We start from the raw sequence: 106,651 nt of genomic DNA, 5'->3' as shown, positions 1-106,651 counted from the left end.
TTGGCGTGAAAGAATGTGAGGTCAAATTAACTGTCTGTAGTAAAGCTTTAATGAAAATAGATTCACTTAAGCGATAAGTAATAGCTGCTGAAGACTTGGAATCAAATTATTGAAGAGATAGACATTCTTAAATACTGGAAGGGGGTGTTAAACTTTTTTCCCCAACATGAATACAAATTGGAGATTAGACCTACTAGCTCTACAGTTGTAGCGACCAGGAATCAATTCAGTCTGTTAACGTCAAAACATGCTTCCTTTATAATAAATAGTGTTTTTCAAATCATAGTAGGTCAGAAGTGTATTAATTCACTTAAGGTTAGTTAAATCTGTAAATACTTCTCTATGGAAGTTTTATATTCAAATGCAGCTTGACACAGTAAGTAGAACTTAGAAAATTCGCTATTGCCTCATATAATAACATTCAGGTTTAATATAAGCAATGTTGTTTAAACAGCTTGTATAGCTTATCCTTCTGTATAGCAAGTACTAAAATAAGTTCTTTCCTAACATGTTTGAGGTTTACTTCTAGTAAATATTTACAATTTTTTTGGTAAAAATTCTGATATTCTCATGGTGGATCATTCAAGGTGCTAAGCAGGATGCAGTTTTGCAGTCTTTAAATGAAGGCAAATAAACATCCCCTCTCACATTAAAAATACTGATTTAATATTTTTCTCATTCTGTGAGCTTGTTTTCAGTTGAAAGAAAACCAGTCGTGGGCTCTTTCCTGATTGTGAAAAGTGCAAGGAGCATGCTGGATCTATACTAATCAGGAACTTGAAACATAACACAGCTCTTCCTTTGAAGATAACCTAACATTTGGTTTAATAAAAAAAATTCTTCCTCTTTCTTGGCTTTGGTTCTAGTATAACTGTGCAAACTAAGACCAGTAAACAAGTACAAAACATTGATTTCTCACATTAGAGCAGAAAATGGGAAGAAGGTGCTTTAAAGCAGGCAGTAATAACTGTTTCTGCTTTCTGAAAGGGACTTTGTGAAGGTGTTTTTTGGAAAGTAGAAGGTAAACAAGCTTTGACTTATAGGTCAATTCACATGAATTTTTTTGTCTGGTTTTTTTTTGGGGGGAGTGGTGTTTTTGGGTTTTTTTTTTTTTCTTGTTTTTTTAAAAACACGCTTACACTTCTGTGGATATCTCAGTAATTGAAGTTTTCATGGAATTGGAAAGTGCAAGTAAATTTTCCTTTTATACCTCTGGAGCCAGACTTGGCCTTCTGCTGGTATAAAGAGAGTGTCTGAAGACCACTTTAAGAGAAGGGACTTGGGCATCATCTCTCATTTTCACTTTATCATCCAGCTACAAGTCTTTTTATTTTTCCCTGAAATAAGCTACTAGTTAAAACTCTCTAGTGCATAGTTCTTGAGCTGTTCTGTTCTCCATATTCCTTTAGGGTTGTCTTTCACTTTATTAACTACACATGAAAGAACACATTTGTTACTTAACTGAGCAGCTGACTGAATACACTGGAAGGAAAAAAAATGCTGCATCTACCTGATGTGCAGCTGGTTAGCAGGAAGAATCTGGAAAGCTGTCTCCAGCTAATCCCTGCCTTCAGAAATACAGTAAAGAAAGAGTGTTATGAGCATTTGGAAACACATAACATGCTAGTAGACATTCTACTCTAGTATTGGTGCTCTAGTAATGTGGTCTGCCCTAGCAGGCCAGGTGGAAAATTACTCTCCAGTTTGCTTCTTGGCTCCTTTCCAGTAAAGGATGACAGCAGTGCGTTTAGGACTTTCTCCAGTTGCACCTGTCCTTAGAGGCATAAGCACTTCTACTAAGAGACATCAAATATTTGCCTGATTTCAGCTACTTTAAAAGTGAGGTTTGTTGGCAGCATTTTGCAAATAAAGCCATAAAAAAATCGTATGATTACAGAAAGTATGTCAGAAAAGAATCTGTCATCCCATGCGTTCTTTGCCTGGGGCAGATTGTCTGGTGCTTCCTGCATAAAGGATAGGTACAAGTAGCAGTGTTGGTCATAGCTGCTACAGCATGGGAGTAAATGATAAAGTAAATTTTAATCGGCTGTTTCTGCAGGAGAGTGGTACAGTATTTAAAACAAGGATGAAGAATGGAATTTGGAGACCTAGTATTTTCAAGTGTGGAAATACTTAATAAATTTTTTTTAAGGCAAGTCCATTAAGCAAACCTAGCCTGAATTCAATGAGATGTGCGAGCCCTCATCTGTTGCCAGGAGTACAGAGCAACTGAGGCGCTTGCCTGACTTCAGCTTGGCTTGTGGAGCTGTAAAACACGCTGCATCTTTTCTGATCATGGAATAGACAAGTCCTCATGCAGTCTCTCAAGTGCCTGCTACTGATTTCAGGTTGAGGCATGACCAGAATGGTACAACTCATTTCTTGGCACGGCTATTCACTAGGTAAATAGTAAGGTGAAGTTCTGTGAGCTGGCCGAGCTGATCTAACAGTTCACTCTGTTGAAAAGCATAATGCTACTCCACGCTACATACAAGAGACACTGGGCGTTATGGGGAAGGGGAGAGCCGGACTGCCAATCAGCACCAACAAGCAGAGTAGCCAGTCATTTAAAAATATTTAAGAAATCTCATCTGAGGCTTTGAGAACAAGGTCGAGCGTGGTAGATGCTGTTGCAGGAAACAGTTGATAAATTGTAATAGATATATATAAAAAGGACCAGTTTATCTGCCATTGCATGCTCCTGCCAGTCCGTAATGCACTGGGGCAGGGGAGGTTGCCTGACACTATTCTGTTGCTTACTTTAATAAATCCTTTCGTACAGGCCAAAATCTTGCAGCCAGTTGAAGGACCTAGGTCTGGTGTAACTCCACTAGGATTAGAATTTGAGTTGTATTTGACACCACAACAACACCAGGATCACTCTCTTACAGGAATCTCACTCTGCAGTCTCCTTCAGTATGCTGAAAGGGATTGTGAAAAGCAAAACTGAGTTTTATTCCTGCTTTGAGGGTGAAATAAGCTAGGTAGTTAAAATACTTGTCTACAGTTTCTTCCATCGTCACGTTGTTTTAAAATAGACTGAAATCATGGCATCCATCACAACACATCATAAGCACAGCAGAAAAGTAGCAACCCCATCATTACATCAGTCTGTTCTGGTGCTTAACACCACTGTCACGTACAGCAGGGAAAAAGAGTAACTAGTAGCCAAGACCACCTTGTTATCTTTGTTAGTAACTAATATATGTGCTTTAGAAAAACCTGTTTACAGCAAGAGGAGACTTCACCACTCATAGTATTTTTTAGGTTGGAAGAACCACCAGATCTTTCACTTGCATTAGAGAGAGGTAAGAAAATTGCAAAGTTGCTGATTGTGATCGCATTACTGTATGCCAAGCAATGAGCTAGTTCGTGATGCACTGAAAGCAAGGATGCTCCATAAGATGACTTACTCTCAGAGGGAGGAGGGGAATGCTCCAGCTACTTTGCTTTAGAGTACATAAACAGTTATGTACATTAGCAATTCCCACTGAGTAACGGCCTGATTGTACTGGAACTCAGCTGTGTTGGGAACTCAAACCATCCATCAAGAAAGCCAATAAACAGTGAAAAATCAAGGGTAGCTGGATTACAAGTACAAAGTAATTTCAAGCTCCTGTTTCTCAACTGCTATGAAACTGTTAAGTGTCTGCTAGACCCTGAAGAACATTAAAACAAATAAGTTACAAAAATTCTCTGTCTTACCATTATCATTGGGGGGGGGCGGAACTATTTGCAGGGCCAGGGAGCATAATTTCACAATTCTCCAGCAGGAGACAGGTTATGGCTGATCCTGGTAACTGAGCCTGAGCTTCTCAGCCTCACTGAGCATCTGAACCACTCGCCTTAGGTACCCACTTTCCCTTGAAGCCCGGAGTGCTGACTTCAGTATTTGTCTCAAGATAAAATGATAAATAACTTGTACTAGCTATACATAAACTGCAAGAGTAAATCTGTTGAAATACAAAATTATCTTAAAGCTCTGCCCTATTAGTCAATTCTCTGACACTTTCTACACTGTCTTGTCTGCTATAATGTTATTTAGTGTTGGCTGAATATAACGTACCATTCACTGAAATAGCAGGGTAATGACTTTGCCACCGAAATACACTGGATGGAGATGTTTAGTTTTGTGTCATACAAGGCAGCTCTCTATTCTGACCCATTAATAAATGCTTCATCCTCACTATGTCTGAAAAGGATTGAAGTTAAAGTAAGCCCCATATGGATTTGTTACAGGGAAGCATCATATTCTACCAATTAGTTTTCTCATTACTGTAGTCTGAATTATGCCTGTATGAACAGTTTATCTGGATGAGGTTTGGGCACAGCTCCAACATATAGGTTTTATTCATACTATTTGTGCTGAGTTTGCATAGGACATGCAAATAAAACTTGCATGCTGCATATCGCAGCTCACTGTCATCCCTAGTGGAGCATTAGTGAGGGTTGTGTTATCAATTTTGTACACACCCTAGTCAATCTGCTGCTGCAGCCCCTGCAGTGTCTCCATAGTCCTTCCAGCTAAGACTCTTACGGCGCAATGTAGTCTTAGCATCAGCTGTCAGTGACATAGTTCCAGAAGCTGTGTGTCTGTGTAGCTGCTGCATGCCTTGTGTTTGTGCCATGTAAGTCAACAAGACCTGGAGAAGAGAAAAAATTGGGCTGTGTACTTGGAAGCTGTGTTTCTGGACTCTACCACTGGCTAAATATGACACTTGTATGACCCAGATCTCGAATGCACCAGTGCTTCCATCTAGCATATTCAATTCCTGTTCAGTCAGCTTCTGCATCGCTCCATTGACACTGCAGGAAACAGGCTCCTAACTTTAAACTATTGCCTTCTTAGTTACCTAGGGGATTGGGCTTCACACACTCCCAACACAAACCCGTTGCCCTGAGAGGTTGGGGAATATCCATCCTTAGAGATGTTCAAGACTTGACTGGCCACAGCACTGCTCTGAGCAGGATTTGACTAGATGACTTCTAGAGCTTTCTTCCAGCCTAAATTAGCCATCATTCTATTAGACTCACTACCAGAACATCCCATATCATCAAAAACGGGAAAGCTAAGTTTTGAATCCCTACTCTGACCAATGTCATGCAGGCATTTGAACTTGGTGCTCCCCAGGCCACCTAGGACAGTGCTGCAGACAGCAGGCTATCAAGTACTCATGAGTGGGTTTGCGAGACAACAGTATTGTTCACTGGGCTACAGACAGTGCAACTAATCCTCAGCGACAAAGACAGGGTGCAGAACAGTCAGATTTAATCTTGTTCTGTTATTCTCTTTGAATGAATGAAGGTTCACATGGGACGCTGAGAACAATGCCTTGTTGTAGAGGTTTAGCCCTGAGAGGTCATCAGACCTGTCAGCCAGATGCAACCCCCCATGCCCTCCACCCATACATTTGCAGACCCCACAAGCCTTTCCAGCCCTCAACAAATTAAAAAAAAAAAAAAAAAAATCAATGTAAGAGATAAAAAGGCCTCAGAAATCTGTGATGCACTGATAGGGAAAATTCAAGGACATTGCAAAATGCCAGGGGAAGGTAAGAAACAGGCCATGCGTGACAATGGAGAGAAAAGCAATCACACCTGTACCCTTGCCGGCACCCCAACAGCCCTGCTAATCACATTGGGAGGCAAAAGCATCCTAATACAATACCCAGTGATGTACTTGCAGGGGGAAGAAGAAAGTCAATGCTACTAGGACTAGAAATAAACCTTGCTCCACATTTCATTTTTAGCTGTGCCTACACTGAGGTTCTCAGCAGGAAGAAAGGAGGGGGGGCACAAAGAAATCTCTCTCAATACATTAACTTGATCTCTGAGAGAATTCTTAGCTTGTACATCTATTCCACTGTAACACTGGCATGTAGCAGAAGCACCGAGACATAACCAAAGTGTAGCAAGCACAGTCAGCATTCAAGTCTTCTCTTCAAAGAAGTGCATTTCTCAAATCCAGAATTGTTTCTTCTCCGTCACCGTCATCTTCAGAAGTTTAGCCAGTGCCAAACCAATGCAGCTTTCCTTGCCTGGCTTGTAATGCTGTTCCAGAACACCCTTCTCAGCTCATTAGTATCCTTCTAGATTCTAGGCCAAGTGAGTCTAATTTCAATTTCTATCTACTTTGTGCTAGTGGCATCTTTTTATCTTCTTTCTCCAAGTACTTCTCCCCTCATCTCCAGGAAAAGCAATCATTCCCCATCTCAATTTTGCTAAATTAGTAACTTGTGATTGGTAGTTTCTTCTCATACAACAATTGCTTTGTATCCTGCTCACCCGAGCAGTTTTCTGCATCTTTTCCTGTGTGTCTTCGACTGAACATAGTTATCATTCTAGGCACCTGCAGCTCTAAATGAAGTTTACCAATCTTTCATACTGTGGTAATGATATCTCCTTAGTCTTAACCAAGAATGAATCATTTAATGCCTCCTAAAATTGCATGCATTGTTTTTGTGTTTATAACACACTTAATTCTTCAGTGATCACTCAGTGCACCCTCTATACCTTTCCTCTATCATCTCCAAGTAAAAGCACTCATTATTCATACAAAATGAAACATCTTCAGCTAGAAAGCTTGAGAAAGAGACACATGAGAATAACAAAGCAGTTGATCTTAATGAGGACACTCACCTGGGATATTCCAGAAACTCAAAGCCTGTCTGAAATGAGCAGAGCGGGGGTTACATTAACCACAAAACTGTGTTGCTCTGTTTCTTGGCAGAAAAGCACCCAAATCAGGTCAACCATAGCTCCAGGAAGTATTTCCCTTCTGAAAATCCCAAGGATAAATAGGTGCCTGCCTCCATCTTATAATTAATGGACTAATCATCTTGTTAGCATATTGCATAACCTAGGCAGCTCTCTGCTCAGCACACTGGCCTCGGTCTGTCTTCTCAGCCCCAATCCTCCCTAACTATGGGAAGCCTAGGCATCTCATTTTGAGCCCCAGATCCCTCCTGTGGGGGAACAGCAGCCAATAGAACTTGTATCAACCTCCCCCTGTCCCCCAAGACACCTCAAATAAAACATTTTAAGCTCCATAAACCTGAGTTCTCCATTTAAACTGTTTCCATAGAAAATTCATGACTACCTCCAGGCATGCTGTCATTAGAAGCTAGACATTACTTAAATCCAGTTGCAGGGAGAATGGAGGTCCAGCCTCAAAGGTATTTGACATGTAATTCAGACTGAAAAAACTACCTGTGTGACTTGCCTGGGCCGCCTTCTATCTCCTGGAGTAATATAACAGTAAAATGCAGGTCCCAGCCCAATACCAGCTGAGTCAGCTTCATGCCGAGCACCTTGGTCCAATTCCCCCTTTCCCTCCCTCACACATGCATTGACCTAACTGATACCTCTTGCCCTACTTTCCATCAAATGCTGACACTCACCCTAACTAGCAATAAGTAGTGCTAATTAGTTAATGCAGAAGATCCTCTAAGAATTGAAGCACACCCCTCTTCCTACTTACTTACATAAGCCCCATAAAGAAAACCCATCAATGGCTCTTAAATGCAAGGATGCTATCCCTGGTTTGGGATGTCAATGCATCAGAAGTTTCTGAGGGTGTTTTGGGAGAGTAGCACCCATGCAGTTGCCCTGTTCTTACATTTTTCCCCTAGACACTTGGTTTAGGTCACTGACAGAAACATGCTAATGGACTAGGTAGCACTTTTATCTGATCAGATATACATAAGCACTCTATGTTGGGGTTACTTTGTTGGGGTTTGGGGGTTTTTTTCTTTTTTCTTACTTGACTAGTGTTTTCCACAGATGTTTTGCAGGGAAGTTCGAAGTGTCTGTGCAGACCTAAGGTAGATAAGGAGGTGCAATAGGCAACATTTTTCTCCATTGTGTATTTTCCTCATTGTTTCCACTAGTTTGGTGTTTTGGGCACAGTGTCATGAGAATGAGAGAACTGGAGATGATGGAACTCTAGCTGATATAGTTACTGTTTAAGAGCTGTTTACTCATGGGCTTCATGAAGACCCAGAAAATACTTGCCCCAGAATGCAAGTGGTACTACGGATTAGTTGAAATATCTACTTCATGGCACTGAGTGGTTTTTAAAGTCACTCTTAACATGGCAGATAACTTTTTTTGTAAACTTAAATGCAATTAATAATACTGATTTAGCCACATCCATGTTTCTTTGAAGTCTAATGCTTCAGCACTCTTGCAATTACTTCTCCAGATGAGTTCTAGGGGCCTTGGCAATTGCTTTCTGCTGCTATTTTGATCCTATGCCCCAGGAGTATATACTCAGTTATAGAAACTCCATCTGAGTCCATTTAATGAACCACATGAATCAGAGCCCTGCAATAAAGCCCAATTAGAAATGAGAGCACAGAGAATATTGATCCCCTTAAAACCTTTTACAGCTTTCAGGATCTGCTTGGTCACTCATTGCTACAGCAGGCACTGAGCCTTTCCGGCCAGTTCCCTTTCATTAGCTTCCTGGGATTATGCTCAGATTAAGACGTGGTTGAACAGATCAGCTTATGGGGGCCCTGCGGTATGAGGGAGAACCCCCAAATAACCCTTCTCACACACGATCACAGTCCTCTGGATCAGGTTTTATTACTATCTAATTCAGAGGAAATTTCTACAGCAACGCTTGCTTCTCCTCTGAGCAACGCCAAAAAAACCCTTTGAGATTTTGTAATCTGTTTTACTAATGGACATGGTGCCTGGAGGCTGAGTTCACAGAGGTCACAGATGATAGCATTACCATGCACAGCACACCCATGAAAGGGTCCCATGAACGCCACTAACTCAAGACCGTCATCCTTGTTTGCAGTATATTACAGGATAAAGAACCCCTGTGGTAATGAAGCACACATTATTCAAATGAGACATTTGAATAAGAACTTTGAGAAGTGTGCATTGAGAGGGATGTACGGCATTGTAGCCAAAATATAGTGCTCAAAGTCAGATGATTTCAGACTCTTTTCCAGGCTGTACCACAGATGGTGTATGGTGTCCAGAAGCCCAGATCCAAAGGGTGTAGGTGGGATTTGAGTTGTTAGATCTCACACAGGAATCCAAAAAGCCTCTATTCAGCTGATGTCCAAAGCTGGATTCACCTCAAACGTGGCCATCTCAATCTTCACAATTCAGGATCTACTCCAACACCTACCCAGAAGCACTTCAGTCTCAGCTGTGTTCAGACCATATCTGTGAGTAAAAGTGCTAAGGGAACTCATAAACAAGGTGTTCCTCCATTTCCCTTCATTTGGTAAGCCTTCCCAGAGCACAGCCATTACAGATAAACACAAAAATAAAAGAACAGTCACCGCTTTCTCTATTTCACCAGGCTGTACAGGCTTGTCTGGGGCTGGCAGGAGGGATTAGAAGGTGAAACTCTGAACGTCTTATGGTGATGCTCTTTTGAAATCCTTGGTATGGAATATCTGAGGATGACCTGCACCAGAAGGAAAGTAATTACAGTTTCTAGCAGCAGCTGGGGCATCTGCATGGCAGGAAGGTCCTGCATTCCAGGCACTGCTCCAAAGGCTGTTTATGAACTTGAAATTAAACGGTTACGGAATCAAAATGCAAAGTAATTCCTGAAACAATCTCGGGCTCCAGGCCTTGCTCCAGAGACAGAAAGCTCTTGAACCACTATGCTAGAATCATACATCCTTTGTCCAAATTAAGCTTTATTATCATGCAAGGCGTAAAGTAGAGCAGCTTTAGCAGGCAGAGCTAAGAACACCTCCACCTCGAGCAACCCCTGTTTCCCAGAAGGTCTGTTCCTTCATTAATGTATTGCTTGGGTACAAGGGTGGGATTGAATCCTGACAGCCGTATGAGGTGCAGCAAGCAGCCCCTCCTATGGATTTCCCCTAGCAGGAGGCTCTGCTTGCTGCGGGAAAGCTGCTATAACAGCCCTGTGGGGTTCATAGTTCAGCGTGTGCTGAAGATGTTCCTGGGCAAAGGGGCTACGTCTAGGCTGCAGCTGCTGGTCCTGACAAGGGCTCTTGGATGCTGCAAGCAGCCACCAGTGACCCAGCTGTGTCCTCTTGTGACTGGGAAAGAGGAGCTGCAAAGACAGGTTTTAAGTCAGCTTTTCTATCACCCTTCCCCTCACAAACTCAGTGCTAAGCCCATCTCCGATTTGGGGACCTTGCTTAGGCTGGTGCCACGCTGGTGTCGGTCACTGACACTATTTATTTTTAACAAGCTTGAAATGAAGCTGGGAGGGGGCGGGAAGGAAGAATTTCACAGAAATCCAGACCCCTTCTCTCTCAGGACAAAGGATTTGTCCTCAAGAGGCTTCCCCAAGCTCTTCAACAGAGGCTCAGCACTTGCAGACACCTGACAAACTCCTGCCAAAAAAGTTCAGAGTAAACAGAGGTGATGTGTGAAACGTTAAATATTGCTAATGAGCATCAGGTGTTTGCAGGGGAAAATGGCTCCTCATCTTAGACACGGTAATTATTTTAAAGATCTATTTAGCATTTAGATTGCTTAGGGGGAAAAGAGCTTGGAGGAGCTGATTGCCTTGAAAAATGCTCTGGTATTAAGTGGGTCTCTTTGAACACCGCTTTCATCTACTCAGACAGAAAGCAGAGGTGACACTTCAGCTTGGGATAATTAGAAGGACTTTGACATCATTTGGTTGTCCTTGTCAACGGCATTATAATGCGTAGCCTCTGGTTAAAAAAAAGCACACAACAAATCTCACACAATAGCATTTAAGAGAGTTAAAATACAAAAGATTAAAAGTGCTGCACTGAAGCCTTGAGAGGAGCCATGAAAGAACCAGCCTGAACATTCGCACTCTGTAATTTAACCCCAAGCATAAGACCCTTTGGTGTGCTTCTAGACTTAGCTACATCTGTCGCATTTTTAATGGCCGTTTTCATCAACAGTTATATATACAGCTGCAGCATCCTCAGCTTTCGCATGACTGAGTGATTTAGACTAAGCAAAACTCTCGGAGGTGAAGGTTCCCATGAAAATCCTGGATGAGGCAGGAGGTAAGAGCAATTGCTAAGTGAGGGACCAAACTCTCCCGTGGCAGCTGAGCATCTCAGCCCACAGTCAGGCTGCACTGTGCCAGCCTGTGCCAGTAAGCCTGGTCTAGGGGATGGTTTAAAACTATTCAGGGCTCGCCAAAAGGACAAAGCAGCCTGCAAGCCTAATACACCAGGCTGAGCAAATCCAGCAATTTGGAATCAAGTCTGCTACAATTTGCTACTTCTCCTCAAAAATCTGAGAAATGACCTAGAAAAAACAACTTCTGCCTCAAAGAGGTCCCTCCGTGCCTGAGTTGCTGAAACACCATTTACATGCTACCTGCCCTGCAGCATGTTCAGCAGCAGAGGCAGTCCAGATGATATTATAAAGCCCACATAGTCCAGCCTTCATCTATACAACAGCTGTCATTAAGCTGATTTTAATGGGGAGAAGTATCAGTGTATTGAGCAGTATTGCAGATGAACAACCTGAGATAGGCAGGGTGTTTCAAAGGGGAAGAGAGGTGATGCTGGACACCAAGGGAGGAGCTGTACAGAGCATCCCTTGAACACTGCCAGTACAGAAGGCAGACCCACTGCAAGCATTACCTGTATTTCTCTCCTTGTAGCCATTTCAAGATTTAAATGTTATATTACTGGTTTGCCTGTGTCTGTTGCTGAAGAAAAACCAAGCAGGATAACTACCGAGCTCTCCCCTAGCCCTCAGTCTCGCCTGCCTTGGGCCAGCTCTCTATTGCTGCTTCTGCCACAAAGCCAGCGCCTGCTGACAGGTAGCATTCTCCCAGCCACTTGCATATCTGAAAGCCAACAGTATTAAAATGTACAATCAGAAATTTCGTCCAAGCAGGAACAATGATTTAGACTGAGTCTGTTTCCCAAATCTGACAATGAATAACACCCCCCACAATCCTGCAAAAAGAGAAGGAAAAATGCAGCAGTGAGGAGAAAGCCCACTGTCAATTTCTGCTAAGAAAAATGTTTCTCTGTTCCGTCTCCTCACCCAAAAAGTCTGTTTTAAGACCAGAAAGGAGAAAAGCAGATGTAAGTGAAGATGATGGCAAAACACCCAGAGACTAAATAGAGCAAGCGTTTTACCCTTGTGTTCCTGCCTGGCTGGGCAGGCAAGGCGGGACGGGCAGGTGCGTGCACACCCGCTGCAGGGTGGTCGCTGGTGTAGTCAGCGGAGCAAGGGGATCAGCGTGGGCACACTGCCCCAGCACTGGTGCGGCGGCTTAGGCAGCTTGTGCAGCCCACCCTGAGCTCCAGGCAGCACCGCCTGCATCGCAACTACTTGCTGAGCCCGGTGCCTGAGAGAGGGCTTGCTTTTCTCACGCTGCGCTGCAAGCGCAGCAAACTCAGAGACTGATCGAGCAAAGGAAAAACTCGACAAAGAATTAAACAACTTGCAGGAGAAGATTGATTAGGAAACACCAATAACAAAAATGGTTCCTCTTTGCCATGGAGAAAGTGCTTTTCTAAGGTGGCTGAATTAAATTTCACTTCATGTGGCAGCCAGATGGAACCGTTCCCAGTTCGGAGAAGGGAACGGAGTACTGGGAGGTGATGTGACTGGTCTGCAGTCACCAAGGATCACAGCTGACAGCAGAACACATCCTTTTTGCTCTGTCCCTTGGTAAGATGAGGAAAACTCAGAATTAACTGTTCCCATTATCTGTTCTCCACTGAATTTCCAGCTGTAGCACTGGTGGGTCTTGTGTTTATTTTAAAAGGGAAGGGATCACTGGGATGAGGGGTGGAAAAGATCTAGTTCAGGCCTGGCCAGCCTTGGACTGGGTAAAGAAATTCACACAAACTCTGGTGAAACATAAAAAATGTGACCTCTTCAAATAAGCTATTTTCTCTACTTTGTATGCAGCTGCCCCACTTCTCTGAAACCTTTGTGGTCACTTCCAAAATACAGCTATACTGCAGGGCCAGTTCTGGTCACTGAGCTGCTGAAGGGAGGCCAAGAGCAGAGAGCAGCAGGTCTACAGGTCAAAACCAAATAACAATCAGGACACCCCATGGCAGCCCCATGGGGCAGTGACAGTGCAGAGGAATCTCAAGAGCTGGGGCGAAGCCTGTGAGAGCTCACGACCACCCCGGGAGCCAGCAGCCACCATGCTTACAGGGAGCTCAGGCTGCTACAGAGAAGGCAATACTGAGATCCCAAGACAGAGAGAAGGCAAAGCACGCCTGGGCTTTGACCACAAAATTGAGGGAGAAGACGCCATGAGAGAAAAAAGCCAAGACAGAGCAGCAGGTGCGGAGGGGTCATGGGTGGTTCTTTGGGTCAGTGACCCCATTATGTTCAGTTCATGCTCAGGAATTTGAGCACCCCCCTAGGCACCGGCCAGCTCATCACCCAGCGCGCCGCTACCGTTATTACTGCCAAGCTCAGCCCCGCTGCACGCAGTGGCAAGCAGCGTTGCTGTACTGGTTTCCATGGAAATCAAAACCAGGAAAGCTGGTTTCCACCAAAATACATTAAAACACAATTTTGTCCCAAGTGGATTATTTTGTTACCTTTTCTCTCATTCTTCTTTGTGCACCATGCAATACAGATGAAGCTGGATTTATTTTAATGACTCAGATTTGTAAAGCACAAGTTTCATCGATATGTCAAGCAGAAGCCACTATTTCCATTCGGATGGGATGTCCCTGGCTCAAAGACAGGCAGGTCTGAACACTTACCCAGTGTCATTTCCAGCACAGAAATACTATCTTGTTCTGGCCTGTTTTTAATCACCAGTCGGTCACAGGTGAGATTTAAGCAGCATTTCTCAAACAGATACAGATCAGGCAGAAAAGCAAAAGATTGTTCAGTTCCCTCCCGTACCCAGCCTCCCATTGCCCGGCGGCACCTTTGCAACATGCTGCAGCACAAGAAACACTTTTCACACAGCTCTGGACTGTATCACAGGTGTTTGCAAACTACCTTACAGAAACAAAGCCCTAGAAACATGGATGACAGTCCCGCTACCTTGCGCTCAAGCTGGGAGAGTGGTGAAGGGGCAATGCCTCCTGTCCATACGTGGGCACAGAGTTCTCCACTGGAGAAACAGAGCCAGAAGCCCAGCATGCTGCAAACACCCCGTTTATTGCCATAGGGCAGTGCAGTGCTGATTTTTTGCTACCAGAGCAGCAAAACAAACACACTGAAAACAAGTTTTGTTTCAGGTAGATCTAAACATCTAATTTCAACATTTGCAGTTCTCCAGGGCTGCTTTGCTTCTGTTTAAAATGCTCACAAGTCACAACGAAGGAATGAATCTTAGGCCCCCTAAGAGGGTGGGATATAGGAGCTCTTCAGCTGTGTTGGCCAAGCAGTACAAGACCAAGTGTGTTAGGATGCCTGCCGGAGCGGAGGGAAGAGCAGCAGTCAGGTTTCCAAGCGCTTCTGCAATTAGTATGCACTTCTAAAATGCTGAAGCGGTCCAATTAGAGGGACAGAGATACCCACCTCAACACACCCTGCAGCCCAACAGCAGAGGGTTTTGAGAATGAAGAGACACTCGTGTAAGGTCTTTGTATCAAGCAGTCCCTTTTAACAGACTGCAGAAAAAGACAGCCTAGCACCTATGTTCTTATTGAACCCAGCTTAGAGAACATTTCTATTTCTAAGAAAATAATCTGCTTTGTGAGTGCTAAAATGAACTATTTGAGTATTAAAAAAAAAACAAAACCCACAACAAATCCAAACAACACTTGATTTGCCTTTTGAGACAAAGCATTTAATGAATTTGACCCAACTGTGTGACCCCGCTGTGGATGTGGTGCTTCTATGTTTTTAATCTCCTGCAAAGAAATGACTCTACTATAATTTTCCCCACACGTGGTTCTAGTCCCCTTTGATGCAACTGTTTCTACTCCAAACTCTTCTCTACCTCATTTATGTGCCAGATCACTGCATGTCTGACCCTATCCTCCTCAGAGGGGAACCCATTCCTCACTCATTTCTCCTCCCTGCCCCCCCCCCCCCCCCCCATTTGGTTCTTCAGAAGATCAATATTTCATTTTCCCAGACAGGACTAATTAAAGTCTTCCCAGCCATCATTACAGCCTGAGAATCTCCTGGTTTCTAGGGCACTACGGTGGTCATCACTCAGGGCGTGCACAGCAAGACTCCAGGGACACAGCCCAACTGCTGTCCTGCTACAGAAGCAGTACTAAGCACTAAGCCCCAACTCTTTTCCTTTTTATCGAGTTCCCACAGCACTCAAACATCAGATACATTACCAGGCAGCACAGGAAAGCACTGGTTCCCCACGCACCAGCTAACTTCCAGCACGCCTTCACCCACCTTCCCTAGACAGAAGCTCTGGCACAGCTGCTTTCTGTAGAGGCAGACCCAGCTGATCCTAGTTTGCAAAAGCCTCTGCGTGTGAACTAGCAGGCAGTCAAGCCCTGATTTTAAACTCAAAGCCTCCAAATTTACATTGCTGGTTGGGCTCTTTTTTTTTTTTTTTTAAATATAGTGAGATTAGCTAATCTTACCAGCCTACCTGGGGAGTCACAGTATTTGAGGCTCAGCAATGCACATGCTAGGAGGCATCTGTGTGTGGTGATGCTTCCCTGCCCTCAAGCTAGAGGCAGAAGACAGACCTTTGGGAGGCTCAGTAAGGAATAGGCAGGCTCATAGCCTGAGTAAAAGATCAAGGAGGGAGTTACAGAAGAATTAATTCCCCCCACCCCCAGCTATTTCTTTCAGCATGTAAAAGCCAGTCCATTAATTGCTCTTAACTTTTGCCAGAAAGGATACTTTCCTGCCTAGCCAGCTGAGGAGGGCTTCTTCAGTCATTTTCAACTGATATGCCATTGTATCCTAGAAATCTCTCTGCCAGCTCCTGCAGTATCCGTCTAGAAGCAACCCAGGAACCCATGCAAAGAACGGGGGTATGTCTGTCTGGGGACACAAATCCAGTGAGAGACAGAGGCAGGGAAAAGACAAGAAAGGATGGAGGCTCTTTTCCGACGGGAAGTAAGGGGGAATAAGAACAGGCTGAAATACTTGTTTCGAAGTGGATTTTATTCCAGGCATTAAACAGGTTCTGGCACGTGCTTTCTTCGAGAAAAGGGAAAACAAATCGGGGCTCCACAGAAATTACATCTGGCAAAGTGCAACTTACAAGTGAGTGGGGAAAATAAACCTTTTGAAATTGATTCCTGTACAACAGTAGTTTCAGCTCCTCTTAAATAAACCCCCATTGATTCACAGCACACAAAATCACATTGGATGATCTGATACAATAACAACTTTCTTCAAAGGTATTACCAATGCAAATGCTCTGTCTTGACAGTCTAGAGAGCTGTTTAAAGTAAATAGGGAAACAAGGGCGAGCAGCTGCTTGTTCTGACTGTCAAAGAAACAAATCACTGGGCCAAATTTGAGGGCTCAGTCAGTTTGCTTTTAAAAACCCCACCGGAGTCTGTTCCAAACCATGGCACTGCGTGGACCTTGGGGAAAAAAGCACAGATAACATCACTACTCCTTCCCCTCAGTGCAAGGGAAATGGAAAGTATGCTAATAATGAATGTGGACAAGACCTTGTTTATTCTAAGGAGAAGTCTAGTTCGCCCACACTTGACAGCAGCCTTTTGTAATGTACCTCCTTTGCAGCAATTGCTAAAATCCACTGGAAACCAATGGCTTCCAGAAGACAATGTGGAGGGAGGTCTGCATTGGGCCTACAGCAAGGTCCTGTGAGCAGTGCTTCAGCTGACAGTGGAATAAGCAGTGGGGAGGTGACCTCAGGAGAACATGTCCAAAACCAGGTAGAGTTACAGCTCTGGTAGCCCCTAACTCCAGGGGCAATTTAATTTATTGACATCTAGCATATACCCACCTTTTCCCTTTTCTCCCCCAGGCTGAGGCACCTGAAGAAGGACAGTGCCCAACCTTCAGCTGCCCCAGCTCACAGCCCCAAATGGATGCCAGTTCAGTCTGCCAGGTGGTGAGCAGTAGGAAGAGAGGCACAAATCAACACACCTAGTCCAGGTACCTCTGGCTCTGGGAGTGGGCAGTAACCTCCAACATTGGAGCCATGCCCAAAGTCAAGGGCAGTAGCCAGTGTGCTGACAAGACCCCTTTGGCCCAGGGCTGGCCCAAAGCTTGGAGACTGTACATAAGCAGGGCTCCTGTGGTCTGTAGCAATCAGGAGAATTGTTTGTAGAGGAGCTGGGTCCTAGTCCCAGGACAGTTATGAAGAAGGAACTGCAAGAAAGCTGCACACACTCAGTGGGAGCAAGAAGGAAGGAAGCAGTACCTGGTGGAGGAGTGAACATGCTGTTAGCTGCAACCCTTAAGCTGCTGGAGAGTGAAATGGGGGAAGCTCAGATGGTCCACTTAGGATGCATTCTGATGAAAATACATAATCCTTTAGCATTTCATTGTACACAGAGCTTATGTGCAGTACCTGCGCAACGGCCTTTCGTCTGTCTTTGCATCAACTTTTTTCAAGCCAGGTGTGTGAGAACTTGACTGTTCCTGTCTCCTACTGCCTAATGATGCTGTTCTGGAAGTAGCATCTCCTGCATATTCTTGTTTAAAATAGCAATTGCTAGCAGGATGGCATCTCTCCCCACTGATGGGTTTGCCTGCCCTGCCCTCTTCCTGTTCCTAGGCTATTTTCTTTCCTTCTCTGCTCTTTCCCAGCCTCAGTGGTTCAGGCCCAAAGCATCTCTATATAGGGAAAGAGAAATCTCTGCAGAGTCAGTACCCCCATTCTCACACAGAAGGCCGGCTGCACCATGCTGTAAACTTGGGACCAAAAGGAACTGCCTCCTGAGTTTTCACAGTGCAGGCAGGCCATTCATCTGGTTCATCAGTGTCAAGACGGTGAGCTGATGTCAAAGTAAAGGGGGAAACAGGAAAAGAGCTCCTGCACCTGGCTGATTGAATTTTTTAAATAAAAGAACCGAGAACACAAAACAAATCATCCAGTTCTCACACAAGCACTTCTGAGCACATGCAACATATGAAGAACAGTATCTGTTCTTTTGTCAACTGTTTGGGCTAACACCAAGGTGAGAGAAGAATGAAAAGGGACACAAGCATGATCAAAAGCAGCCAGCTGTTCAGAATCCAAATGAACATCCTGTTTCTTTTACACCAGATCAGAAAGGAACTAGGCATGAAATTGCCTACTGAAGGTGGCCCCACCATCTGGTTCCCCTGCCAGGCTCTTTGAGAGGAGGGTTGGTTTACAAAACCTAGCTCCAAGAGGAAAATTTAACAGATCTAGCAGGAAAAGGTAACGTTGGGGGGATTTTTTTTTTTTATTTGAACCATAGGCTTCCCCTGGTAGGTCTGAAAACCCACACTCAGCTACAGCTGACTGGTAACTGTGAGCAGGACTGGGATGCTAGCTAGAGACACGAGTTGTCTTCGGTATTTCCAGAACACAAAGGAGAGATGTCTCAGGGCAGGCCTATACTGTGGCAGCATTGGTGCAGGGGGCAGTTTCAGCTTCACCAACTAACCTCCCTAAGGTGCCCACTGGGAGGAGAGCTGGGCATCGCAAATGGAGCAGCCCCAGGCCTTTTCACCTCCTCTTTCTGAGAGAGGAGGAAAAGCAACTAGGCAGAGGGACTGGGTGGCTTGTCATGCCAGGCTGTGTTCATAAGGGCCATGCAGAGCTGGAGAGCCAGCGAGAGGGCTGTGCTCCCCCACAGCCAGCAGCAGGAAGCCTGCGATGACCTAGGGGCTGTCCCCTTCTGCCTCTCGCAGTGGGGAACTGGGTGGGCTCCTGCCACAGGCCTGAGCCAAGTGCAGTGGCACTGTCAGTGTGCACTGCCCACACAGCTCTGTGCATCACCTTTGGTGTAGGGTGCAGCGGGCAGTGCCTGGTAGCACCAGGAAGAGCAGCCAGAGAACGGTCCCAGCTTCCCTGGCATCGCAAAGTGTCAGCACCTGTCTCTGAGCAGCTCCGCAGGACTGTGGTACCTTGAACCCAAGTCCAGCTGGGCTGCCTGCAGGCTTGGATCACTCATGGAGGCGGGGCTGGCCTTCCACCCGTAAAAAAATGGAAGCAAGAATTCAACAGGGAATAGCCCCCAAAACAGTCCCTGGTTATGCTGCTAAAACATTGTCCTTTTTCCAGCTCTCTTGTCAGCTTTGTGCCCCATTTTCCAACCTCAGCCCTTTTGGCTGTAGGGCAGCTACTGTGGACAGAGGAAGGAATGGGCCCACCACAAAGAGGTTACAAATCTGCCCCCAGGGTCTGCTAGTTCCTTCCCAGCCCCTCCACTCATGATGATGACTCTTCTTCTGGCCAGTCCTCAGTGAGAGACACACATGCATAAATGATGCACAATGTTAGAGCAAAAAGTCAGGGAAGCCAAAGAGCTACCAATGTTTGTACAAGCATCTTTTAAGCTGTTGGGACTGAAAGTTGTGGACTCTGAATGCAGAGAAAGGAAAGGATGGGGAGAGCTGCAAGGCATTTCTAGTCACTTGAGTATTGGGCCAGGTCCTCCCCCTCTCAGGGTGCAGCTGTCCACAGACATCAGCTACAAAAGAGAACTTAAGACAACAGATGGGAAGATTTTAACGACTCTCCTCAGCCCTCTCTCACTCCCAGCTTTTTCTCTGAAAAACTCAAAAACACCAAGCGCTCAGCTGAAATGGTGGCTTGCAGGTGGGCACAATGAAAACATTTAGGGTCAGACATACAAAACCATTCCTCCCTTCCGGATCTCCCTCTGTTCCAAAAGTCTCATGCACAAAGAAACAAGGAGATCTCCGTGCTACCATCATGTTGCTTGTAGCAGCTCCCACTGTTGGCCAGGTACATCTGCTTGGCAAGGGTTGGTGACCACTCTCCCAGTCTGGTTTTCCAGGCAAAGACCGCTGACAAAGTGTTGAATGAAACTGCCTTTCATCTTCCACTTCTGTGAGAAGCCAGAGAAGAAACGTGCTGTTACTTCCATTTTACCAGGGAACTGTGCCTCCAAGCTGGAGGAGAAAGGTTGAACATAAACCTCAAGTAAACCTCAACAACTGGGGAGACTGAAAATCTGGGTATGCGCAGCATCTCCAAAGCACTGGTTTCCTGTATCAACGATACCTGGAGTTTGAGTTTACCTGAATTATAGGGCTAGATATTCAGAAGCATCTAGAAGGCAAACAACAAAAAAATCAGCGACTAGTGGCATTTTCAACAGCATATTATATACACAATTTCCCTGCCATTCTTTGTCCTGCATCTCTAGGCATCCAGATACCTGTCAAAACTTGAAACCCTTCTATGGTTTCTTTCCAATCCATAGAAAGCAAAGCATTGAAAGCTCTCCTAACGTGGAAAGCAATCTATCCACAGAAAGCAAAAATCACACTTCTCGCTGCTTGACTAGACCGTATCTAACTCTATTCCATGTCCCCTCATCTCTCCTCTCATCAAATTCAAGATTTTTATCAGCACTACATTGAAAGCTCTTCATAGCTCTGCACCCTTCTCAGCTGGCTCTTCTTCGTAATCTTATCTATCCTGCCAACATTTCAGTTTATAAGTGTCCATTTGACAGTTTCTCGGTACATATTGCTCTGTTTTCTGCAGTGCTGTTCTCTGGGTCTGCTCCCCTCAGAGCATATGCACAAGGTCCCACATGCAACCCTTTCCTGAAGGTCCACTTTGGTTGTGCTGCTTTCCAGGAAACAAAATGTATGTCCTAACCATGAATTGCAAATTCTGCTGGGAAATGGCTGTATGTTCCACCCCTGCTGGAAAGAACTGGGACCACTGTGGCTGATAGTGAAGAGAAAAAAAGTAGAAACAAGTCTGTGGACTTGGGATCTCCCAGATGAGGCTGTGCCATTTCCCTCCACCAGGGCACAGCTGAGATCAGCAGGTTATTGGACTGAGTGCTCCAGGCTCTGGAGATTTTCGTATAATTCTTTTCCATCATACAGATGACCCAGTTATAATTAAGGTCTGGGTGCTCAGTCAGTAAAGTCAGTTAGGAATACTATGAAGATGTTTTGGCTAATCCATGAGACTGATGAAGAAAAAGAAACAGCTTGATGGCACTGAAGGACCTCACAGCTGTTGCAGAAATGATATGCAAAGGGAATAAAAAAATCCCTGCAATACCCATACAATGTCAAAACCTACCAACATTTTAATTCTTGGGTAACACAGCAAACAGATTGCCACATGCTGTGTGGTTTAAGACATCCAGTTATGTTCGTATATTGCTGGCAGCTCTCCTCCAAATCTGTGTGCTGGTTATGTTTCTTGGAGGGCAGGGCAGTTGCAAAGCCCAGAGTAATCTGTTGCTCTGGTATCACATATTCCTTCAAGACTAAATACCAGAGGCAGGATCACTTTGCCAGCACTGCTCGCCCTGACTGACAGGATACCACTAAAGGAGAGCTGTTTGTGCAGCAGGAAGAAGCTGGTTTTAACAGGCAAGGGGGCAGAGGAATGTAGTGATGATGGAGAGGAAGATACAATGCACTCTGTGCACTGCAATGCCCTCACCAGCTGCTGCAACCCAATGCCTACACAGGTCCCAGAGCCATCTGGCTCTCACCTGGCAGAAGTCTCCCTGCAAACAGCTGAGAAAGAGTTAATACCATAAAGCAGCAGCTGTAATGATGGAGTGGAAAGCAGGAGGTCTTCTCCCCTGGAAAGCAGCACACTGTGCCCAGCTGGTGCAATCTCTGCACAACGGCCTCCCCACCACTGTTTCCCAGGGTCACAGAGGCCTCAGTGAAGAGCCTCTTGACCTTCTCCAAAGCACGCCTACTGTGCAAAGGGAAACTCTTCTTTGCCCTCCACCCTCCCCCTGTCTCTCTGTACTTGTGAATTCCCAGCCTCCTCCCTTGCCTTCCTCTGTGCATGTGGTAGAGAATGGCTGGCGGCCATCTCTCCCACACACCCCATAGCTCATCAGAAGACCCAGCTGTAAAGGAGTATGCTGTTATGAGATTTGAGATGGAAGACACCGGCAATTACCAAGAGACACTGGTTTTCTTCTCCCCCCTTAGCCATTCAGGAGAAAACTAGCACCACTCTGAGGCTTACTCATGTTATTCCTCCAGATCAGAGATGGGCCACCATGTCATCTCTCCATGCTGAGCAGCTACCCACTACGATGTCTGTAGGGAGAGTCTACAGCAACAGACACAGCAGGACACCAGCAAACATTCACCAGAGCACATTTTCTGTTGCTAACAAACCACACCAAATCAATCAGCTTCTCAGTGAATCACACCACTGGAAAGCCCAGCGTTTCAAGTCATCCTGGATCCCTAAGTTCAACAGAAAGTGGGGCAAGGATGGGAACAGGGGAGGAGAAACGCTGAAAAGGTGACAGAGTTGAATATAAGGCTCACCTGTGCTGCAGGGAGGTGCCATGCATGGAGCTTTTATAAAGGGTACTGACAGTAAAAGCCAAAGTAGGGCTCCTCACCTCACATGGAAGTGGTATTTTCACAATGATGGATTCTACCCTTTCTGGTCAGAAACTGTGCTTTGCTGACTTCTGTGAGATACCAGAGTAACTCCCCTGACTTCACCTGAACCTTTCACAAGACCCCCCTGCCTGACTGCCAGACCACAGGATTACCAAGGACAGCCCAACACCTAACCCTTTAGGGACACATCCTATCTCAGACCCTTGAGGAGGGTGGGCAGTAGAAATGGGTGGAAACAGGAGATAGGATGCTCATCTCCCACCGTCAGCCACCTTAGAGCTGGGCAACTTAGCCTAAACTAGTCAGCTGGTGACATACTTATGGAGGGGTCGAAGGTACAAGCACGTTCGGGTAGGGCCCAGCTTTCTCCACAGACCACCAGGGGAGCCTGGACAGCTAACTTTTAAATGACAGTGATGATGCCCATCTTTAGGAAAAACAAACAAACAGAGCAGACACCTCCTGAATTCGCAGCCAAACATTACACGGAGTCCTCTCATCTCCTACACCCAGACATTATGACTGGCCTGTACTTGGAAGGAAAGCTTTTGGAAGATATAAGCATCGCACAATCGGAAAAATTTTGGCTTGAAAATGTTCCTTGGTCTCCCTTTCTTGTGCAGATGGAGATAATACAGTTTACTGGTCACAGCAGGTTTGGAGTGGAGATGGAAAAATAAGAATCCGTATTTTCTTTGAAATATTGTGTCTTGATCCTCTTCCCCAATGTTGACCAAAAATTTGCCCACTCTTTTGTAAAGCTCTCTCTCCATCTTCATTATCTATCATTGTGAAGTACTTTGAGGTGACTGGATAGAAGCACTCCATGTGCAATTACTAAGAGAAAAGTCAGAAATAGCCTGTCTTCTTCTACCCAATATACACAACACCTGAAAATGTTTACACTAGTGTAATTTTTCAGGGTAATCAAAGTCAGGTGCTTCCAGAACAGACTGGTTTTCACTCCGACTCTTTTCCGATAGTCTGCACTTTGGGTAATATGATACACTGAGAAGCAAGGTGGGAAAATTTTCCAATCATGTCCAAAGGCACACAGGACTTCAAATACTGTTTGTCTCACAAGAAAACTTAAGTGTCCTCATTTTCAGGCTGGGGTCACATTCCTTCAGCACATTTTAATGAATTATGTGTGTTTAATAGGATTTCTCAGCATGCTTCTTGTTCTGTTGGGAAATACTGTGCCAGTGTTTCTCATTTTCATTCTCTTGTTTTAGTGTCTGACTCTCACTTTGCCTTCTATTTGTCCTCACCATAATACAAATTAAAACACCACTCCCACCGTCAGTCAGAGCCAAAACCAAAGCTAAAGGCAATAATTTATTGTGCATTCAACTAAAAAATGCTATTCTCCAAATAACATTATGGATAATATCCATCTGGTTTGAAATCTAGTTCTGATTATGCAGAATAGCTCTTGGCTGGTCTTCTGCTAGCAGTGCCAGCTGTTGCTGTTGAATGATCAACGGGATCATGGTGCCAAATAGATTTTGTTCCTGGTTCCTTTCAACCCAAGGGAGAATAGTCTGACAGAACCAAAAATCATCTAAATTTTGACCATTGTCTCATATCCTCCTACTTGCAAAGTTCTAGACTTACTTTGAATCTAGATACAGCTCATAATACTGTAAAGCCTCCACTAGAGTATTACATATATGTCAGATGGACTGTTGTTAGCACTCAAAAATAACAACAAAAGTATCTGCCCTGTGGACACACTTAATGCACAACAGCTGTGTAGCATGGGCATAGATTCAGTATGTTTGACAGCAGAAAGCAACTTTAGGAGCTATATGGTGCTGTCATAAGGATCTAACCAATCTGCTCTGGTGACACTAAAAAGAGAAGCCATCACGTGCCCCATCTTTTGTGAGAAATCTTGCTTTTGCATCACTCAGACATAGACATGAAGTCTAGATCCAGATAAGTCCAAACATCTTCCACCACAGACCTCTGATGACAGTGACACCAGAGATGTTCGAAGCTGGGCTTTCATCATACCGCTGTCTCCTCTTAAGATATTGTAGGTGTGATACACCTTGCCCAGGCTCACCCCCTTCCACTCAGACCACCTGCTTGGGGCTCTTGCTTGCCACCTCCACTTCTCTGAAGAAGCTCAACTTCCCTTCCTCCACTTCCACTCAGCCCCTCTGACTTTCTGAGAAGCCCATTTGAACTGAGGAGTGGCTACACCTACGTGTAGTTTGAAAACACTGCTCTCCCCCCAGCACTCACACTTTGGGCTGTCAGTACCCATGGGGAGACAGGCAAGTCGTAGGGCAACTGAAGGAGTTTGTTCCCTCCACCGTTGCTCTTTCATTTCCCACTTCAAAGTTTCTACAGCAGTGGCCATCTCCTTGAAACTCAGCCTCCCAAATATCAGGAGCTGGGCTTGGGTGACATCCTAGGCAGGGGGTCCTGCAAGCTGCCAACCCAGGAAGAACAAGACTCCCTCTCTATCTTGGCTCTTTGTTGCCAGAAACGTGCCTTGTCAGCCCAGACATACACTCTCAGATGACCCCCATAAAAGTTGTTAGCTTCACTTCCCAGTCTAGCTAGGATGGGGCAGAGAAAGAGTCAATTCCCAAAGTAAGCAGAAAACATTGCATTAGATGCAGGTGGCCCCTCTAGAAAAGAGGTGGAGGAGAGAGAATGGGATAGTTTGCAAAGATGACTGACTTCGAGCTAATTAAAATCCAATGTTAGTATTAACAACAATTACTGTTGTGTTTATGGAAGGAAGGGTCCATAATAACGTTCCCCAAGAACACAACACACTTGAGCATTGCAAATAGAACTGGCTTTATAAGTAGAAATCTGAAATGGGAGTTTGGGACTTCCAAAAAACCCCCAACATTTCAGAGCATTTCAACCAAATGAGATTAAAAATTCAAATGCACTTCTCCCATCTCATCCCTTCAGCCGCAAGGTGGTTTGGAATGGCAGCTGTGATTCAAATCAGTCTCTAATTATTTGAAATGCTTAAACATAATCCTTGCTTACAATCAGTTGGCTAAATCATCTGCTAGGTCAAGTCCTTGATTTAAGTGCAGTTTGTTCACATAAGGTAATGGAAAACAACAGCTCACATCCTTAAGTGTGTGTGCATGTCTTTATAATGAGCCTGTATATAATCAACACATCAAGGCTGAATAAATCTTATCCCAGCAGCAGAATGAGCCTGCTTGTGTTAGTGTGGATTAATGTCTCTTCTGGCTAATAGGGCTTGCACTCCACCCGCCTTCAGGGGACCCTTGTCCTTCCATGACAGGCGAGGCAGGGAAAGACAGCTGATTTTGGCAGCTGCTAGAGTCCTCTCTGCTGCCAGGGAGGAAATTGCTGCAAGGCACCTAAGGGGAAGCTAAGTGACCTAATTACACAGCAAGGGGGTGAGTGATTACCAACAAAAAAAAGGAGCAGGCAAGCACAGCCCACCTGGGATATCCTTGCAAGGCTAATCCGAACTCAGAGTTTTCCCAGCGTATTCATGGTGACAACTCTTAAAGACATTTCTGCATTAACCAGTTCTCCAGAGGAAAGTCTACACAGGCTTTCCATAAATGGGCGAGACTGGATTTCAGTGCGTTCTTTCAGGAAGAACTAAATTCAGAGATTTGTATAGCATTAAAAAGTACTGACAAAAGAGGATGCTGCTCAGGACTGGTAGCAAGCTGAGCCGTCTCCTTCCTTTGGGCTATCAAAACAATAGACGTTTCAGAAAACACAGAGCCAGCATAGCCTTAGATGACAGAAAATGTGTTCTGTCTTGGTGTAGAGGGAAGCACAGGAACTAGGGATGAAACAAGCCTAGTCCACTGTCTGACAGTGCTGTGTGGTCACCTGTTGTGTTTTGCCCAGTTCTGATAAAAAGGCACATCACATCTCTGTGAGGGCACCCTGACCATTGCAGAGGCCATCTCTTACCTTGTGCTGTAAGGCAAAATGACTTATGTGTCCTGACAGATCAGGGATGCACATCTTGGAAACAGCATAAGAGTCACAGAGCTGCATTTTTTTGGGAACACTGTATTTTGTTGGGAACACTGCCGCTGCATATTTCTCCTCAGGGAGCAGTTTGGGTGGAACATACGGTGCTTTATGTCGGTCGGTATTCCTCAAACAACTTGTACACACCCAGTTTTAAAGGTCTGTTCACATCTCCAAAGACAGCACAAAGAATACAGTTCTCTCACTTCCAAATAAGTGAACAAATGATAGCACACACTGCCCTTCCCTTGGGTATCTCAAAGCATTTGCTTCTTATCTCCCCCTCTCTGATGCTGCGCTCCATCCATGCACCGACCCAGCTGAACATAAATGTATCCAAGGATTGAGGTCGGGGTGCTACTGAACTGGAGCTAACCATGCTGCTGAGGGCCCAGGCAGAGCAGACACCCACACACTAGCGTGGTCTGTGCTCCCCGCTTTGGTTGCGGGCAATCTCATACATCCGAGCTTACAAAACACACCAGAGAAGGAGATGCAGAACATAGAAGGGACTTTTATACACTTTGATAGTACTAGGTTTGCCCCTGCAGGCTGCACTGATGTAGGAACACTGGTGTGTGGCAATGGAGGGATTCAAAACAGGTGCACAGTTACCTACCTGTCTGCTGTCTTTTTGATTGCAGGCTTCCAGTGTGATTTGAGAGCCAGTAGAGAAGGAGGTAATGGAAAGACACTTGTCCTGCTGTCTAATTAGAGGGTCACTGAATACCCATTCCTTTGGCATAAGAAAAAGAAAGGTTCCATTAGGATCATAATGGTGACTGGATGAGGGTAAGAGACTTTCTTCTATCATATATTTCAAAAACTTGTATCTTTTGTTCAACTGTTACCAAAGGCTCCCTGGGAAGACTATGGCAGCAGTCTTTCCTTGATCAGAAGTTTAGGCTCAGGCTTGGTGCCTCATGACTATTTCAAAGCCTGCAGCTGGCTCCCCTGACCATCTGAGCTGTCCAGTTAACCTTGGATCCCATGCAACTCCCTGCCCTGCAGCTTTACAGGTTTAAGCCTACAAAGCAGGGAGGCCCCCGAGCCCTGATTTGCATGACATTCAACTGCTTCTGCATATTTTACATAGCAGACATGTTCTGTAACAGGTATCTGGGACCTATAGATTGTCAAACGAAGCAGAACACATGCAAGCATATCCATGGGCTAACATCTATCACCAGCACACAAAGCACAAGCCACTTCATTTTTCCGCCCTCTCACTAGCTGGATACCCACCCCAATCAACTATTATTATTATACTTTCCCCAAGGAAGAAATACAAAATGCAGTAAGTTTCAGAGATTTCAAACGGTAATGACATGGAACTATGAGTCAGATTAAATGGCATGTTGAACGCTGGCTGCAAACTGGTTTCCAACCGTTATCAGATGTGAATATGTATTTTCTGGCATAAAATATCCTACTGTGACCCTTAACTTTCTCAAGCTGTTTCCCTGCTGCTTTCGGTCACCAGAAGAAGAGGCTGAGTGCAGATCCTCAGCTGGTATAAACCAGCACAGCTCCCCTGCAGTTAGGAGAGCTGCACCAAATTACTGCAGCTGGGGTCTTGCCTACTTAAACTTTATTTGGGCTTTATACTGAAACGCATCTGTAAAACAGCACAATTCAAGCCATCTGCAGCTACAGCTGAACTGCCAGACCACGGAACATTTCTGATCCTGGGAAAATCTCTTACCCATGTGCCAGGGTACTAGCCAAGCACACCCCAGGACCGGTTCTCATGGGTTGGATGAGGAAGCAGAGCACACCCAAGCAACGGGCTGAGTGTGAACAGCTACATGACTCAAACCCTGGTTGCACGCCTACTGCACAGACTAGTCACACCCCTGAGCATCCAAGTGCTACTTGTTGCCTTTGAGTGATGAAAACCTTCCCACTCTATGCCTGACTGCTGGGTCTGTTGAGCCAACAGAGTTCTAAGAAATGGGCACAGCTTCTTTTTCTGCTTACTATTAAAATGATCAACAGGGCCAAATTCTTCCTTCATTCACCTCTGTACAAACCCACCAAGACCAGAGATGCCTTTTCATTCACTGGTGATAAAAAGGGCAGAAGCAAGAGCAAAGCACCAAACTGAAGCCTGCCTTACCTGAGTGACAGGTGGATTGTTCACTGTTCCTTTACAGATTCCCATGCCAGCCAACGTATTCCCTGTGGTATCCTGTGCCCGAGACTCCAGGCATTTTCCTCTTTGTTTAATTATTCCTGGAATCAGCTCCTTTTCAGGAACCCTTGAATTAAAATGACAGTTGCATGGCACTTTGTACACAGAAATGTCCAAAGGCCACACACATTTAGAAGGGCGTAACTGGCCCCTTACTGAAACATAGTCCCTTTATTTGACAAAACATGAACAATATCATGCTAGCTATCCACTGAAAATGCCTGGAGGAGGCAAAAGTCAATGGAGAACTTGGTCAGAGGACTGGTACCCTTTTGTTTCAGAAGGCATAAGGTACTTTAGGTGCACCTCAAGCAGTTCAGTGTGATGTCTCTTCTGAAAGAGGCCATTGCCAGTAAAAAGCCATATCCACACTGATTTATCCTGCTTCTGCCTTCCCCTTTTCCAGAGTCTTCCTCCCAGTGCTAGCACATATTCACTGTCTCATTAGTCGCAATACAGAAAAGATCTGTCAAGGCCAGACTACAGCTGGATGTTTTAGCCTTGACCCATGATAGCTACAGACTTTGTTTGACTGAGATGTAAAGACGTGTTGCCAGGGTGCGTTAGCTAGCAAGTGCTAACAACACAGTTCTACCCAGGCTACCTCCCACCAGAGCAATGCCACAGCACTACTGCATCCTGACCCGGGGCAGGGGAAGCCACAGGCACAGCTGGTTCTGGCATTCACCAGGGCTTTCTCTGAACCACCCGCACCTCTGCACTGAGGCTGTCCCGTTCTACTTGGCCCAACTACCTCCAGGCAGAGCATTCAACAGGAAGAGACCGAGCCTTAACAGGGGAGGGAGGTAGTGCTCTGGCACTTGTCTACACCCCACACCTCCGAAAACACCACTGCTGCACATCTCTGAGGGACAGCTGTATGGGGCGGAGCAGAGGGGTCCCAGAGGCAGGAGCAACAAACCTTTTGCAGAGTTGTTGAGATGATACAAGCCAGGAAATCACAGGAGGTTTCTCACCAAAAAGAAGAACAGACAAAAACCTTTTCCAAGCATAAGTCTCTCTTTTGCCTGCTGCCACCAAGGCTCAGCTTCTCATTGTGACCCACCTCCCAGATCCTTCAGAGATTTCTACAAGCAGAGAACTGACTCACTTGAGCTCAGGGTAGACATTCTCCAGATACCACTGGAAGGATTTACAGTTCAGTTTGCGTCGCTGCTCCACTCGTTCTGCAACACTGGAAACACAGGCAGGTTGTTGAGGATAAGGTAGTGAACAGGAGGGAGGGGAACAATGATTAGCCAGGAGGTTTGAGGGAGACTGTATGACTTTTTCCCCTTACTCATTCTCCCACCTAATTGTTGCTGGTTTCAGAGCACTAGCAGTGACCTGAGGTGAAAAGGAGGAGAGAGGCAAGTAGCAGGAAATAGAAAAGGAAGACATAAACACCTTTAGAGAGCAATTCTTGCACTTCCTTTGGCTCAGAATGATGGCAGGGCCCAGGTCCTACAGTGTTAAATAACACATTGCAGGAAAACTACTGTAGGACCATGAAAGCGTTTCTGCCTCTGAGTGCCCCTGTAAAGGCATACCATGAAACTGGCACAACCATCAGCTCCTGAGAAGACCTAGAAAGTGTTGGTGCTCAGGTATATACAAACAGTTAATCTATGTGTACTAGAGGTGAGGGAACACAGCAGCAGCTCAGGTTGGGTTTCAGACCCAAAGAACGTAATTATTTGTTCTTAGGCAGTTTTGGGAAAGGAGAGGAGTATAAGGGGAAATTAACTCAGCATCCCAGTAACTGTCTGCTGCAGCAGTCCTCCCAGTGCTGACTTGCTTGGCTTTAGCTGGCTGAAGAAGACTTCCCTTAAGCAGTCCAACTGAGCAGTGACACTAGGGACTCTCCTCTTCAAGCTATACCACTACATTTGTCTGTTGGGAAGGACTTCCAACTGTACCCACACTCCTTGCCATCCTCAGCCCACAGAGGCCACTGTACTGCCCATACCTCAGGAGAATGTACTTAGATCCTATATTCACATCAAAATTGTGGGGAAGGAGGGTCCATTTTAGGCCCAGTTGACAGTGATGGTGTCAGAGGCATCTGCATTGTAAAATCTAGATGTAATGCAGGTTCACAGGGCTGTTACTACAGGACAAGAAATTGCCTGAAATCAAATCCTACAGGTCTGCTCCAGTTCTTATTCAGCCAATGCTGCCAGTAAAGCCACTAGGAACTCTGTGTGAACAAGAACTGCAGGCTTTGGCCCTAAAACACATTAGCAATATATCCACATCTAATACGCAATAGTCTGGTTTCCTTCACAAGCAGCAAGGTTGCTTGTTATTTGGCCCCAGCCCAGCTGCTGCAGTCAGCTCAAAGACAGATAAATTAGGTAGGCAAAGCTATTTGTACAAAAATATGTAATGCATCATGATAATAAAGCAACAACAACAAAGTGTGTGCGGGTCAGACCAAACCTGCCTGTCATCAAATAAGCAGGAGATGCATCATTACCCAGTGCATGTAGTTGCACATTTGAGATACAACCACATTTGTAAAGTCCTTAAAGTCACTTGTTCACAGGCAGATATAACTCGCAGCTATACACCACTCCTGGGATTTTTTACGTTTATTTGGGATTTATAGGGGGTTGTTAGCACAGAGAGCAAGCTCTCCCCTCATCCCAGGTTTTGGTGTCCATCACTGATTTCTGGGTCACAAAGAACAGCGAATCCCATGTGGCAGGGAGACAGCTTTAACAAAGGTGCTGTAAGGAGCACAATTCTGCACAGAAGTGAGCTCAGCAGGTGCTAGAGATGAGTCACAACCAGACTGTGTTTCTAAATGAGATATCTCATCATTGGCCGCGTTCTCTCCTACCCTACAAACCAGGCAAACCACCCATTCACTCGTCAGGAAAGGTAGGAGTGCACCAAGTGCAACCTGCCCCATATGCCAGCTAGCCATGCTTGCCCCAGGATTCTGCATCCGCACAGGGAACTTTGGATCAAGCTCTAGTAACTGCATAGCTCACATTTCCAGAGCAGCTGCATGCTGTGTTAGAAAATCTTCTTATCTATCCACTTAAAATGTCTGGCCTTTTGATTTCATTATAGATCCCTTTGGTCTCCTGCTAACAAATGATTTATGCAGGGCTACTGGGGGAAAAATAAAGTGAATTAGAAGGAAACCTTGTTAGCCAGACACTCAAGCTGCAACCTCCCTGGGAAGCCAGCCATTCAGAGCATCTCTGTTTCTCACACTTAGCCCCAGAGAAGATCCAAAAACTATTTCTTGCTAGCAAGGGGCTTACCAGAGCCCTCCTATCGAGGCTTGGCAGCAGCTTACCTTCCAAATGACTTCCCAATGGCAGATGGCCGGGCCTCATAGTAGTACTGCTTGTATTCATCCATCCACACCTCTGCTGTGCGCTTGGTGTTCCTGCATGGGGATGAGGAGATGCTTTGCTGAGTGCTGCTGGAGAACCTGCCCTCCCAGCGAGCAGGCACTGGGTGGGCAGACCCAAGGCCTGTCTGCCAGGAGGGAGTGGGGGACAGTCCCAAACATGAAATACAGTGGGCAGTACAGATCGATATAGATTGAATATGTTAAGTCTACAAAGCCTTGCAAGGATGCTTCAGTTCAGAAGTTAAAATTTTAACAGCTATAGTTTACCACGATTTTTTCACACGTGCTCCCTCTGCAGAGACACCTGGACTGTCACCATCACCCTGCTTTACAGTATCCCTTTCCCCAGATTAGAATAATGCCATGGAATAATTCGGCTTGGAAAGCACCTCTAGGTATCGCCTGGCCCAACCTCCTGCCCGAAGCAGACTAGCTTCAGGTTAGGTCATGTTGTTCAGGGTCTTGTCTGATCGAGTTTTGCAATCTCCAAGGATGGAGATTTCACCACGTCTCTGGGGCCCTGTGCCAGCGCTTAACCACTCTCATTGTGAAGCACTTTGTCTCATCTTTTTTCTCTTTCCATCTGTCCTGCAGTGGAAGTTGTCCTTAGGGATTGTCTCAGAGCATATACAGCTCACTGGGATCTCTGGACTCAAAAGCAGCTCAGAGACAATAGACATGACTAAGGACTGCTGATACACAGGCACATGTCATAGGGAAGTATCCCTGAATGGCCAGGGTCTCTCTCTGGGGTACTGCTCTCCCCTCTGTTGTAGACTGAGGAAGAACAAGATGCACTAATACAAACAACAGAGAAGAGAACAGGTTTTGTTCACAGAAAACAGCAACTCATCTTTCCCTTGAGAACAGATGCTCAGCCACAAGCTGTTCTCCTCTGTCATCAGGCAGAAAGACAACAAAGAATTCAGGCTTATTTAGACATACCCAACATCAAGGTAACCTGGCTGCTTCCAGGAACTACCCAACACCTACTTGATGTAAGTCAGTGCATTGCCCTCAGGGAAGTCATAGGGATGGCGCTTCCTGAATACGTGTCCCACTCGACTGCAGGGAACAATCTCCAAGCTGCCACCGCACATCCACACGCGGAAAGAGAGCTCTGGAAGAGACCGCAAGAGTCATACAGCTGCAGGCAGATCGGCAGCATTTCCAAGAAGGGCAGCTTCAGCAGTGTGCCTGAAAACCTTGCCCCCTGCTCTGGATGTGTTGCCTGCAACAGCAAAACCAGGAAAAACGATGCCATGGTGAGAGTGGAAAAACTGTCCTCCCTTTGATAAAATGGAGGCAACCCTTGTGGCTCAGAGACTTCCTAGACTTCTCCAGTCCCACTCCTCTCTTTGGTCCCTGGAGCATTTCAGTGGGACACCTTTCCTTTTGACCAGGTCCTTGTGGTTGCTGTCAGGCCTTCAGGATGGCATTTGGCAACAGACTGAGATCACTCCCACACCCACCTTGTCTTGGACTTCTATAACTCTCCAGCCCTGCACATGGATGGAAGAAAAAAAGAGGAATTCACTGTGTAAAGCAAATCATGCAAGGAAGAAAGGGAGTTTAGGAGACAAGGAGAAAGAAGAGAACAAGATGAGGGCACAGGAAATGAGTCAATGTCTAGAGCAGAGTCCTCTCCCTCATACCTCCACGTTAGCCACACTACAATATCTTGTCATTCTTGTTCTGCTTGGCTCTGTTAATTTACAAAAAAAAAAAAAAAAAAAAAAAGAAATGGATGACTGGGTTACAGTTTGCCACCAGTTGCCTCTGCTGGGGGAGCTACTGAGAGCAGAAATCAGTCTAATAATGTAACTATAAAAATATGGAGAGAACCCGGCTACTTGAAGAAACCCAGCTGGTCCTGAAGCTAAATTCAACATTTTGTTAAAGGATTAGAAGAACATACAGCTTTGATGTACAGGCACTTATTTGCATCACAGAAGAGATGTGACCTTGCTCAAGCTTACGGGTCTGTCCTCACAAGTTTAATCACTGCCACACCAGAGGGGTTTTCCACTTGCGTTTCATGTGGCGGTGAGAAGAGAAGGAAAAAGGAAAATGAAAATTAGCTGGGTAGTTTGGTAGTCCTTACCAAAAGGGCTTCAGATTGTCTAGACTGATTACTTCAAAAACTTTTCTCAGTTGGGATCTCCCTCCAGTAATGCCTGAATTATGGGGCTCTGATGTTTAGAAGTTAAAAAGAAATTATGTATCCAGATCTAATGGCTGTTTCAAAGCTTGTACACACCTAACATCTTCCCAACCTTCATCTTTCTCCATAGCTTTCCTCTCTAGCTCCTGGGAAAGGTTATTTAAACAGTGTGTTTTGGGGGTGGGGGGAAGGTGGTATATTTAATCTAGCTTCTAAGTAAAAAAAAAAAAAAATTATTAGACTGTATTTTGTGGCATTTCTTCCTAAGTATTGTCTCTCCCTGACTCTTTCCTAGACCTTATTATTTCCACATCAACAGGGCGTTCCAGCTTCGAAGAGAGGAAGGGCTTTAAAAATAAAAAAAAGGCCAAGACATAAGTTTCTGTCTGGTGGTGTGTCCAGCTGGCATTTTCTCTTCTGGAATGAGGTTCTGACTCACTACGGCCTATAAAAAAACCTCAAAACTCTCAATCTAGCACGTGTAACTTAAAGTGATATCCATTTCCCAAGAGAGGATTCCTCATGCCATGTTGATTATCTTAGGCACACAGACAGACTGCATGTTCAGGTTTGTAAATGACAGAATTCTTTAAAAGGAAGAGTGAAAGAATGCAGATTTTGGGCACAGAAGAGAAAATGAAGATCAAACATAGCTTATTAAGGACTTTCATCCATCCTCTGATGGAAAGCATAGGAGAACTTTTCGCTGTATATTTTCCAGGACATGACCTAGTCCACATGTGCTTTAAATGACTTAATCACTGTGGCTTTTCCCCATCACAATGGAAAAAAAAAAGGGGTTTACCAGCTCACATCCATCTGGAAGGATATTTAGGCAGCTGGTAATTGCTGCCTGATCATTTCTGTGTACCTGCTGTGTGCATAGAGCTCGTCCAGCTCTGTGCCCTTCCCATACATTCTCTTATCCTGTTTCCTCACAGGAAAAAAGTTTTAAAGAAAAAGTTTATTAAAAATGGCCTTCATTGGCAGGGAATGGCCTATCTCACCCACCCAAATTAGTCAGAACCACCCTCCCACCTCACCTGCAAATGGCAACCTTATCAAAGAGTTCCTTTCCACTCTAAATTGTAATTTGTAGTAAAAATAGTTTTTTGGAACATTATCAACATTTTTCCTTAACCACAAAATTTAATTTTCAATTAAGTATGGAAAACTTTTTTTAAGAATTCTGAATACTTCAAGGAAAATTAATACTTTTTGTTGTCAAATACAGGTTGGGTTCTACCCCTCTGCCATGCAACAGCAACAGGCTCAATGTAGAAGCCACTGGTTGGTTTGTTGCCTCACATAATGCTGAAGAGTTGAACAAAAGTTAGCTTCAAAAAAGAAAAGTAGCCTGCTTTGGTTTTAAAATACCTTTCCATTGCTGTCATCATAGTGGTGGTATGGCAATGCGGCTCAGGGACAGGCCCCATTAAACAGAGCATTGTGCACTTAGCCTTGCCTTCTTAAGCGAAGAGTGGAGGGGCAGGATAAGAGACAAGGGATGGGAGACAACAAATTTACAGGGAAACCACACAGCTGCCAAAACCTGTCCCAGTCCCACACAGACTGGCCTAGCCACTGCCAGGCTTTAGGAGAGCAGTTTGAAAGAGAATGAAGGAATTCTGTAGAGGTTTTGATCAGCTCTATGTGCAAGAAGGGCTGTGGGTGTGCAGATAATTTACTGCCACTTATGCCAGAGAGCTCTGCTTAGCATCAAGCTAATGACATACGCACCAAACAACAACACTGGGCTCCCAGGCAGGCAGAAGCAGACAACCAAAAGCCTAAAGAAATATTCTTTCTCCATCTTTGGGGTTTATAGGCTTTACATAGTTGCAGCTCAGAGGCTGGCAGGATGGCCAAATGGCTGGCTCTGCAGCTGGAGCAGGGCTAGTGACAGCAAGGAGCTGAGTTTGGCTATGCAGAGGAGCCTGAGGGACACAGGAGAGGGGATCTTCATGCCTGGGTAAAGGCTGCTTGCTACTTCTGCCTACAGTGCTTAGCTGACGCTACTAGCACTGCTGAGATCCCAATGCAAGCCCCGTTTAATATCTCTTCAATATCATGAATACCATAAAACTGAAGGAAGACCTCAGAAAACAGAGAACACAAGCACTTATTATTAGATACTTTGTTTTAAAAAAGTGGTACCTTGATATTTTGTTATCAGCCAAAAATATTATTTCCTAGTTTCAGAGAGCATTTCAGAAAGAGGCAGCTCTCCCAGCTGTGTTCAAAGAAACAAAAGTTTCCTTTTTCTGACTATTTCTTTCTTTCTAATTGGTACTCCAGGTGCTCGAAAACACCATATAAATTCTTTTTTAAAGGGATTTATTTACAAATCTGTGACATTTATGGCAACTGTAGAAACTGAATAATTTTTTTTGGCAGTGTTAGCTACAGAAAAATCTATTTAAGTTGACTGCAAAACAGAGGAAGGCTTTTATCTCTTCAGCTCCACCTCCATCATTTCTGAATGAATGCCCCGAATACTTGAGGTCTCTGTGAACCTCTTTTCAGTACTCTTCTTCCTTTCGTCACTAACACCTGGTGACATTGCAGCATCCCATCACACAGGGCAAAGAGAGATGCCTGGAATATCTGTGCCACCATCAAGTGCAAGGAGATGGGATTCAGCACCATGCCCTGCCCTATAAGATAAGAGCACTTGAGTGGACAGGCTACCCTGAATTCCTCAGATGTTTCTGATGCCCTCATCTGCTTCTAAATGTTTGCATTCTGAATCTATTTGTACCCAAATTCCACTTACTAAGAGCCTTGTTTTATTAGGAAAAACATCCTTCTGACCTATCAAGCTGGGAGAGCAACTCAGACTTATCTTGGAAAGAGGAACAGGTATAAGAAGAGAGCATAGGAGTGACTGTCCACTTCAGAGCTGGGGCAACACAGACTGTCATGTGAAGGACTGGAGGAATATTCTCCAAAAACAAGCAACAATTTAAATATCAGGACGTTCCTCTTTCTTACTGGTACTGTGGAAGCACCTGTATAATAGTGCATATGCCTGTAAGAGAGTGATAGCCCTGATCGCAAAAAGTCTCCATTTATTTTGCACAAAGCTGACAGCGATACAATTCTGACTGACATGAGGATTACCTGACCATGTCCCTAGCCTTACATCGACATGCAGATCAGATGTCTCTAAAGGAGAGTTCTGGTAGGCGGTGAAGACTGTGAAGTGGTTCTGCATTAGTGTGTTATTTGCCTGAAACACCCTAAACTTACCAAAATTTTCTCCTCCCCAGATGTCCATTTGAGTATCATACTTTCCCAGGTGGTTAAACCAGGACTTGTCAATCACAAAGATGCCTCCTGCTATGACAGGGGTTCTGGAAAAGAAAACACAAGCCCACACAAAATAATCACATGTATATGTAGCACCACCATCTTCATTTTAGAGGGGCCACAATTTGTCCAGGCCTGACAAATCGTATCTCATTTAAAAGAGAAAAAAAGTAGAGCTGGGATGTGAACCTGCAGCAGGCTTCTGAGATCCCCCTCACTAGATCATCCTCTTGCCTTTGTTAGATGGTCCTGCAAGCACTACATGAGTCATTCTGTGTCTTTTGCATTTATACAAACATGCACAGTGTGACGGAATGACAGGGGCACTGTCTGATGACTGTGTTCACCAAGTAGACACAGTGTGAGACTTTGCTGAATGTACTGCTCTCCTGTTAGCAAGCTGCTTGCTTTTGGAGTACAAAACAGAGGCTCACAAATTACACAGAGGAATTGAATGATACTTTTATGTTACACAGACAGGGAGCTGTCTGCCTATGCAGACAAGCACTGTGACTTTTTATATCAGGATTTGTCACATTCTACATTCCTCAGAGCCATGTACACAGCAGCAAGGTTGGCAGTAACTGTTCCAGCCAAAAGAGCCTGTTTTGTCTATGGACACACTTCTTTAGGAGGGGAGGATAATTCTGTGCCCAAATTACTAGGCAAGATTCAGTTCCCAGGTCTGCTTTACACTTCCTGGGTGACTGTTTAGCTGCTTCATTCCTTAAATCTTCATGTGGAATATGGAGGTAATTAAAAACCCCCAAAAGGATTTCTGAGGCATCCAGAGTGTTGAGTGAGACCACAAAAACAAACATATAGAAGAAGAGGTGGCTTGTAGAGGTGGAATGCCTACAAGCCTATGATAGTATATAATTGCTCTTCTTCCAATATTCAGGGAGTAGTACTCTCAGAATTAGGGTATAGACCTCAATGCATTCAGAAAATAACATGAAGAGTTTGTCATCATCAAGTGAACACTGTGGTATTTCATCCTCAGTGAGGCAGTATCTGTGCACTCCTTGCCATACAGGTGAAGGCTTAGTAAAGGCATTTGGAAGACTGCACACAGTCCATCAGAGACAGCTACCTTATAGACTGAGTTGGGTCTGTTCTGGACATCTTCTGCTCTATAGGAATCTGCTCCCACTTAAAGTGAAGGCTCCAGTCAAACCCTGAGAAGGAAAAAAACCCACGTCAAATAGGTTTTGTTACTGTTTCTCTACTAGCTTCAGTGATAGTCTCCACCTTTACATCACAGGCTATCCCTACTTTCCTTCCCTGACCTCTCTCATGGTCTACCCAAAGTGGCAAGAGTCTATCCTAGTGTAGCTAAGAAGTCACCAGTTTCTGTCTTGGCATGACAGTCCCTTAGCATTACAGATCTCTGCTCAGTTCCACTCTGTATCTTCAGGACAGTGTTGTCAGTGTGAGATGTAATTGCCTTTTGGCCAGTCGGTCTTACACTTCCCTGTCTCTCAAAGTTATGAGGCTTTAATCAAAGGACTTTGTGGGGTGTGATGTGTTCTAGGAACAAAGGCCTGCAGATCATTGTAACCATCAACTCTTTCAAGACTACCATTTATTTATAGTTGGCCTGTGGCAGATAGTTGAGCACAGCACAGTCACTAACATTACACCACTGTTAAGGGTAGCCACAGAACGAGTAGGCTTCGGCAGGCAAGCAGTGTGGCAATGAACCCCAGCCATAGAAGAGGGGGAAGAGCACCAGGCACTGTGGGTGACCACAGGATTAGCTGCAAGGGGGTTCAGCTGCCAGGAGAGAGGTGAAAATGCTCTTCAGAAGATACCATGAGATAGCCTGGCAAATAGGAGCAGCAACTGGAAGTGCCTGTCAGACTCCACTGTACATGTAGTGTAGGGAGTGTATGGTGATATGTTTAATCAGTTAGCTAAGTCCTGAAATTACAAAATGATGTGACAGTGATGCAAGCTAAAGAGGAAAACATGAGTTGGGTTTTGTTTTAACTCTGCAAAAGATTTGACTTTGCAAGTTGCAGGAAAAAGAGGACAGAGAACCCATCAGGAAAGATCATCACTCTGATCACTCTGTTTTCTTAGAAAGCTGAAGAGAACATCAATTATTTTTCATGCACCATCCCTTAGGCCTAACTTACACAAGCCATTCATTATACCCACCTCCCCGCAGATCTGCTGATGCTGCCAGGTAGGCAAAATTATCCAGGCTGATAACATCAATGATGGGACTCACCACTCGGGTATAATCCTGAGGGAGAGAGAGAAAGGGGGTGGGGGGGTGGAAGAGTCAGGCTTTTCTTGAATGTCTGGCAAAGCTGCCAGAGATCAGAAAACAAAAAGCTGCACGTGTAAATCTTTCTCTGGCTTCTCCAGTACAGTTCGGGTAGCTGAGAAAGGGATCCGTGACCACTACATCCAAACATGGAGATGGCCAGTTGCACATTATGGATGTGAGGAATGGAGCCTTGGACCCTGTGCTGGTTTTGGCTGGGGTAGAGGTAACTTTCTTCATAGCAGCTAGTATGGGGCTGTGTTTTGGATTTGTGCTGGAAACAGTGTTGATAAAGCAGGGATGTTTTAGTTACTGCTGAGCAGTGCTTACACAGAGTCAAGGCCTTTTCTGCTTCTCACCACCAGCGAGTAGGCTGGGGGTGCACAAGAAGTTGGGAGGGGACACAGCCGGGACAGCTGACCCCAACTGACCAAAGGGATATTCCAGACCATATGACGTCATGCTCAGCATATAAAGCTGGGGGAAGAAGAAGGAAGGGGGGGACATTTGGAGTAATGGCGTTTGTCTTCCCAAGTAACCGTTACGCGTGATGGAGCCCTGCTTTCCTGGAGATGGCTGAACACCTGCCTGCCCATGGGAAGTGGTGAATGAATTCCTTCTTTTGCTTTGCTTGCGTGTGCGGCTTTTGCTTTACCTATTAAACTGTCTTTATCTCAACCCACGAGCTTTCTCACTTTTACTCTTCCGATTCTCTCCCCCATCCCACCTGGGGGGAGTGAGTGAGCGGCTGTGTGGTGCTTGGTTGCCAGCTGGGCTTAAACCACGACAGTCCTTTTTGGCGCCCAACGTGGGGCTCGAAGGGTTCAAGATAACGACAGGTTTGATTGGAATGTGCTAGATCGAATTTATAGCTGTTATTGCTGTTTAGCTATTAATCGGCAGGCTCCTGTGCTTGCCATGGGGTTTGCTTGCCTTACTGTCTATTAGAATCTAGTGCTCGTTAGTGGCTGCTTTTTGCTTTAGCTGCTTGCTGTACTGCTGTACTGCTTATCATCTTACTCTGCTGTGCCTGGGAACATTTTGATAACAGCAATGGCCATGCGCCTGGGCTGGCAGATGGCCAGGGCATCACTGCTGTTTCTGTGCTGCTGTACTGGACAGGCTGGAACTCCAGTGTGAACTTGAGTCAAAGGGACAGTGACCTGTGGATGAGTCCATGTGGGAGCAGGACACCCCGAAGCGTCTGTGGCCATGGATAAACCCACATCAGAGCAGGTACATCTCGAAGCGTCTGTGGCCGTGGTTATGTCTGTGCCACAGCAGGTGTAACTCTGAAGGGATTGTGGTCCAAGGGTAAGCCCACGCAGGAGAAGGTACACCTCGAAGCATCTGTGGCTGTGGATACATCCATGCTGCAGCAGGTACACCTGGAAGCATCAGCGACTGTGCATGAGGTCATGCTGGAGCACCTCAAAGTGTGAGGCCATGGACAAGCCCACAAGAGAGCAGGTACACCCCTGGAGAGACTGCAGCCATGGGAAAGGCCATGTTGGAGCAGGTTTACTTTTGAAGGGACTGTGGCTGTGGGTAAGGCCACGCTGGAGCAGGTATATCTCTGAAGGCATTGTGACCCATGGATAAGGCCACGCTGGAACAGGTGCACCTCGAAGCGACTGTGGCTGTGGATAACTCTCTGCCGCAGCAGGTATACCCCTGAAGAGACTGTGGCACACAGATAAGGCTCCACTTGGAGCAGGTACAATCCTAAGGAACTGCAGTCTGTGGATAAGTCCAAGCCAGAGCAGGGGCAAGGGGAGGAGTTCATTGCAATATTAAACCCTATGGTCTGGTCCAAAGGGACCAGGGGTGGAGGTTGTAATGGAAACACCTTTAAATTGTTGTAACCTAGGATTTGAGTTGCATGTTATGGGAATTATTATAGCAAGAACCCCTTGTTGCTAGCCAGGCTAGGAGCAAGGGGAGGAGTTCATTGCAGTGCTAAACCCTGTGGTCTGGTCTAAAGGGACTGGGGTAGAGATTGTAATGGAAATACCTTTAAATTGTTGTAACCCATGATTTGAGTTTCATGTTACAGGAATTACTGTAGCAGGAACAACCTGAACCACTGGAGGACAAGCCTTACAAGAAGCAGTGCAAGTGCAGCAGTGACCCCACCTGAGCTGGCTTTGGTGCCCAATAGCTCCATGCAATACAACACCTCTCCTGTCCTGAGTGACCACCATAACAGATGGAGCCCAAAGTCATGGACCAAATGAACTCAATGGACATTTTGTGGACATTTGCGGATATTTATGGACATTTTATAGGGGTGGTCCACAGACAAAGGGAATGGTATATGTGTATTCTATCAAAGGATGGGAAGGGGGGTGATGGTTAATGAGAATGTATTGAATAGTGTGAGACCTGAGCATGACGTAAATGGTATGGAATAAGGGGTGGAGAATGTGCTGGTTTTGGCTGGGGTAGAGGTAACTTTCTTCATAGCAGCTAGTATGGGGCTGTGTTTTGGATTTGTGCTGGAAACAGTGTTGATAAAGCAGGGATGTTTTAGTTACTGCTGAGCAGTGCTTACACAGAGTCAAGGCCTTTTCTGCTTCTCACCACCAGCGAGTAGGCTGGGGGTGCACAAGAAGTTGGGAGGGGACACAGCCGGGACAGCTGACCCCAACTGACCAAAGGGATATTCCAGACCATATGACGTCATGCTCAGCATATAAAGCTGGGGGAAGAAGAAGGAAGGGGGGGACATTTGGAGTAATGGCGTTTGTCTTCCCAAGTAACCGTTACGCGTGATGGAGCCCTGCTTTCCTGGAGATGGCTGAACACCTGCCTGCCCATGGGAAGTGGTGAATGAATTCCTTCTTTTGCTTTGCTTGCGTGTGCGGCTTTTGCTTTACCTATTAAACTGTCTTTATCTCAACCCACGAGCTTTCTCACTTTTACTCTTCCGATTCTCTCCCCCATCCCACCTGGGGGGAGTGAGTGAGCGGCTGTGTGGTGCTTGGTTGCCAGCTGGGCTTAAACCACGACAGACCCCAACACCAAGGAGTGCTGCTAAGAAACGGGTCTTTATTTCCTGCCCAATTCACAGGGCATGAATCACTGTCCCAAAGGTTTTGTGCTTGTTTTTGATATCTACTGACAGCATACCTTCTGCTCAGCCATCCTTGAATTAACTTATTATCATCAGCCTAGAAATGATCAACCCACTAATAAAGCATCTTCCTAACAAGTACTATGAATCAAGACCCCACACTTAAGAATCATAGTGCAAACTGAAAAAACCATAATATTATAATATTAAGATATTGGAGGTACTTTATTGGAATTAAGGGATATAGATATTTGCAGTTTTCCTTTGCAATTCTTTTAGTATGTAGAAGTTGAGATTATAACAATTTTTCAACATCATGAGACAGGACATTAAAGACAATCTTGCAATAGCTGAAATATACGATGAAGCAGAGAGCCAGCAATGCCAGAAACAGCATCTTGTTTTTGGACAGCTGCCAGCCTCCATGCCTTTCCTAGCAAACCTTCATTTTGCGCCTTGCAATAGTTCCTTCTGCTGTAGCGCACTTGGCCAGGACAGCACATCCTAGGTGAGAGTTATCACTCATGTTTATTCCCCTACATGCTGCGATGGCTGCACAGCAGGAGTATACCTACTCATCCTGAGCCCCCCCAGCACCCACCCTGCAGCCTGGTGCTCCAAGCTGCTGCTCCAACCAGCCAATGCTAAGACTGGGAATAGCAAGACTGAAATCTGAACTAGGATGCACATCAGAAATGTAGGAAGTAGGTCAGAAATAGGCTGACTTGAAATCTGCTCACTAAATAATACCGGAGTCAGCACCCAAGCTTTTGCAACTTAGATCCTTCCCTGAAGAAACTAGTGAGGCCCTTTCTGCTTAGGGACCCCCATGCTGCTGCTGCTGCAGCTTGACTTAAAGAGCAGTAGTAAAGTAAACATTTATGGGCTTCTGAGATGGAAGATTTATTGAGCAGGAATAAAAAACAGAAGCTTTTAAGTCATCCATCCTGAAGTTTCACCTTCTTCTGCTCCTTCATATTAAGCCAAGCAGACAGGAATACAAGGCAGCATGAGAGCCTCCACCCCTTCTCCTGGGGCCCATTACTACATGGAATCCTCCTTTCAGATGAGGGAGTCAATCCCTGCCTCTTGCAAGTGTGGCTGCAACTTCTCCTATCACCTCTTCCCCGTTTGGTCTGACAGCGAAGCCGTGTGTCTCACCCTCCAGCCCTACAGTGCAGTCAGGGTGACAGCTGCTAATATTCCTGTCTCATTTTCACTCTTCCAGCTTCATGTCAATCCTTTCCCAAGTGAACCAGCAAAAGGACACCCCTGCACTCACAGGCAGCTCCTCTGTGCTAGGAAGCCACCTGCATGCAGGTGGTGTGTGTTGGCAGCTCGGCGGGACCATTAATGGAAGGAAAGTTTTGGCAGTGACAAGGCAGAGGGGAGGGTCCAGCAGCAAGAAGGGAGATGGCAACCATGGAAAAGTTGCAGTGTGTGCTGCCAAAGTGGCTATCCTATGTACAGGTGGACAGGACTAGGAAGCACAGCACCTGCAGGAGACCTGAGGTGTAACTTAGTGGTTCAAGCGTTCACCATTACATCCCACCACTGAGCACCTCCTGCCCTGCCACATTAGCAGGAGAACACAGAAGCCTGTCAGTGATCTCTTGCCCATCTAGCTCAGGTTGTACCTTCCTCTGTGACAGCCTGCCTGAGGAGTACCTGGGAATGCTGTCCTCACTGGCATTGCTGATGGCATGTGAGGGCAGAGGATCCACCAGCACAAGACAGGTCAGCCCCATCCATTTCAGAGATGGTGCTCACCTCCTTCACTCTCTGAAGCATTGGCTGCAGCCACTCACTGTTGACTTCACAGTGACTATCCAAGAAGGTGAGGATGTCAGCAGTAGCCACTTCAGCTCCTCGCACCCGAGAGCGAATCAGCCCTACAATGAGGAAAGGACAGTAGAGGAGCAGAGAGGTTAGGAAGGGAAACAGCTGAGACTCCTTCAGAAAATAAAATACTTTTTGTGGCCATTACAGGAGAAGAGCAAGTGGTTTTCCTATATCACACCTCCATCAGGTGCAGAGAGCAGCTTTAGCTAGGCATCACCTGGGGCATACACTGCCAGCTGAGCCCTCCTAGCAGACAAAGAATGACCAGAGCACCCCACTGCCTCTCTCACCAATTCCATGGGACCAAGCTCTACTCTCTGCTTGTTACCTTTCTTACTGCTTATCTGCTTTATTCCCACCTGTCCTTTAGTCTGCCCTGCCGTCAGAGATGTCAACCTGGGTCTCAGGTGTCTCCATACTTTCTTACAGACCATCCCACTACCTGGAATGTCCTTTGTGAACTGAGCAGTGACTCCCGTCTCCCCTTCCAGATCCTCACTCCAGGCCTGCTGTGCACTGACAGGTTTAGAAATAAGCCAGCACATGTGAGTCAAACTGAAGAGCAGCTGGGAAAGTCAGCATTACCATTTATGCACATAGGAGATATACAAGAAATAACTTTCCTTAATTGTATCTATTTATGATAGATATATGATTGTTTTTCCCTTTCCCACATCTCCTAGATGGCTTGTTATCCTGCACTCTGAGTTTAAACGGATAAGACTTACATCTGCATCTATATTCATAAAGATCTTAAACTGTGGTCCTTGTTCTAGCCAGGGCCTCTGGATACCACTTCTCATTATTCAAAGTACGAAATGAAAGCCCTGAAGCCTGAGAGTTGATAAGCCAGGTTCTCCCTCCACAAAGCCTCCAAACTAGGACACCAAATTCTTATACTGAAAAACCAAACTTTAACCATACATGTAAGGAGCTGGCAAGCAAACAGGGCCATGTGGGAAAATCTGCAAAATCTTTGTATCTACAAAGCTTTCCACACTCACCTTCTCGACGGGTGTTTCGTAGACACTTGACCTTTGGGACCTTGGTAAGGAGCTGGCAGTCCTCAGCTTAGGGAAGGCAAAAAAAAAAACATTTGGCACACAATTATGAATTATTTGGCTTCAACAGAGAGCTCCAATTAACTGTTCTCCTGCTTCTCCATGGGAGGGGAAATTCTGCTTTCACTTAACACCACATTAATCAGCCTGATGGCCTTAATCCTGTTGTCTAAAGAGTACACAGAAGAGCACTGCTTGCTTGCTGTCCTCCTCGGACAGCTGAGCCTGTGTTTCCTGATACTCTGAGCAGCCAGGCCTTTGCCCTCCCACGCTCAGTGTTTCACAAGAACAATGGGGCATGCGCTGGCAACCTGGCACCGAGCACTGATGAAACGGAGGGACAACAGGGAGCCAGGGCTGTAAATCACCGAAGTGCCAAGTAAAAGAGAGTCCTGTCATATAAAGTGATCTCATCCACTCTCTTTGCCTTTAGCGGCTCATCTGGGCATTTCCCACCACTTGTTCTTGGGGCAGTTTCTACTTGATTTTATTTAATAAAGGCCACAGGGATGTGACCCGCTTCCCTGGAGACACCATTACATTAACACATGGATGCCTAACCAAGGGCTTTGCTGGCAGCTTGCCAGAAGCTCATGCCATCCCTCATTTACATCGCCCAAGAAAGATGACAGAGAGGAACAGCTACTAGCTCCAGCCCAGCTGTACCAACGAGCACTGGGTCTTTAGTTCTCTATTATCCTCTCTCTATTCCTGCCCTAGCAGAGGTCACAGGAATAACAATTTCTAACTTGATCTTTTTGCTTGCTCCACCAAGTTGACCCCAGTTTCCGTGTTTATTACTGATTCCTTTTCATGTCTCACACCTTCCCTTTCCCGCTGTCATCATCCCACAGACTGAGTGCCCTGGGGAGAAGACAAAGGCTATTAACCAAAGTCTATCTCTTGGCATGTTCCCGCAGGAGCATTTCCATTCTCAAGGATACATGCAATCTGAAATACTGCTCTTGTGTGGGCACTCTGGCAGCTGCTGCATCATCCAAGCGAAGTGGCAGGTGCTGTTAATTATGGACTACTGAGATTTTGCTGGACATCTGCTACAAGAGAAGGCAACACTCGTCTTGGCCAAGTCACAACTCCAGGTAAGTACAAGAATCCTTATCAAGTCATTCACTCTCCAGAAGTGGAGTACATCACTCTGACTGCAACTCCTTGCCAGAGCTTACAAACTCTCTGTATCTTTGGATAAACCAAGGTGGATATTAAAGCAAAGCGTCAGACCTCAAACATGCGCTAAAGTGCCTCCATGCAGGTGCCTCAGGGGAGTAGCTGTATCCACAAATATCCAGCTGCCAGTGAAAAAAAATGAGAGCTGTCATAGGATGGAGCTTTTTAAAAACCTTTCCATTTACCTAGGAGACAAAATGGGAGTTTCTGGCTGAGCCCTGTGCAGTACAGGTCCCAGAGATCCATCAGTGTTGATCGGGTACACTTTGGCCATTGAGAACTGAATTTCTAGATGCCGAATATGGGACATTTAGGACTGTTTGTTGGAGGTGCTCAGAAACACCCAACTCCAACAGCTGGGCACAGCTTAGTCCTTATCCAAATCACACTCTAAGGCCCTCAGAAAGTTAAATCCCTAATCTCAGCATCCACCTTTAAAATTTTTTTGGGTCAAAGCTACAGAAGTATTTAGCTGCAAAATCAAAAGAGCAATGCTTCCTTACCTCAGCAGGCCAAGGTGGGTATTCTCAGCTATCTGTAAAGTGCTCTGAAGGAGTAATCATCAATTATTAAGTGGCACACAACTAGATTGTCCTTGAATCTAGTGCACATCATGGGAGAAGCAAGAAGTCGTCTGTTCCCATCACCTCACCACTACTATACAACAGCCAGGAGCAAGAGCAACTGTACAGATGGAAAGACTCTGGTGGGACTCATGCAGAAGACACTCCATCCCCGTGCCAAACTGCAGGAGAAGGTATGGCGCTGCCCAAAGCGAAAACTCTTCCACAGCCTCCCACAGGGACACCTGGGATCCCAGACACATGGAGGCACGCAGACAGTCTCGCCCCCGTCTGCCTGCAGGACCCCAGGCAGCAATTTTCTGTAGGCTGCATTGCATCCTCTTGCTCTCTCTTGGTTTGTAATTACCCACTCTGCTCATGTACACCATTGCTACATACATATCACAGAATCACTAAGGTTGGAAAAGACCTGTAAGATCATCAAGTCCAACCATTTAAAAAAAAAAACAAAAGAAAAACAACCCCAAAAAAACCCCACACACCCACAAAAAACCAAAACCACCCACAAACCACAAAACACAGCACAACCCACACCACAAACAACCCACCCACACCACACAGCACCATGCCCATCAAGCCACATCCCACAATGCCACATCCACACACTCCTTGAATACCTCCAGGGAGGGTGACTCTACCACCTCCCTGGGCAGCCTGTTCCAATGTTTCACTACTCACTCAGTAAAGAACTTTTTCCTAATATCCAGCCTGAACCTCCCCTGGTGCAACTTGAGGCCATTTCCTCTAGTCCTGTCACTAGTCACTTGGGAGAAGAGACCAACACCCACCTCTCTGCAACCTCCTTTCAGGTAGTTGTAGAGAGCGATAAGGTCTCCCCTCAGCCTCCTCTTCTGCAGACTGAACAACCCCAGTTCCCTCAGCCGCTCCTCATCAGACTTGTGCTCCAGACCCCTCACCAGCTTCGTCGCCCTTCTCTGGACACACTCCAGCACCTCCATGTCCTTCTTGTAGTGAGGGGCCCAAAACTGAAGACAGTATTCGAGGTGCGGCCTCACCAGCGCCGAGTACAGGGGCACGATCACCTCCCTGCTCCTGCTGGCCACACCATTTCTGATACAGGCCAGGATGCTGTTGGCCTTCTTGGCCACCCGGGCACACTGCTGGCTCATATTCAGCTGGCTGTCAATCAACACCCCCAGGTCCTTTTCTGCAGGGGAGCTTTCCAGCCACTCGTCCCCAAGCCTGTAGCGTTGTCTGGGGTTGCTGTGGTCAAAGTGTAGAACCCGGCACTTGGCCTTATTGAACTTCATCCAATTGGCCTCGGCCCATCGATCCAGCCTGTCCAGATCCCTCTGCAGAGCCTTCCTACCCTCAAGCAGATCAACACTCCCGCCCAACTTGGTGTCATCTGCAAACTTGCTGAGGGTGCACTCTATCCCCTCATCCAGATCATCAATAAAGATATTAAACAAGACCGGCCCCAAAACTGAGCCCTGGGGGGACTCCACTTGTGACCGGCCGCCAGCTGGATTTCACCCCATTCACCACAACTCTCTGGGCTCGGCCATCCAGCCAGTTTTTAACCCAGCGAAGAGTGTACCTGTCTAAACCACGAGTCGCCAGCTTCTCCAGGAGAATATTTGTGCTAAACAGCTCAAAATGGTGCATAGTGAAACTAGACAGAGATCTCTGACAAGCTGGCCAAAACTGCCAAGCTGACAGAAAGGGAAGACCCAATGGAAAGAAAAAAAAGAGGAAGAGGCTCTGGCCTCTGCCATGCATGGACATAAACTAAACACAGAAAAACTTTCTCCCTTTTCTTTTTCTCTAGCATACAGACAAGAAGGAGGGGGACCGAACAGAGCAAACAAAAAGAGGGAAAGCAGAAGAGAAGAAACAAGTGCAAGGGAAATAGGTCCATACTTACGATCTGAGCTGAAGTCATCTACCAAAATGATCTCATGGATGAGGCTGGAAGGGGTGCGGTTCAGGACACTGCAGGGACCCAAGGAGGAAAAAGACAATCTTTGTGAGCTACCATAATAACAACAACAACGGTAGGATTGATACAAATCTGCTATGCTATGCATTACAGCAGAAATACCAGACTCCACTAATGTGGAAGAGGTAACCTTGCCCTTGCACCAGGGTTCATTGGCAGGAGCCAAACTGCAAGCAGGAATATCCCAGAGAGCTATGGCATCTCAGCCAGACCTTACAAGGACCCACAGCCAGGAAGCTGACTGTGGGACTTGCCTGGGGGCAGCTAACAAAGGATGCTGCGGCATGCTCTCTGCCTCTAAACAGAGGGGCAAAGAGGAGACCATCACCTGCCCCGAGGCAGCCAGGAGGCTGTTCCAATCTGCCAGGCTCTGGGTAAAACTCATCACTGCTGGGGAGCAGAAAGAGAGCTGCCACTTTACCCAGCAAGGAGCTCCGTCTCAATGCCACAGATGAAGCCTGATGGGGCTTTCTCACCAATTCCCTTCTTTGGGAGGAAGGCAATTTTCTTTGGCAATATTCTGGATTTGGGGTTTTTTTTCTTTTTTGCTTGTCACTTGTCTTTCTTTCAAACCAGCCCCCACACTTGCTGAGAGCACCCCCCTTTCCCCAGGCCAGTCACACCATACCCCCACAATACCCTCGGGACACAGGGGGTTTGCACCTGCAGGACACAGGGGTTTTCACCCACAAGGAGGGGGGACAAAAGCTTCTGCCCTCCTCAGAGGTAGATGCGCTGTGGCACCTTGCAGTCAGAGCAGTCTGACCTCTTTGTCAGAGCAACAAGATTGCTCAGTCGCATTTAGTCACTCCAGTGATGAGGACAGCTATGCAAACTTTAATATTAAGAAACAGAGGTAAACACTGTCCTCTTGGTTCTAGCAACCATCTTATTTCAGTGGCACCTGCTCTTCTGATTTTGAGCAATTCTGCAGAAAGATTGTTGGCTTTTTTCTTTTTTTTTTTTTTTGGCTTTTTTGTTTTAGACAGGAAACAGACAACAAGAGTAATCCCATACTCCCAGGAATGGAGCTGTAGAGAAATAAATTACCATCTTGCTAAGTAGCATCACTGATGGCTTTGCATACAGAGCCAAAGTTTCCTCAGTTTAGGAGAGTTTTCCGCTGTCTCACACAGCAAAATTCTGACTGCTTTGCTGCTCAGTATCACATCCCACTCTATTTCAGATTTATGCTGCTTCATATGTCTCTGAGTGTATTTGTATTTTGAGCTTATATGTCCCCAGATGACTGAGCTTGCATTTTTCAAAGCTGAATCTCATTTGCTTCTCTTGGCTCATACCTCTCTGGATCCTCCAGCATGGTGGGGTGGGAGGTGGGGGATGTTCCTCTTTGTATTTATAAGTGCATCTTCTCCCAGCATAGCTATCATCTGTGTATTTTACAGACAAGGTTGCCCTGCACTGAAATTCTTGTCTGTGCAATCTCAATGCAAAACAACCAATCCAGACAGGCTGCATCCTACAGTATAATGGCTGTAAAATGGTATTCTACACCTTCTCCCACTAGCCTGACTATTAGCAATGCTCATATTTTCTGCACAAGTTTTAGGTCTTCAACTCAACGTAGCCGGGGAGAAAAACCCACTTTTTCTCTCTTTCTCACCTGTCCAATGATTCCCCAGTAGAGAGCAAACACTCCTCAAGGAGTTCACAGCTCATTGTTCAATGCCCAGTTCTGCTCTCAGCTCTGCAATAAATTGCTGCGGATCCTTGGGAAAGGTACTTAATCTTCTTTGCACTTTGTCTTGTCTGTCTTTTTAACAAGGAGCCCAGTAATCCTAGTATTTCCCTCCAATGAGTTGCAGAGACTGGCATGACAATCGATTACTTTTAGGCACAAAATATATTATTAGGATTCCAAAATCAAAATTACAATTGCTTTTTACAGCAGAAACACAGACTGTTCTCCCCTCATCTCATGGATTCCTTACCTCTTTTGTCTTTTCTCACACTTCCTTCTTTCAGTATCAGTGTCCTTACTCTGTTACTCTGTCGCATGACAGCACATCATCAGCATTGCCAATGAGTTTCTCTCCTCTGCTGATCTGCCCATCCCTCATCAGCTCACAGATAATCTTGTTTATTCCAGATGTTAGCAGAGGAGCATCTCTTTTTTTTCCCCTTTGCTCTAAAATAATCTCCTCTTTTGCCATTATTTAAATTGTCATTGTAATGAGTTTCTATACCAAATGCTCTAGCATTACAACAGCATCCTGTTAATCAGAATTTATGCGAGCTTTCTGCATAGGCACCGAACCAGACAGCTGTTCAAGTCCCTTGACTTAAAGCCTGACTATTCACCTTTACATTTGCACCAAAACCAAACAGTACGTGCAATACTGACTGAAATCAGAAGTAAAGAGAAAGAAAGGGGCCAGACAACAAAGCAGTTGATTTTCCCTTCTGCAAGAATAATCACCGCAGCAGAATTGATGGTATTGCTTAATGACTAATCAGGCACAGACATCAATCACACAAAATGCCTTTTGAGTGACAGTTATTTCTGAAAGAGAACAGGATGCTAAGCAAGTAACTGATTTGGGAGTAACAGCTATGTCCTGTCAAGGAAGAGATATCACGCAGGCAAGCAGCTCTTGACTGACACACATCTCCTGCAGGACCAAGGATGCCAGCAACAAGCCATTTGAACTGGCATGTTCACAGGTTCTGCCGGATAGCCCATTTCCCTTTTTTTTTCCCTACTTCCCTTCTTAGTCTCTTGTTGGATATTTTTAACCAGTTGTCTCCCTCTACACTGAAAACAAACCAATAAAATTTGTCTGAAGGACCAGCGGGATTTGGGGCAGCATAGCCTATCGGTGCGCTGGCTTGGTCCCTCTGGCAGCTTGCAGGCTGGGCAGAAGGTCCAGCTGCCTGTTGCCTTTACCTAGGGCAGAGGAGGAAAACGGCTGGAGCCCACAGCAGCAGGCAGGCATGCAGCCCATGCTGCCTCCGGGGACCAGGACAGACAAGCAACAGGGTGCTGGAAAGAAGAAGTTATTCCTCCCCACAGTCAATCCTCTGTTTCCCTCTCTCCCTCATACACAAACATTTCTCCCATTCTCAAGTGGCAACAACAGCACATCACTCCTGTTGCTTCCACCCAGCAGCAGAGATCCCAGGGGCAGCAGGGAGAGCTTGGCAGCTGCTGAGCTGCCAGAGGTGCTTGTGCGAGTCCACATATGCACACATGCAGGTGTGGTTAGCAAGGAAGGGTCTGCAGATCAGGATCTGGCCCCTACAGCTGCCATGTTTAGATCACCCTGAAATAAACTGTAATGCAGGAGTCTCATCCCTGGGTCACTTCCCAAGACCTTTTGGCACCAGCATTGCCACTCAGCTGACTTACCTTGCAGAGCTGTCAGAATAATACCGTAAGACAGTATCTGGCTCAGGGGAGCGCATTTAGGCTCCCTCTAGTTTTAATTTAAGAGTCATTCAATCCCAGTACCCTTTTCATATATTTCTTCCTAGAATCTCCAAAGTTTTACAGCTGATTATTGAATGCCCAAATTCAGGCACTCACCAGCCAGGCTTGCAAAGACCTCCCATATGAAAACTTCAACTGGTAGTACATATTCTACTCACCTCTAAAAATTGGGCCTCTAAAAAAGTTTTCAGCCATAGAAAATTTTGCTCTTAGTGCTGCTCATTTCCATCAGTTGTTGTCTTCCACCCCCACTTCTCTTATAGCATCCCCATAGCGTAATTATGATAACTAAACCTGGGACAAGGCCCATAGTAACAGTAGAATCGTATTTAACTTTCACCAGGTGCATCTCAAATGGTTAATTCTAATTATCTAAATAATCCTGCTCTACCTGGCTTAAGAAAGCTTTTATGGGTAAAGAAATAATGACAGGCTGCAAGCCTGACTAGTCAGCAGCTAAGCAGGCAGTACAATTTTATGCCTCCTGTTGCTTAATATCACTGAGGTCCTCTGCAGACTCACAGCCAGATCATAAACCAAACAGAACAGAACAGTCCTGTCCCTTTGATACCTGACATCCCAAAGTGCTGCAAAGTAATTACATAGTATTCGGTGCATTGACTGTGTATGGGAATTGAGCGACAATTATACTCACAGCAGTAGCTCAGCCTGGCACATGCAGATACATTTTGCTGAAAGACAGGACTCTCGGGTTACGGAAGAGACCTTGAGAGCACTGTGAAATCTTCAACTCCCTCTGTAACACCAGTGTCAACCTGCAAGTGGTACTAAGCCCCATGCCACTTCTAAAAGTGCAGCCATGACCTGAGTCTTCACCTCTGTGTAGGGTTGTCAAGGCTACTACCCAATGCTTGGTTGTGTAACACTGAAAATACTGTAGAGCCCAAGAAGAATTCAGCCTTCGGGATCCCTCGCCAGCCAGGAATAAATCATGGACACTTCTGACATGTGATGTAAGCAAGGAGTAAATCAATCACATCCACTGGCTGTAAACCATCTGGCAATGAAGACTCCAGCTGTAGCCAGAGGTCTGGGAGGAAATGCCATCCACCCCACCACTCACAGCAGAGCGCAGCCAGTCCCTCACAACAGCACTCCTCCAGTGGCAGCAGGATTGCAGGGACCAATTTGAATAGATGGGTCATCCATTTTTCAAGGTCTTTGCTGGGGGCTCTGGGTTGCAGGAGACCACATCTGAGACACTGGTAATACCACGTCTTGAATGCTGTGTCCAGTTCTGGGCTTCCCAGGACAAGAAAAAGAGGGACATGCTGAAGGAGGTCCAGTGAAGGACCACTAAGATAATTAAGGGGCTGGAGCATCAGCCGTGAGAGATGAGGTTGAAAGAGCTGGGGTTGTTTAGCCTTGAGAAGAGAATGCTCAGAGAGGTTGCAGAGTTTCCATCCTTGGAGATACTAAAAACTGACCAGGCACAGCTCTAAGCAACCTAGTCTAGTTGACCTTGCTTCGAGCAAGCCTGGTCTATTAATGCATCGGCAACACTCAGCTGCTCATTAGTACACATCACCTCCATAGGATCTGGATATCAATTTCTCTCTCTGTGTGTTACTGCTGCTCTGAATGTCATCTCTTCATTTTAACTATCATGGCATCTGGCTATATGACTGGCTGCATTTTCTTAAGGATCCTACTACCATGATTTCTGAGCACCTACCCATTTATTGTCCGACCTATGATGTAATTGGCAGAAATCTCCTCCTGTTGCCCTAGCAGCACCAGGGTTCCAAACAAATCTGCTCATTTTCTGAACAGTGGCTCTGTAGAACTCATTTTGTGGTTCAAATGAAAAGGAAATGATAGAGGTAAAAAGGCAAAATGTGGTAATGCAATATACACAGGTCTCTGGAAACAGTAGCACCAAACCTGGCAGACAGAAACCCAGCCTTCTAGCCATGAGGCCAACTAGAAAAAGCCTGTTATTTATTCACAAAGCACATTTCTCTAAGCCCACAGGATCTGACAGGGAAAGAAGTGGTGATGATGAATAATGCATTCCTGTTAGTGATACCATCAGCTCAACCTTCTACCCGGACAATTCACTCTTCCTTCAGCCTCCACAGGCTGTTCCTGGACCTGCTTGCAGGCTTCAGAGACCCTTTGAGAAATGATAAGTCAGACAGGGCAGAGGGCACTTTTTGTGTAAAAACTAAAAGGAAAGGAGCTTCCCTGGGTTCTGCAGGAGTGATGGGGAAGGGAAGGAGCAGCTGGAACATTGCTTTGTAGTACAGATAATTGCATGCTCCCATCTACTTGGGGATGCTGACAGGCCCTGTGCCACCTATTTACTTGGCTAGATCTGGCCACTGCTGATGATACTCAGATATGAGGAGACACTGGTACAAGATAGCAAGTGTCCTGCAGGTTCAGCAGGGTCTGTGCACAAAGCCGCAGGGAGGATCTGATGGGCCATCAGGTTCAGCAACTGTTTACCAGCAAGTGAGTCTGAGCACCTGCTCAGACTGCAAGGGCTCAGTCTCCATGAGACTTCAAGTTCATCACCTTCTGCTTGAAAGACTTGCGAGCTGTGCCCCCTGCCCTCACTGAGCCAGTCCCAGCTCCTGTAACACGTGCGCTAGCAGGGAGCTTGCTGTCCTGTTTATGAAACACAGTCCCTTTCAAGCCCCTTCGCTCAGTTGCAGCCCACAGCGTGCCCTTTGGTCCCAACTCTTCCAAACCAAGCTCATACAGACTGTTCCCATCTGTGGGCACAAACCCAGCAGCCTCTTTTCTGTTGCTAATGGTTCCCCCCATTGGGGCTATATAGCAGCTAACTGCACATATGTTTTGTCTTTGAAGATATGCCCACACTGCCAATCCAAGCCCCTGATGTGTCCTAGTGGGCCAGCTCAAGGGCAGGTCACAAGCACTTGGGCGACTGCAGCCACCCTGCTTGCCTAACCACTGGAAAATGCATAACCCTCCACCAGTGCCCTTCTAGGCACCATCGTTTGGGCCCAGCACACCTTGCTGAACTCACCTCTTCACCGTGCGGAGCAGGGTGGAGCGCGCCTCGTTGTGGAAGGTGATGATGAGGCTGGTAGCTGGCAAGTCTGTGTCATAGCGTACAGAAGTGCACCTGCAACACGGGAGAGCAGAAGTGTAAGCCAAACATCATCCAGCAGCAGTCACTGCAGCAGTGTACCTAGAATTTCTAAAGGAGAAGAGAGTAACACGCTAAAACCAGAAACAGCACAGCTGAGCTGCAGCAAGAGAGGCCTCAGCAGTCCTTGCACCAAGGTTGGCAGAGCTTAAAAAGAACTGTGCCTGTTGGAAGGTAAAGCTTTGAGGCTGTGATACCTAAACTCACAATGCTGCATGCTGAGGAGGACACGTGGGTTTCACGGGGAACAAAGTTTCGATATCGTGCACTCTAGTCCCTGGATTTGCCTGTGATTCATGTAAAATCTTGTTTATTCATGCATAGGACATGCACATGCTAAGGATGCATGGAGCTGGTACACCCAGGCATTGCTGTATAAAGCACTTTAAATTCTTTGGACATTGGACTTTACAGAAAGGAAAGCACTAGCTAGTGCTGCGATCTGTATCAGGGATTTGCTGAGGTTCAACACTAATACCTCAGCTGGCAATGGAAAGCAATTCCTCCCAGCTTCTCATCTGACTTTGTAATGGTAGGTACATACATTTATTCTCATACTCAGAACCAAGGATTAACTCAGGATCAGCTTGCACCAGGGCTGCTTATACCCTGTGAAGAGCAAGGATTCTTGGAGGAGAACAACTCTCAGATGTGAATCCTGGATCCAATTCTGGCATATACTAGGAATGGCAGATTTGGGCTGATCTGCTCCTCCAGAGTGTCCGCCTTCTTAACTTCCATCCAGTGCCAAACAGCAGTCAGTCTGCACTAATTCCCTGCCTGATGAAGAGCCCACACCTGAAATTGTGGCGTAGCATTTTTAACAACTCAAGGCCACGCATAGACTGAACCCATCCTGGGAGGGAATACAATTCAGTTCTTACAGCCACTACTTGTACTTCTGCATTTAATTACTATTCTTTTGTGGCTATTACTACACTGTTACTGTTTTTACCATCACATTCAATCCTACTGGTTTATGACTTTTTTATTGCAATATTTTATTAAGGGGACAGCAGCTTCTTACAGCCATTTTCAAACATATAAAGAAATCTTGATAAAGACTGAAACGGAAAACCTGAGACCAGACAGGAGACATACCACATTTATTATTGTTTCAAAATAACTCCATGATGTAATGCATATAAAATGTATTAAAGCATCAGGAAGTGGAAAAGCAGCAGAGGTTGGTGTATGTGTTATTTGGGGAAGTCTTCCCAAGATCTCAGCATTATTACAGCATCGCAGAGGACAAGGACAAAGCTTGTGCTTGGAAGTTGGCCCTCTCTTTGCTTTGGAAGAAAAAAACAGCTACATGCTAGGTCAGAAGGAGCTTGTAGGATGTGGAGTCAAGTATGCCCAAGCTCTGCTTGGGTGCCTGAAGAAAAAGTGACATGTTAGTGACCTATTGACTCCCCACTCCTTAAACAGAGAGCCAGGTCCATTTGTGACACAAGGATGGGCTTTCCTCAAACCATACCTAAATGGTACCATCTGAAATAAGTCCTCATCCTAAGTTGCCATCCCAGCAACCATTCCAATAATGATATAACACAAGGTACTCAAAACCAGATCCTCATTCCCAAATTGCCACCTCTGCAATGGAAAGTAACATGGAAATAGGTTTATCTGCTCTGATTATACACTGCTTTGGACTCCCCATTGCTGAAGGGAATCCTTGCAAAGCTGGGGCTGAAATGGCCATACATTTCCAGGGAATCACATATATGTTGTTCTTCAGACTGAAGTGCACAGATGACACTTTTCACAAAAAGCATGCTCTGCATGCTACCACAGATCAAAATAAACAATAATCCACCTCTGAAGTGAGCTGTTTGTAGGCCAGAACATGACAGCAGATTAACAGAAAACAGCAGTTCTGCATGGCAGGGAGACTTGTCAGTAATGCAGGACATGGCACCACTGCCTCTGAGTCACTAGGAAGCCAATCCCAAGTACTATGCCAGGGAACAGGAGCACAAGACTTTCATCTCACAACCAAAGTCCCAACTGCTTGCATTCACAAAGCACCCTGATGGCTGTCAGTGCTGGCAGGCTCACAAAGCTCCCTGTCTCCTGACATCCCTTTCACAGTTTCAGTCAAGTTAAATGCCTGGTTTCCCATTCCCAGCAGCTGTGAAGTGTTGCTTTGCAACCCTAGGTAGGGTCTAGGTTCCAGCCCAGCTAGACAAGCATTTCAGACACGGTTAGTTTGCTTCTGTTTTTTCCTCCATTGAAGTAGGCCATTTTACACTATCCTATCACTATCAAACCTACAGTTTTCAAGGTACAACATTATCTTTTTGTACTCCAGAAGCTACAAAATAGTTACCTGAGCACTATTAGTAATTTAAAGAGGAGTTTAGTCAGCAGAATAAATTCACCCCCAGTGCAACAAGGACAGAACAATGAGCACTTTGCAACCATGAAATATTCACTGTATTTACACATTAGTTTCATCCCCACCCCAGCACCCTTCATCCAAACTGTAATGTACAGGCTGGAAAGAAGGCACCAAACCAGCTTCAGGCAGCCGGGGCACAGCAGGTGAGGAACACCAGAGTAAAGCAAGGCTGCAACAATGGGGCACCTTGCAGCCAGGACAGAGGGTCCCTGAGAGAAGCCACGAGTGTGAGGGGAGTTGTGCAAAAAACAACTGTCAGATGAGCAATTTGAGCTGCAGTGGAGGGGCTGTGCTGAAACAACAAGGTGATGCTTGGACTTGGGAGAAGAGATGCTAGAAAAGCAACAAGCTGGGGTTGAATTAGTTAAGGGTCTCTGCGCATTTGAGACCTTTCCAGATTAACCATGAAACAGTAACGGACCGACGCTGGTGAAGAAAAACCCAAACCATCCTTTGTCAACATTGCAGAACAACACAGGAGGGCAGTGGACTCCCCATAACAAGCAGCAGCCATGGAGCAAGGGCTGCACGGTACCTGTAGTGCCTGGTGTCCCGAATGGGCCGATCGCTGCTGAGTTTGTCGCTCTCTAGCTGATTAAAAGCATGCTGGCGGTAGGGGTCTTCTCCGGCCTTCAGCAGCTTTGAGGACAAGTAAGCCTTTTCGTCAAAACCCCTCCGGCTATTCTTCTCTCCTTGGGGAGCCCTTGTCATCTAGAGCAGAGACAAGCATCAGAGCATCAGGGAGAGCAGCCGACTCATGTTTATACACAGGTAATAAGTTCAGACATGCGTATGCTAAGGCAGGTTGTTTGCCACACATCCAAAGTGGCTCAGGTATGGGGGAAGGCAGGACAGGCAAGAGCTTGGAAAAAAAAGCAGGAAACTCTCACAGATGTGATGTTATAATTGCCTTCTCAGAGGAAAATTGCAGGCTTCACTATCTTTACCGACTGAGCTTGGGATGAAAGCTGCTGTTCCTGATAGCACAGGCAGAGCTGAATTCCCTTTAGCACTTGTTACGCAGAACGTGAGAGACTGCAGGCATTTGGAAACCCTTCCAGGCAACGCAGGTTTGAGAGCAGCCTCCAGCCAATGTGGCTGAAACACAGTATTTTGAGGAAAAACAGTTTCAGCCTTTTGGCAATTGCTATTGCGTACAAACACAGAGGCAGCTTATTTAACAGGTTCCCTGCTGCGCCTTGCCCAGCTTTGTCCAGTCTCACAGAAGTTTGTGATAAAGCTGGAAGCTGCATGTGACTGTCCCCAGTCCCATGCAAGACCTAAAACTCCTGGGCCATCCCTCTCCTCTCCTAATTTTTCTCTAGCTTTCCTAGGCCACAGAGTCAGTGCAATGCCAGCACCTGACGACCATTCACTAGGGCTACTGGGAGGGAGGACAGGCACAGTTCTAGCCCATGCTGAACTCTTAGATATGAGATTTTGGTTGGAAACAACCCAGAAACTGTAAAATATCAGCTTATAAAACTATCAGGATTGTTTATACAATAAAAGTAGTTTAACAAATTGTCTGTAGTAGCCATTTGATAGACCAAATCATGAAGAAGCCATAAAATGCTCCCAGCCTTGTACAAGGCAGTGCTGGAGGTCCCTAAAACTGCTGGAAAAGGCAGATTCTGGCACATCCAGATCATCCAAAGTGGTGAACAATCCCCAGATCTTGAGATCCTTCTGTGTAAAATAGATTGGATATTAGTCTCTAATACTAGGCTTGATCACATTTCTCCCTCTGCTATAAGCCTCCTTTTAGGAGTTTTAGAGGGCAAGAGACCAGGGACTGGTCCCCGACATCACACAGTGTTTTGGCTGAGCCATCTTAGTGGGCTGGGAAACAACTCAAGAGACCCAGTACCACAGCAAATTCCTTAAGCAGGAGAGCACTCAGAAGAACAAACATCTCTGCACCTTTCTCTGAGAAGGGCTACCCTGCAATGCAGACAGCCCTAGAAGAACCAGACAGTTGGGTAAGATGATGGCAAATGAAATTCAGTGTAGACAAGTGCAAGATAATGAACGTTAGAAGAAACAAATTGAACTACTCATGCACATTGATGGATTTCAAGTGAACCGTGACCACTCGTGTTACAGACCTGAGTGTCCCCACGGACAGCTCAATGAAACCCTGCACTCGGTCCGCTGACATGGGAAATACAGCAAATCAAGTGCACTGCAAGTGGGACAGAGAAAACTGAAACCATTGTGAACAATGTTATACAAAATCAGGGACAGCTCAGCAGCTGTGACTAGAGCGCAAGTTTTGTCAAACCAGGCTCTGGAAGGAAGCTACTGGAGGATGAAGAGAAATTAAAGGTTAGGACTATTCCATTTGGAGTGAAGATGAACGAAGTGAGAAAAAAAAATGAAGGTGGCCCATAAAATTACGCCTAATACAGCCTAGGCCAGCCTGGTGCTCAGATTTCCCTTTCTTACCATATAAGAATGAGTGAAATGTCTTTTCATAGGAAAAAAAAAAAGCGCCACTATTTTCAACATAAAGAACTGATTCAGCCACTGCACAACCAAGCTGCCGCATATGGATTTACCCTCCTGCAGGACTCACAAAGGCACACTTTGGCAGGTAAGTCTGCCTCCGTTCCGCCTCTCCAGGCAGCGAGCGCCCTGCCCTGCCCTGCCGCCCCTCAGCGAGGGATGCCGTCCCCCTGCCACCCCTCGCAGCGCCGGGGCACCGGCTGGCCGTGTCGCTGGCTTAGGGCAACGGCTCGGTGATCTCTACAGCTGGTTTCACAGCCTGCTGCCTAGAATCTCCCTTGAAATTACATTTTCAGTAGCAGGAGGAAAAGAATTACTTTAGTACCTCTAGAAATTGAAATGTTTCCTCCTTTAATTCATACTAGGCGTTTTGTCAAAATTAGCTTCCATTTCTCTTTTTCCTCTTGCCCTAGAAAACAACACTGATTCGTAGCAAAAGGCGCTTTTAAATATTTTGCAGTCATTCGCTTGCCCTTTACCACTTATCTCTGTCTCCCCAAGCCCTGGAAAAACAACAGCTGGTTTTGGTTTATATTACCATGAACTTTGTGCAAAAAGCTGGAAGCAGCAACAAGTCTTCAGGAGCCATTTTGTCAGGGCACTGCAAGGTTCCGGGGCTCCCCATGGTGGGCCTCAGGGCAAGGCCTGGCAGCCAGGGCCTGTCCCACCCTCCAGCCGGGAGCGGGACAGGCGGGGGGCACTGGGGCAGCCCCAGCCCCGGGCATCGGGCACCTCTCTGGGGCCCAGCCTGGCTGTGGGCCCACCATGGCAGGGCCCGTGGCTGGGCAGGGCAGGGCTGTGGGGAAGCTGGAGACCAGCCCTGCTGTGGCATGGCTGGGGCAGGGGCTGACAGCCCCGGCGGTCCTCTGTCATGGGCAGGGTAGAGGGACCCCCGGGGGGCTGAAATGGGGCCCTGGGCCATGGGCAGGGTCGGGGGAGCCCCGGGGAGCGGGCAGGGACAGGGAGGCCCATTAGTGCCCTCCGGGCCACGACACATTTAAAACTTGAACTATTAGGAGAAATTCCTCTAGATACTACGGGTCTCACATTACTCACACATCAAATCCAAAAAGTGGTAAAAGAGCACTGGGAATGAATTGTCAGTTAAGAACATTTCTCATTTTTATCTCAGCCAGTATCTCTCTGTGCTCTCTTCAAACAGGCACAAGGAAGGATTCAGGGGACGGTAGCTCAGAGGGTCTAGCTTCAGCCGCCAGACAGACCGCTAATCAACAAGTAATCAAACAATTGATCTGTGAGCACCAAGAAGATAACAAGGTAATAAATAGGAGCCAACTGAGATTTGTCAAGACCGCATCATGTCAGACCAACCTAATTTTCTTCTGTGATGGAGTAATCAGTCTTAAGGGTGTGGAGAAACAGGAAACAGATACATCATGACTTTGGAAAGGTTTTTGATAGGGGCTGGTAGGATATTGTCATTAGCAAGCTAGGGAGATAATAGTCTAGATGAAACTAATGCAGAAGGGGTGAAACTGGTTGGAAAGCCACCGTCAGAGCAGAATTACCAGCTGTTCACTGTCAGAGCAGAGGGCTATGGTAAGAGCAGGTCTTAGGGGTTTATTCTGGATCCAGCACTATTCAGTACTTTCATAAGCACCTTGCATATTGAGACAGAGTACATTTATCAAATCCATAGGAAATACAGCAAAAGTGTCGGACATATTGGGGAACAGGATTAGAATTCAAAATTATCTCAACAAATGGGGGGAAAAAAAAGTCTGAAAACAATAAATACAATTCAATAACACCCCATAGACCTCTACAGTTCATCAGGTCTGCATTAATACAAAATATGGAAGAAAGAACAAGGTAGCAGCTCCTCAGAAAAGCCCTAGATGTTACAGCTCATTATAAAGCACACAACAGCAAAGCCCAATAAAGAGAAAAGAGCAAACACCATCCTGAGTGGAGCCCGGACAGCTATGAATAAGCCTGGCAAAGCGAATATAAAGCTTATCTTTAAGGAATGACTTGCTTTATCAGATTCTTTTCCTAGAATATAGATGTTTGACGACAGGACATTTTTCACTGTTAATTGAAAACATACTTGACAGGAGCAGCACAGGTTCTCTATGAAATAGTAGTCAGTCTCCTGCCAAACCCTCTGAGGATGTTAGTCCGCCCCCTCTTTCCTCTCCCTTCACATTAACACCTCTCACTTCAGGAAGAAGTCAATATAAGCACATATGAGCTTTGGGTATATTAAAAGCACAGTATGTGCAGCTGAGTGCAGAGTTAAGACTTTTACGACATCAACAGGACAGTTCATACTTGTAAGTTCTCTATGTAGCTACACACCCTGTATCCCCATGCTTGAGGCTGGAACAACAAGTGGGAGTTATGGGAGCAGAAGAGCCCAGTTCCTTCTGACTGATGCTCTGTGATAGACCAAAAAATTTGCTAGATGAAAGCAGATATAAAGATGAATAGGCACTGGAAATGTGAGTGTCTAGACTAGGGATTAGCAAAGTAGTTTGCACAAATAAAGGTTTGTCCCAAACATTGCTGAGACCTCCAACACAATTCACATACCAAAATTTCAGGAAATAATGTAAACCTTCTAATCTCATTTCACCGTTTCTCATTTTCACATATGCTTTTCCCTTTCAGTGACAGAATGGACTGAGTTGCTCTTCTGCTGTTGAAAGCACGTTCTTATTTGTGTTTTGACATGGTTCAAGAGACCAGAAACTATTTAAGTAGTGAAATTAGCTTTGTAAGCAGGGGATTAAGGGAAAGGAATTAATGCCACGCACATCTATGAAAACTTGAGAGGCTCATTTCTTGACTAGCACAGTGATATTCCTCTAGGCCTGATCACTTGTAAAATAGCAAGACAGTCATACAGACAGTGCCACTCACCTCCGTGCATTGTCACTGTCTGCCACCAGGCACAGGCATGCCAGCTCCAACATCGTGCAAACAGCCACTAAAACCAAAGCAGCCGGGGGCTTCAGGATCCCAAGATTTTTTTTTGTAACAGCAGGCTTGGCCGAATTCAAAAAGGATAACCATACTCCAGGGGTCATGAGGAATCATTACTTAACTAGAGTAAGGCATGCAAAACTCTCAAAGGTAAGTGCAATTAATCATTTTACAGTTACTGTGAAGTTAGTCCAACAGAAGTTTTATATGACAGGACGTATACTTTGCAGCTTTTGCATATCTTTCTTACAAGTGTTTAGCACTAGTACAACAAATGGAGCAGGGGGCTGCCATGCTTCTCTTTTGTTTTAAGCTCATTTTCATGATTGTGTCAGCTCTGTCAAATCTCAGGACAGAAAAGCATCAATCATAAGCCATGCCCAGTAAGTGTCTTTCCCTGGAAGAACTAACTGACCAGGAAGGTCTAACTGATGAATATGGACACAAATCAAGCCAGAGAGTAACAACCTCACCAAACACTCCCTCTTGAGGCCCCTCCATTGATTTATCCTGCTGCTGCAGCCTCATATACTGCCACTGCCATGACCCCCAACCCTGTCAGCACCTCCCTCCCACCAGCCCTGCAGGTCCAACCGCCCTCAGCAGAGTTTTCCCCTCTGAACTGGTTTAATGTCAGCTTCAACCCACTGGGCTAAGATACCACCTTGCTGGCTGAGCAAATCCTCTTCCCTCACAGCAAAGGCCAAGTCACCTCTGTAAACCACAATGGAGCTGCTGGGGTCCACACGGTGTGAAATATTTCTCCGTGAGCTCACTCCACTTGCTCCATATGTTGTCCCAGTGACCTGAAGACAAGTCCCAGAGAGGACAGAACAGCACAGCACCACCATCAGCAATCAGATACTGGGGAGCACAGCAGTGATTGGGGATGCTACAGAGACAGGTGCTGCTCAGCTCTGTAACCCATATACTGGCACATGGATGGGCTATGAACGGCACAGAGCACAGACAGGGCAGGACTGAGAGCTGCAGCAACTCCCAAGAAATTTCCAGGAGATCCTGCTTGCCCAGGGAGCAAGCTACTCTTGATGGGCTGAACCTGCAAGATATCATCTCTTGAACGGCTGTTGCTAAGAGTGTTTATTTTAGAGGGTGCGTTGCATTTCCAGCTGGGTTTAGGAATCCCAGTATGCACATGGCTCTTGTAACGTCTCATGAAATAGACCATATACTTCTCCGAAAAATTGTTCAAAATACTTAAGAGAAAAGGCTGTGCCTGACAGCACAGGGCCTGTTTTATTCATGCTTTGTTTAACTGTGTAAAGCATTTTAAATGTGGTTTAGGAACAATGATCTTATGGAACTTCTGTTATGAAATGCTAATAAAAATTACCACAGTTAAATAGAACCATCTCTGTTCTTCAAGAATTGCAAGTGCTGACAGAGGAGCTCAGCGACCCATTTGAATGTTTTGTTTGTAGCTTGCACCAACTGGAGTAACACAGCGGAAGCAGTAAAGCAACTTGCATTGATCAGCTCCCACACCAGCTAGTTGGTCACAAGAGATTTTCTACTGCCATCAGCACGGGACAATCTTGAGGCCTGCTGCCAGTCCCTAACTGAGCTGGAGAGACCAGTGGTGGGCCCCCAGCAGAGGCTATTTTCAATGCCCTCTGAGAAGAGGCCATGGTTGCCAGCTCACAGGGTTTCTCCAGGCCCTGCGACAGAGCTGTAGTCACCAAGGGATGGTGGGAGTGAGGAGCAGGGAAAGTCTGCTGGGGCTTGCTTTCCAGCATTGCTGCTTGCCCAAGGTGCCCTCTCCACCTCACTGTTCTTTTCCACTGCCTCCTGGCATTTATTGCCTTCTGTGCATGCAGAGGCAATTCTCTGGCAGCTCTGCGAGACTGCATCTCTGCTCTCTTCTGTTTTAGCACTGAGAAACCCTTTCTCTCTGTCCCTGCGTCATGGCTAGGAAGTCATAGGATTCCACCAAACATTTTCTATTTTGTTCTTCTCTTCTTCCCTCATAGTTTTGCCAGACATTGGGCTGTTGACAAGGAAAGTGTCCTCAAACATCTGGCCTGAAAAGGTGGAAATCCCGTATAAGGCAAGAAAGGAGAAGCGATTATTTTTCTGTGTTTGGTTTCTACAGCAATGTTCTCCCCACACCCATCAATTTTTGGATGTTACTTTCAGAGCCTCCTCCAAGAGACACAGAAGATGGCACAGTGTTTTCTATGTTATTGCCTACAGCCTGGATGAGGTGAACATCACACTCTCCTATGATGTCTGTCACAAGCAAACACGGGTTGTTAGTGTGAAGAGTTTAGAAAGAGGATGTTGCTGACTTACCAGTCACAACAGTGTGTTGATAGGCAAGGCTTGGCCACTACCTTTCAAGCAGACTTGCCATGGTTTGACAAGCTGGTCTTTTGGGCAGTTTTGGGGAAAAAAGCAGTCAAGAGAGGAAAACAGTGCGGGGGAAGTTTACAGGGGGAGCAGCAAAAAAAAAATACAAAACCCGAGAGCAATTAAGTTACTACCTCTGTCTATCACAAGCAGTGGTTCTCTGGTAGCTTCACACACCACTACCCTCATCTAACTTCTCAGCATACGGAAAGGTGGTGTCTGTCCTACCATAGTCCCAACTCCTTGCTTTAATGTCTAAGGACTCGCAATCTTGCTTCTGAGGCAGCTATGCAGCCTCTGCCTAATGATCATACTTAGCCATCTCTTTAGTGACTCTGTGGAGAAGCATCATTCTTGTGATATTCCATCCTGATCCTGCATGTTCTTGCCTACAGAAGGGAGGGATGCTTCCAGGAAGCACATCTGGATCGCTTTGTCCAGGTCCCAAAGGTATGCAAAGCAGCATGGGTTGACAACTGAAGGACAGCCAAAAGTAACACACAGTGCACAAGCGCCAGCACTACAGCACGTATCAGTCTCATTCATTTTGCAGACAGCAGCCCTAAAGAATGTGGGGTACTCGCTGCCACGCTGGTTATATGAGCTCAGCATCATACTGCATGCAAACAAGTCACTTCCACATGCAGTGACTGGCTTCAGCATGAACTAACCGCTCTCCACCCTCATGTAGATCAGCAGTCCATGCATAAATCATGTCTACTTGGATTCCCCTCTGAATACAGTCCTGATGTTTATTCATTGTAGAATCATAACCTGAGAAGCTGGAATTTATTATACAACTTCACTTGTGACAGGTGCATGATACTATCAGTTATCATGCTCTATTGCTGGCCAAGACAAATATAGGGTATTCAGATATAACAAACGGCAGGAGATGACTTCTATAAAGTATGTCCATCTTTGACCCAGCTATGTAATCCTGAATAGACCTCGAGCAGTTAGCAAGGGCTGGATCCTGCAAAGTTTCCTGACTCAGCTGCCCAGAGACAGGAAGACATTGCCGGTAACTGGAGGGAGGGGACATGATGCCCTGGGGCATCCTTCTAGTCTTTTGTTTTTAGAAGTGTAGAATAAAGCAAAGCACTGGAAGCCAAAAGGGCTTCAAAGATAGATGCCCGAGGGCACTCGCTTCCAAACAGCTCTGAGGAAATGAGCCTGCTCAGAACTGTGGTAAACCAGAGCCCAGATGAGGTGAAGCAGTTGCCAAGGCCTATTTCTTCCCTCGGCTTGAAGTCTAATGCACACAGATGTCCATTATCCAAAACTGAAAAATTATATTACAATTTTTGTTTTTAATATATTTGTGACATTCACATACATTGATTTTGTATAAACACCCACATGTCCAGACACACATACATCTGGCTTCTATGTTCATTTGATCTTCATCTCATTCCCTGGAGTAAAGCCATTTTTTTCCCCCTATTTATTTGGCAAATTTTGTTGTGACATGAACACTGCCATTTTTGCTGATGAAAACCTTTATGCTTTTGTATTTCTCTCCAGGAGAAAGAATGTGAAGAAGACCCTGAAAAATAGTGAGGGGATGGTCTTCAAAATTATTGAGTATCAGCATGAGAGAGCAGTGTGAGGTCTATGGGGTTGTTCTTCCCTGAAACAGCACTTGTTTTCCAAGCATACCTCTCTCTATCTGTAAACAGCCATGACAACATCAGGTGTCAGAGGGAAGACAGACATGACAGCACACTCTTTGAATACCTAAGGGACTAGACAGTTCATGCTGGCACCCCCACCAAAACAGAAGCATTGTCAGAAAGATATCCCAATAGGTAGCTGCAGGCATAGTGCCTCTCGGAATGAAGGTTTTGTACAGAGAAATGACTGTCACATGGATACAAAGCTGTCTGCATTCAGACATCTGTTTAGCATCACATAGCAAACCTCCTTAGAAAAAGCCATCTAGGTTACTTACTGTATATAGGAGTACTGCTCTGCTAAAGGTTATGCATACACAGTTTGTAAAAGTGTGTTTTGAGATCCTTCAGAGCAAAAAAAGGTACTATAGGAAGTTGCACTTTTTCTTCTGAAAAAATATCCTGGTATTTATAGACATTTAAATATGTAAAGAATGTCCCTGATTTCCAAGTGATTTCAAATTACTAAAACCAAGAAGAAAAAGGCGCAATATTTTGTTATCTGTCTTCTAAGTGTTAGATGCTCAGTGGCCGTTTATACGTTACCTGAACCCTGATTTATAGCATCTGTATCAAGACAGATTGACATAGCATTCTGTATCAAGACAGATGATGCCCTCATAATTACCTGGCAGCACCTATGAAGCCAATAAGACAGTTCAAATGAGTGTGGTCTAGGTCTTCATTAAATTTATCAGTCACATAAATTGTGTCTCCCTATGCCCACTCTCTAACCTATGCTGTCTGCACAGACACAAAGCATGCATGTGCCTCCTGTGCTGATGTACTAGTCCATTCCCTTTGAACTCAAGTGACCTACATTCAGCCTTTTCCTCCCAGTGAATCACAACTGTCGAGTGACAGATGCTGCCAGATATTTTCGCAGAGGAGAAAGCAATTTTAGGCCTCATAAGCTGCTAACGTAGTCAGCAGTGAACTAGTTACCGAAGAGATCAGTAGAGGTCAGCTAGCACTGAGGAATGGGCACTGCTCACCCAAAGCATTAAAATATTTAATTATATTAAGCCTGGGGCTCATTTTCTTTGCCTTTGAGATCATGCTGTAAGGGCTTTTTGCTAAGGCTAGAGAAAGGATGTTGAAGTACCTTTTTAATCATTCATCCTCAAGAGTTAGAGCTTTAAACAGAGATTAGAAGATTAAGAATAAAATAGTGTGGTTTTGCAACTAGCCAACATTCACACTCTGCAGAAATACTGTGCACATGCACAGCTGAGCCAGGAAAACAAGGAGACATTTCACATCCCCACCAGGGACAAACCCAGCCCCACAGCAGGAGGTGGGAATTTCTCCCCATCTTCCATCAAGGAAAGATTTTTTCTCTAACATGTTTTTGTTAGTGAGTCTTGCTCAAACAGTCATGATTTTGAATGTTATCCAATTCCGCACTAACTCTTTCCTCTCTCCCCATGTTAATCACCAGATAGATCCTGTTACAGCCTCTCATACGTAACTGTACCATGCAGGTGGGAAGCACGGCACATCCTGCAGACCAAGCCAGGTGGCAGACTGGCCTCAGGGAGCCACACTCCTGCCATTGTGCCAGCTAGGATACCATGATGCTGGGGGAGGCTGGCCCACAGCCCCAGAGCCTGCACAGAGCTTGTCTTCCCAGGAAATAACACCCGGGTAGGATGCGACCTTGGTGAGTCAGGTAATTTACCATGATGCTCCATACAGCTCTTCCTCACATTAACTTTTGAACAACACACAGAAAGGCTCTTGGCAGGACCTGTTGGTTGGGAGATAGCCAGGCCCAATATGAAAATACAACTTGTCTGTAAACCAACAACCAAACTGGCGTTTAACAGAGTGACTTAATATAACTCCTCACGCTGCTATTGAATCATGACCTGGTTTCTTTGAGAAGTTCAAGAATGACCTTCAGCTCACAATGCAGTCTTCTATTTCGGAGGTTCGAAGCCATGAGATCTATCCCAAGGGACTGTACTGGTACTTTTTCTGTAGTGACAATACTGATGGAGCGTATACATCCATGATTTATTACAAAAATGAGTCCTTCTGCACAAGACCTTGTTCACCCAGATATGTCCTTTGCTGTGCATTCAGCCCTGCTGCATGGAACACTGTCTTCCAATAGTGGAAAAACTCATTGTCTATTTGTCAGTGAAGATTTGAGAATATCAGGCCATTGGCATTTTGTTTAGGAGCCAAATGATATTCCATTTTAATTGATTAATTTTTCAGTTACTGCATTGCTCCAATTCCAGGACTCAGCAATCAATTTGAACTGACAAGACCCTCAGAGCCATGCCCTGCTCCTGCTTGGGTCTCCATTTGCAAAGGCATTAAATTTACCTCCCCAATAGCAAATTTAATCAAGGATGGTGCATACCAATAGAGAATCATGAAATGGGCTCATATATGCCTGTCAAATATGAAAAAACCCTATGTTACGCTATGCAGGCCTCTGTCATTCTAAACTTCAATCACATTATTAATAGAAGCCTCCTCAACAGCCTCTCTGCTCTGCCGTTTAATCACTGTCAACCAAGTAAGAGCTGAGCATATAAGGAAGAGCAGAGACATTGAAGCGGGCATCACAAAAATGCACACATCTGACAGTCTCAAAATGCACTCAGGACAGGTATAGCCAAAACCACTGCTCATGGAAACACAGTTCTCCCCATGCACAAAGCACCACAGTCCCTCACACAGCCACTCATCTCAATCTGCAGGTGCAAACTGCGGCAAAATAAAGTCAATGATTGCAATGACCAGCAAGGATCTTTAAATTCCATTACTCTGTCAATCCCCATCCAATACAAAGGGCAGCCATCATCTGACTCTGCACATACAGTGCTCATAGTTCTGCTGCGAGTCTCGTATTGTAAGATCATCATTGCATCATTGTAAGATGCAACTCCTGGGTTATGTTGTTAGGAGAACTCACAGCTTTTCTTTTGAAAGGATAAATTTTTGCCTTCATAGCTGCAGAAGAGAAAAAGGTAGATACCTAGAAATTCAAAACCCAGCAGGTAAAGATAAAGGATACAAAACTTGATTTTCAAATTAAGTAATGTTTGAATGTTTGTGGTCAGCCATAACACCGCTACAGAAACCTTGGGCTATAGCTGGTTTTTGGCCTGGATAAACCATAAGTCTGATCAGGCAGATTTTGGGAGCTGCTGTTTTTGAGTTCATTTATTAAAAGATGTGTCTGACATTTTTCTCCACATATTCAGCTAGTGAGTTTTTGCTCAAATTTCTTTTTCAGAAAGCTTCAAGAGCCCTGCAGTCTGGTCCCACTTTCCTCACACCACGTAAAGACTGCGCTCCTGACAGCCTCCCCCCACTACAGCTGGCTGGCTCACAACCCAGCCACCAGCTCAGCAGTTTCCACTCTGCAAGCAAGTTTTCAAACTAAAAGTTCATGCATGTGTCATAAGAAAAATGTGGGTGTCTGTTTCTGATAGCTGGGGCTGTGCCCCTAACCTTTTGCTTCCCAGAGGAGTGTTGTGTGAGAATAATTGATGCTGTCAAGGAAGACAGTTTTCCCTTCTCAACATCTATTGGACACGTTTTTTTAAATTCTCTTCTTCCAAAGCATGACAGCTGAGTATAACCAGTAGGACAGTGAACTCCATTCACATCTTTGGGAAGCGAAACAGCCCAGCTACCTCCCATTGCCTAGGAGCACTGGGCAGGTGCATTTTTCACCACACAGATTTATTTCACCAAAGAAAGAGCACAGCTCCAAAAAGCCACTGGTGCTGTGATGGTCAAAGAATCTTGCCTGGGCCTTCAGCAGCCTTCCTAAATGTGAACGAAAAATAAAACCTAGATACATTCAGTCCTGTCACAGCTCCATGAAAACCACGGGGTTCCTCACGAGGATGAGCTCTGCTTCGTGAGGTCTGCTCGCTCCTCTCCGCCAAGAGCAGCACAAAGCACAGAGGCATTGTTTGTGTTCAGAACACAATGTAAAAATCTAAGTGTGCTGTAAATTACTAGTGAAATCCAGTGGCAAAATTCCCAGTGACATCAGCAGGACAGGATTTCAGCCACAACAAAAATATAAACAGAGGAACAAACACACACAGAGCACTCTTCAAGGCTCCTGTTTTCCACTATCTTTCAGTCATTCACGTTCATGGTTTTCACACAGAATCACAGAATCATTAAGGTTGGAAAAGACCTGTAAGATCATCAAGTCCAACCATCAACCCAACACCACCATGCCCATTAAACCATGTCCCACAATGCCTCATCCACACGTTCCTTGAACACCTCCAGCGATGGTGACTCCACCACCTCCCTGGGCAGCCTGTTCCAGTGCTTCACCACTCTGTCAGTAAAGAAATTTTTCCTAATATCCATTCTAAGCCTCCCCTGGTGCAACTTGCGGATTTTATGACAATCTATTGGAAAAATCTAACTGTTTAACACACTGAACTTCCCCTTCTTCCAAATCTTTATTTGCCCTGGGAAATGGCTTATGTTTAGAAACCATTATAACTAATACCTTGTTAAATAGCCTTCATTACCCAGAAGGCAAATAATGTATCAATTTCTAGCTGGAGGTTGTGGTGGCAAGGTAAAGGTTAAATGCAATACAGCTTGTTAGAGACATGGAGTCTGTAACGCAATTCATTTTCTCCCAAATACAAAAACATCTTGAGACATTCTTCACATTTCTGGCTCACTCTTGTTGCGTTTTAGCATTTTGGCTCCAGAAGGGAACGTGGAGATGAACAAACATGAAGAAAGGAAATGTGCTAACAGGTTTGTTAAAAGTAGGTTTAAAAAAATTCATAAAACCAAAAGCAGAGCTGTGGTTGCAAGCGTGGGGACAGACAGCACCAAAGAGATCACAAAATAAACTTAAAAAAACCAAACCAGAAACCAACCACCAAAAAACTTCAAAGAACTGTTAGAGAGGGAACAAGATGCGGGAGGCCTACCCTTAAATGACAAAAGGTGAATGTGAAAGAGGAATTAACTTGTAACTCTGCATTACACAGTCTGGAATAAGCATTTCTAACTGTAGCTGGTTGGATGTAAAAGTATTCTATATAACAAGTCTGAACATGGCAGGACTACGGAGCGACAGCAACCCAGGCAGCGTATTCACCCATATGCCCTGTAGAGCGGCAGTCTATCCGGGCCGCTGCTGAAGGTGGACTGACCAGCAACACACCCAGTGCCAATAAAGAACAAAACTCTTTAGCCGAGCCGCACCTCCTACTGAATAAAATGCATTTAACAGTTCAAATCTTACTTTTGATTAGCACAAAGGCAGTTCCCACTGAGACCTTTGCAGCCACAGGGTGTGAGCCAGTCCATGCACAGCAGCTCTCATGCCTATTGAGTAATGTTCACTGCTCAGGATCCAGCCAATTGCCAGGACAGCATTTTTCAATCTTTCTCCGTAATTAACAGATGTTTAAGAAACACGAGTTGCTCAGGCTCTCTGAAACCAGTGACGAGAGATGTACCGAATTTTCACAGGAGCACATCCTTCAAGACTTTACCTACCTTAGTTGAAGGGCACTTCACTGTCTGTCAATATTTATACTACTTCATCCATATCTCTTCCTTGCCCTCTCCACTCCAAACCAATATTAAAAGGTGTATTTAAAGTTGTAGAGTCAAGCACTCAGCACAGAGGGCAATCCTAAATTACAAGTGTCAGAGCAAAGCTAGTTTTACCATGCATGTCCACTACCAGCATTAATTGGCATGACTGCGCATGACTACCTGCTAACATGTGCCCTGATGCAGGAGACTGAGCTCCCTGGAGTTCTTCCCTTGCTTCCCTGCCATCACATGCAAAGTAGAACAGAAACAATTGGCATGCCAAAAGCACCCGGATCAAGTCCCCAGTGATACCTCACACTCAGTAGCTTCAACTAATTTGAAGCCAGAAATAGTAGTCAGGAAGAATCAGCCTGCGACTTGGTCCGGAGGGGAACCAGAGCAGCAGCAAGCCAGAGAGAACCTTGCATTACAAGAGGCAGCTTCCTTTTCACATGCCAGGACCCTTTCAGGATCATCCCTCAGGGAGGGCTGGAGGGAAACAAGACCTCTTTTAGGAGGCAGCATTTTGAGGTCTTTTCTACTCTTCAAGGCCAGGCCTTCTCACGACAGGTCTTCCTCTCTCCTATCAGCCTCCATGATTACAGTGGGGTCCCCTACACCTCCACAACTGCGCTGGTGGAAGTTCCTTCCCTTTTTCTCCTGCCCTATTGCCCAGTCCTGCCATATTTTTTGGGAGATGCTTGTGGAGGGGAAGATGGCTGAGTTACGAAGACACCCCACGCTTTAGGGGTGCTTCAGAAGAACCTGCTCCATTTCAGCCAGAAACTCAAAGCTCTCTGCTGCTGTCACCTCCCCTCCTTCTTCACTGATTTTAATGCTGCCCATAACAGAATGAAAATGGAAAACAAGAATGAAAACAAAGCAAAACCCAGAATCACTGCACACACAACTAAACACCATGCCAGGGAAGAAGCTGAGCTCCCTTTGCCTTCTCCCAGGCCTTCCATTAAACGTGCTGATGGAAACTGCAAATGATACACTATATGCAAAATGAATTTGTCTTCTCCAACTAGTCAAAGCCCCCCAAAAACCCGATGAGAGGCCAAAGTGTTCTTAAACTCAAAAAGCAGGGTATTCCAAAGCCAGTCCCATAATCAGCCATTTCTGCTCAGCCATAACAGTGCTGTGAAGTGCATTTGGCCGCTCATCTCTCATTGCCGGGGTGAGTAGTGAACAGGCAATGACAGATGCATACCAACACATCAAGCTAGCCTGCCTCAGAGGGAGCAGTAGGTCTCATATTTGGAAAGATCCCAAGGTATCATAAACCTGCTGCTGTTTTCCCTTTACAGCATGGTTTCTGTCTCTGATTGCATATGCAACCACCAGGGCACAGGCTATAAAGCCCATGCCTGCAGCTGATACAGAGATCTGTCTGCATTTCTAGATGTTTGTTACCATAGCAATGCCATAGTAATTTTTAGTTTGTTTTGTTGCTTGGTTTTTTTTTTTTTTTTTTTTAAAGCTAGGTTCTTCTCCAGTGCAAACAGAGACAGTTCTCAGTTACATGAGAAGGAAATTAATACTCTCAGCATGCTGCGGACGCAGCAGGGCCTACTACCTGGGAGCAGGGTGCTGAGAGGAGATGCTCAGCTCCTGCCTCACACCCCCACTGCAATTGCAGGGCTCCACCCACTTCATTCACCAAAGCCATTTCTGATGCCGCCACCCAGCATGGTGTTGCTACCCACCCACGCTGATGAGTACCATGCTACTGGGCTTCCTTACCTCCTCGGGGAGCTCTTGTGATTGACTTTTCTCATCAGAACAATCACCAGATTGTTATGAGCATCCACTTTCAGCTTCTCCCCTAAACAGCTCTGCCAAAAGCAGCTTACAAGACCAGCACAAATAATGTAAAACCAACTTTTCCTTCAATGCTGGAGTCTACCTCTGGGTCTGGTAGTGATCTACAGAAGCCTTAATACAACTATCATAAGGGTGTTTTCCAGAACTGCCATATCAACATACATTGGTCAACAGCTTGGTTTTCAGCAGCTCCAAGGAATTTGGCTACTCCAAGGAATCTGGAAAAGATGAAACAAGTTGATTGCCAGACATTTACTCTCCCAAATATAATTAACTATGGTCATGTCCAGAGTCAAGGATACCCAAGGGAGAATCCTCCCAGAAGCAGACAGGTATCCTTTTGCCAGAAGCTCAAAAGCTTTTTTTTTTTTTAAAAAGAGCCAAACACTTGGCACATTCAGGTAATTCAGGAAAGCTGACCCTTTAGCAAACAAAGCCCCAACTAGGCAGAGCAGAAGAGCTTAGCAGCACACTCTTCATTAGAAACTAGCAGTTAAGTTAAACAATAGAAAATTGTCGCATGGCATCAAATCTTTGTAAGGTACTTCCATCATAAAATGGAGCAATTTTTGCAAACTTACCCTCCTGATTTGCTAGGACTGCACACTATTCATTTCTCTATGCCGGTTTGTAGAGGATAACTGCCTGGTACTGTCTCTACTACCGCAGACAGTAGAGGTTTGTACTATGATGCTAAAGGCCTGTGGTTGATATATATCTGTCAGTCACACAGAACAACAGCATGAATAATTTTGTTAAAGGGAAATAGAAAGGTATCTTTCAAAAGTCCACTGATATTTAATCACAGATTAAGGAAGAAATCATGGGGATTTTTTTCAGAAAGTAAATGATCTTCCTCACCAAAAGCGTAATTGTAGCATGTGATGGACTGCTTCAAAAATGTTTGCCTTGGAGAGAGAAAATTGACACAGTCCACGCACCATGGTGAGGGTAATGCAATAGCAATTTACATCTCTGCATTAACCAATGTCCCACAGTTCAAGTCCTACTGTGCCAAGTCTGAGACGGGGTGATGAGTGTCAAGAGAAGAGATACCTATCTCAAGGAGGCTCATTAACTTGGGAACACTGAAACATCTAACAAAATCTCATGGGTTGAGGTACTACAACTTCACTTAGCCATCACAAGCAAAGGCTCATTTATTGTGGTTTTAATCAATGGAGTTGAAAGTGCTTCACTAGTTTTTGCTGGTGGACCCTCTGCTGCAAGGCTCAGACATCACCTCCAACTAAAGAGGGCTCTACCTGCTGCAAGTCTCTGCTGCCTTGGTGACTTCATCAGCGGATGCACGCATAAGTCATCCAGCCTTGGGCAAACCCAGCTTCACAGGAGAGGGGACTGTAACCTGGCTTGTCCCCAGCTCTTGGATGCCCCAAGTCCTGCTTAGGCATGCCCCAGACAAGAGAAACACGAGAGGAAGGAATGCAGCTGGGTCCTGGAGCCACCTGCCACCAGCCCTTTCTGCAGGAAGGCTCTGGGGCTTTTAAACTAAAGGTGTCCAAGACGGACCTCTGCTTGGTGGGGACAGAAGTGCACCAGCCAAACTGATCAGGTTTGATCTGTCATTAGGTAGACATGTCAGTTCCCTTGGTAGATACCTGACCTGATACCGTCCCTCTGACCTCCAATGGTTTTGCTCAGGAGGACAAATGGCTTGTCACTATTTCATTTGTATCACTCAGAACAGTAGGAGAAACACTAGATCTGAATTACTACTTTAAATAGAACAGGAAAAGAAGTACAGAGATGATTAAAATCCTCTGTACTGAAAAAAAAAATCTTCCAGAAGTTATCACAATTAAAATACCATTACAGTACACACTCATAGCTGGGCTGCCACATGAACCTCAAGGATGTCAATATACACCCACACAAACTCCCAGACCACTCAGTTTAGAAACTGTGCACACAGATACACCTCAGGTTTCCTAAAAAATTATTGTCCCTTTCTTTCCTCATCTGAAAGTGAGGAGAGTCTACAGGGATGTTTAAATAGATGCTGTTCTCTGCAGTCTAGAGTCCAGATAAAAAAGCACAAAGTAAACAAAGTTGGTCCTATCTTGCCACATTGCAATATACTTCCCCTCCAAATTAACTTTATCTATCCTGCCTGCCCCCCTGCAAATTCTCCCCATTCCATGTCACTTGGATGCACTGAGTCAGAGACTTTTCTGTCTCCAGGTTAGTATTCACCCTCTGGGTTATGGAGCCAGCATTTAGACCAGTGGCTCAAACTGCAAGGATATTTCCAGCAAGGCTGCTCCAGCAGCCCTTGGAGCTGAACTGAGGGCTGCGAGTCCAAGTGGCACTTTTCCTCCCAGTCCCTCCACTCAGGGCTGAACTGGAGCTGGGGGTGCAGCAACAACCCCAGCAAACGACCATCTTTAACCTGATAACATCTTAACAGATGACAGCTCATACAAGTACTCCAGCACCCATGCCTTCAACAAACAACTCCTTCTATTATAACATAAAGAGCAATATGCCAAAACCAATTCCCAAATTACTGATAAACTTTGGAGGGAAGCAGCGAGTGGGAAAAGCATATATAGTGAACCCATCCCCATCCTCTGTTTTCCCCCCACACATTCACCCCTTCTATCTCTTCCCAGAGCACTGTGTTAGCCTGTGTGAAGCAACAAGTTTTAAACCAAGAGGGAAAGGAACTCCCTTAACTTCTTTTAGTTGATAATGACTTAATGTCACCCTTCACTGCACACTTCCATGATACCAGGCAAGTGACAGAGACATCATCCCTCTCATAGCCCCTGGTTAATATCAGGCTAACAACAAGAATTGCCTTTGCAGTCAACCCATCTGAAGCAAAACATTCCCAGAATGGTGTCTTCACCTCTGCCCAAGTGCTTGACCTTGAGTACAAACATCAGTGGCAACTAAGCAAAAATGCTTTTCCTCAGGGACCACAGACAGCATCTGGTAGAGACCAGCTTGGCTTTCGTTCCTCCTGTTCCCCCACACTCCTTCCAAATACACCTTGCATCCCTCAGGGTCTTCTCAGTCCAGTTATTGGAAGATGACTCCTCTGCCCCCAGGCCTCTCATGACCTAGCAGAGCCCCCATCTCCTGCTGGTATGGGGCTGTACTGGCTCAGCCTCTGCCTCTTTCACAGCCCAAAAGAGAGGCAATACAAGCATAGTTTGCAGATAAATGGAGGGATGTCTTGGTAAGACTAGTTCCTCTTGTGTTTTTTGACCTCCCAAGCACTGTCCTTGCTGGCAGCTTGCAAAATCTGGAGGAATGGCACAGTTGTTCATGGTAACCTGCAGAGCAAAATATAAGATTAGCACCTTAACAGAGCAAGACAAACAGTAATAAGTGCCTGTAGGCTCTTAAATCAAATATTCTTGCTTCTTTCAGCAAGCTACCACAGCTGTCCATCCCTTCTTTCAGTTGGCCTCAGCAAGATCTTTTGGAGAACACAATCAATGATGTTCATAAGACCGTAGCAATGTCTCCCAGAGCCCTTGAGAAGTGATTAACACATCCTTTCCACCTCAGCTCAAAGGGAGAGCTGCAAAGCAGGAAACAGCTTCATAGAACACCTACTTCCAGGTTTACCTAAGTCCTTCTTCTAAAAGACCTTGCAAATCTCAAAACCAAAGTGTTTATTTTAATTAACTGCTTCAATTCACCATAAGGATACAAAAGACTTGGATTCACCTTTTTTTTAAAGGAAAATATTATCCTATAATTAAAAGCAGGTAACAGTATTCCCTGCCTGGCAACAGCCCCTTTAAACTCCTATTTTTATGCTTTTTTGAGCCAGTAAGGCAATTTTACATTACTCACATCTTAAAGAATAAAATTCTCTAGAGAAAAGTTTAATCAATTAATGCTCAGTGTTGTACATGGTATTTTACATGGAGGAATCCAATAAGCTATGGATTGTCAGTAAATTCTTATCTATTTTAACTAAATTCTTATCTATTTTAACAAAATTCCTATCTCTTCTAAGGGTCTGTAACTCTTGTCCTCGCACATGCAACAGATCTTAAAATCACTCATGTTTGGGCCCCCAAACTGCATGCTAGATGTTTAAAAAACTGCACAGAAACTATTCTGTGGGGTTTTCTGGACAGAGAAGGCACCACAGCCCACAAGTAAGAGACTCTTCACGCATCTTAACAACTCCACAACAGTCTCTTCCTCTTTGGAGAGTGATAGGCACTGCACACTTGAGAACAAGGACAGGCAGAAATGCTTGTTCTACCCTCCTTCATTTTGAGATATTTCTTTAAATTCCAACTTAATGTCCACTTAAACTTGAAAAGCCTCATAAATAAATCTTCCAGGCAAGACCTTCCATCAGATTGTATTTGGCAGAGGAGGCACTTTCATCCCTAACTCATGACATGAGAGTACTGAAGACAAGGGGATGAAGAAAATTTCTTAACATTTATTCCCAAAAGAAAAGTGCAAGAAGTGTGCAGAAAACATCTGCAATAAAGCACTCACTGAAGAGAAGGTCTTAATTAAACACATGGACAAACACTCGTCTCCTCTCCAGTAATACCACGGACCTTCTCGCTTTTGTGCCTAGAGGACAGAAGCAGCTGAAAATCACAACTTTTACTGTGAGAGCTGGAGTGGGATTTGGCCCAGTACACTATAGGTCTGTACCCAGCTGCTACAACACTGATATCCTCAAAACACACCTTGTTCATTCTTCCTGTAAGCAACCTATGTGGGCTTCCCCCTCTCCCTCTGCCTGCCACACTGGCATTGCTCCTCAAGGCTCCTGGGGTGAGACCAAAGCCTTTGCCAAGTTAAAAGAGGACTCAAAACTTGTCTCCGTGAGACAGCTTCCATACGTTCACTTCCTTTTTAGGGAGTGGGAAGGAAACAGTTCTCCTTAGCAATCTGCTTATACCGGATATCAATCTGGGGAGGAAGAAAGACGACAAACCAACTAAAAAAAAATTTCCCTGAGGAGATAAATGGGCATTATTGGCCAAAAAAACCCACCAAAACCAACTCTCCAGTAGTCTAATTGTTCCTGCTAGCTTCACAGGAGAGCCCTGCCGCACCCCACTGGCAAGCGTTTCAAACGATGCTTACATGCTTCAGAGCCAGCGAGCCGTTCTTGCATTATTCTCTGCGAGAGACACAGACCCTTCAAAACCTGAATGTAAGCAATTAATCCTTGGCACTGGAGGCTAAGTCTCACATAGAAGAACCCAATAAGCAATTTTAATCTCCAGTTCTTGAGCTCTGCACAGCCTATGGACTTCCTCTTCTTCGGACGCTTTCAAAATGGCATCCCTTGGGTAGCTGAACTGGAGGGGGCGGGAGGACAGAGGGGAGAGAAGCAGGATGCAAGATCTACTTGTGCCCCAAACTAGGCCGTTAATTTTGAAATAATCATACTAAATTATCTCCTTGCACTCTATCACTTCTTTTGCTAGTGGCAATATGGGAGAGGAGAACACAGCTATTTTAGGAGAGGGCTGCTATTAAAAATTTAAACGTGACATGATTTTCCCCCTTTATCACTGCAAATGAAAAAATTTTTGAATGTGCAAGTTTTAAGCACCTCCTGATCAGCAGATAGCAAGCTGTGTGGAGCTACCTCAACTCAAAAGTCATTAATTCATTAAATAATTAAAAGCATCGTAGTGGCAGCACAGCAATATCATATGGAACCTCACCTCTGTCTGCAGACACCAAGGACTACCACATTTCATAGAAATAGTAAACAACAACAGACATTTCTGCTGATGTAATTAATCTCTATCCCCTGCCATATTAACAAGAGAATGATGCCCATGTTTATGATGAATTCTTCTAATTAAGAACTCTGTGCAAATGGCAAGCGTCTCACCAAAGGGATTTTATCTTAACCAGGAACCCAGTTCAAGGATAAAATTCAGTTGCATAGCTAGGTAAGCACGAATCACAGTGACGCTTTTCCTTCTGCTAGGCAGAAGCCGATGAACCATCCCCAGACAACTCGTTCCTGTTTGCCTCATTTGAGCCACTCATTACGAGGGCCTTCACCTTGCAGCACTAAAAGTTGTCACACTTGCAAATGGACACCTGAGCACTCTTGATGCTTCATCCCAAAGACACCCCAAGAGGAGAAGCATCATCCTTGGGGGGGCAAAGCATGCTGTCACTGTGCATCAGGGGGGTTTATTCACCTTGCTTTTCCTTGATCCACCTCCCCTCACTGCAAAATAGCCATGACTATTTGCACATGCACTGAAGCTCTAGGGAAAGTGATGTCAGTCAAATGCCCAGTGGGAAAGACATTCAAAGAGAAAGTCAATGGAGCCTGAGCAATCAGTGTAAATCAAGACTTTAACCTTTCTGAGCCTCCCTCAGAGTCTTGATCTGTAAAAGATGCTTAAGCACTTACCACGTTTCTGAAGAGTCAAGTGCAGACACGTCAATGCAAAAAACGTTTATTACCAAAAGTACCAACTGAAGTGTCTCAGTCTTACTGTCTCTGGACTGTTTCCCCTGTAAAATTCATTGGGCAGAACAGATGCCGCTACAAATCTGTTTAACGTAGAAATACGGATTCACTTTAGCCTGTACATCTTTAGTAGATAGATCCTTGGCTTGGTGCAATACTTAAGTCCTAACTAATCTGACACTAGAAACTAAGTCATAACTGTAGCAGCCAGTACCCCAGTTTCTGGTGCATAAAACAGCACTTTCTGTTTATTGACCAGCAGAGAGAAATCTGTCTGCCTAGCAGCTGAAACAGATGGGAGCAGCCCCTTTCCCACGCAGCAAAGAAAATGTTCAAGGAAAATCATCCTCTATCCACTGCTCTCTGCGGTAACACCATTAGGCCATGGCATACAGACAGGTCACTTAATATACTAGGAAAAATTCCACTGATAGCATTTCCCTTGCCTGAATGGGAGGCAGGCCCTTAAATTAGCTCTGGAAGAGCAGACAGGCCTCTCTAACAGCAGCCCTCTCCTCCCAAATCACACATCTTCAAGGGAGGGGATGTGGCCAAGCTCCTTCTACAGCAAGGAGCAGCCAGCTCCAGCCCAGTGACATTGAATCCTACTCTATAATCCCCGCATCCTTAGATAATCTTTCCTTCTGGTTTCAGATCTTGAGCATTCTGTCTGGCTCAATACAGACTAAAACCACGGTGTTGTACATACTACATGTTATATTGTCAACCTATTTAATGGGACAAAGGGAAAGAAGAGCTATCGAATGGTTTCTGTACCTCCCCAAACAAGCAAGAGGCTCCAAGAGATAGTGTGGGCCGTGAATACAGGAGGCAGTCAGCATCTGCAGGGAGGCTGCCTGGATGATATAGTTATTTTAACATCTTCACTTACTGTGACTGACGCAAACAACACCATATGTGTGAAGAGGAAATACAAAACCCCCTCTTTTTTCCTAATAAACTCAAATAGCTGAACAGGTAAGAAAGACAATATTAAGATTCTACATTTCAGCAAACAAATGTTTTAAATATATTTGAATACTTCCACACCCACCCTACACTAGGAGCATATACTAAAGACAAGAGTTCTTGCACCCCAGGCTTCTTCATACATCTTTCTCATCTGCAGCGAGCATGAAGGAAGCTCCTCCAAGTCCATGTATGCTAGTTCAGCAAACCAAGAAACATATTGGTGTTCACCTTCACACTCTCAGAAAGGCACCAAGTCAATTTAATTAAAAGCTAAGAGATTTTTTTTAAATTAACAGGATTTTGAGAAATGCACAGTGACAAGTTCTTTTAGGTCAACACTTACTAAAGCACAGTATAAATACCTTTCTCCTTGCTAGATTCGGTGTCTGTCCGGAGGACAGATAGCTGAGCTGCCCTCTAAATGACACTGAAGACATTCCCACACAGCTGTTTTTCACACATGCTTTGGTAATGCTGGTGGTACTGAACTGGCAGGAGAATCACAATTAGTTCTTCTGAAAGCACAGCCTACAGGGAGCCTGAGTAGCCCTACCAAACAGGTGGGGATTTTCCACTCACCCTTCTCAGGAGCAAAGGTATTTCTTTTAGATCATCAGGGTTTTCAGTCTATTTTGGCCATTTTTTTCCCCTCAAGTAACTCCAAATAGCCCGTTTCTGCTTACAGTGCAGAGCCACTCCAAAGAACCAATTCTGTCCCAATCCCATAGTGCCACATGGAGACGTTCAACAAGCAATAGCAAGTATACGTCAAACAGGACAGACTTCCCTAGGGAGTTAGAGCTGCTTGCGGCTGTTAAGAGCCTTCTTGAGGTGGCATATTGCTGCTGCCCCAGAAACATTGCTCCTCACCTCTCTGATCAGGAGAGATGGTCACCAGTGTGCCTCGCAGAGTGGGTTATCCAGTTCAGGTACAGGGTATATCCCAGGGCCCTCATACCTTAGACTGCTCAGTTTCCTCTGCCTGCATTACCGAATTACTAGCAACAAGTATTACTCAGTATCACTCGTCAAAACAACAGTGGCAAAAGGCCTAGTCATCCATTTGTAACTTTTCATCATCCAGCTGATGTTTTCCAGACTGTTAGAGTCTGAACTAGTCGCCTACACCTTCTTGACATCCACAGCAGTGGATGTCCTACATTCAGACTCCTATTTTGGAGGAAATGAGTACAACTAGCTGAATTCATCCTTGTAAAAGTCTGCTCCTACAAAAGTAGTGGTGGCTGCTTGTGTTTGCATTTGACTATTAATAACTTGTGGCAAAAAACCCATATGCCCAGTCAGATGGTATTGCCCATTACAACTTGTGCCACCAGACAGGAATATAAGCATCTCAGCATGCAGGCACTCAGGTTGCTGTTATCTATCTGCTTTAAGAGCTTGGTAGCAAGACAAAAAACAAATACATACTACAAATGCCAGGAGCATATTCCCAGATGCAAACACTCTTTTTTCTGCAGAGAGAATGACTAAAGTGCCTAGAGTGTATTTTTTCCCCCCAAGAGGAGCAAATCATACAGGCTACTGGTCTGAGCACAGAACTAGAATCCAGATGGTTATGGATGTCACTTGGCATTAAAAACAACATAACATGGGGAACCCCCCTTTAACCTGATAAATTTGAGAATTTAACTCTTCAAAGACAGAGTTAAGACTGAAGAAGCAGCAGCAGCAGCCCCAAGGAGCCCCACTGCCACCACAGCCCACTACGGAGCGTTTAAACACCGTTCAGTATTAGGGCTGAGGCAGCAGAGGCTGAAGTCCAGCTCCCAGAGCTCAGCAAACACCCTGAGATTTATTCCTGTTCAGCCTGGAGGGGCAGCTTGACAAGAAGCCATGCTGTTAAGCCATAACAGGTTTAATGATTAACATTTGCACATACAGGAATCATTTAGAAGCTTTTTCTAACCTGTCTCCCCACTCCCACTCCCAGTGGCTTATCCTCAAATGCTGCTTCTTCCCCCAGATGAACACACAGGAAAAAATGCACACCAAAACCTGAGCTGGCAGTCAGGGTAACTGAGGGGGTAGAAAGTTACTGACCTCGCCAGACACAAGCCAAATTTATTCCCCCCAAACTATCTCAGCCCCTCCTCAGTTTAGGCAAAGTGCCAAAGCAGTTTTTAAGTGGCCAAGCCATCACTGACCACATAGAAATTATAGAGGGTAGGCAGGTGATCCAAATCACCAAGGCAAGCAAAACCCTAACAAGAATGAGGTACGGCCAGTTACAACAACAGCTACCACAGGACAAACTGAGTTTCAATTATCTCTGAGTAGTAGCTTGAATCCAGTACCAAGTTCTTTGAATTCATGTTGGTACACAGTTAATATCCAAGCTGTCTTGGCTTCACTGGTATTTTAATCGGAGTTAATAACTGGAGGTTAGCAGATCTGAATAATGAACATACTTTTTTTTTTCCCCCCTTTTCTTCCTTTCAGCAGAGATTGAGGTTTAATCTCAGCTCTACATCAGGGAAAGGGGCGAAAGAAGTTTTTCTCTCCCCGACCCTTTATCTTACTCATCTGTGAAGTTTATAAATTCCCCGGGACAGAGACTGTCTTTTCGGTTCACATTTCACCTTGCACAGAAGAGCCCCCAGTCTGGATACCCAAACACCCCTACGAGGAGGGATCTGCAGACTACCAGGAGGGACCCAGCAGCACAGGCTGTACACGAAGGCCGGGCTAGGAGCAAGGCTTACAGGAGATCTCAGGCTGCGTAACGTTGATGTGCAAAGTGCTTAGAAAAGGGTGGCAAGGTGACTGGTGACTCCAGGCAGGCTTGTGGCAGCCCCTAACAGTTTATTATTCAACAAGTTGCCCTGCCTCACTCCCCCATCCCAGAAGAGCCCCAAAACAAGTCCCTTACATACAGACAGAGTCTGCTACGGGGATGCACATCCAGCTGTGAGCCAGGCTATGCAGTCCCCTGGCATACAGAGTTGCAGCCAGGGCAGGGGAAAGGCTGGCAGCTGCCGGAGCTGGCTGAGTTTTCATAGAGAACAGCTTCTCTCCATGGCTCTCCTTTTGCACCTGAACCCTGAGCACACTGCCAACATTCACCCAGCTCTTGCCAAGCAGACCCAAGTAATGGCTGGAGCCACCCCAATCACGACTCAATGCAGATCTGAACCCTGCGTTGCAGAGGTGCTGAGCCCACCCCAGGCTAAGCAGCATCTGACTCTCAAAGGGCCACCAACTGATAGGCAGTGACCAAATAGCATCTAAATTTACCCGCATCAGATACGGGACAATGATATGGGAATTTACCTTGGGCAGAAAATATTAAATTGATAACGTAAAGCAAATTCTGATCTAGATAGAAATATTTTCCATTCAGGTTCAACTCACCTACTCAAGACTGGAAAGATATGGATTGCCTTTAATGATTCAAAATAACCTTCTGGCAACATGCTTCATGGCTGTCCTTGCCACAGAGAATGACGTGGACCACAATTAAAGCTTACACAGGGCCAGCAAGTTAAACGTAGCAGTGGGAGGTGTATTTCTAGTGGAATTATAAAGGCATTAACAGAAAGTTAAACAAGAAAATTGATAATGTACCATGGATCCTCAAAATTTACTTAGTCTTAATGAATCTGTCACAAGACTCAGTTTAGCAAATTCCTGGACATCTAAAAATGCTGTGCGCTGCATTATTTCCTAATTTCTTAAATTCATTGCTACATAAGCTAAGGAGTTCAAATGGTCACCGTGCATTTCTGCTTTCTAACGCTTTGAAGGATTCTTTTGTGGTGAATAGCACCACCCACCCCACCCCCCCAAAAAAGTCAAGATATTTCATTCACTGGAGGTGTTCAAGGAACGTGTGGACGTGGCATTGTGGGACATGGTTTAGTGGGCATGGTGATGTTGGGTTGATGGTTGGACTTGATGATCTTACAAGTCTTTTCCAACCTTAATGATTCTGTGTGATTTAAACTTCAGCTGTTACAGTTTTGGATTCTGCTGAAGCCCAGCTGAAGGAACTGAGTGCATCTGCATACTGGGTTTTCTGAACATCAACCCACAGGCAGCAACAAGTTCCTTTTGTGCACTCATCAGCTGGGGAACTAGAATAACACCTGAAAGGGCTCCTGCGGTACAGAAGGCACAGAAGAATAGGAAGGGGATCCCTTTATACACCCAGTTCCCGTCAGCACTCTCCCCTCCTGCAGCTGCTGCTCCTGCCCAGCTGACTGCCTAGAGTCCCTGCTCCTGCATACCAGGCGATCTGGGGACACAGACTAACGCCAGCGTGACAGGGACAGAAAGTCACAGAGCATCCCATGCAGACCCTGCAAGAAGGCAGGCGAGAAAGGTTAGGGAGAATTTTCTCATCCCTTCTTCAGCACTTGCAGTGATGCTAATAACTATTTATCCATACCTGCCCCTTCTTTATGATGCCTCTTAGGAGATATTGGGAAAAGGGAGAAGAAAGATACAGAGCATTCCAATCCCCTTTAAACTCAATGCGACAATCATAATCCTCTAACTAAAAAGAAAGAGGAGAAAAAATGAGATGGACTGTGACAGGTTGGGAGGACTAAATCCTTGTTAACTAGGGCACCAAGATTTAAAGGGCTCAGCTTTGCACACAGCATACGCCTCTAACAAGGTCCCTGCAGTACTGTCCCTGCCAATTCCTCAGTGAGTGAGTGCAAGCGAGAGCTGGTGAGACCCACTGCCCCAAGGATGCCAGCAGTGGGCGAGAAGACTCTACTGCCTGGCCATTGCCACGCTGAGACTAGCGTCTCCAACACCATGGGGGTGGCAGGAGCACCCAGGTAGCCCCCTTGATTCACAGGTGCAAGGAGCAGCAAAGGTCAGAGTGGTACCAAGCACACAGGGCTGAGCTGCACAATTAATGCCTGAACAGCAGCAGAAAGGAGAATATACCAAGTAACATATTTCTCATATTAGCCCGCCGAGCACAATCATTTGGATGGGGCTTTAAGCAACCTGGTCTAGTGGAAGGTGTCCCTGACCATGGCAGGGGGTTGGAACTAGATGATCTTTAAAGTCCCTTCCAAACCAAACCTTTCTATGATACTATGATTTGTATCACCCCATCATATTTCCCTTCAACTCCAGCACATCTTTCCTGAAGGTGAGGCTTTGGGACTAAGAAAATTAATGAGTAAATAATTTACAAATAATAATTATTTTTAATAATGCTGTAAGCTAAGTGATGCAAACAGATCAGCAGATTTTCCCTACTACATGATATGACTCAATCTGTGTCCTGTGCTGTAAGGACAGCGTTGTTTACTTTCACTGTAAACCACCTCCTCCTGGCTCGCCTAACATGTAGCATGAGATTTGTGTCTGTTCAAGAACCTGACCTGAGCCAGCAGTCCATCCAGTGACTTAAAACCCTTTCACACTTGGCCAAAGGGAGCTTTTGATAAGTGCTTGGGCAACCTCTCCAAGGCCAGACCTCACTTGACCACACCTCATCACTGCCTGACCCAACAGACCCTCTGTGATGACCACAGCTAGTTCTGAAGGAACACTTATTTCCCAGCCCTTCCCAAAATTTCTTTGGGAGTGCCCAACCAGTGTGGACCAGTTTTCCCAGCACAGACTGGAAATGCCCCACAGGACTGCTCAGCTAGCAGGCACAGCACAGCAACGGGTTAGGTTAACGGTTGGACTTGATGATCTTAAAGGTCTTTTCCAACCTAAACAATTCTATGATTCTATGATCCCAGGGCACGGCACAACCAGACTTAGACCACCCAAATGCAAAGAGGATGCAAACAGACGCAAGTTTGCTCAGATTCACTCCAACAGATTTTTTGAAAGTATTACCTCACTGCAGAGCATCCATCCTTCTGCTGCCAACCCAAGCTCAGTATAAACACCACATTGCACTCTGAGCGAGGGGAGAAACATGACTGCGCTCACCCCAGCCTGCATCTGGTACTGCCAGGGGAGCCGGCTCTGCTGTTCCTAAACACAAAACCAAGAGCCTTAGCATCACAGAAGCAAGTGTAGCACCAGCGGGGATGTGGCAACTCAGCATCCCTATGCTAGGGACAGGGTTATGCCCTACCTGTTTGTCACTGCCCCTGCCAACACACCCAGAGATCACTTTGAGAAGATGTGCCCTACCTTTAGGTGTAAATCAGGTACTTCAGCCAACTTGAGACATCCCAGGAGATTAGGAAACACATACAGCCTACTCCATCAGCAGCCTGGTATAGCTGGTAATTCCTACCATGCAACTAGATCCAAAAGGTCTCCCGGAAAGGTACAAAGAAAAAAACAAAAACAAAGCAACACCACATACATAGTATAGCACTTGGGAATTACAGCATGATCACATCGCTGAGCTACAGGAGTCTGCAGTGAGCACTTGCAACATTCACATTTCCTAACTCCGATACTTTACTATTAATTTTTACAATTTAAAATTACTTTGGAAAACTACATAGGGAGCACAGAATTTTTTCAACTTCATTGTGTGGATGTGATGGCTCCCATTTGCACTGCTACTGTATCCCTGTTCCCACACTCAGAAACTAACTCACCAGTTACCCAAGGAGCTGCTCTGCTTTTCGCAGCTTTTACATGCTCTTCCTCATTTATTAGGCTTTTTACTGCATACTTGATACCAAAAGGCACAAAGGTACATTATGGCATTACTGAGCATGACACTTTCTGGCACCAAATACTTCATTTGGGGCACTCAGCATGCAAGCAGATGGAAAGCATCAGTGTTTTCCAATTTTGTCCTGCAGGAAGACTTTTTCAGAGAACCTCTGAAGACACTTTCATTGGGTAAGAGCACTTTTCCAGCCAAGACCCGTCTGTTTCAGGATTCAGTCTGTCCAAAATAAAAAAGTCAAGAAAAATACTCCTTTTTTCTTTTTTCCTCCTGGGCTTACAAAATGGCTGACGCAGGTTTCAATACAGTTGCTTTTCTCTCTCTGCTACTCTAAAACAAAGCCTCCTCACAAGGACCACATTTCAGCTTAAAAGATGAAACATTTGGAAGCGGGAGAAAGAAAACAAGAGGTTAAAGTAGATCATTTTCTGCAGTCATCAGTGCCCATGCTATAACAGAGTCAAAAGTTGGAGCATTACCCCAGCGCAACCGTGGCAGCCTTGAAGCCTGGATGGCGAAGTCAACCCTGGAGCTCCATCACAGCAGGATGACCATCATCAGACTTGCTAAAGCAACTTCCCTGCCCAGGGGCAGCCCCATGCAGCAGCCTCCATTCATGTCCTGGGGTAGCACGGAGCTGACACGCCAACAGTGCTGCTGGACCTCCACTGCCACTGCAGAAGGAGCTGGAGCAGGTCTCTGCAGGGACCATGCCCCTGAAGTGGCTCCAAAGAGAGCATGCAGCTGCCTATCAAAAACTCAGCCACTACCAACACTGAGAAATTACCCATATGCTCAAAGCACACCACAACATGGGTAAATTCTCTGCAAAGACGGGGCCCAAGAGACCACTTTTTTTTCTTTTTTCTTAAATGTACTCCTATATATCTCACTGTCTCCACAGCCACAAGCACAATTTGGACCTGGAAATCTGATGAGGACAGTCCAGCTCCTGTCCTTTATCACTTTTATTAGTTGCAGGAATATGTGCTTATAAAAATACAGTGAAAGACAGCTGCAGGTAGGACACAGCCTTTCCTCATAAATCCTGTTCAGCACACAGAGCTGACCGTGCTGCGCCTTTAACATCTTCCTCTTGCAGCAGATCGTCCCTGACCTGCTGCATTTCTGCTAATCCCGTTCTTGGTTCAAATGTCCACAAAGGGTGAACTCAACCAAATGTTTTGCTAAGGTTATTTCATCTCCAGCCCTTTACAAAACTTGCAAGCTAAGCCTCCCCAAAGCCCCATGAAGCAGATAAAAATATCCTTTTTAGACTTTGGACAAAAGTGAGGCATGGAAGCCTGTAAGGAGGATGAGTTTGTAGCTCAGTAAACCAGCTTGACTCCCAGCCCATGGGTCTCACTTTAGTTACGTCTTTAGCTTGATGCGATAGTATGGGATGTGTTGTGGATCGTGGCCTCTGCACTAGGCGCTGTACAGGCAGAATAGCAGTGACAACCAACACAACGAGCCCCAAAGAGCCTACAGCCCTACTACAGCAGCTGGCAGATAGGGCTGGAGGAGCTCAAGGGAGCAGTCTTCACCACCGAAACAGGAAAACGAGGTCCTGGGACTGTGGCTGAGATGCCATGGGATGGGAACAATCAGCTGGCACCCTGGGGAGAACCAAGGAAGAGCAAGAGATCCTGCCCAGCCACCCTCTGCGCCGGGGCTTTCCCTGCAGAAGGGAGGCGATGCACGGCACAGGCAAGCCAGGGTCCCCCGCTGACCTGCGTGCCTCATCCCCAGCACATTCACCTCTGTTTATTTCATTGCCTTTGTGCTACACTGCGTGTTTTTTCTAACAGGAAAAATTAAGTCTTTTTCAGCATTCCAACATGGGCAGGCCCAGTTCAGTGCCGCTGAAACAAAACCAGATCTTCTCCCCTTGCCTTTCAAGTGACTCCTGACCTGTCTGCCTTGGGATTAAGTGCCTGGGCCAAGTTGCACCACAGCAAAGCAACATGAGATGTCTCTCAAAGGCTTCTGTTTCCAGCAAACACTACCAAATTTTTAGAGTTTAAATCTTACGGCAGTTTTGTATACGGAAAGACAAATCTAACGGGGGAAACAGCTGCATACTGAAAGAACGCTTTAGCTCACTAAAACTTGCAGCTGCTTCACCCACTTATTTAATGGAAAGGCTCCGATAAAAAAAAAAATCACCTTCAGGAGGTCTGCGTTTCACCCCCCCACACCTCTGCACAGCGTCCCAGGCTGCCCACACTGCCGTGCTCCCCGAGCCCCACCTCCCTCGCTGCAGCTACCTCACCACTTTGATTAACAATTAAGGCCAGTGCTGCCAACTGGATTTGGTTAATATTATTATTATTATTATGAACCATTTCTTTTATTTTTTAATCTGGCACATGAGCCACAGGGATAAATTAAATATAAAATCATTTCCTGCCATTTAGGCAAACGGCATTCATTCCACATTTTTAAAACATAAACACTGTAAATAAAATATTAAGCTGTTGAACTGTCACTGAATCTTCCTCCTGCAGTAATACCCACAGAGAAATAGTTACCAAGTCATCCTTTCCCAGGGAGCTGGCACAGGCCTCTCATCTGGCATTTATAAGACTCCCACAGAGATCAAAAAAAATATCAGTGTTCCCGGCAGCAGCAGGAATGGCTGCCACAAAACCCCAGGTGTTAAGGACTGTCCCCCCCACCCTAACATTAACTGGGAAAAACACTGGGAGGCCATATAGGTGCAGGGAAGAGCTGGGTGGGTGCTGGATTTTAGCAGGGGAATGAGCCAGGCTGAACGGCACAGGCAAACCCAGCACTTGGAGGGCTCACCTTCCCCCTGCAAAAGCATCAGCTCTACGACCTGCAGCTTCTTTTCCATCTCGTTTCCAGCACCCCAGATAGATACTTGCAGAGCCACAGGGAGTGAGGCTGCTCTGCAGGCTGGCATGATGGAGAGCCCTAGTCCCCTTCACTTTTCCTTTAGCTTGAAGGAAGGAAGATGTTCTAGGAAAACAAGAGTATTTCACAAGCTGTTGAACATGGAGACTTCACCGGCTTGCTCAGCGTGCCTCCCCGGACTCAGGTTCCTGCTGCCTGTAGCTGAGGTGGTCTGGCTTACAGGCAGCGCAGCAGCCTTGGGGAGACCATACAGCCCCCCGTGCTGTGTTCACACGTGTGCAAACTGACACGTGGCTGCCCAGCGTAAGAACAGAAAGAAACCTATAAAACCACATTCCTGATCTTTGCCCCGAAAGGTAGGAGCCTCAAGAGTGAGCCGCCTGGTAAGAGTCAAATGGTAAGGGGGCTGCTGAAATGCGCTGGGGCATCTCATTAAATATTAGGTCTTCTCTCTCCACAGCACAGCAGGACATGAAATCAAACCTGTACTTCAGAAGCCTAACAATATGCCAATGGAAGGAATTAGTGCTCTTCCCCCTCTTGTTGTTGTGTTTTGGGTTTTTTTAATTTAGGATCCACCGCGGTTCCCAGAGTTACATCCCTGAGGCTACAAGACCTACCCCGGGCAGACACACATGCAGGAGCCCCGTGGGATTCAAGTCCCTGAAAAATGGTATCACTTATCAATCCACAAAAACTGCAGCTTATCCCAGTTGTGAGGGAAACAGCATCCCCTGAAAGCTGCACACACAGGGAACGTGATGAAGGGATGGGAATAAAATCATTCATGAACGAACGGTGAGCATCAGCTGGCACCTGCTCCATGGGATTCAGATACCCACAGCCAAAGCCAAGAGAAGACAAACGCAGCAGAGCGCACTGTTTGGCCGAGTTAGTTAAGTCCAGGCTCTGAAGAGCGTACGTCAAGGCGGTCTTACACGGTGGCAAATACAAGTGTGGTTAATCTCGCCAATCCAGCTACTCAGAGAAGCAGGTAAACCCCAGCCACTGCCTATTTTCTGGCTAAACAAGAGAGAAGAATCAACTGACATCTTTCCTTGCCAACTTGCTCGATGGTTATAGACACCTCCCGTTCTCAGCAGCGTGTCCCAGAGGAGTCTCCGCTCGCTGCCTCACCACAGGCAGGTGATGCTCAGTTCAGCGATGTTTGCAGAGCATTTAGAAACCCTTTGCTACAAAGGAAAATGATGCCTTGATCGTATCTCCCCCGGTGCTCATTTTAGGTGGCTGAGCACAGAGGTAGGGAGCAGCCAGGTGAGCTGAGCCCAGGCAACGCGCGCCAGTATTACAATATTGGGTCTCTCGGCTGCCAGACTGTCTCTAGTGGGATCACAGAGGAGCTACACAGGTCACAAAATTTGGCAGGACAAAGATAAGAGACAACATACCTGCTCCAAAGAGCAGTTGGGCACCAGCCTAACACGACCCAGAGCATTTAACTAATGATACTCTCCTGTCTCCATTGCTGCTTGCCTACCACCCCAGCAAAGTCAAAGCTGGAGAAGCCCAAGGGCAGCCTCACATCCAGCTTTTGACTGGGAAACGGGAGCAAATACTTCCATCCTCAGCTCAGTCTGCCAAGAGCAAAATTCCCCTTTCAAAGCTACCTACCAGCCACCCCTCTCACTACCAAGCATTGCCCATGCGACAGCAATGGCCTTGCTATCCTCAGTGGGATGCAGGTATGCCGGGTGAGCTTCCCACACTGCAATCTTTAGAGGCGGGAGGACAGAGTCCTGGGCTCTGCCCATCAGTGCCATGCTAAAGCAGACGAGCAGCGCGTGGTGAATGATTAACCACCTGTACATAGTGTGGAAATGATGCCAAAGCCCCTCCAAAAGACACATTGCACAGCTTCTGCCTCCGGGAAATTTCCAAGGAGCAGGAGTCAACCTCCCGCCTGGGAGGGACCGAAAAGAGCCCAGGGAAGAAGTCATTCCTCCAGAAACACCCAACACACAAACCAACTGCCAGAGGTCTCAGGGCTCCTCCTAATTGATACAAAACTATGCCGTGCTCCAGAGAAAAAATATATTCCTAGTACTGTGGTACTCACTCGTGTTTCCACTCTCCGTGGCAAGTGGAAGGGGATGCGTGCAGGGGCTCGGCACACCACCGAGTCAGCCCTCCCCTTCACCAATTTCTGCATTTTTATTTCAAGCATCTATGGGACCTGTTTGGGGAAAGGCTATTGCAGAGAGCCCACATGTCAAGATTCCTGGCTATAAAACAGGGATCTGGAGGATCACCATTAATGCACGAGCTATTTCTGGGACACTGATCTCTGATGGCTTCCCCCCAACTTTAATATCCAAAGATTTCCCTTGCTGACACTATGAGTCAGACATCCGCATTTTAGGTTTAAAGTTGTGCTAATAACATGAGGTCAACAAAAAACAAACCAGTTTCAAGCTGAGACTTGCAATCGACTATATTTTTTACCTAAGGTGATTTTTATTCTTTGCATTGGGAGAAAAAAAGAAGAAAAGCACAACCCCAGAAAGCACTTCAATTTTTAAAAACCATGCAGTTCACCTTAATTTGCCTGGGATTTGAAATGTCACAGCATAGATGCAAGAGCAGAACTCTTGGACTCGCTCACCCAAAAGACAAGATTTTTTTTGTCCCAGAGAGAAAAGCAGCCAATTTTAGAAAATTGAAAAAATATTTTCCAGAGACCCATAAGTCACATGAGTCACCCTTATTTGCAGATGAGCCCAAACCCGAACCATCACTCATGCAGAGCAGAGGAAACCAAAAGCTGGATCAAAATGGGCAGCTTGTCTCAGTGGCTCTGCAGAAGGCCAAGTGACACGAGAAGCATGCGGAGTATAGGCACGCCTCCTCTTACCCAAGACTGCCATTATATATTAAGTAATCTAACTTCGCAGGCAATGAACTCGGGGTTGAGGGCTCTGCACTGCAAAAGGACAGCCATTTCTCTAAATTCTCGCATTTCTCCAGCAGGATGGTTGAAATGGCACATTTTCCACACTGGCTGGACCCAGGAGCCGGGGTAAGGACGTGTGCTGAGGACGGCTTTGCACAGCTATAGCCCCTGCGTAACCAGCCCGCAGGCTCACGAGGACAGCTCAGCCCATGAGGCCAACTGCTCAGACCCCAGCTAGATGCCACCCCCTGCGGGGGGGTGCTGTCCCCAGGCCCCCGCCGACCTTCCTGCCCTGCGCCTGCCCGCAGCCTCTTCTCTGCTTCTACCCCAGCAGCGCGGGCAGAGGCCGCAGCCGGGACAGCTCATTATTCGCCTCCCATCGCAGCAAAGCCTGTTAGGCTCTCCAATAGCCATGCCGCTGCATAGTTACAGCAGCACACATATGGCATTTTGCCAGCTCGCCTCTCACGGCACCACACCGAACCCTCGGGAAACCGCTCCACATGCACGGGGGAAGCCCAAACACCGCAAACCCCTCCTGTCTCCCTTCTCTATGCAAATGGATCGAAGCAGGTGAGGATGTGATATTTCCACCATGCCCCGCTGTCAGGTGCATCAGGAGCAGGTCCTCCTTCGTCCCAGCTGCTGCCTGCCGAGGGGACCAGGACTTAGACGGGGGGGGCTGGCCCATCGTGGGACCCCACTTACAGAGGGACAGGAGAAGCAAAGGATGATTATTTTTCCCTGCTGAGGGATTTCAGGCATGGAGCAGAGCTGGGATGCTTTACATCGTTCTGTGAGCAGGACCAGATTTGGAGCGGCTGTTACACAGCGCTATAGCTTGTAACGACAAGCTTTGTGGTTAGCCATGAGCGCATACTGCCTCCCCCCCAAACAGCAGCAATATAACAACGTGCAGCACCGCCACAGCATCCTCCTCCCGAGGATTTTAAGGTGCTTGGCAGACGATATGAATTCATGTAACCTTACAAGCCCTTTGAGAGGGAGTAAAGTAAATGCAATAAAAAAATAGAAGGGATAAGTGGGGGAACTGAGAAACAAAACTGCCAGAGCAGCATGTTCAAGCATGCGCAAGAAATCAGGGGCTCAGGAGCAGCCTGCCCTGCCGCTAAGGTGGAATCTGACAGGCAGCAGTGGTCCAAATCATCTTTTGGTTCAAGTTGGCCCTGGCCAGCCTGACAGCGCTTCCCAGCACGCCCCGAAGGACTACAGCCGTAACAACCCTCACAGAGCTCCTCACCTGGGAGGCACAGCATTCATGTCCACTCCTGTTCCGTAGAGGGTCACACAGCAGAACAGCTTGAACTGCTGGCAGCCCCCGGCCCTAATGAGCGGCAGATAACGTCCTCGCTCTGCCCGAGAGGCTCAGTTTCGACTTCTGAGTTTTAGCAGCTGCAAGCCATGGCCAAGGGTCCAAGCAGAAGGATTTCCACCCTGTTGCCCAAGGGCTGGGGCTGCTCTGACAGCATTTTCCAAACGTTGACAAGGCTTCCCAAACACCCCCCCCACACACCTGCCAGCCCCACTTTACAGGTGGAGAAAAGAGACACAGGCCAAAAATCCCAGCATCAGTCAAGGATGGAAGCGGAGAGCCCCAGTGCCTGGCCCCTGCTCCGACTCCAACCAGGCTGCTGCTTTTGTTTGCTTCCATGTGCGCGTAACCGGCTGATAAATGGATTTGCAGCCAAAGAGTGACACACAGTGCAGTTCCCGAACTGCTTCAGCTAGATCACTCCTGGGAATGGCATTGCTGGGCCACTTTTGCTCCAGGGACCGGTTTATTTTTTATGAAGCTATTGCCTAGAGCTGGAGAGCTTTACTGATGCTATTATACAGGCTGAAGGAGGACAAACCTCCTCCACAGGCAGAGCAGAAAGGTCCTTATCATCCTTAAGTCACGAGCTTGATTTTATCGCCCAACCGAGCCCACGGATACCCAGGGAGGGCAGTGTGGGGCTTCGAAAGCGCGTTTGAAGTAGCGCATCAGAGCACCACTACCACCCCTCGGGTTAGCAAGGAGCCCCGAGGGCCGCCCCCCTCTCCCATCCTGCCCGAACCTGAGCCTGAGCTGACCCCCAGACTGCCGCCTCTGGCTTAAAACGGACAGAACGCGGGTCGGGAGCTGAGCCCAGGTGCCCCGTTTGGCAGCAAAGCAGAGGGAGCTGAGGGAGAGGCTGGTACCCGCTGCAAGTGCCGCTCGCAGCCCCTGGCCCGACGCCCAGCAGCCGGCTGGCCCGAGGAAGGGCTTGTGAGAAGTCGTGGCTCTTATCTGGTCCTGATGGGAAAAAACTGTGATCATATATCTATGTGTGCGTGTGTGTGTGTGTATATATATGTGCATGTGCGCGAACCGAAAACCTTCCAGCTGTTTCACCCACCCTCTCCCTCAGCCAAGGGCAGCCGCTCTCAGCCGGGGAAGCAGAACCCGGGCGAGCCGGCGGAGACAACTCGCAAATACTTTGCCCACGGCATTACTCTCCCCCTGAGGCTTGCCCACCCTGCTCCCCGGCCGTTACGGCTGCCATGGTGACGAGCAGGAATGCCAAAACAAACACGGAGCACCCCGAAGGCAGAGCGAAGCCCTCCTCGCTCCCCTCCGCCCCGCTCGCCGCCCGCCCGAGGCGGCGGCTCCCCGAGCATCCCTCCGCGCCGCGGCAGGGCGGGATGCTCGCAGCCGCGGCTCACTCACCACGAGGGGGATGGTCCTCTCCTCCCGGCGCAGCTCCAGCCTGCCGGCCGCCCTCCGCCCGCCCCGGGCGCTGCCGCTACCGCCGCCGCTGCCGGCGGACCTGCCGGCGGCCGCCGAGCGGGGCTTGCTGTCCTGCCATAAGTAGTAGAAAGTGCCCAGGATCCAGGCGACGGTCAGGATGGCGATGGCATTGGCCCTGATCCTCCTCATGCCGAGCGCCCCGGGGGAGCCTGGGAGCGCTGCCTCGACGGGCAGGGGCGGCTGCGGGAGGAAGGAGAGGAGGGGAGAGGCGGCGGCGGAGCGGCGGCGCGGCGGCTCCCCCCGCACCGCTCCGGCTCCGGCCCCGGCCCCGCGCCGCCCAGCCGCCGCCGCCGGGTCCTAACGCCTCGCCCCCCCCCCCCCCCACCGCTCCGCCGCAGGGGGCGGAGGGCTCCGCGCCTCCTCCTCCTCCTCCTCCACCCGGCCTGGCCGGCGGGGGGAGCAGCCGGCCGGGGCCGGGCGCTGGCCGGCAGCCTGCGTGGGTGCCGCTGGGGATGCGCCCGGCGCTCCAGCGGGAGCGGGGAGGCAGCCCCGGGAAAGCGGGCGCACCGACGCGGCGGCAGGGCCCCCGTGGCGGGGAGCGGGTGACACGGGCTCAGCCCCACGAGGCAGCTGCGGGGACGCGGGTGCCACAGCAGCCTGCCCTCCTGCACCGCCAGCCCAGCTCCCTGCCCTTGGTGGCCCCAGCGCCGCACGGTGCTCTTTGCCATAAGGCAGGTGGCCACCGTGGCACCCCATGGCACACGGCATCTGGGCACCCGCTCCATGGAGATGGGCGCATCCCCAGAGGCATCTCGCACTGAAGCCCTGGGAGTTCACAGAGCAGGTCTCTTGGGCTGGCAACGGAGCTGCCCAAGCGCCCGCTCCCATCGCTGCTACACACACCCGCGCAGCAGTCGCACACGGTCGCACAAGGGCAGGCACCTGGGCGAGCACTACAGCCACGAGGCCTTTCAAGCGCTGCTGGAGGGGAAGCGTGGCAGCCGAGGGGCAAGGATGATACAACTCCACATTACAGCGCGTTGCCAAAGCTGTGGCGGTAAAAAGCACACCGAATCCCAGCCTTGCGGGCAGCTTAGGCAACAGACCATCCAGCTTGTGAAACCAAGCTGTAATTTAGTCACAGTGCCGCTGCTGTGCAACTAGGGCTCAAGGGTTTGAGAGAGCAAGACGAGATACGGAGAAAACTCTACCAGTGAAGACGCACGCTTAGAGAATGTGGGTGCCTCCAAGGCACCTGACGAGGGGATTAGAGGATTTGAATTACAGTATGGAAAATGGCAGCAGGCCTTCTAAATGACTTTTTGCCTACCTTCCTCTTGGCCAAATCCCTCTAAATGTAATCACAACCTGCCCTGCTAAATTGCCCTTTCAGGTTTACCGGCGCATCGCTTGTTTCCTGAAGCACAGCACAGTATGAAATTCATCCATCAGATTTGTACTGTGCTAGCACTCGAGGCAGAAAGCTATTGCTAGGACCACCACCTCCCAGGGCTGCAGCTTGGCTCTGCACCAACCTCCCTGCAAAGCGCACTGCGCTCCTCACGCAGAAAGGTGTTACAAAACATCTTATATCCTACTAGGTACCTTTCCCAATAACCCATCAACCACTCGCAGCTTCCCAGGCCAGCTGATCATAGCCAGTGGCAAGGGGAAGTTTGAGACAGTCAAGGCAAAACCAAAGTCCTCTAAGGGATCAACAAAAACATAATTAGTCCAAGCTGCCCAGTCCACATCTGTCCCAGTGGTATGAGTAACCTGTGGAAGCTGAGCTTCTACTCTTTTCAGTCTCTTTTCTCTTTCACAGTCCTACAAAAAAGGGTGGCTGCTCTCCTGCGTGGGTTTGGATCCAGCAGCTGCCCGGGTTGCAGAGGGACGTGAAAGGAGGCAGAGGACCTGTATCCAGGATTCAGAAAAGGAAAAGACATGGGAGAAAGACGTGTTCATGTCCCTGTGACCACAGAGCCAGACCCATACACTGTCTCTTCTTTCACCACTGTGCAGATCATCCCAGGCTTTGCTCATTTCCTTCTTAGTCTTTTCTCACTATCTTGTGAAATTCACTACAGAAAAGCAAATCACTCAAAACACTGGTGGAGAAATGTGTGTGAACCAGGAGAAAACCCTCTGCCCCAACACTTGAACTAAACAGACTGCCTTCTCCTGCCTTTCCAAGCACGCTGCTTCCCCCTTCTACCACAGCCATTCATTTTCTTCCTCTGCTGCCCTCCCTGCCAGCACACCCTGTAAGCTGCCGTGCTGTCTCCATTGCCTCCCCACACCACATTTCACCACTTCCAATCACCCTGATGGTGATCCCCACCCCACAAGCATCTCAGCCTCTGCCAAGCCTGTAAGAGTTGACAAGTCCCCTGTAAGGTCAGCCCAGCATCTCCCCTTTTCTGCTGAGAAGAAACCCAGCTCCCTGACTCCTTGGATTCTCCAGGGACAACACCATTTTGAGCACCCTTCCCTTTCCAGAGCAGACACCACCTTTTGGGCAAAGACGCCTCCCACTTTATTCTCTATGCAGGACAAGGGCCAGAGGAGCCCTGTATTTTCACAGCATTACCATTTCACTTTTGCAAGTGCAGTCTAACATTTCCCATCTGCTAATAAATCCCAGCACCTTGCCCATAGTACAGTACAGGCTGACACTCTTAGGGCTGGCCCCAAGCCTCCCACTGCCTGGAGCAGCCATCAACCCCTATGCTAAGCAGGTGCAAGGCACTGCCAGGTGAGCAAGGGAGCAGAGTAATCTCATCCTGCTGTGTTTCAGAGCTGCAGTCACTGCCCAGGGGAACATGTCAGCAGAGACCTTCGACCGTCTTGGCACTTAACCTCCCCGCAGGGAGCCATGCAGGGCAGGGTGGCACTGCTCGTGGCAGGGTTCAGCAGGCAGCTGCCTGCACCCAGCTGGCCCTCATCACTGGAAGCACCTTACACACAAGCCTTGAAAGCTGACGGCATGTCGGTGGGTGTTCCCAGTCATTAATGAACTCGTATTTCTGGAAAGGAGGCTCTCGAGCTCTCAGCAGCACTTTCTCACGCCTGCAAAACATGCTGCCAAGCCTTCTTTGCTATTCTGCCCCCATCACATCCTGTTATTCCCAGAGCATTGCCAGCAGTTCAGAAAACAGCACAGAAAACCAAAAAACCTCAGAGTTTACTTGTACTACCTGGGTAAAGCAGCCTGCTGACAACTTACACGAGTGACAGGAACCCTTCTGTGCAGAATCACTGCTTTCCTTCAATAAATCAATTCATTAATTACAAGAAAGACACAACCCAGATAATTTAACACTTTCATTTAAAGACCCCAAATCCCTTTCACTGGATGGCCTGTAGGTAGGTGTCAGAAACAAGCAACGAGCTCTATAGGCAATCTTCAGCAGAGCCCCAAACCAAAGTCAGCTCTGATGTAGGAAGGACAAGCTGAAGTTCAAGGGGTCTTTCTCCTAGGAGAAAGTCGCTGTTACTCCCCTCTCCCTGCAGGAGTCAGCGCCAGAACGCACAGGTTGTTCCTGCAGAAATGCAGCCAGAGCGTGGGGTAGCGAAGCTCTGCTCTAGCCCACAACCCCGGCAAAAGCACCAAGTTACCCACCCTCAGAGCTGTTGGCAGAGCAGCTCACGCTTGCCTGCAGGTACCCAGTTCAGCACAGATAAGCCCACTTTGCAGAGACCCATTATTTTCATTGCCCAAGCTTTGGGAGCTGTTTGAGCTGGAAAGGGTTAGGGAGTGCTGACAGGGGCACTAGAGCTGGCTGACCTGAGGGAGACAGGACCTTCAGCACAGCTCCAGCAGAAAAGACATGTACTTTTGCAGCATCAGGCTTCCACACACTTTGAAAGTGTCTCCACAGTGATGTTTCATCTTCAGGGCCCAAATACCTCACTGCAGGATGACTAGCTCCCATGTCCAAGCTATTCGTACCCAAGGTCCTGTGTTCCACAGCTGGAATTTGCTATGTTTTCACCTCTGACTGCAGAGCTTTGCTCCAGAATCTCGTCTTTCTTTTAAAAAGACAGTACATTTCTAGCCTTACGTATCTACAGGGATCTCTGACAATATAAATTGTTCAAGTATAGCTATACTGTAAGCTGCAATATTGCATACAGGTATTAGAGCCAGCCCCATCAGAGATAACAAGAGTACCAGAAGCAGTCTGGCATGGAGTTCTCTACTCAGTGCAGCCTGCAATGTAGACATACAATGAATATTAACAGTGATAATGCTTCACTGCTGATCTTTGCAAAAGCATCAGCTAATTCAATAAATGCCTTAAGAGAAGTGACCTGAGAAACATAATAAACTAAACAAATCAAGATTATACAAACCTCACAGCAAACTTATGGGGTCTTACCACCATACTTGTTCTTTTTCAGTTTCCTTTATAGCTGTTACTTCCATGTTAGAGATATTAAGTCTTTTCCTACTTTGTGAAACACTTTGTACAGTTTTGGACAGTGGAATAATATAAGGAACCCCTTGACAATCCAGGTGGCCGATTCTTTGACATAAGCATAGGCTAAGCATGTGGCGAGTAATCTAGATACAGAAATGGGAGGCAGGAATATGACCAGCTACTTGGAAGAAATTTATGTAGAGGGTTAAGAACCTTATTGTATTCATAATCAAGAAGGCCTTGATCTGCATCACCTTCGATGGAAAGAGATCTCCTAGAACCATGAATATTAAAAAGAGCATTCGAGAAACCAGTTTTGTGTCTTTGGCTGATGGCCTTAGTAACAACATCTAGGAGACCAGATCTGGTGTCCCAAATAAAATTAAGATGATCTTTGTTGCAGGGAAAGAAAAGACAAGCATCATCCAGATTTGTCTTCAAAAGATTGAAGTGTTATTGCTTTAGAGTTACAGTGAGACAAAGTGCATGCTTTTGCAGTCATCTGACATAAAATGTAGCTGAGGTTTCAACTATGAAACCTCTGGAGAACACCAAAAGGTTTTTCTTAGCACTACTCTAATCTGAGAAATCAGGTCGCTATATTTGTGGCCTCCAGGCATGGAAGTGCCATCTGGAACACGAACATAAGTTCTGTCTAGACTCTGGAAACAGTTTGAACAAAGTCATCCAGAGTTTACTTAACAACATTTAAAGAAAACTAGCATTAGGGTTCAGAGGCTGGAGCAGGTCATGCTCCAGAGAGAAACGAGTGGCATATTATCCTGCTGGGATCAGAGGACTTGCTCAGGGAAAGGCAGCTCTGCTTGCCCACAGCTGGCCAGGAGCTGAGCCCCACCTTGCATGAAAGTACTGTGCACCCAGCTGGGCTCCTGCCTGCGCTACGGACTGAAGATCCAGAAAGTCATGCGTTTTAAAGCCACGAGGGACAAAGACATAAACACAGCTTAGCTGCTTATACCCCTCCAGCTGCAGGAGTTCCTTCTTTTAATTCTCACTCCAAAGCCCATCCATACACACAGCTGAGACAGCCCTGGTACTTTTCTTAGCTAAGCCTCTGTCATGGCTCCTAGCTAAGTTATGCAAGGGAAGAGCAGCCTCAGTTCAGGGATTTTTCACAAGAGACCACTCCTCAGAGACCTCCTTCTGCACGGGCAGAGCAGGGTGCCTGGGAGAAGGTGAGACATCTCAGGATGGTTTTCTCTGAACTTGCTGTCACCAGGTGGCTCCTTCCGCCTCCTCCAGCCCACCCCTGGGCTGGACACTTGCCCTCCCTGATGAAGCTCCTGGTCTTTTCCCAAGCAGGGTCAATGGTCAGCTTCCAGGGCAGGAATAGGTAGGTAGGAGTGGTTGAAAGCACTTTACCTATTGAAGGGAGAAGACTCGGAGCTCGTCCCTGATTTCAACTCAGGAAAACTCCAGGAAAAGGAGGGAGAAGGGGAAATGTTTGTCCCAACGGGCAGAAAGAGCTGAAGTCCTTTCCCCATAATGGATGAAAGGCCCCTCTGATGACCATAGCATCTCACTGTGCTCTTCATCCAGATCCAAATCATACCCCTGTAAACATTTGAGACATGCTTACCCCTACCATAACGCCAAGATGGCAAAGTGTGTGCCACTGGTTTTTGAAAAGAAAAAGAAAAATGTTATCTGCATTACTCATCTACATTGGCCAAATTCCTAAACTGCCTGAAATACTCTCCTTGTCTGAAAAAGCTTTCTCATGCTGGTCAGAGGGTGTGGGTATGTGTGTGAGTTTCTGAAAATCCATGTTGCGGTGCCTCAGGTCATATATCACTCTCCACATCCTTGGCCTCAGTCACCACTGGGAAACTACAAGGTGTGCCAGAAGTCTGACAGCTTGTCTTGATCGCACCCTGCCTAGAGCTAGACGCTGCTCAGGCAGCCTCCAGCCCTTCACCACCAACACCATGGCCACAGGCATCGTAGAAAGCCCAGAGAGAAAAATCACTCCCCTGGGAGAGGATCCATCCTTAATTTTTCCTGATTCCCAATCAGAATAGGCACAGAGGGCAGATGCCAGTTATTCCTGCATTTAACAGAAGGTAAGCTGCCTAGGGCGGCATATATGTTGACCAGGACAGAAATACCTTCTGGCTCACTGTTTCTGGCCAGCGTGCAAACAGTAAGGTGGTGGAGGGGGGTGGCTCAGGGCCAAGTTAAGGCAAATAGCATGTAGTTAACTGGAAACTAGGATTTCAGTTGCTTGAAATTGTACAGTTAAACATTGACTTAAGTGCTATTTAAGGTCACTGTAACCTTAACGTTATTTTCATGAGCATGTTTCTTAATGAAAATGAAAGCACAGAGAAGAATTCCCAATAAGCTGTAATTAACAGTTCCACATTGCACTTGTGCTCTACAAGTATGAAGAGAAAAACATCTGCTGAAAGGCAAACAGCGGCAAGATGAATCTCCTTTGACAGCATAGAGGAGCCAGGAAAGTCTTCAGAGATGGTTAGCCGGGATTCAGGACACCCCCTCTCCCCCTTGGGAGGCAGTCCCATTAACCCTCTCCGAGCCAGGTAACCCACCTGCCTGCCACCGCAAGACCACGGGCAGCCTTAGTGAGGAGTGGAGTTACAGCAGAATCAGGCAGGAGCTATCAACAGCACCCAAAAATTCTCTAAATCCATGCAGCCATCCTGCAGTCTTTTAGAAGTGTAGAAAGAAGAACTATTTAAGTAGTAATAATTACATATTAATACAACTTATTAACTAGAAGATCCACTTAAAATCAACCTGATTCACTTTATGAGCCTGATATAAGTTTTTGCTCTCCCTCCTACCACTTTTCTTAACTCCTTTTCTCACCCCAAATTATTTGCTTCTCTTCCTTGCTGCATCTTTTCTAGGACATGGATTTATTTCCCACCTTTATGGTAAAGCACGTAGCACTTTTTCTGATGCTCAGAATTAATTAACAATAAAATATTTTTATTACAATCTGACGATGATTTGCTCTCCTTTATTGGCAGCCCATCACAGCGCCGACTGTGACCTGAACTGCAATTTAATCCTCATAGAAATTCAAAGCTTTTACAGCTCAATGTAGCTACCAAGTTAGTGCTCATAACAGTCCTCTTGGCTGCAAAGCAGAAGCAGCTTGAAATGCTCATCTGGCAAAATGATGAAACTCCTGCCTTCCACTACAGAGGAATTCCATGTGAAAACACGACAATCTAGGAAATAACCTGTGAAAAATATCCTACCCACTTTCTCACACATCCCATAAAAGGGACTTGCACCCTGCACTGCAGACTGGGTTTGAGTCAAATGCAATGAAAAATGCTTAACTTTCCTAAAAATCACAGCAATGTGTTTATTTTTGAAGCTCTATCACTCAAAATAACCTAGACAATTAATGGAAAACTTTCCAAAACATTCTAGCCTTGGCACTAAGCATGAGAAACTCCAGGCTGAGGGGAGCCCAGAAAGAGGAGCCACGGATCTGTCAACTCTGGAGGCACTGCAGTGCCCTATGGCGAGGCTGATCCCATAATCTCTGCCTGCTGGGATTGAGATCTGTCTCCCAGTGGCAACTGGAGAGTATAAAAAGGCCAGGGAAGATGCTGGAGTCCAGAGGACATCAGGCATCCCTGTAATGTCAGGAGCAAGATCCAGGCAGATCAACATGATGCTAAAGATTTATCAGTTTCTACCTTTTCCATCTGCATTGTTCTGGAACATCTTTACTCCCAGGGAGGTGGGAGAAGGGGACTTCAAGGATGGCAAGAATATTTATTGAAATGATAGCCCTGGTGGAACTGCAACCAGTAAAAACTGCTGACCGGCAAGCTCCATGGGGCAACGCACAGACAACTCCATCAATAAGACACCATTTCCGATTTAAGAGCAAGGTACACAGCCTGAGGCTGGCAGCATCCCTTTCCATTGCAATTGCTGTAAACAATGATCCAGGTATTGCTAAACTTCCAAAACATGCTGCTAACTTCTTTTGAAGCTCTTGCAGAAACGAAGCTGCTGTCCTCCCATGACTTTATAAAGAGTCATCCAGCATGGGAACCCGTTGCACTGGGATCATGCAGGTCCGGTTGTTCTGGAGGAGAAACCCTCAGCAGTGACAGCTCTGCCTGGCAAGACTTGGCAATTAAATCCCTACACAACTCCAGCCTGCAGCCTCTGCTGACAGTGGGACAGGTCAGCAGCCTGGGTGTGAAATACTCACCCCTCCTCATTCATTTTGTTGGGGTTTACAGTATTAGCTTTCAGTGTTTCTCTCCCATGTTGGGGTTAAGCA

The 106,651-nt window shown here is 46.4% G+C and overlaps 1 protein-coding gene across 1 annotated transcript; it reads right to left on the bottom strand.

Moving 5' to 3' along the window:
• Window positions 1-19,748: 19,748 nt before the first annotated feature.
• On the bottom strand, window positions 19,749-98,116 carry GALNT16 (polypeptide N-acetylgalactosaminyltransferase 16). The gene is made up of 16 exons (XM_059819528.1): window positions 97,903-98,116; window positions 80,059-80,074; window positions 58,980-59,117; window positions 55,918-56,016; window positions 49,373-49,440; window positions 45,659-45,724; window positions 44,583-44,704; window positions 39,625-39,712; window positions 38,555-38,639; window positions 37,402-37,505; window positions 32,979-33,105; window positions 31,926-32,018; window positions 29,724-29,807; window positions 28,538-28,679; window positions 27,038-27,154; window positions 19,749-19,886 (listed from the first exon to the last, which is right to left on the bottom strand). The coding sequence occupies exons 1-16, from the start codon at window positions 98,114-98,116 to the stop codon at window positions 19,749-19,751; spliced, it is 1,701 nt and encodes a 566-aa protein (XP_059675511.1).
• Window positions 98,117-106,651: the final 8,535 nt, after the last annotated feature.

Source organism: Gavia stellata, chromosome 7 (genome assembly GCF_030936135.1).
Source record: "Gavia stellata isolate bGavSte3 chromosome 7, bGavSte3.hap2, whole genome shotgun sequence".
Taxonomy (NCBI): domain Eukaryota; kingdom Metazoa; phylum Chordata; class Aves; order Gaviiformes; family Gaviidae; genus Gavia; species Gavia stellata.
Note: the sequence above shows the minus strand (reverse complement) of the source record. Positions and strands in the feature narration are given on the sequence as shown.

Bases quoted from the DNA above. Each gene is read 5' to 3' on its own strand.
- GALNT16 (XM_059819528.1), bottom strand. From the start codon at position 98,116: ATGAGGAGGATCAGGGCCAATGCCATCGCCATCCTGACCGTCGCCTGG. The intron at 45,725-49,372 runs GTAAGTATGGAC...GCCTTCCCTAAG, and splicing joins AGATGACTTCAGCTCAGATC to CTGAGGACTGCCAGCTCCTT. The intron at 29,808-31,925 runs GTAAGCTGCTGC...CTGTGTTTCCAG, and splicing joins ATTGGGAAGTCATTTGGAAG to TGTTGCAGAACGAGTGGAGC.